The 121,896-nt window shown below is 35.0% G+C and overlaps 18 protein-coding genes and 1 long non-coding RNA gene across 26 annotated transcripts; 11 read left to right on the top strand and 8 right to left on the bottom strand.

Annotated features, from left to right (window-relative positions):
* Positions 1–4,398: 4,398 nt before the first annotated feature.
* On the top strand, positions 4,399–5,256 carry LOC148931659 (uncharacterized). Its single transcript, XM_089064851.1, has one exon. The coding sequence runs from the start codon at positions 4,399–4,401 to the stop codon at positions 5,254–5,256; it is 858 nt and encodes a 285-aa protein (XP_088920977.1).
* Positions 5,257–6,256: 1,000 nt separating this feature from the next.
* LOC125202815 (oligopeptide transporter 5-like) lies at positions 6,257–9,144 on the top strand. Its single transcript, XM_048101287.2, has 5 exons — positions 6,257–6,443; positions 6,507–6,946; positions 7,020–7,690; positions 7,759–8,017; positions 8,241–9,144. The coding sequence occupies exons 1-5, from the start codon at positions 6,374–6,376 to the stop codon at positions 9,042–9,044; spliced, it is 2,244 nt and encodes a 747-aa protein (XP_047957244.1). The 5' UTR covers positions 6,257–6,373; the 3' UTR covers positions 9,045–9,144.
* Positions 9,145–11,159: 2,015 nt separating this feature from the next.
* LOC125202277 (immune-associated nucleotide-binding protein 9-like) lies at positions 11,160–12,375 on the bottom strand. 2 transcript variants are annotated; one of them, XM_048100661.2, is made up of 4 exons: positions 12,248–12,369; positions 11,770–11,882; positions 11,571–11,636; positions 11,160–11,494 (listed from the first exon to the last, which is right to left on the bottom strand). In XM_048100661.2, the coding sequence occupies exons 1-4, from the start codon at positions 12,354–12,356 to the stop codon at positions 11,270–11,272; spliced, it is 513 nt and encodes a 170-aa protein (XP_047956618.1). In that variant the 5' UTR covers positions 12,357–12,369; the 3' UTR covers positions 11,160–11,269. The 2 variants fall into 2 exon arrangements, 1 of the variants encoding a protein (XP_047956618.1); XR_007173072.2 differs by having other exon boundaries at positions 11,160–11,926; positions 12,248–12,375.
* A 3,524-nt stretch (positions 12,376–15,899) lies between these two features.
* LOC125210446 (farnesyl pyrophosphate synthase) lies at positions 15,900–19,470 on the top strand. The gene is made up of 9 exons (XM_048110029.2): positions 15,900–16,109; positions 17,593–17,617; positions 17,712–17,827; positions 17,928–18,131; positions 18,217–18,305; positions 18,530–18,581; positions 18,661–18,801; positions 18,912–19,001; positions 19,085–19,470. Exons 1-9 carry the CDS (start codon positions 15,978–15,980, stop codon positions 19,283–19,285), a joined length of 1,050 nt encoding a protein of 349 aa, XP_047965986.1. The 5' UTR covers positions 15,900–15,977; the 3' UTR covers positions 19,286–19,470.
* A 6,455-nt stretch (positions 19,471–25,925) lies between these two features.
* Positions 25,926–31,033, top strand: LOC125202314 (C2 and GRAM domain-containing protein At1g03370-like). Its single transcript, XM_048100690.2, has 9 exons — positions 25,926–26,748; positions 27,179–28,390; positions 28,568–28,750; positions 28,870–29,153; positions 29,260–29,376; positions 29,445–29,707; positions 29,871–30,138; positions 30,207–30,479; positions 30,543–31,033. The coding sequence occupies exons 1-9, from the start codon at positions 26,400–26,402 to the stop codon at positions 30,735–30,737; spliced, it is 3,144 nt and encodes a 1,047-aa protein (XP_047956647.1). The 5' UTR covers positions 25,926–26,399; the 3' UTR covers positions 30,738–31,033.
* A 2,580-nt stretch (positions 31,034–33,613) lies between these two features.
* Positions 33,614–37,704, top strand: LOC125201427 (SMAD/FHA domain-containing protein). Of its 4 annotated transcripts, none has more exons than XR_016135932.1 (4): positions 33,614–33,723; positions 33,963–34,530; positions 34,919–35,802; positions 37,081–37,704. XR_016135932.1 is itself a non-coding variant. In XM_048099536.2 (3 exons), the coding sequence occupies exons 2-3, from the start codon at positions 34,070–34,072 to the stop codon at positions 35,733–35,735; spliced, it is 1,278 nt and encodes a 425-aa protein (XP_047955493.1). In that variant the 5' UTR covers positions 33,614–33,723; positions 33,963–34,069; the 3' UTR covers positions 35,736–35,869. The 4 variants fall into 4 exon arrangements, 2 of the variants coding, with proteins under 2 accessions (XP_047955493.1, XP_047955485.1); XR_007172911.2 differs by having other exon boundaries at positions 35,887–37,704; XM_048099536.2 differs by lacking the exon at positions 37,081–37,704 and having other exon boundaries at positions 34,919–35,869.
* LOC125201437 (uncharacterized) lies at positions 36,945–37,598 on the bottom strand. Its single transcript, XM_048099553.2, has one exon. The coding sequence runs from the start codon at positions 37,596–37,598 to the stop codon at positions 36,945–36,947; it is 654 nt and encodes a 217-aa protein (XP_047955510.1).
* A 1,218-nt stretch (positions 37,705–38,922) lies between the features above and the next one.
* Positions 38,923–42,748, bottom strand: LOC125201413 (zinc finger protein CONSTANS-LIKE 10-like). Of its 2 annotated transcripts, none has more exons than XM_089065977.1 (5): positions 42,583–42,748; positions 41,607–42,149; positions 39,939–40,157; positions 39,558–39,847; positions 38,923–39,444 (listed from the first exon to the last, which is right to left on the bottom strand). In XM_089065977.1, the coding sequence occupies exons 2-5, from the start codon at positions 42,120–42,122 to the stop codon at positions 39,315–39,317; spliced, it is 1,155 nt and encodes a 384-aa protein (XP_088922103.1). In that variant the 5' UTR covers positions 42,123–42,149; positions 42,583–42,748; the 3' UTR covers positions 38,923–39,314. The 2 variants fall into 2 exon arrangements, with proteins under 2 accessions (XP_088922103.1, XP_088922104.1); XM_089065978.1 differs by having other exon boundaries at positions 41,607–42,144.
* Positions 42,749–45,876: 3,128 nt separating this feature from the next.
* Positions 45,877–54,611, top strand: LOC125201686 (calcineurin B-like protein 3). Its single transcript, XM_048099900.2, has 9 exons — positions 45,877–46,450; positions 48,183–48,332; positions 48,985–49,067; positions 49,175–49,234; positions 51,549–51,657; positions 52,493–52,545; positions 52,783–52,863; positions 53,516–53,628; positions 54,226–54,611. The coding sequence occupies exons 2-9, from the start codon at positions 48,206–48,208 to the stop codon at positions 54,290–54,292; spliced, it is 693 nt and encodes a 230-aa protein (XP_047955857.1). The 5' UTR covers positions 45,877–46,450; positions 48,183–48,205; the 3' UTR covers positions 54,293–54,611.
* Positions 54,612–55,814: 1,203 nt separating this feature from the next.
* Positions 55,815–59,923, top strand: LOC125222963 (DNA-directed RNA polymerases IV and V subunit 4-like). Of its 2 annotated transcripts, XM_048125880.2 has the most exons (11): positions 55,815–55,965; positions 56,157–56,231; positions 57,190–57,252; positions 57,377–57,436; positions 57,560–57,643; positions 57,903–58,014; positions 58,196–58,273; positions 58,387–58,420; positions 58,492–58,560; positions 59,359–59,488; positions 59,622–59,923. In XM_048125880.2, the coding sequence occupies exons 2-10, from the start codon at positions 56,183–56,185 to the stop codon at positions 59,455–59,457; spliced, it is 648 nt and encodes a 215-aa protein (XP_047981837.1). In that variant the 5' UTR covers positions 55,815–55,965; positions 56,157–56,182; the 3' UTR covers positions 59,458–59,488; positions 59,622–59,923. The 2 variants fall into 2 exon arrangements, with proteins under 2 accessions (XP_047981837.1, XP_047981854.1); XM_048125897.2 differs by lacking the exon at positions 57,190–57,252.
* Positions 59,924–60,839: 916 nt separating this feature from the next.
* LOC125222977 (large ribosomal subunit protein uL23-like) lies at positions 60,840–62,460 on the top strand. Its single transcript, XM_048125907.2, has 4 exons — positions 60,840–60,858; positions 60,951–61,002; positions 61,568–61,931; positions 62,239–62,460. Exons 2-4 carry the CDS (start codon positions 60,990–60,992, stop codon positions 62,321–62,323), a joined length of 462 nt encoding a protein of 153 aa, XP_047981864.1. The 5' UTR covers positions 60,840–60,858; positions 60,951–60,989; the 3' UTR covers positions 62,324–62,460.
* Positions 62,461–63,309: 849 nt separating this feature from the next.
* Positions 63,310–64,300, bottom strand: LOC148931658 (uncharacterized). The gene is made up of 2 exons (XR_016135455.1): positions 64,140–64,300; positions 63,310–64,042 (listed from the first exon to the last, which is right to left on the bottom strand). It is a non-coding gene; the product is annotated as an uncharacterized LOC148931658 (long non-coding RNA).
* A 909-nt stretch (positions 64,301–65,209) lies between these two features.
* Positions 65,210–67,658, top strand: LOC125222955 (E3 ubiquitin-protein ligase RGLG5-like). The gene is made up of 11 exons (XM_048125867.2): positions 65,210–65,364; positions 65,460–65,633; positions 65,748–65,973; positions 66,037–66,150; positions 66,237–66,334; positions 66,413–66,492; positions 66,586–66,691; positions 66,768–66,895; positions 67,029–67,188; positions 67,303–67,359; positions 67,439–67,658. The coding sequence occupies exons 2-11, from the start codon at positions 65,484–65,486 to the stop codon at positions 67,520–67,522; spliced, it is 1,203 nt and encodes a 400-aa protein (XP_047981824.1). The 5' UTR covers positions 65,210–65,364; positions 65,460–65,483; the 3' UTR covers positions 67,523–67,658.
* A 954-nt stretch (positions 67,659–68,612) lies between these two features.
* LOC125222945 (O-Glycosyl hydrolases family 17 protein) lies at positions 68,613–71,022 on the bottom strand. The gene is made up of 2 exons (XM_048125854.2): positions 70,580–71,022; positions 68,613–69,923 (listed from the first exon to the last, which is right to left on the bottom strand). Exons 1-2 carry the CDS (start codon positions 70,924–70,926, stop codon positions 68,828–68,830), a joined length of 1,443 nt encoding a protein of 480 aa, XP_047981811.1. The 5' UTR covers positions 70,927–71,022; the 3' UTR covers positions 68,613–68,827.
* Positions 71,023–73,794: 2,772 nt separating this feature from the next.
* PFK2 (phosphofructokinase 2) lies at positions 73,795–75,825 on the bottom strand. Its single transcript, XM_048084424.2, has 2 exons — positions 75,255–75,825; positions 73,795–74,721 (listed from the first exon to the last, which is right to left on the bottom strand). The coding sequence occupies exons 1-2, from the start codon at positions 75,804–75,806 to the stop codon at positions 73,897–73,899; spliced, it is 1,377 nt and encodes a 458-aa protein (XP_047940381.2). The 5' UTR covers positions 75,807–75,825; the 3' UTR covers positions 73,795–73,896.
* A 14,893-nt stretch (positions 75,826–90,718) lies between these two features.
* On the top strand, positions 90,719–93,775 carry LOC148931657 (ras-related protein RABB1c-like). Its single transcript, XM_089063747.1, has 6 exons — positions 90,719–90,878; positions 91,339–91,478; positions 92,356–92,438; positions 92,854–93,058; positions 93,158–93,226; positions 93,491–93,775. Exons 1-6 carry the CDS (start codon positions 90,833–90,835, stop codon positions 93,581–93,583), a joined length of 636 nt encoding a protein of 211 aa, XP_088919873.1. The 5' UTR covers positions 90,719–90,832; the 3' UTR covers positions 93,584–93,775.
* A 6,217-nt stretch (positions 93,776–99,992) lies between these two features.
* On the top strand, positions 99,993–104,060 carry GAUT4 (galacturonosyltransferase 4). 2 transcript variants are annotated; one of them, XM_089063629.1, is made up of 9 exons: positions 99,993–100,437; positions 100,563–100,597; positions 100,677–100,718; positions 100,832–100,958; positions 101,058–101,275; positions 101,665–101,897; positions 101,992–102,349; positions 102,501–103,076; positions 103,387–104,060. In XM_089063629.1, the coding sequence occupies exons 1-9, from the start codon at positions 100,329–100,331 to the stop codon at positions 103,660–103,662; spliced, it is 1,974 nt and encodes a 657-aa protein (XP_088919755.1). In that variant the 5' UTR covers positions 99,993–100,328; the 3' UTR covers positions 103,663–104,060. The 2 variants fall into 2 exon arrangements, with proteins under 2 accessions (XP_088919755.1, XP_088919754.1); XM_089063628.1 differs by having other exon boundaries at positions 101,055–101,275.
* Positions 104,061–104,170: 110 nt separating this feature from the next.
* Positions 104,171–106,733, bottom strand: LOC148931655 (glucose-1-phosphate adenylyltransferase small subunit 1, chloroplastic). The gene is made up of 9 exons (XM_089063630.1): positions 106,447–106,733; positions 105,821–106,117; positions 105,465–105,734; positions 105,201–105,380; positions 105,012–105,115; positions 104,836–104,947; positions 104,650–104,748; positions 104,453–104,572; positions 104,171–104,384 (listed from the first exon to the last, which is right to left on the bottom strand). Exons 1-9 carry the CDS (start codon positions 106,630–106,632, stop codon positions 104,268–104,270), a joined length of 1,485 nt encoding a protein of 494 aa, XP_088919756.1. The 5' UTR covers positions 106,633–106,733; the 3' UTR covers positions 104,171–104,267.
* Positions 106,734–120,261: 13,528 nt separating this feature from the next.
* Positions 120,262–120,853, bottom strand: LOC148931654 (uncharacterized). Its single transcript, XM_089064018.1, has 2 exons — positions 120,761–120,853; positions 120,262–120,645 (listed from the first exon to the last, which is right to left on the bottom strand). The coding sequence occupies exons 1-2, from the start codon at positions 120,851–120,853 to the stop codon at positions 120,262–120,264; spliced, it is 477 nt and encodes a 158-aa protein (XP_088920144.1).
* Between the last annotated feature and the right edge of the window lie 1,043 nt (positions 120,854–121,896).

Here is a 121,896-nt window from a genome sequence, read left to right as displayed (position 1 = left end):
GCGAGAAATTGGTAGTAGTGCTCGAGTCTTCCAAGACCTCATTAATTACTCCATGTATCTTATACACAACTGTAAATAATAAAAATATTTGAAAAAAAATTAAAAAGGATGAGAGTGTAATAGAAAACTCCAAATATCACAAAGCTCCAAGCATGGATGCGCGAGCTCTACCATGCCTCTCTACACATGCAACATTGGTAAAAACATAACCACATCATCACCATACCATAATCATCATCATCAATCATCATGTAGATGACTATGATGATAATACCTAAATTAATCCAATTCAAGAGAAAATTGAAGAATTTGTTACGTAACTCCACAATCCCTATGTTTGTTTAAACAATAAATAGAAATAAAAAATTGTATATAAATTACAAACTATAATTTCAAAATGAAAGGGATGCATATGATTTTTTGAGGATCCACAAAACAGCATGCACATGATCGTCGCACGTGGCATGCATGTGCAACGTGGTCCCAGGTTGAACCCTGTTGGCTGTTGATTAATTTACAAATCCTATTTTGTATTATTATAGCAGTATTTTTTATTACTACTATTTTTTATTTTGGTATATTACAAAGCAGTGGAATATATTCCGTGGCTACCTTTTAGGAATTTTTATAAGTTAATTACATTGCTCGAAGCACATGGTAAACAGTATACTTTAGTGCCTAATTTTGGAATTTTCCAAACCCTATACTTTATTTATTCCTCAAACTTCTGACAAACTAATTTCCCTAACTAAATCTAAACATAATTAATATGTTTAATTTGGTGTCCAAATCAAGATTTTGGGCCGCATAGATCCGTCATCCGTTTCTGAATTTTATTTTGAATGATTGTATACCAATATAAACGTTAACTACATATGTGAACTTACTATATTTAAAGTTTATAATGAGAATTTTTGCAGTTCAAATTAGCGAGTTGAATGCTAATATTTAGGGGTCAATTTAATCAACAAATTCATATTGGTGAATACACTCATTAAACTACTAGCTCCAGTAATGGTCTAAGCAGGCTACCTGCTTACATAAAATGATAAAAGTAAGAGTAAATGATTGATTTTGTTTTATCATTTGAGATGTTTATTTGAAAATATCCCTCACTATATCTCACAGCAGTATTAAAAGTAAGTACCGTTTAGATAATTACTAGTAGTAGCATTTAGCATTCATTGTCTCGTTTATAAGAATAAAACACTATGTAAATAATTTTTGTCGATTGAAATATCAGTATGACAACCAAAAGTCCAAAACTACACCTCAATGACCCAAATTATGCATCAGATATCCAAATGTACACATCGATTATCCAATCGGCATGTAATTTCAGCTTCTAAGTCAATATATCAATCGCTAAATTTTTTGCTAACATTTTATTCCCAAAAATGAAACGATAGATTAAATGGTATGACGTACCTTTTTCAAACAAATACCACAAACAAGGGGACGAAATTGACCATAATAAGTAATAACAACAAAAATTAAATCATAATCATCTATAAACTAATGTAATTTTGAGTTTAGTCATATATACTTAATAAAAAAATATAACAAATTTTCAATGCCCTATACTTTTAGTATTGTGCATACATAATCATCAATTTAGTCGGCTATTTCGCTATCACGGTCAAAACTAAAACAGATTGAATTGAATAGAAATAAATGAGATCTCTCAAACTAATTTTTCCAACTCATAACTTTAATTCAGTCTCTTTCAAGATTAATTGATAAAGTAATAATCAAGAAAGATCATCTTAATGAGCCGTGTAAAAGTCTAAGTCTGATTCATAAATCATAGCCAGTAAGCTCAGTTCATAATTTGACCATTTCCCCACAAAGCTGAAACTTGGGCCCATTAATCACTGATATATGTGACGTTACAAAGAAATTGGAAACCCAAAATAGTAATTTGGAAAACAAATTGGGCTTTATTTCACCGATTTAGATCAACATTTTCTTTATCCTAAAGAAACCGCAAGCAATTTTTAGCTTATTTATTTATTACATCAAAATATATGTCATATCACATGTTTAGTTTTAACAAAATATGGCCCTATAAATTTATCATGAAATGGAAATGAGATATTTAAAATGGAACAATCCAAGATGGAAAATTATAAGAAGAATTTTAGTTACAATTTGATAATTTATTAATAGTTATTATTGAATTAAGTTGATAATGAAAAAATTAAAATTAAAATACATATCATAAGTAGTTGTGTCAAACACATTTGCAGCGAGAGCAGTCTTCTAGTAGCTCACAATCTTGCTAGATTATTTTAGAATTTTTATATGTGCATGAATGGTATGAATCTCCAATAATTGTAGAAGGTTTCTCTTTTTATCATGCATTTATGATAAATAATAGGGAAAATCATACAAACCATACAAATTAAATCATAACTTTACTATAATGTGTTATGCGATGAATTTCTTTGATCATGTGTCGCTGATTTCATGAAATAACACTAATGGGACGTTGATGTTAGACCTGCCTAAGGTTTACCGAAATGGAGGTTAAAACCAAAACCGGACGCCGGTTACGGTTTCAAATCGAAACCGTCGATTTTTGAACCGTGGTTCGGTTTAAGTTCAAAAATTTTAGAATTGAAACCATGCCGGAACCGCGAAAAACCATCAAAAAACAGTAAAACCAAGCCGGAACTGAAAAAAACCGGCGGTTTGGAACCATGAAAAAACCCAAAAAAAAACTGGAAAATCACCGGTTCGGAAACGAAACCGAAACTGGAACCGCTAAACACCCTCGCGGATCGGTTCCGGTTAGGCAATTTCCAAAACCAGACCGGAGGTTCTGAACCGTAACCACCGGTCCGGAACCGTGAGCACCTCTACTTGATGTGGATTAAACCAGATGAAATAGACCTAGACTAAAGCGTTCAGAAGAACCGCGTGGTTGGAAAAATTATAGGCTTCCCCAAAACCACCAATTTTACCAAAAAAATAGTCGCACGAGACATTGTGAATTTTAAAATTATTATATCTTTATCTAATAATATTTTGATGAATTTTAAAGTACTATATCTTTACCTAGGGGTAGGTCGATACGATATATCGTATCGAAAACATTGTATCGTGTATCGCATCGAAAATATCGATATGAGAGAATTTCATATCGTTATCATATCGAAAGTTTCGATATATCGAACTTTCGATATGGATAATATCAATATCATTATCGTACCGAAATTCGATATATCGAACTTTCGATATGGATAATATCAATATTATTATCGCACCAAAATTCGATATATCGTACTTTACGATATATCGAAATATCGTTATCGTATCAAATCGAAAAATATAATTACAAAATAGAAAAATAACACAAAAATTAAATGGATTTATATATATTTATAATTTTAAACTTCAATATTTATTGAATTTCAATATGTTTTAATATATCCTATATATATCGTGTATTCGATATAAAACGATATATCGAAAATATCGATATATATCATATATTCGATATAAAATGATATACCGCGATGTAAGGAAATTCATATCGTTATCGTATCGAAAACTTACGATATGATATCGTATCGTATCGAAAAATACGATATATCAAAAATTCGATAATTTTTCGATATTTTTCAATACGATACGAGCGATATATCATTTTTTCGGTATTTTTTCCCAGTCCTATTTTTACCTCATAATATTTTGATCGTTTAGAAGTGAATTATAATTCCCCCGCCCACCATTTAAGGATGTGTTTTAACTATGTGTGAATTTTAAGAAATTGTTTGAGTTTGAATAGATTAGTGGACAATAAACATTAGTGATATGTGAATCCCCCTTTTATATAGATGTGACTTGTGAGCTCTATTTATCAAAAATGAAAAAATGAGTTTTTAAATCATGGACAGTTCCAAAATGGCAAAATAAAATATTACTACTCCCTCTTTTTCATAGTAAGAGCATCCGCAATGGTCGGCTAGCGACCGGCTAGCCGATTCGTCGCGCTAGCCGATCGGCTAGCCGAACCATTGCAGTCGGCCAGCGGCAAATCGGCGAGCGCATCGGCGTGGGCTGGCCGATCGCTCGTCGCTAGCCGATGCGCTGGCCGACCGGCTAGCCGCCATTGCAGCGGCCCGATCGGCCAGCGGCAATTTCCGATTTTTTTTTTTTTTTTTTTTTTTTTAAACCTATATAAACGCGATTTTCGTTTCATTTTCATTTGCACCACTTGTTTTAACGAGTTTTCTCTCTCTCTAACTTTCTGTACAAGAGCATTATCGAGCGATGAGTAACGCGGGTAGTAGCGGTGGTGGTGGTGGTGGTAGTGGTTGGGATGCTGAGGAGTACGAACGGAGGATGAACGAGGCTATGAATGCCTACATGGACCGCGAGATGGAGCGGTACATGCGTATGGTGGAACAGCAGGGGATACCTCGCCCTCCACCGGTTATCCACCACCGAGCAGTGATTGAGCGGGATCACGTTGCTGCACACCAGCGGCTGTTCGACGATTACTTTTCAGAGCACCCGCGCTTTCCCGCCAACATGTTTCGACGGCGTTTTCGAATGCGCAGGGAGTTGTTTATGCGCATCGTTGGCGCATTAGAGCGTCGCTATATGTGTTTCCGCTTCAGGCACGATGCGGCTGGCAGACCCGGCCACACACCTATTCAAAAGTGCACGGCGGCAATCAGACAGTTGGCCTACGGAGGCGCGGCAGACATGTGGGATGAGTACCTCCACATCGGCGAGTCGTCAACCCTGAAATGTCTGAAGGAGTTCTGTGGGGGCGTGATTGCCGTTTTCGGTGAGCAGTACCTTCGAAGCCCTACTCCCGAAGATTGTCAGAGTTTGATGCAGATGCACGGGGAGAAGCATGGGTTCCCCGGGATGTTAGGCAGCATAGACTGTATGCACTGGGAGTGGAAGAACTGTCCGACTGCCTGGAAGGGGGCCTACACGACCGGCTACAAGTCAAAGAACCCCACGATAATCCTCGAGGCCGTAGCTGATTACCGGCTGTGGATTTGGCACGCGTATTTTGGGGTAGCCGGGTCGAACAACGACCTCAACGTCCTGAACTCGTCTCCCCTCTTCAACGAGAAGTGTCAGGGCGTCGGTCCAGCCGTCTCTTTTGTTGCCAACGGCAACCGGCATGATATGGGCTACTACTTGGCGGATGGGATATACCCTCGGTGGCCGGTCTTTGTGTTAGATAAGTTAAGTAAATGGAGAATAAAGTGGAAAATGAAGATGATATAGAGATGAAGAGAGAAAAAAGTAAGAGAGAGTAAAATAGGTGTGGAAAAATATGTTGACTTTTACTAAAAAGGGAAATGACTCTATTACTATGGAACGTACCAAAATGATAAAATGACTCTATTACTATGGAACGAAGAGAGTACTGTACGAGGAGCGTAAAATGTATCTTGGACGTTGGTATCATGAAACAGTAGAATACAGTAAGTAATTTTTTTACGCAAAATAGATACTCCTACAATATATTTCAGCAGCGTCTCAATATTTATTTATATTTTCTTGTACAGATTAATAATTTCTGAGAAGCTAAATTTTACGTGACCGAGAATATAACTTTTTTTGTCCATATATTAACATCTAATCCTATTAATCTATTATACCACTTTTTAGTTCCGGTGATTTGTTAATATAACAATACTTATGAGTATTAAATGTAATTATCTCAACATCCGTCAGCTAAAATATTACTATTATGATTCATTAATAGATGACGATTAGCGAAATAACAGTTTTGTAGTACTATATCTTTTAAAAAATAGCCAACTTCAAATTCAATCGTATCAAATAGTAGATCCTACATAATTAAGTATGAAAACAAATGTTCAAACGATCATCTTTTCGAAAGTTGGGAGCATCTTTTCCCACATTGAGACTATTTTCTTAAAATGTGAAAACAAGTTGTGCTTTCTGCATCTCAATGCTTACTATTGAAGAAGAAAATAAAGAGGTTGTGATCACACTCCACAAGCTATTATAAATTTCCAGAAATGATAAATGCTCATATGATAAGCATCAAAGTGTGATGGGGCAGTTGAAGAAAATGGCCAAAAAATTATAGAATCTTGAAAAACTTTTTTGAAGCAAAGCAGAGTTGAGACAAACATAATTTCACCACCTACTGTTTCAAGTATCCATTTCTGGTTGGTAGTGTGTAGGTGTGATGACATCATACTCATAAGAAGAATGAGTTTCTACTCATCATCTTATTTATGGATTGATTAACTAATATAACTGTAACCCTTTCTAAGTATAAATCAATCATTATAAGGTTGTAAGCAAACTTATTGGAATGTAGATTTTGCACCTTTTTTTGCTGGTTGGTTTGTGAGATTGTACTTAGATGGAGACCGATGCAACGAGCCCTGTGTCGTGTGATCCCAAGAAGCCTGTCGATGCAATAGAAACAATCGGTATGATGTTTCCAAATTCAAATTTTTTTATATATATGCATTAAACATGGTATATTCTTGCAGAGGAGGTGAATGATTCTCCAATTGAGGAAGTCCGGCTGACAGTAGCAATAACGGATGATCCCACGTTGCCATGCTTGACGTTTCGGACATGGGTGCTGGGGATAATATCATGTGCAGCTCTAGCGTTCTTGAACCAGTTCTTCGTGTATCGCCAGAACGCCCTCTCTGTATCGTCCGTTGCTGCTCAGATTTTAGTCCTTCCCGTTGGGAAGCTCATGGCCGCAACTCTTCCAACAGAGGCGGTCAAGATTCCCGGAACGAAATGGTCCTTCACTATGAATCCAGGGCCTTTCAACTTAAAGGAGCATTGCCTCATCACCATATTCGCCAATGCAGGCGTGACGGGCGCGTATGCAGTCAACATCATCACCATCATCAAGGCGTTTTACCATCGGAAAATTAATCTCGTGGCTGCAATGCTACTCACACATAGCACACAGGTAGTACTAGTTTTGAAGCTATGTCAGGTATTGTTTTTTTTTTTAACGAAGTTAAGATGTTTTGTTGGAGCAGTTGCTTGGGTACGGCTGGGCTGGAATCTTCCGGAAGTTTCTAGTGGATTCTCCCTACATGTGGTGGCCTTCGAACCTCGTTCAAGTGTCTCTCTTCAGAGCATTGCATGAGGTCGAGGTGAGGCGAAAAGGAGGCCTCACCCGGCTGCAATTCTTCACCGTGGTCTCTGTTTCGAGCTTTTGTTATTACATAATCCCAAACTTTCTGTTCCCATCCATCACTGCTCTCTCCTTTATATGCTGGATATGGAAAGATTCTGTAACAGCACATCAGATAGGAGGAGGGATTCGAGGCTTGGGACTGGGCTCGATCGCGTTTGATTGGTCGACCATTGCAGCCTTTGCAGGCAGCCCTCTAGCAGCCCCCGGCTTTGCTATAATCAACTTGTTGGTCGGCTTCATACTGATAGTCTACGTTATGCTGCCAATAGCCTATTGGAACAACATGTACAACGCAAAGCGATTCCCCATCGTTTCTGCACACGTCTTTGATGCTACTGGAGCGACATACAACACATCAACAATCCTAACTGGGAAGACCTTTGAATTCGACCGGGCGGGATATGATAGCTACAGCAAGGTTAACCTCAGCATCTTCTTCGTGTTGATCTACGGTCTCAACTTTGCAGCCTTGGCTTCTACTGTGTCACACGTAACGCTCTTTCATGGAAGGTAAACATAAAGTAAACATATAATCCTCAAACTGTTCAACCTTGGGACTAATTAGGGCCTTGCTGCAGAACAATCTGGCAGCAGACCAAGGCCTCGTTTCAGGAAAAGTTCGGAGACATCCATACTAGGTTGATGAGGAAGAGCTACGAGCCTGTCCCGCAGTGGTGGTTCCACAGCCTCCTGATCATGGTGGTAGCAATATCCATGCTTGCCTGTGAAGGCTTTGGAAGGCAACTGCAGCTTCCTTACTGGGGCGTAGCGTTGGCTATGACGCTGGCCTTCGTGTTCACCCTTCCTGTGGGTGTTATTGCAGCCACAACCAACCAGGTTTATACACAAGTTTTGTTTCAATATTTAACATTGATAAATACTGTTAGTATGCCTTGAATCTCCATAGTTTGCTTTTAGCCGAACAGGGGTCTAGCCGTCGTCTGTGTGCCTATTTATATAGAAGTAGGACGCACAACTATGTACTCTGAAAACAATCTGAATACAATATGTTCTCTGTTTTCTGCCCGTAACAAGTACTCTAACATTGACATAATTGCAGCCAGCAGGACTGAATGTAATATCCGAGATGATAATCGGCTACCTGTACCCGGGGAAGCCTCTAGCCAACGTCGTGTTCAAGACCTACGGCACCATAAGCATGTCGCAGGCCATCACGTTCCTCTCCGACTTCAAGCTCGGCCATTACATGAAAATCCCTCCAAAATCGATGTTCCTGGTTCAGCTCGTGGGGACGGTGATCACTTCCTTGGTGAGCTTCGGCACAGCTTGGTGGCTCCTGACCTCCATTAAACACATTTGTGACCCAACAAATCTGCCCCCGGGCAGCCCATGGACCTGCCCGGGGGACGACGTGTTCTACAACGCCTCCATAATCTGGGGCGTTGTAGGGCCCCTTCGCATGTTCGGGAAGCTGGGGCTGTACCAGGAGATGAACTACTTCTTCCTGTTCGGGCTGGTGGCGCCTGTCCCCGTCTGGTACTTTGCGCGTAAGTACCCGGAGAAGAGGTGGATCGGGTGCATCAACATCCCCATTGTCCTGTCGGGGACACTGGGGATGCCTGTGGCTAAATCCGTCAACTGTGTTTCTTGGTTGACGGTGGGGATCCTGTTCAACTTGGTGGTGTACCGGAGATACAAGGGCTGGTGGGCCCGGCACAACTACATTCTATCTGCGGGGCTCGATGTCGGGGTGGCCTTCATGGGGACGCTGTGTTACTTCGCTCTGCAGTATAATGGCATCATTGGGCCTGGCTGGTGGGGGTTGCACATCGACGATCACTGCCCCTTGGCCAAGTGCCCCACCGCGCCCGGTATCAAAGTTGATCAATGCCCTCTGCACTAACAAAACTCATTTCAACAAAGTGTTTTTTTTAAATGACAATAGCTGAGATGTGTATATATATAACTCATTCAATCAATGCAAAGTCTGAAAACTTCAATGATTTGCATTTCGAAACAATCTCTCCTAATACACACATGAAATGAAACCATTCTAAATTAAAGCAACTGGAAAATAAACATTGTAATCGAAATTGCCCAAATTCTCCCATTCACTACACTCATTCGTTATAGAATTATACAAACATTTTCTCCAGATTTTCAATCGAATTTTGATTTAATTGTATCTGAATATATACAAACTAAAAGTTTGAGACTTTTACGTAATAAAATTTATAAAAGATTGTGCTCCTAAATTTATAATTACAACTTACTAACTTTACATTTTATAACTAAGAATTACTACTAGGGAAACAGTGTTCTTCCACGTCATAACCTAAATTCAGTCTCGTGTTGCCACGTGACACATATAATGCAAAATAACAACATTAAAATACAAAAATATTATCAGACGTTTATAGACGGTCTACTTTTTAGTAAATCGTTTTATTTTGCATTATATATTGTTTATTTTTTCATTATCGAGCATTATAGATAATACAGTACGTGAAAACCCATCAAATACATACATAGATACACTAATGTTTTTTGCATTATAGCATCGTAAGATTAGTTATTTTTAAGTACATCCCATAATTACTAAACTAAAAAGGAAGCATAAACGAAATAGGCAGAGGTGAAGTAGTGCCATAATCCCATATCAATAGACGTGCCACTGCTTCGGCCGGGCTGCACCGGCCGCACTGTGTTACTGCCACCGCCCGATGCACCACCCTTACCGAAGCCTAAACCCCTCGTCCCGCCTCCTCTGGCACCGGCCGCACCTATACTTGCAGATGTGAGGATGAACAAAGTGAGGACCAAACCAAACTTGATTACACGATGCATTTTGTTGATTTGATTCAATAATTTTATCAAATCGATTTCTTGCACCTCTAATTTATAGCTGCAAAGGAATAATTATACTTATGAATATTCAATGGAGAATTACATGGACCTAACCATGTTTTTATGACTAACGCAAAGTTTTACGGACAAGCATCATTCATGTTGTTTTGATACGTTTTCAAATTTTATACTTTCGAAATTCTTGATTTAAATAACTACTAGTATTATATTTGAAAAATCTATGTTAATTTGTTAGTGGTAAACAAATCATTATTTTACATATTAAAAATATTATTTTATGCAAAACAAAAGATACTAAAATTTTATTTGGAAATCAATCTTAACAGATTAACTAAATTGTTCTGGTTAACAAAAAAACTAGGTTTCTGTTTTTTTATATTAAAAATATTGTTCTGGATATTTAAGATAGTTTTTTTTCTTTTGAGAATCATTGGTGTACCATTGGAATTAGGTTGCATAAAGATTAATAACTACACAAACTTGTTTAAGCCCAACACTCCAACCAACAGAATGATCAAACAATTCTAACACGAAAATTTTCGTTTCTCCAATTAAGTTAAAAAAAATGTTTAATTTATGAATCAACAATGTTAGATGAGGTTTAGTAGGGTACATGTTAGGGTCTCTGACAGCTAGTGTCGTCGTAACATTATGAAGAACAGAATTTTTAGCATTGTAAGGAAAAGAACAGAATTTGGTATATCAACACAATTATTTTCCAATGGTTTGAAATTGAGACAAATTGGTACTATATGTTTACACCGTACTCCAACTACACATATATAGTAGTTATAGCTTAGAAGAGATTAGTTTTAACTGCATTGAGAAAATAGAATATCACACCAATTAAGATGAACCTTCCTTTTTTTTTTAGGAAACTTTTTCATGCTGAATTAATGAATTCATTTTATGGGTTCTTATAAGTTTAATTTGGCTAAAATTGGCTCTAAAACAACCACAAGAAAGGGCCCTTTTAATGGCCTAAGATTAGCTTAAAGAAGTAAAAAAACTCACTATTTCAAGTGTTTAATTGGTAGTGCCGTAACAGCCTTCAAAATTTAGAGCATATGTTGTTGAAAACATTCACAAACATTATTTACGCGTTATTTATAAATTTAATCTCTTTTATGATTAACAAATTATTAACTATTGCAATACATTAGTAGTATTCAAATTCTGAAGCATGATAAGGAAAGTTCCATGTATAAAAATAACATAGCAAAAACCAAAGCTCCCGGTGTTGATTGAATGAAGATCACATTACAATATCACACAATCAGGGTTGCCATTGATATGTTCTTGAAGCTCCCGGCTGCGATGAGTAGCTTGGCTCAGTCGCTCTCTCAATTCGTTCAACCCATGCTCTGTTTTTGCCATATCTGCCTCCACGCGAGCAGCCATCTCCTCAGCCCACAACTTATCCAGACTCGAAACACTCTCCTTCTGCCGCGACATGTGCGCCTTCTCCAGACTCGAAATACTCTCCTTCAGCCGCTAGTAGAGATATTAGTACATGTTACAAAACTAGAAGTAGATATTAATTTGAAGTACTTAACATTACCATCTCAACCAAACCACCAACATTGATCTCATTCTCAGTAGATTTCCCTTGGGCAGCTTCATCAATCTGTCACAACAAAAACAATCTATTTGATTATGACATTTAGATTCATCTTATTTGGCACAGTTATTTTGAATAGCAAGCTAAATAATGGAGTATATTTTAAAAGAAAGAATTACTCTAAATCACTTAACTCAACCTTCATATGTTGAAAGAGTTGATGAGTGTATGGAGTGCCTCCATTTTCCTCTAAAACAGTCTCTACAAGAGAGAGAAGCTCCTCCCTCTGCCTGCTGATCTTGTCTTCATCTCCTGAGTGACATTACTGTATCAGATGAAGAGTCGTATTTGTTTTCCTGCAGATGATATAATTACATTAATACAAATGGCCTTTCCGAGGCGATCTACTTTTCTGGTACAACCATATTGTTTATTTCTGCATTATCGAGCAATATAGATAATACGCGAAATCCATCAAATACATACACAGATACAATAATGTTTTTTGCATTATAGCATCGTAAGATTAGTTATTTTTGAAGTACATCTCATAATGTATACTAAACTAAAAAAGAAGCGTAAACTAAATAGGCGGAGGTGAAGTAGTGCCATAATCCCAAATCAAGAGACGTGCCACTGCCGCACCGGCCACACTGTGTTACTGCCACCGCCCTTACCGAAGCCTAAACCCCTTGTCCCGCCTCCTCTGGCACCGGCTGCACCGATACTTGCAGATGTGAGGATGATCAACGTGAGGACCAAACCAAACTTGATTACACGATGCATTTTGTTGATTTGATTCAATGATTTATCAAATCGATTATTCGTACCTCTAATTTATAGATGCAAAGGAATAATTATACTCATGAATATAAGAATGGAGAATTACATGGACCTAACCACGTTTTTATGACTAACGCAAAGTTTTACGGACAACCATCATTCATGTTTTGATATGTTTTCAAATTTTTTACTTTCAAATTTCGTGATATAAATAACTACTAGTATTATATTTGAAAAATCTATGTTAATTTGTCAGTGGTAAACAAATCATTATTTTTACATATTAAAAATATTATTTTATGCAAAAAAAAAAAAAGATATCAAATATAATTTTATTTGAAAATCAATCTTAACATATCATTAATCAAAAGTTATAAACTAAATTGTTCCTGTTAACAAGATAATTAGTTTTTTTTATATATTAAAAAGATTGTTCTGGATATTTAAGATGTTTTTTTTTGTTTTGAGAATCATTGGTGTACGTGTTTAAGCCCAACACTCCAACCAACAGAATGATGAAACAATTCTAACACGAAAATTTTCGTTTCTCCAATTAAGTTCAGTTAAAAAAATATTTAAATTATGAATCAACAATGTTAGATGAGGTTTAATTGGGTACATGTTAGGGTTCCTAACGGCTAGCGTTGTCGTAACATTATGAATCTGGTTTGATGGATTTTGGAGATTTAATTCCTTTGCAGTGTCATCAATGTAATGTTCTACATGTGATGATGAAGCTACATATACGAAGAAGACGACGAAGACGTTTTTCCTCCAACCATTAAGTTGACGATTTGAGACGTCTTATCAATGCTTGGTTAGCTGGTTTTATTTTCATATGGAAAGTTTGGTTGACATTCTTATCAAGTATCAACTGATTCGATCAATGCAGCAAAAGATTTAAATTTCTAGCCCTTGGAAATGGTCATTAATTTGAAGTTTTGTAAGGAATAAATTAGATCAAAATTTTCAAGCAAGCATGGTGATAATCACAAAATATCAGTTATCACATCACATCCATGGAAAGGAACAGAAATTGGTACAATGGTACTCCATATATATCAACACAACTATTTTCCAAGGATTTGAAGAAGAAACCCAAAATTGAGACAATTTGGTTAGTATTATTTTATAAAAAATTTACACCATATAACTTGTAAGAGAATAGTTATAGCTGCATTCAGAAAATAGGATATCACACAAAGATGAACCTTCTTTTCTTCAGGAAACTTGTTCATGCCGAATTAATGAAGGCATTGAATGGGTTCTTATAAGTTTAATTAGGCTGAAAATTGGCTCTAAAACAACCACAAGAATTGGCCCTTTAATGGCCTAAGTGGGCTGTCGAACTCGGCCTCTAATTGAGCTTATTGGCCTGTCTCAACCGGCCCATAAGAGAGAAATATTTTTTTTAATCAATTTGATTTTTGTAACACTTAGGATAAACTAAATCAAATAAGCACATTGGCTTATTTTTCGAAAATAAGCATGAACTGATGAACACATAACCACCTTGAAGAAATTCGAATACTTAACTAGGCTTATAAATTGCACACTATTATCCTGACATGCATAAAATCGAGCTTATATAATACTTTATATATCCTATAAAAAACACTCGTATTTTTTTCTATATAAAGCGAGTCATTTCTTTTTTTAATAAAATATAATGCAATTACTCTCTTTTACTTTATTATTTATCGTATTCTATTCTCTTTTCACTACTCTGCTTTATTTTCTCATTCTATTTACTTCTCTTTTCACTTATTTCTCTACACATCATTTCTCAGTTATACTAAAAAAAGTCGTCATGCTGCATGTGTATATATATTGTACACTTGTATTTCACGTGTGAATATATTTTTTTGTGCTTGACTCCAACCTGATTAATGTCATGCACACTAATTAAGTCGTACCCCTAATCTAAAATAGTCTACTATGGTGGTCTTAATCTGGTGTGCGGATCACTACACTATTCTTTTATATCCCTTAATTACATATATTGTCCTATTCGAATCTATACATTAGTTTAGCCCCTATTTGTCCTAATATTAATATAAATCTCACCTAACAAAACTCTCTACACTATAATTTGTTCGTGTTAGTTTTTACTTTTTACGATTAACTTAGATGGTAAAATAAAAATAATATAAAATTATATTAGAATATGGATTAAATTGTGTCCTGGGATGCTCTTATTTTGCTTAATTTTATTCCATTAAAATGGTAGATATCCTAATAATGAGAATGAAATACTTAATTATATTTTTCATTAATTAGAAAAAAAAGTGATTGGTCAGTCACATATATATTTGTGTAAGTAATTAGAGCTTACATGTTAAAGTAAAAAAGAAAAGAATTAAAATATAAAATTAAAAAACTGATCAGCAAGCTCGAATAAACTTGATTTTATTCAAATAAATCCGTGAACATAATATAATAAAAACGAATTAAACATGAATACAACAGTATCGATTCGGTTCTGTACTTCTGTTATATTACACACATAATATTGATTTGTTATAATATATTTATATGGACTATGTCACTACTCACTTTTAGAATAAGTTGACTTTTGCCTATGCGTTCATTTCTAAGAACGCCAATTTTGAATTTCAAACACTAACCGTTTTTGACTGGTCAGATTTAGTTACCCCACACAAGAATTCGTATTTTCATATTTATTGTAAATTAATTTAGTGTGATGAATTAGAGGAAATCTGAAACACCACCATGACCCCGAAATACAATAAAGTCAACTTTTGAGATTGTGTTATCCCTAATGATAAATACCAAAAGTTCCATGCTTGAATTAATTGTAATATTATCTTCAAAATTCATATTCATTCATCTATAAATAATAGTAAAATTAGATTAAATTTGAAGGCAACTCCATGGTTTCATGAGGTTGTCATGAAATGAATTTGGTTCACTTCAAAAATGCGCATCATGATTCGAAGTCTGCGAAAATTTTACTTTTTTCAAATATAACTTTACATGTCTAAAAAATGTTTTTAAGTTATTCACAAAATTGTTTAGTTTTTACAAAAACACATCTCTAAATTAAATAAATGTGATTATATATTATTAGTAGAGAACGAGAGTGAGAGTTTCATTAGACACATAAACATGCGAATACGAGAAGACTAATTTATTGTAGATGTTCTGAAATTATAAAAAGAAAAAAATATTTTTAGTTTGTGAATTAGTTACAGTTTCAATATATGTGAACTTGATTTAAAAACAATTTATTGGTAATTAAATTGCCCACAAAGGTTGGCAATAGGAATATCAATTTATCAAACAAAGCGGCGAATCTCCCATACATATAGTGGGCAAGCCACCAACCAAGTCCCCACTCGCACGTGTCCTCTCCCTATTGGCGCGATGATAACGAGGAAATCCATCTCCCCAAAATAGCCTCCGTCGCCTTCGTCAAACTCTCCCATTCACAGACCCATTTTCGGGATTGCAGCAACTAAAATTTGACTGTTTGGATTGGCGAGCGCCCTCCAAAAATATAAACAAATCCAAGCTGCAAGCACTACAAAAAGCCACCTTTCTTCCCCACAGATTCATCAATCTCGCTCCCAAATTCCCAGTTAATTCTCTTCCCATTTTGCGATGGCGAATCTCAACGGATCAGCGTCGGATCTGAGGGCCACCTTTCTCGATGTCTACTCCAAGCTCAAATCTGACCTCTTGACCGACCCTGCTTTCGAGTGGACTGATGGCTCTCGTCAATGGGTTGAGCGTGTAAGATTTTTTTCACTTTTTCATACGATTTCGTCCATTTCCTTCTTCTCTGGTTGATATAATGGCGAATTGCACCTCAATGCGGCGTCGTAATTTGTGGTTTTGGATATTGGAATTTTCCTATTTGTCACTTATCGATAAAATTGGATCTTCGCTCATTTCTGGTTTTTTAGGATTGACGAATTAAATGATGTTTTTGAACTCAATCTCACGTTTGATCTGCTTCTGTTGATAGATCGAGATACGATAGGAGTAGAAAGTAGAAACATAATTTGATTTGTTTAGTTGACTGCTGGTTGACTTTTTGACTCCTGATCTACTGAGTATACATGAGTTCGGTATCGTGTGGAGTCATGCAATATGGCTTTGATGAAAATTAGATGTTTAGGACGCATGAACTCTTTGATGCTTTAACTTCAGCGGAGAACGGTTTTATGTTTCGCACGTAAATTGCGGCGACGGATTTGGTCACGAATAGATTTTTTATATGGTTAACGGAAATATTGCAGTGCTATTTATGTGTTGGGGGATGGGGAGTGGGGTTGTTTGGTGATAAAAGATGATAGTACTTTCTAGTTTCCACATAAAGGTGCTTAGTTATATCCATTTTTTGCTTCAATATGGGATGATGATATTTTCTGTAACATGCTTTGTTTATTGAAAGTTGTAGCTGCCAAGTACACTACCTACCATTTCTTTAGACAATAAAATTGTGAAAGTAGTAAATTTCTATTATTCCAAAGTTGAATCCTTGATTCTGCCAGCGGAATGGAATTGTTAGGTAGTGTAGTAGTTGAGTAAAATTACATTGATTCCATCCCACTTACTTCAATATTCCACCAAACAGGATAGTCCAACAGCATTTCTACTTGGAGCTTTATTCATAACATCTTTTCCAACTCTAACTGCATCTAACATTTGTGTGATTCCGATTTTCTGCAATCTTATAGCCCACTTTTGTGTCTTATCCAGATCTTAATTGGCATCTACTGATAATCTTGTAACTATTCTATGAGTCAAGGGGATTCCCACTATGTTTTTCCCCATCTTATTTAGTACACTATTGTCACATATTTAATTGGCTTGCCTTTTTCTGTTTTTCTTTCTTTCTTTCTTTTAAATACTCCAATGTGACAATTTCAAATCAACACTTTTGGATGTTTCTAAAGGTTTGGAATTTTTATGGCTGTGCTCAGTACTGGCAAATATGACACTATTGCCCATTGGATTGTTATCACATACACAATAGTATCATGAATTACACCTTTTATGTAACACAGAGATTTTTTTCTTTTAGTAATAATTAATTATTGGGTAATAGAAACTTAGCTTTCTTATTTTCTTGGGAAACTTATATAAAGACAAACTATGTTGTTTATTGATGTACTGTGATGTTCAATGTCATGTAAATTATACGACATATGATCAATATGTCTTTAATAAGTCCATTGTTCCTGATCCTGCTTTCTTTCATATGTAACAGATGCTGGACTACAATGTACCAGGAGGTATGTCACTGAACAACAGGATATTTCAAGTACTGCAACTAACTGTTATTAATAAAGATGCATTATGTGCTGAAGAATTAATTATGATATGCAGGAAAGTTAAATCGTGGTCTGTCAGTTATTGATAGCTACAAGTTACTTAAAGAAGGAAAAGATCTAACTGATGATGAAGTGTTCCTAGCTAGTGCTCTTGGCTGGTGTATTGAATGGGTAGGTCCACGTTCATAGCTTCTATCTTGTTCTAAGCTGCACAGTGTCTCCTCAAATTCTATTTGAACAAAAACTATAACTCGTGTATGTGGAACTGCAGCTCCAGGCATATTTCCTTGTTCTTGATGATATTATGGACAATTCTCACACACGACGTGGTCAGCCATGCTGGTTTAAAGTCCCCAAGGTTGGTATGATTGCAATCAATGATGGAATCATTCTCCGGAACCATATCCCCAGAATTCTTAAGAAGCACTTCAGAACAAAGCCTTACTATGTCGATCTGTTGGATTTGTTCAATGAGGTAATGTGACTATTGGTGTTGATGGACCATATTCGTTTATTTGTGTTTGGTGGCTTGGTGCTGATTCTTCATTTTACGTGCTCAGGTGGAATTTCAAACTGCCTCTGGACAGATGATAGATTTAATTACCACTATTGAAGGAGAAAAAGATTTGTCAAAATACTCATTGCCCCTGTGAGTACAAATACTCAACAAACTAAGATTATACCACAAAATTCGATTTATTGGCAAAGTTGCCAAGTGCTGATTATTACTATAATACATAGCACAGAATATAGCACCATGCGCAATAATCTCAAAATCTGCATCATCATAGCATTTTACTGCATTTGCATATAGGACTCTTATCTTTTCTTGTCCTTTTTGCTTCCTAATATTTCTGATTTATTTTCTTGCAGTCATCGCCGCATTGTTCAGTACAAGACTGCCTACTACTCATTTTACCTCCCAGTGAGTGGAAAATCCTCATTCCGCTTATTTTCATTTGTATAGAAAATCCAGTTTTTCAATTATCTGAAACTTTTGACAGGTCGCTTGTGCATTGCTCATGGCGGGTGAGGACCTGGAGAAACATCCAACAGTAAAAGATGTGCTTATCGATATGGGAATATACTTTCAAGTTCAGGATGATTATTTAGATTGCTATGGCGAGCCAGAAAAGATCGGGAAGGTAACAATAACATCTGCACTCTCTTTCTTCTGTTTCTCCAATCATTGTTGCAATAACAAGGAACGGCTTAGTTAATATAAGTTATATTGAATCAATGTGTGTTTCACCAGATTGGTACAGATATTGAAGATTTCAAATGTTCTTGGTTGGTTGTAAAGGCCCTGGAGCTTTGTAACGAAGAACAGAAAAAAACTCTTTTGGTAAGGATAAGAAGCCAACATTCTTCTTTCATCTTCCGTTTACACATAATCTTCTGTATATGAACATGTCCTTGTAACACCAGGAGCACTATGGAAAGGAAAATCCAGCTGATGTTGCAAAAATCAAAGCTCTCTACAATGAGCTTAATCTCCAAGGCGCGTTTGCTGATTTCGAGAACAAGAGCTACGTGAAACTAAACAGCTCGATTGAAGCTCATCCCAGCAAATCTGTGCAAGCAGTGCTCAAGTCTTTCTTGGGAAAGATATACAAGAGACAGAAATAAGAAGACAAAGCTCTCAGCAAAGGAATGAAGCATGATAAAAATAATGCCATTTCATTTCCTGATGCATGTTTGTATTCTTCAAGGCGGTTATCTATCCTGTTTGTATAACTATTTATGGTTTTTATTATTTTTCAGCAAGTGCTAATTTTTTCAAACTTATTAATAGGAGAATAACTTTTTCTGCATTGTGGTATGATAAATCTGATCTTCTGTGGTACGATAATCTGATCTTTTACATCAAGTAATGGAGACCTAATAAATAGAAATCCTATTTAGAGTACTTCAAATGCAATTGATATCTCTGCTAACTACTGTTATTTCAACAATTGAATAAATATTAGTTGTAATAGATTGTGTTTTCTACCGTGAGAAAAAGAAAAAACAAGAAACACAGAAAAGGAAATGATAGGTCAAGAAAATTATTGTATAAATAAATAAAATTTGTGATATTAAGCATGTAGAGGAGTGTTATATTGCTAACTCAATACTTAATTGCTAACTACAACTACATTAGATATTCAAATTAATGACATAGATCATCAACCCCGAAATGTCAATACGATCAACAAAAAATGTCAATAAGGGTATTAAGGTCAATTTACAACAAATTAATTGTCACTAACTTTTGAAAAATACTCCCTCCGTCCGCCATTAGGAGTCTCATTCATGGGTGGCACGGGTTTTAAAAAATGTTAAGAAAAGTGAGTGGAAAAAAGTTAGTGGAATAGAGGTCTCATTTGTATATATTAGTTTTAAATGAAATGTGAGTGTAATGAGTTAGTGGAAGGTGGAACCCTATTACCATTTATGGTAAAAGTGAACCGGGACTCTTATTCGCGGACGGATTAAAATGGAAACACGAGACTCTTATTCGCGGACAGAGGGAGTATCACATAACTTTAAAACGCATATAACTTTATCGATTTAAATTATTTTTTCGCACAACATATATCAAATTAAAGATAATTTCATAAGGATTCTAATGAGATTTCACTTGCATATCTTCCAATGTCAAAATTTGAAAAAAAATTCGAAATTTTTTTTAATTTTTTCATACAACACAAATGTCAACATAGTATACAAAATATGTCAACATAATACATGTAGAATGTCAATATAAGCAATGTGTTAACATTTTCAAAGCATTGTATTGACATTCTCAAAGCATCGTGTTGATACTTTCGAAACACTATATTGTCATTTTCATCCAAAACCCTAATTTGGTAGTTTTTTAATTTTTTTCAATTTAATTAATAAAAACGAAAATTACCCATGACAAATTGTAGACCACACATTTTCAAAAATCATATAGTCTTAAATTAATTGTAATTAGCAATTAAATGACGAGTTAACAATTGATCATTCCCCTAAACATATAACCATCAAAATATTTAGAAATATAAGTACACATAATAATGAAGGAGTGGGTCAGCCCAAGCCCATTGGGCTTTTCTTCAGAATCGGGCTAGCTCGCCGGGCCAGGCAAAAGTTTACCGGGCCAAAATGTATAGCCCAACCCAGCCCAACCTACGGAGTTTATCGATTTTTTACTACTAGGAGTACTATAATGAAACATTTTCATTTTACAGTTTTCGTATTATGTGGGGAAAATGAGTATGATGGGTACTAATTAGCAGTTGATATATGAAAATATTTATAAAATAGTATATAAACGTGACATGAGTTTCCCAGTAGTAAATCCACACACTATATCTTCAACATTGAGGGCAATAACACAAAACTAGAACGAAACAATAAGAAAAATGAAATATCATATAATCTCCTAACGTTTAAGTATACTGTTAAAAATGCCACAATATTTTTGATATATAACACTTAGATAGTTCAAATAAATGTTTCGGATTATAGTTTAGGTTTAGAAAAATTGACGTATCACATGGCAGACTACTGTTCCTTTGTAATAGTGATATCTATAAATACGTGAACGTAACAATATGTGATATTTCTTCAAATAAATTTCATTGTTGTATCTTACTTCATAAATGTTCTATGTGGTCCTCTCACGTTTGAGTACACGGCGAGCTAACAATTACTACTACTATATTTAGTACTTTCGGCCTAATAAAAAATGCTTCATTTTTCTCTTTTTATTTGCCCCAACTAAAATTATCCATATTTAAAAATAAAAATATTTTATTTTATTTGCCCCAGTCAAGATTATCCATAAAATAACACTGCATAAAGTGCCGTCCAAAAAATTGGTCATTTTCCATGACACGAGGAAGTACTTATAATAAGAGCATCCACAATTGATGTCCTAGTGGAAGCCCTAGTGAGAGCCCTAGAGATTGCCATGTCAGCATGTTTTATCTTTCTGCAATGGTGGAGCCCTAGTGCATGCCCTATCTCTTATCCACTTTTCATTTCAATTTTAAATCATTGTTTTTTAATTTTGTTTTTAATTACTATAAAATACCAAAATATATTATTTTAAACACCACAAATGCCAAAAAAAAAAACTACATTACTTAATTTAAAAGTGGGACTACATCATACTTAGCTAAAAAAACTACATTAAAACTAAAATACTAAAAAAAAGAAAAAACCAAACTAGTAATCTAAATTCAACCTCTGGGCCAAATTCTTGATCATATTCTTAGTCCGTTGTCGGGCTTCCGGATCGGTTTCTTGACGAATGCTGTTTTGGGCGTCAAGTATAAACCTATACTCAACCACCTCGCGATAACCTCCGAACTCCTCGATCGCCTTGTCCATGAGCTGAGCAGATGGAGGAGGCGCAGCCTGCGCGGCGGGGGGGGGGGGGGGAGGGGGGGGCGATCCAGACGCGCCCGCCTTCCCTTTGGCATGGGCTTTGGCAGCCTTGGTACCAATGGGACGTCTAAAAGTAGACGTAGGCGTGCCGGAACTCCCTTCCGGCTCAGTGTTCTGATCCATAGGAGATGGGCCGCTGCTCGTGTAACCGCCAGTGGCGGTGGTCTTCGTCCGCTTCGCAGCCGAGGATCCAACCGGTATCCCTCCGTTGAACTTCGACTTGTCCTTCAAGATCAGCCAAACATTGTACAGCTTGAACTACCTGAACTGCCGTTGGTACTCGGACAACGACTTGTTGAGGACATCCTCCATGCTCTCACCGCTAGCCTTCCGTCCCTGTTCCTGTTGTAGATATAGCAGAAGTTGTTGACGTGGAGTTTGATCCAATCCCAACACTTGCGCAGCTGAACCTTGGTCCGCTTGAACGCCCACTTCGGTTTCACCTCGTTGTAGCGTTCCTCAATGCGATCCCACATCCTGGCCGAAGTCTGGTTGTTGGAGGATATCGAATCCTCCGATACATCGACCCTAGACTGAGCCACCTTCAGGTACTCATCCAACTCGTAGTCAGTACGCCATGTTGCGTACTCCTCGTTCAGCTCGTCGGGTGGGAGTGGGACTGGGACCGATGGCGCCTTTTCTTTCTGCGCCATCTTCTTCTTCCCTTTCTTCGGCGGCGGCCGCGCAGGGGCAAGAGGTTGCCCACAACTAGACATGCCCACGGTTTGTAAACCGGCGGTTCCGATTTCGGGAAATATGGAACCGGAACCGAACCGTGAGGCTATTTCACGGTTCTGGTTCCGGTTTGGAACCGCCAGTTTTTCGGCGATTTTTTTACGGTTTTTACGGTTTCGAACCGCCGGTTTCCGGCGGTTTTTTGCGGTTCCGGCTCGGTTTCACGGTTTTTCACGGTTCCGGTTCGGAACCGTCCGGAACCGGCCCACGGTTCAAAATATGGCGGTTCCGGTTCAAGAAAAAAGTCACGGTTACGGTTCCGCGGTTAACCGCCAGAACCGAAAACCTTGGGCATCTCTACCCACAACTAGGCTCCATCTCCTCAACCCGATACTCCTCGGTGCCGAAGAACGGATCGAACTCAGAGTCGGAGACGAAAGTGGATCCTACCGATCCGGGCGTCTCAACCCGGTAGTCTTCGTGGCCGGGCCACCGGGCGCTGCCGCCGCCGCCGCCTCCTCCAGACATGGGCATATCGTCGTCGACATTATGGGGGTTTGGGTATTGACTTGGATCCATTGTTGAAAGTGTGGATATTAGGAGAATATATAAGAGAAAGTGAAAGGTTTGGTGTGTGAAAAGTGAAGAAAATAGAGTATTTATAGTGGTTTAAATTAGGTTTAAATAATTTAAAATTTAAAAAAAAAAAAAAAAAAAAAAAACATCGGGCTCGGGCTCGGGCGCACCCCTGCAATGGGCGACCGAACTCTCGGTCGTCCTCGGGCGTGACCGACGCCTACAATGGATGCCCGATCATGCCCGAGCCCGATCTCGGGCGAAGAGCGCGAGATCGGGGTGGATGCTCTAAGGGAGTAATTGGCGTTCATTATCTGTAAATCTTAAAATGGAATTTCTACAATGTAGTCGAGCATTTGATAAATGAGTCTAGCAAATTATTTGCTAATTATATTTTTTATTCCTCACTAATTTTTCATTGTTTGAGAGTTTGATTTAATCGAATAAAAGTTATGAAATTCTACAATTAATTAATACTAAAATTGGTTTGAAATAAACCAACTTAATATTCAACGTCATTGTTTGAATCATTTATGATATTCAAAACAAGATCATTTTTCATGATTTCAATTACAATTGAAAGTTCAATATAAATGACTTTTTAGTAGGATGGTGTCATGAGACTCATGACTTTTCCTTCCTACCAAGACAAGTGATTGCCAACTTCAACAAGGTTGGGAATTGGATGCTCTAAATACTATGAGAATTAGGATGTGCCGATTGCATGTGCCCTAGTATATGTATTTGTCTTGAGTTGTGAGTTGTGTTCCCTAGCTGTGGAAGTAGTTGTTGGCTGGCGACTTCATTTTTTGTGTTTTGATGATTTGGTTGATTTTGTGTTTTTGCTTCATGTCTAGATTGCTGTCTTGAGTGTTTTGGCTGTACTTCATCCGTCTTCGAATAAGAGTACTCTCGTTTTTCTTTTCATTTCCGTTCGAGAATCGGAGTTCCAGTTTATTTTTACTATAAATGGTAATATGACTCTATAGTACATTAATTCATTGCATTCGCACTTCATTTAAAACTAATAAGTTACTATATTATACTAACTTTTTTCTACCTACTTTTTTTACTAATTTTTAAAACTCATGCTGGAAAGAAATATGACTCCTATTGGTGTATGGTGCCGTGGGAGTACTTTGGATGTGCTTGTTAGGGGTGAGCCGTGAGCACAATATTCAAAATCCGAGAATTCAATCCATCAAATTAAAATTTAAATTTCGGTTTGGATTTTCAAATTTTCAATTCGGATTGATCAGATTCTTTTTAAAAAAACAGTTGTTCAGATCATATTAGATATTTTAAATTATGAAGTGATACAAAATATTTTTATAATATAGTATATTACACTTATAAACTTAACCAATATAAAACCTTTTATGTCGAGCAATTCTAATTGTATTTGGGGAGTATTAGATTTTTGAATTTTCAGTTTTTTTTAATTGGATTTTTAAATTTTTATACTCCATTTTTAAGCAATTTTAGATTTTATTTTTGGTTACAACCGGATTTTTAGATTTAGATTTTCCAACAATTTGGATTGGACTGAATTCATTTTTCATAAAATTTCAAATTTTCAGATCAGGTCAACGTGGGTGAAAATTCAATCTGAAAATCTGAATGCTCCTTGTCTCTCAATTGCTTTATTGAGGTTTTGATTATTTTTTCTTCTTGTGAAAGTCTTAGTATTGATTTGTCTATATCATTTTTATACTTTATACTTTGATTATATCAATTTTATACTTTATACTTTGATTATGTGTTCACTACTATGTATGTTGGTTTGAGCTTATAAATTTTTTTAAATTATAGAAACAAAAGATTCTTGTGACCATGCGCATGATGTGCCCCATGACAACTTGTTGCCATTACATACTTATAGTTTGGTAGTGAAAATACATAAACAAAATACAATAAGAACAACACATATTTTAAATTATTTTTAATCATATAATTTCAAGATAATTAGGCTGATTAAGTTTTAATTAGTACATTAATTAAGATGATTAATTGTAAGTTAATGGTAGCGCTCTTGAAAAGGATTGGGCGCATGCCGCTCTTAATTTTTAAACTAAAATCTAGCTATTTAAATGTCTTCGAATACTTGCTAGTAAACCACATGTTAATCCTTTATGTCGTCTAAGTAGGATTGAAATTTGCCAAAAAAAGATTTTTAGATCTTAGCTAAACTTAGCATGCGACAAAATGTAATTAATTGTGTCGATTCGACTATTACCAACCACAAACGAATATAATTAACATGCTTCTTTCATAAATCCCAGTCTAAACATTATATTCATTTATACTTATTATTTACAATAGTATAAAACGACTAGGCTATAGTCACTATACCCACTTGTTTAAATTAATACTACTATAGAGTTAATAAATAAATAAATAAAATGATATACTTATAGAGTGTTAGACAACTTCCTTAATCACGATGGCCTATTAAGAGAAAAAAAAAAAGAATTGAAATCTGAAAACGAAAGTAGATATAAATTTGATTAAAAAAGTATGAGTCAAACAACACAAATGAATTGAATTCAGAAAAAGAAAAAAGTCGAGAAATTGAATATAAATTTATTAGTTGGTTTAAAATGTCAATGAGCAATCAACTCTCTCTTTCTCTAACGTTTCAAGTGAGAAGCGAATGATTCCAAAAATACCAACAAAATTGATCTCTGAACTCTGAATTCTCTGGGTTTAAAGCTTTAACATCTTTCCAAATCGGCAAATCCTATTATTTCTCCCGTCTTGAGATTTATCTGCTTTTCAATCTGCTTTTCTTGATTCTCTCACGCCCTTTTTGCTGCCACTTCCATTTCATTACTCATTTCTTTTCCAAGAAATCACAGTTTTTTGCTCCAAGATTCGTTTTTTCTTAATCCCATTTCGTATCCTTGCTTCATTCCCGCTGAGATTTCAGTTTCTCTTCACTTCATTAACTACTTTTCGTGATTTTCCGCTATTTGGAGTAACTGGTTTTCCGTTTTCGAGAAATGAATGCGCATACTCTTCGTTGATCAAAGCAATTCTTGATCGAGAATAAAAAAATTTGGGGGTAGAGATGAAGCTAATAGTGCGAGTGATCGAAGCGAAAAACATACCGGCGCTGGATCCAAATGGATTCAGCGATCCCTATGTGAAACTGCAATTGGGGAGGCAGAGGTTTAGGAGTAAAGTTGTGAAGAAGTGCTTGAATCCATCGTGGTGTGAGGAGTTCATATTTAAAGTTGATGACTTGAAAGAAGAGCTTCTTATAAATGTTTTGGATGAAGACAAGTACTTCAATGATGATTTCGTTGGGTATATCAAAGTGCCTATTATTCGGGTTTTGGATGCCAAAGACAAGTCCCTTGGCACTGCTTGGTACACTCTGCAGCCCAAAACCAAGAAGGCCAAGAACAAGGATTGTGGTATTTAGTCTCTCTTTACTTCTTTCTTTGGTTTTGTATCTTATGATTTTAGTTGGACTTATAATTTTGTGCTTGGCTAGTTGTTTCTGTATGAATAAGTAGCTCTGGTTAGTCGGTTTTGGTATTCGTCTAGCTTATGGAATGAATAGTTTAGCTTATGATCATTGCATTTATCAGAAGTGTTGATTTTTGTTTGGTGGTGTAGAGGTTTTGATGTGGTGTCTTATGATTTTAGTTGGTCTTCCAATTTTGTACAATTAACTAGTTGTTTCTATGTGAATGAGTAGTTCTAGTTATTTAGTTTTGGTATTAGTCTAGCTTATGGAATGAATAGTTTAGCTTATGATCATCATTGATTGTTGTTCGATGGTGTGGAAGTCTTGATGGGGTGTGTGTTCTCCTCGTTGATGAATGCTTTGTCCAATTGCAGGCGAGATTCTTCTAACGATTTGTTTCTCACAAAATAACACATTACTTGATGTGCTACCTATGAATGATACTACGAGTGATACATATGCAAGGTCTTCCCCTCTTTGGGCACCTTCACCTTTGAGATCAGGAGATGTAGCCCCCCAAAAGGAGGAGAAGTGGAATGCTTCATTCTTAGCTGGTCGGATTGCACAAATCTTCAATAAGAATGTGGATTCAGCTCCCGTGAGTTCGGTTGAACCTATCCATGCATCTGATGTATGTGAAGCCGTGGATTCAGTTGTTCCTCCACAGAACAATCTTGAAGAGCAAAATTCATCGGTTGATTTTGATGAAATGATGAAAAGTATAGAGATGCGAGATCCACTTGGTGAAGTTCCGAGTAGTTTACCTGGTGGGGTTGTTCTAGACCAGTTGTATGCAATACCGCATGGAGAGTTGAACTCATTACTCTTTTCACCAGAGTCTGACTTTTTGAAATCATTTTCGGACTTAGAGGGATCTACAGATCTTGAAATAGGACCCTGGAAATATGAAAATAATGGCGAAAGCCTAAAAAGAGTGGTCTGTTATACTAAAGCACCGAGTAAATTGATTAAAGCTTTGAAAGCCATAGAGGAGCACACGTATTTGAAAGCTGATGGTAAGGCTTTCGCTGTTTTATCAAGTGTGAGCACTCCAGACGCTCCGTATGGGAAAACTTTCAAGGTAGAAGTGCTTTACTGCATTACTCCAGGGCCTGAGCAGCCATCAGGAGAGCAGTCTTCTCGACTAGAAGTGTCTTGGCGAGTGAACTTTTTGCAGAGTACAATTATGAAAGGTATGATAGAAGGTGGAGCAAGACAAGGTATAAAGGATAGCTTTCAACAGTATGACAAGTTGCTATCTCAAACGGTGAAGCCGCTTGATTTGCAAGATGTAGGTTCGGAGAGAGACCAGCTTTTGGCATCTCTTCAGGTGGAGCGTCAATCGGACTGGAAATTGGCTGTTCAGTACTTTGCTAATTTTACAGTTGTTTCAACCTTTTTAATGGGTGTATATGTGCTCGCACATATATGGCTTGCTATGCCTAGCACCGTTGAGGGTCTTGAATTTGTTGGTTTAGACTTGCCCGACTCTTTTGGTGAGTTGATAGTGTGTGCCGTATTGGTTCTACAAGGGCAACGTGTTCTGGAGTCCATCACTCGCTTTATGCAGGCCAGAGTGCAAAAAGGTATACTAATATCGCAATGTGTATCCAACGCATCATGTGCTCATCTAGAAAATTCATCAAATCTAGTTTGATTTATCATCTTATTTCTATGCCATGGTTTTGATTCGCAAAGTTGATTAGTTTATCTTGTACTACCTTTGATGAACTAGCTTGATTTGGTTTTATTATTGGTCGTAGGCAGTGATCATGGAATCAAAGCACAGGGGGATGGCTGGCTGCTCACTGTCGCCTTAGTCGAAGGGAGCAATTTGGCAGCTGTTGATTCCAGTGGGTACTCTGATCCCTATGTGGTGTTCAATTGCAATGGAAAGACGAAAACCAGCTCGATCAAGTTTCAGAAATCTAATCCTCATTGGAATGGTATTGCCTTAGTTTTGACTTTACCATGTTACTTGCCAAGATTGAAGACGCGACTGGCGTTTTGTTTATGAATATGCATTGGAATGGGGTCCCTCATTGATATTGCTAGTTGCTTGCAGAAATTTTTGAATTTGATGCAATGAATGAGCCTCCATCTGTTCTGGAAGTGGAGGTTTTCGATTTTGATGGCCCTTTTGATGACGCCACATCTCTTGGACGTACTGAAATAAATTTCCTAAAGTCTAATATTTCGGATCTGTCCGATATCTGGATTCCTTTACAAGGAAAGCTGGCTCAAACGTGCCAGTCGAAAATACGTTTGAGAATCTTCTTGAACAATACCAAGGGTAGCAATGTCGTAAAAGATTATTTAACAAAGATGGAGAAAGAAGTGGGCAAGAAGGTAATGGCTTCTTTTGCAGCTATAGATTCACTTTTTGAAATGGGGTAGCACTTTTGTGCATCCGCCTCCTTCTGAGCCGATTAAAACAGCATGCTCTGTTTTGTAGATACGATTGCGTTCTCCTCAAACAAATTCGGCTTTCCAGAAGCTTTTCGCATTACCTCCTGAGGAGTTCCTCATCAACGACTTTTCTTGTCATTTGAAACGGAAAATGCCTCTCCAGGTATATATGGACTTCTCGTATTATCCTTTAGTTTTAGTTACTGATTTGTTCTGTTCCTCTGATGGCAGGGCCGTCTATTTCTGTCAGCAAGAATAATCGGGTTTCATGCAAATCTATTCGGTCGCAAGACAAAGTTTTTCTTTCTCTGGGAAGATATAGAAGATATTCAAGTCATACCTCCTACACTGTCGTCAATGGGGAGCCCGATCATAATCATCACACTGTGGCCTGGCAAAGGATTTTATGCGCGGCATGGAGCAAGGACACAGGATGATGAAGGCCGGCTGAAGTTTCATTTTCATTCTTTTGTGTCCTACAATGTCGCCCACAGGTAACGTCATGAATATACGAGCTCCTTTGGTACATTCGAGACGATCTATGAATGTCCAACAATGATTATGATGTATTTCTTGTTCTTTGGAAGTCTTTAATTCTTCTTATCTATTTTTAATCTTACGATTCATAATATTGCGAAAATTTATCGTCTGTATCAGAACGATCATGGCTCTATGGAAGGCAAGATCCTTGACACCGGAACAGAAGGTGCAGATCGCAGATGAAGAATCCGAAGCCAACACTTCTATCGAAGAGGAGGCCGTAGGCAAAAGCCTCCTAGTTGTGGACGAGGAGGTTGAGGCGAAAAGTCAAGCAGTAGACGAAGAATCTGAATCCAGAACCCTCCGTACTGAGGAGAGTGGATCTTTCCTGGGAGTCGAGGATGTTAACGTGTCTCTGGTTTATTCTTCCATACTCTCTCTTCCGGTGAGTACCTACCTAGCTACCTTATCCGTTCGTTTCTTCCTTTCTCTTGCAACTGACTCGTGCTTCAGACGAGTTTCTGTATGGAGCTGTTCAGAGGTAGTGAAATCGACAGAAGGGTGATGCAGAGAACCGGATGCCTGAACTACTCTCCCAGCCCGTGGGAATCTGAGAAGGAGGACGTGCATCAGAGACAGCTTTACTACAAATTTGACAAACGAATATCCCGCTACGGAGGAGAAGTGACGAGCACTCAGCAAATGTCCCGCCTCTCTAACAAACCGGGCTGGCTCATAGAGGAGATCATGACTCTCCACGGAATCCCACTCGGGGACTACTTCACTGTAAGCACGTTAAACTGTTTTCCTGCTCTCGTCCGACTTTGTGCCCTCTTAACTCGTTTGCAGCTTCACTTGAGGTACCAGGTTGAAGACCTGCCTTCAAGATCCGTGGGGTGCAGCATTCAAGTTTACTTTGGGATAGCGTGGCTGAAATACACGAGGCATCAGAAACGGATCACCAAAAACATCGTCTCAAATCTGCAGGAACGCCTCAAGGTGATGTTCAGCGTGCTGGAGAAGGAATACGTTTCAGGGTCGTAGATGGATTTCGTATTGGTATTGCCACTGCCATTTGCCAATGACGAACCGACTGTGGCTTCTGAGGAGACGGGGACGAATGAGCCGGCTTCTCAGTTCCGGGTGTATATACGTTGACCGCGCTTGACCGATGGCTGACGGTCTGCAGTGAGCACATGGCCAGTTTTGGGTCTCTGATCTGCTGCAATTGTATCTGATTTGTTGTAGTTTCAAAATTTTACTGGCTATATTTACTATACTAAGTCCAAATTTTAATCTTGTATATTAGCTCAAATAAATTTTTTAGTCTTATATAATAAGTATATGGGTAGTGATAAAATGCAAACTTATATATTGTACAAACTCAAAACTCTTCAACACAGCTTCAACATAGTTTCAATCAATGTTTTAAAAACCGGATCGGCCGGTGAACCGGTGAGGCTACTGGTTCACGGTTCAACCGGTCCGACCGGTTCAATAACTGGTCGAACCGTTTTACCTTGCAAATATATATATAATTAAATATATCCTTACAAAGTATATTAAATTTAATGAGTAATAAATTATAATTATTAATATATAACAAAAACATATACTATTAAACTTTGTATATAAATTAAATATGAAGAGTATTTAAAATAAGTGAATGATAAAATTTAAATAATAACTAAATACATAAATTATTAATTAGAATAACTAAAAAAAGTACAATATTTTTCATATATAAATAAATAAAATTTATATTAATTCAAAAATGTTTATGTGGTGAAATAATATTATAGACAATATATAAAAATAAACATGAATTGTTAGTTAATTTGGATAAATATGTACTATATTAGTATTATTAGTTAATACATAAATTAAACATGATTTATTAATAAGTTTGGAGTATTATTTAATAAATATGGAGTAATAAACTATGTTAATAATATATATGCTACAATATTAAATCTTAGGTAAAATCTATTATTTATATACATTATACAAATAAAAGTAAATTTTAGTGAGGGATAGTTAATATTAAGCATATCACTACTAATAGTAATTATTTAAAAGTATAAAATTAAACACAAATTATTAATTTGTGTAGACAAAAAATTACAGGTTTAATTAATTTATAACAATAATTAATGCTAATAATATTTCATTCAAGTACATAAAACCGGTTTCCGGTTCCTGGCCAGACCAGTCCGACCGGCCGGTTCTGGCGGTTCATGGCGATTTGATGTGCTACTGCCTACTGGATTTATAGTGCAAACCGGACCGAACTAAGAATCGATTCGCGGTCCGACCGGTCGAACCGGCCTGTCCGGTCCGGTTTTTAAAACACTTGTTTCAATTCAATATCAACACAGTGTAAAATTTCAAGATTTTAATGTCAACACAATATCAATCATTGACTTCCGTTGAAATTCTATTGACATTTTTCTGTTGATGTTTTTTTGTGATCTGTTGACATTTTTCAATGGTGCAGATCATAGTTTTGAGTTTGTACAATATTTAGAGTTTTCATTTGATCACATTCCTATATAGTAATATTAAATTTGCGGTTTAGAGTCTTATACAATATGTATCGATCCAGTTTTAACTGTTTTGGGAAAAAATTACAGTAGACTCGAGAATATTTTGGCCGAATTAGTGAGTTTTTCATGAATATTTTTTTATTTTTTTATCAATATGTATAATACTTGCAAAGAATATAGGTTATTTTCTTGGAAAATATTTAGGATAAAAATTTGACTTTAATCATTAAATTAATTAGACAGATTAAGTGCTCAATTCGTCCCTAAAAAATAGACAACATATGAAACGGTACGGATTTTAATACACAATTAATAAAGTAAGAAAGATCATAAAGAAAAAGTAATTGGAGGATTATTAGTAGAAAATGAGACTCACCTCATTAGAAAGAAAAAAAAATTCCTTAAATAAAATTAGCTTATTTTTAAGGGACATCCCAAAATAGCAAATATGGTTTATTTTTAAGGGATGGAGGGAGGGGTTGTGATTTAACAACTTACTAATGGATAAATTGATTTTTATAATTAATTTGACTGCCAATCATAGACGGAGTTCAATATTGTGGAACGCACTTTATTAGAAATTGTGTTACGATGGACTTGAATCCGTAAGGCCATCCACAATGGGACTATGCACACATTTTTGCATAGTCCGGCTTATCGTCCGCCCCATTGAAAAAAAAATTGAAAAATGTGTGTATAGTCCAGGGGTAAGGACGATAGTCCGGACTATACACGCATTTTTCAATTTTTTTTTTGTATTTTCTTTTTATATATATCACCAATTTTTTTACTTCATTTCACACCTTTCACTCCACTCTCTTCCCCATCTTTCTCTCTAAATTCAATAATGAATTCCGACGATTTCCATATTTGCAAGCATAAAAAATAAAAAATAAATACTGACAATAGAATATGCCTTTAATTTGTGGTGTTCTATATTTTTATTCTTGCTAATTGATATATTTGCAAATATAAAAAATAAGATTAATGAATTTTTGTAGTGTTAAATATTCAAATAATAAATAAAATGCTTAGAGCAGGGCTTAGGGCGGACTATATTCCGCCCCATTACAGATGGAAGGGACGGAGGATAAAATACTAATGTGCCAGGAATTAGGGCATCGTATAGTTCACCGCATCGTGGATGCCTAGGTTTACTCTCGAATATTAACCACTGTGACACGAAGTTAACACGTACACTTCAAAATACTCATCTGTTTTTGTTTGTATTTCTATTATAAATAAAAAAAAGTGTACCTCCCGCTATAAATGATTGTTAATTTTTTGGGCATGAAATTATTGTAATTGGCGGCCCAAATAAGAATACGTGTGAAGCCCGGCCCAATAACAATTTTAGTTGAATTCAGTCATTCATTCTCCTGTGTCAATCTACAGCTCAACACTCGATCTTCGATATATGGTCTGCACCCCCAAATTCCCCAATTTCTAGGGCTCTTTACATCTATACATACAACGACTCTCAGGTACGGATGCATAATTCCCTCTATGCGGTCGAGTATGGCTTTACTGATGTATATCTCGCGTATTTCATATTTTTACCTTCTCAATAATTCGCTATTTCAAACGTAGTTGGAATTGATCTCATGCTGCTTCTACTTGTCAATGCTATTCAAGTGTATAACGCACATTGGGACTTTTATGTGTTGTAATTTCATTTTCCATTGTCAGAACTTGTTGTCATTTGGGAGTTGCGTCTTTGCAGTGGGGTTAGTGATTGAATTGTGGTGCTGTGACTGCTGACATGTTCCATCCTCAGTGCCTGAATTGATTTGTGAAAAAAATTGGTAAGACACGATATAGCACTGAGCTATGTATGGAAGAGCGGGTCTTGATCGTTTCAAGAAAGCCCAGTCTTCGGAGCCTTTCGCAGTTACTACGAATGCTGCCACTAAAACACCCATACTTCCTGCTTCTGGAGAAGCTAATCAAGCTCAAGGATCGTATTTGCAGAACCAACACCAAAATTCTCAGAATGTTGTGAAAAGGCCTTTTGCAGTGGATGCACCCCCAACTTCGGCTCCAGCTCCAGCTCAGCACGCGACACCGGTTGGAGGGGGACAGTCAAATTGGCAGCCTCCTGATTGGGCAATTGAGCCTCGCCCTGGGGTTTATTACCTTGAAGTTTTGAAGGACGGGGAGGTTCTTGATCGGGTTAATTTGGATAAGAGGAGGCATATCTTTGGCCGGCAGTTCCATGCTTGTGATTTCGTGCTTGATCATCAGTCTGTTTCACGTCAGCATGCAGCTGTTATTCCACACAAAAATGGCAGGTATGGAATGATCAAATTTCTGCTCTAATTGGTTACCTTTCATCTATCTTTTGGAATGTGATGGTGTGGTTTTGGTTCTGATGTAAAGGGTAGCTAGTAAAATGTTCCTCAGAAGTTGGAAACATGCACTTCTTGATTTCTAGTACTTGTTTTGAACATGATTCCTTGTTGCTAAGATTCCTTATTTCATTAGGCCTATCAAGTTGTTTTAAGAATATGTATGTATTCATGAATTTGGGTAACCTGCTGCACACATGCATGATATGGTTAGAATATGATCAATAGCTGCTCTATTAGTGCAATATTGGTTGGGTTGATTAGGTTGGTAGCTTAACAATATTCCTAACGTACTCTGAAGTCTGATGATCCTCATATGTATTTTTTGCAGCATATACGTGATTGACTTAGGCTCTGCGCATGGCACATTTGTTGCAAATGAGCGATTGGCCAAAGACTCCCCTGTGGAGTTAGAAGCAGGGCAGTCTCTACGGTTTGCGGCTTCAACCAGAACGTATGTTTTGAGGAAGAACAATGATGCTCTTTTCCCTCCACCTCCTCAACCCTCAGAGATTGATTTGCCACCACCTCCAGATCCTTCTGATGAAGAAGCAGTTTTAGCATATAATACATTTATTAATCGTTCTTTGAATGGGTTGGCGACACCCAGCACATTATCTAATTCGAAAAACTCAATTAGCTCGTCAGTTACAAAGGATGGCAGACAGCTAACTGAGAGAGCATCGAAGAGAATCAGGAGAACAAGAGTGGCATTTAAGGACCAGGTTGGGGGGGAGCTGGTTGAAGTTGTTGGATTTTCTGATGGAGCTGATGTGGAGACAGAACCTGGTCCCATGGGTGTGAAAGAAGGAAGTCTTGTTGGGAAGTATGAAGCACTTGTCCAGGTTACAGTTATACCTAAAGGGTCGGGACATACCCCTGCGAAGCAAGCTCCCAGTTCTGAAACAGGTGTGACAGAGAAACTTCAGCAAGTCTTGAACAAGGTCAAGGCTCCTGCCAAGAGTGGTGGTATATATGACGATCTTTATGGAGAGTCATCGTCTGTTAAAGTTGGCTCTTCTTGGGCACATAAACCAGTTGCATCTGGTAGTAGGGAAGCTTCTCCTAGTATCGTGGGAGGAAATACCTCTGGATCCGAAAGTAAATTAGTCAACAATGATGATGATGATGAGGATCTATTTGGCTAAGCAAAATGCTTATTTTTTTGAGTTACAATTGTTCTCCTGTAAGAACACTATTTTTGTTCTGGAGCAGGTATCTCTCTTTTGTTGTATGATTGCATGATTTGCATCTCTTTTATCAATTGTCATGTATTATGATTTGTGATGGTTTTCGCAGTTTGCTTGAGTTACCATACAATGAATTTTGAAGCTGTGTATGTTGGAGGTTTTTGAAGGAAAGGATTGGATACTAGGCTTTTTTCGTGGTTATATCTTTCTATTAGGAAAAGGTTGCTCTCATCATGGGCTGTTTAATAGGTGTTAGTTAAGTAAAGCCAAATAGCCAATTGGCCTACATGTTTGTAATGGCATTTCTTTTGGTCTGACTGCTAAGCTAAATGCTGTTTAAAGGGTAGTTTTAAGTTGAGGCGATAATTTGGCTATTAGTGGAGCATATAATGCATGTAAAAACCCTTCCGGGCTGTCAGTTTTTGATTATTTATTGCTGAAGTCCTTAAATTGCAAGTGCAGGTTTTCTCAAGATAAAGGAAGAGGGACACCTCTTCTGTATCATTAAACTTGAACTCTTTTAAATACTCGTAAGATCTAAGCACTTATTTATCATGTGTAACTCAAAGTTGGCTACTGTTTGTTATGTTCTTTTCATTCCAATGTATTGCATCCTAGATAATTTGTACAATAATGACTCTCAAGTCATAATATACAAGTGCAGTTCTCCTCACTGACACTTTTTATTATTGTCCATGAATGAGACTTGTTCAGGATCTGAGATGGTCCTTCCCAGTGGTTGTGGAGGTAGATTGATCTTCTCGTAACCTTACAGAACCTGTTCAGATTAGGAATATGAATATACTTTAACATACCTAGCCATGGCTATGAATTTTAGAAGTGCCAAAGGCATATTAAGTAAGTTCAATTTCTGGCGAAGTTCAAACAGCTTGGATTTTTCATAGGCTGTGTGGGCCTGGTAAAGAAGACTAAAATAGAAAGTTAGTAGTATTTGCTAATGTTCTGTTACTTAATAAATTTAATGTGCTATTCTGCACTTGTTCAATCTTTGGTATCAAGACTTACAAATAACATGAATGACTAGGTTTTAAGTTAAGATTACAAAATTAATGATCAGATTGACTAATAAGCATTTCTTGAGTACTTCACAGTAGTCTATTGGAGCTTACCTGTCTCTATGCATGTGCTTTAGCCTTTAGCACCACCTCATTGTTCTTTAATGTTGTTGTTGTCGTTGTTGTTTCCATCTGGTGAGCATGTTATCTCTTTATATTTCTTCTTGATGTATTTCCTGCTAGTAGTCCCATTGCCATTTTTCTTAACGTGTTCCTGCTTCCACAAGTTCTTCCTTCCTGCACGTGGAGTTCTGAAAGACTTCATGACCGAGTGAAACACAGTTTCAGCGCTAGAACTGCCAATAATCTGATCAGCCACCCCGTGACACTTGAGGTCACCGTATCTTATGCGCGTCACTCTGCTATCACTGCCTCCTGCTCCCTCACCGGGGTTTGTGTTCACAGTTGGATAGTCGAGACTTCCAGTGTCATTTTGGTTCAGGTCCACAGTTATTTCATCAGGCAAAATGTCAGTTAAGTAAACTTCCGTGTTGAAGTTGAGGCCATGAGCAGCAGATTGATCCTGATGTGGAGGCACCATGCTTCCAGACTCGTTAAAATCTCCAGGTGAGTTCACTCCACCGGTTATAAATATGTCGATAAGCTCTTCAAGCGTCATAGCACCAGTCCTATTTGCCCCTAACCTTCTCCGGAACTCATTGAAATCTCGCACTACTTTTTCTAAGTAATCGTTTAGGACTTCATGGTTTGCCAAGTTGCTTCCGTTGTTATTGGCATGCTCCATCTGAATAATATGCCTTTGATCCAGATTTTAGGAATCAAAAAGCCACTGCAAAATCAATTAAACTGTGATGTACTATAAATTTTGAAGGTCCGCGCGGTTGTTTTTAGATGAAGTTTTAGCTGTTCTATCAATTTATGGTTGTGTAGACATGTGTTTCTCGTTTATGAGAAGAGTTCTAATAGCTCTCCTTTTGTACGAAGGGAAATTTTTTATTCGTACAACATGTGGTTTGTGTGTGAATACCAGCTCTAATAATACACTGCCTGTATCAAAAAGTTGTTACAATATGTATGGAACGTGCTTTAATAACATGGTTGGTAGTAATAATACTATTATGAATGTGATGTGAGTAATTTGAATTATATGGATTCTACTACTATTATAAATGGAAGACTAAAGTCTATTTTTTAGTCCTAAATCTATGTTCTATTTATAATTTTGGTCAAGAATATTAAGTTTGATACATTCAGGCCCTTAGCTTTTTTATTTGGTCCATTGTTTAGCCCGAAAATGATGGATGCATTAAAGAATAACGGTTTGCACATTTTGACTTGCTTATCTCTACTATCACTATTTGAGTGTGAGCTATTCTAGCTATAAATATTTCGGGGCAGAAATTTTAAACCCTAAACCCTGCTTTTTGGCCTAATCGGGTAAAAAAGGCTTTATGAAAATTTAACTAATGTAAAATAAATTAAATTCAATATATTCAAAAAAAATAGTGATCGGTCTATCACACTATCAAAACAGCAAAAAATAAAATCAAGCTACATATAATCAAATAAGTGGAAAATAAATACCTCCGTCTCTTAAAAATAGGAATTTTTGTATCGATACGCATTTTAATGAAAAATTGGTAAAATAAGATAAAGATAGAAAGAAAAGTGTGATAGTGGAAAATGAATCTCAACTCATTAGAAATAAGGGAGAACTTCCTTTAAATATAAAGTTTTTATTTTTAGGGACGGACCAAAAAGGAAAGAGTTCGATATTGCTGCGAGATCCTTTTCCAAATGAAGAAAAAGAGGAAATGCAGAGTTTGCGAACCGCAAAGAGAGGGTGATCAGTGAGCTGTGAAATTGGATGAGGCGGGAGGGAGTTGATTGATTTCTATGTATAAAATGCAAATCACCATTTAACGTATAAAATCTATTAGTTCTTGTTCAATGAATTGATTTATTTCCTGTTGACGTTACACCACATGGTAAAACTAATCGGAAACAACATCTTTTTCCGACTGCATTTTTCACCCCTCGCGACATGGATGGTGCACGTGGAGGAGAGGAAAGACAAAGGAATACAGGCAAAACACGAGAGAGCAAGCTAGAGGCGAAGAACCCGCAGAAGTACATACCATGATACTCTAATTTACATACAATGTAGGGGTTTTGGTTTCAGATTACAGTGTGTGAGCAACAAAACAAACTACATACTTCAAAATCCATTGAAGTGGGGAGCCTGTGTACCACCAAAGAGCTGCCTTTTTTCTGAGAAAATGAATATCCATTTGCCTCTTTTATGAGAAAGAAAGTACCGTGCCACTCGGTCTATCTCTAAGAATACAGGCGGCAGGAACCTGTTGGTTGTGAGGTGGTTTGAGGCATCTCCCTCAGGAAATAGCATCTCCATCACTTCAGTCTCCTGCATATCAGGCCTTCAAATACATCTTTTTTAGTTATATTTCAGGCTTCAAATACATATCCTGAAATTAAGCATTCATTGGCTTTTGATGAGGTCCAAAGGATCATAATCGTACGGATCTCCAGCTTTTACAAAACGGCCCTTCACACGCTTCCTGACATCAGCTCTTTCCTTGCGCGAAGCGTACCTTATTTTTTTATCAAACCTGTCAAAAGGCACAGCAGTTCCATAGTGAATTTAGACTCAGCAATCAAATTGGTTCTTACTTATCACATCATAATAGAATAACTGAAGCAATTGTCAAGCAACTCTACTTACTTGCGAGACTTCCTTTTCTCTTTGTATCGTAACACTGCATCGTCCCTGACAGCTGATGAAAACTGAACATCATATTGATGTTCCTCCATCATTACTGATGAAAAACCTCCATTCTCAGGGAGATCTCCGATGTTGCACTTGGTTGTCTGGCCTGAGAAAGAGATTGAGTGGGTAGATTGTGCTGGTCTTGGGACACAATCATTTGAATCAGATTTACAGCTTGTCATGGACTCGACTGATAATTGATTGCTGCAATCCTGCTTCAATGTTCCAACCTTCGAACTTGAGGCCTGAAATTATTTTTCAACAACAATGTATAAGATAGAAAGTCAGGCCAGTAAAAAACATCTCATCATGAAATATAAGAAATAGAAGGCAGACCTTTGCCGTCACACCCTTAACATTGCATTCATTGTCATACATATCACGCATTCCATAAAAGCTATCAGCTCCACCATTGTCAAAAAATTGTTGCGTTTCATCACGAGATTCGTCAAAGAGTGCTTCATAGTCGTCTAAACTCAACTCAGTGTCTGAGATATAAAAGTTCTGGGAGGGAACCTCTTGAGTGGGTCCAGGATCTTTCTTTGGCGGACTAGCCTACATGATCAAGAAACAGGTGCTTAATTGTTAGAAACTGCAAGGGTGTAAAATCGAACGGACTTAAAATATTAAAGGCAGCAAACTCAAATGATGAAACGGCCAAGCATAAGAATAATCAAGTAAATATGCTGCCAACCAACCATAACAAGTATAACTGTATCCTTTGACCCCAGCTATACGATTTTGACCAAGGGGGTTACGCAGGAGCAAAAGATATTCTTGAATTCCAAAAAATATTTGGAAGAATTTAGGGTTGTGCCACAGAAGGATCCATCCTTGAGATAAAGAACAGAGCACAGAGCGCACAGGAGCGATGAGGTAAAAATCCAGGGAGATGGGGAGCACTATTATTAGTGCTTACAGATTTCGGATACTTTGGTAGCGAGGGCGAAGTAGAATTAAGAAGAGAGAATGCAGTGAGATCAATTAAGAAGATATTACCAACTCTAATTGAATCGTAATGCCTGCTACTTATGTTAAAGAAGTAGGGTGGCTATGTTTATGCACTTGTTATTACTTGGACCTGCACTTTGGAAAAGTATTATACTACTCCATGTCTTTTATAAGGGTATGAAATGGTATTGCAAAATCGATAGAAATTTGTAGTAAGGATTACAAATCATCGATTTATTGTTTTTTGTGATGCCTATAAGTTATGTTCCTCCATTATTTAAAAGCTTCTAAATAGGTGTGCAAACTTGGAGAAGTTGTAGCTTGTGGGAGTCAGTTCTTTCCGAGTCAGTAATTAGTAGTATAAATTATTTTCTTTGATCAATCCAACAGCACCCTAGTTCATTTTGAAATCCTTTTGAACTTTATTTATATTTCAAGTCAAGAGAAGAATTGGAGGAAATGGTTCTTGTGAGGTTAAAACAAGTGCAGAAGTTAGAATTAATAGTACTCCATAAAGCAAGGTTAGTAACATACCTTCATGAAGCTTGGCTCAACCAACCTCAGCAACAGCCAAAAGAGCATGAATGCAGGGGAATCGGACCTATTATACATTAAGTTGAGACTAGATGATTTCTCTTTTGTAAATAAGAAGAAAAAGAAAGTAAATAAGCTAGTACCAAAAATAGAATGATGATTTAGGGAAAATAATAAACTGATTGTGGAAAACTTGCATGGTCCTCTTCAAGGACTTAACGAGAAGAAGAAGTTAGTTCTAAAACTTCTGAAGAGTTGAGATCCTTCGAGAATGAAGAATTACAAATGATTTTTGTACGTTAGGAGAATTAAAAGAGAAAGAAGTCTAATCTTAAGCTGAAATCTGTAACCCAACCAAAGCTAATAGCTTAAGCATAAGCAGCCATTTTCGAAAACAGTATAATGAGGAACCGTTTCCCCTACAATGCCGTTGGTGTGCTGAGCAAAAGCTCCAACTTTGTTCCTGATGTATTTCAAACTGAAAATTAAGTAATGACGAATATCTAAATCATAAATTACCTTCAGGTTCAGAGAATCAAGTGGTCCTCTTCCATCAAACTGCACAGCATCGGGAGCTATTATTTCCATACCAGTATCTTCTGTACAGCAATCCGCATGCGACAACTCACATCGGGAGGGACTTTCTTCTCTTTCTTCAAGTCTCATCGGATCTGGTTCAGGATTACTAATTGACTTATCAACAGAAAAGAAGGACCAGATCCTTGAAAAATCAGCTGCCGAAGGGCAGCCAGAATACAAATTTATCATCTCTCTCTTATGCTCAACATCTGAAGCCGGTACAGCAGCATGGCCAGACCAGTTGCAGTCTTGACAAAGTGAGGTGCTCTCTTGGATGCACCTCGTTATCGCAGGCTGAGAGTGGCATCTTTCACATAAAAGCGTCCTCAAGTGGCGCTTCGAAAGAGCATTTGCAGAATGAACATTCCGATCACAGGATAAGCACAAGCAAGCAGCATCAGACCTACAATGGATTATGGATCTTTGCTCCCCGCAAAAATCGCACAATCGACCCATTAGACTTCACCGCTGCAACTCTCTACTCTGCAAGTAAATTTCACCACATCAATTACTTAACCGAATCCAAACAATCTACCTAACTCAGATAGAAACGAAATTTAAAGCAAAAAATCACATAATCAAAGCTTCAATTTCCTGTTTGTGCTTACCTAATTACAAAATATAGCAAACAGATCGTATTAATACGCAACTAGCACTGAACAAGTTTTCTTCGATAAAGAGCTGGAAACTTTCAATTAAGACGTAAGCAATCAGTTTTTTCAGCTGAACACGTTAAACTAGAGACGAAAAAACACTTGTTCTCTCGAATCGAAGCCAGATCATCACCAAATTAGAGAATAAAGGAAGAAAAAGTAGAATAAATCAAACAATCGCCACAAATCAACAAGATCCTTGACGATTAAAGAGATTTCCTAGCTCAAAACAATTAAAAAAACGAAAGAGAAAAGCAAATTACCAGCAGAAGCAATTGAGGAAGCCGGAACTAGGAAAAAAAGCGGTTCCTAGGAGGCGGAGGTGGTGAAGTAGGAGCGATGATGGAACTGATAAGGCGAAGGAAAAGGTGAAGAAGAGATAAGAGTAGCGTTGGGCAAATGAGAACCAAAAGATGGGACAGTTGAAATGGAAATATCCCTTTTTCTGCACTTTTTGAATAATTTATTACCACTTTTAATTATCGCGAAAAGGGAGCGCGATATTTGTATAAGTCGCTGTTTCGTTTCAAGCTTGCTTTGGTATCCGACTCTATCCTACTCTCTTCAATTATTTTACTTATATTCTATCAAACAATATGACTCCTTGCTTTAATAGATATTTTTTCTTGAGTTGCACTTTTGTAGTAGATATTTTTCTTCTTCTTTTTCTAGTTGTAGCTATGAAGATTTTATTTGTTAGATATTTTTGGTGTTTCTCTTTACTCTCTTTCTTTTTTTGGTTAGAGGCTAAAATCTACATTGGAAGGTTCACTCATTAGGCAAGGGTGGTGGCGGCGGTTACGTGGAGGATGCTGTGAAGTCTCCATCATATACCTAATCATAGAATTGTCTGAGGCAAGGAGTGGATACCGCTAATTTCGAGTGGTTTCGTGTAAGGATGTGAGGATGGTATGACAGAACCGGAAGTGGCGATTTTATAGCGGAGTTTGAACTAGAAATCTAAAATCGTTGATTATTATTCGAACCGAAATATAGGCATATATTGTATCTATAAGTCTGATTTTGGTTCAGGATTTTTGAAATCGTAATCGGCTAGCAATTGAATGTTTTAGATTAAACCTAAAGTCAAACAACACAATTGGAAAAACTGGAAAGTTTGTGGAAAATAAAAATAATGCTGAAAATGAGAAAAAACGATGATTTTGAACCATCTCATTTGTTAGGCTATCGATGATTTTGAACCATCTCTTTTGTTAGGCCAGTACGCTCTGGTGGAGGTAAGATGTTTTGTGTGTTCGACTGTGTTGTTAGTGTGAATTCTTAAACTGGTACTTTGGTACGGAGTATTTCTTTTTCTCATGATACTCTAGAAGGTTTGAGCCTTTTGACATAAAAAAAAAAAAAAAAAACAAAACAAATCGCTAATTGTGTGCAAATTTAAAAATGAGCATTTTTAGGTAAGAAACTAAGAATAGTGCTATTAAGTCATATAGTAACCACACTAATACTATTTTGTTTCGAAATTCATGAGATTGTGTAGAAAGTTATATACTTATATAGTACTCCGTACTAGTATAAATTAGATTAATGCACTAGCGTAAGCTTTATTATTTATTAATGATATTATTCTTAAATTACGAATATATGTTCATTATAGTTATTCACATTATGTTCAGATAACTTTTCCTTTTCTACGTACTGATATACACACTAAAATTGTCTTATTTTATTTGTTTTTTAATTTATTTTTCAGATGTTTTAACAAGCTTATCATTTAATAATGACTAGATAAAGTAAACTGTATTAATGATAAATTAGGAAATGTGTACTAGAAGTGTTGAATACTGAAGAAGCATGATAAATGTATTAAATTCAACATAAGTAGCGGTTGAAACTAAAAGGGTAAAATAAAATGAATTAATAATTCTCGCGATCATTATCGATCTTGTAATCGGTCTATGACTCTAGTCTCTGTATTATAGTTTCAGTTTAATCGGAATTGTAACTAATGCGCATGCAGAAAAAATAGAGGCTATATTTTCTATATTTTAAAAAAAAAATTGTAGATAATTTAAATTATTGATGAAGACTTAAATTGGATAAATTTAAAAATTTATAACAAAAAGAAGTTTATAGTAAGAGCTCAAACCCATGTTATGATAAAAAATATTTGTAATAAATTTTTATTTTGGACAATTGGTGTATATCAAAGTTTCAGTTTAATCGGAATTGTAACTCGTGCAAATGTAGACAAAATATTAGCAAAGGCTATATTTTATTTGAAAATATATTTTTAGATTATTGAAATTATTGATGGATACTTAAATTTGGATAAATTTAAAATTTTTATAGTAATAAAAAGATACGGAATAAAATTTTAGTTAGCCCATGTTATATCAGTTGGGTCGGCCCCACACAAACGTTTGTTCTTATGATGATAGAGACCAGTAATTTTTATCTGAAATAAATTTTGTTTTTTTGGTATTTATAAATTTATCTTTATTATTACATTTATAACAATTTGACTTTGTTGTACCTAATAAATTAACATACAGGAACATAGTTTGTTCATAATATTGAAGATAATGCAATAGTAATTAAAAAGTAAGAATGACAATAAATTTATAAGAAAAATTTTCTACATCCCACATATAAAAGTCAAGCTTTAAGTTAATGCTAAAAATACTCTAAAAATTTCCATATGAGAAAATAATTTTCAGAATTGAAAATAAAATATAGTATCATTTGATATTAACATATGTAAAGAATATAAACTAGTAGTACAAGTGTAACACAATCTATCAAAGTCTTTAAGATATCATTAATACAATCTATGGAAGTCTTTAAGATATCATGAATAACATATTCATGTTCTATAAAGAGAATTAATATAGTTTATGGCTTGAAGAAAATAAAATGAAAAACAGTTGACCATGAAATTATATACTCCCTCTGTCCCACGTTACTTGAGTCATTTCTCTTTTGCACTCGTTTTGAAAAAATAATAATAAATAGTTAAAGTGGAGAGAAAGAAAAGCAAGAGAAAGAATAATGTAGAGAATAGTCTTAACTATAGTATTCTCTTTTTTCTTTATTTTTTCTTCACTTTAACTATTTATTATTATATTTTCAAAACGAATGCGAAAAAGAAGTGACTCAAGTAACGTGCGACGGAAGGAGTATGGCACAATGAAGCAATTCAAGTTGGAGAGCTATCAATCGTACTAAAAGGTAGATCAACATATTAGTTGGACCAATAATTATCGAGGTGCCGATAATATGGTGGTAAAGCTTGTTTTATTAAAAAGGAAAATTTGTTTTAGTCCTCGAGCTTTGGATTGGTACCAATATTAGTCAGTAACGTTTAAAAATATCATTTGATGCTTTAAGTTCGATTTAATATTGTTTGAACTAAGATGACTATTTAGATTTTTTAGAAAAAAATACGCTCAGAAGTCAGACCAATTAAAAGCATCTCAATCAATTTACTCTCTCTTTATTTAAAAAATTGAGGGAACATTTTTTAGTCCTTAACTATGGATTGATTTTAACTTTGATCCGTAAGGTTTAAAAATATCTTATGAAGTCCTTTAACTTCGATTTGATATCTTTTGAACTTCTTTTTCACCGTTTAGATATTTTTTGGAGCGAAACTACCCTCATGTTCCTAGAAGGCATTTCAGTTAATTTGTAATGAAAAAGAGATACGACTTTCAGCCACAATTCAACTTTTCAAATAATTTGATATCGTTTTGCAATTTTAATCGAACTTTCTTCATGTATCTCTCCTTTTCTCTTCCTCTTCATGACATGAACTATTATTATAGTAGGTGAAGATAATGTTTTATCCCAAATCTTATTTACAAATTGTTCTTTTATATTGTTTATGTGAATTATAAGAGAAGCGCTACTTATGTCACTTACCACACCTCTCTTGGTTTTCCCTTCGAATATAACTATTTTTTCGTCATTTTTTTTTCTCCATGCTCCAATCATTTATTATAGCAAATTGTTTTATAATCAGATCCAATCACTGCTTTTCTCTTTGTTTGGGGAAACATAGAACAAATATCCTATTCACAATCTCGATTTTCGTTTCAATTTGAGGTGAACCAATGCACAAAATGTTGTTTTTTTCCAATTAATAGTCATCCAAATTCATCATGAAAGGTATGCCTCAGTCCTCTTTATCGCACGCTTACGCGTGAATTGTGTTTATTGATATCTCTGTTTCAGTCGCATGGATTGTTTATTGTTGGGTTACTATGTATTCGCACACTCGCGATTTCATTGTACATATCAGTGAGTATAACTTTTGGATCAATGCTCGTTAAGATCATCAATGTCTATCATCTTTCAATCCAATTTTCCCATCTTTATTTTCCACATCAATAGTAAGGGAAAATAATTGGTTCTTCAAACATAAATTAGTGGGATATTACTCTCTCAAAGCTTAATTTTAATGTTTGAGAGTTGGTTGAATGATCATAAGTCAATAAATATCAATGTTCTAGATGTGTTCAACCTTACAGGTTTATTGGGATTTATTTTATTGTTTCTGCAACTAATCCCAATTATCAACTGTAAGTTTTTGTATGTTTTGGATTTTTGAGGACACTAGTCAATATCTAGTTTTGTCTAGTTTTGGTTCTTTCTGTATTCTCCATCGTAAATATTTATTTTCCTGATAGAGTCAAGGTTGAAACTTGGAATTGTTGAACTTCTCACGTTGCATGATGTGATCGAAGCAAATGATTCTCCTGAGCCGAAGTCTGTCGATCAGTGGCTCAGCTTCTCTTTCTTGCTTGTGTACATAAACTTAGACGTTAGACTGTACCCCTTGCTTCACAATATTTCGTAAAGGGTATTTTTGTCAAAATACAAGTCTCGCTGTTGAATGTGGTTAATTAAGATGGTTTACGTTCTCTAGGATTGTCCAAATTTGTGAACAATGCAACACAATGGCAACAGTCATTGGCTTTATTCCATACTCTAGTGCCATGTAATTTAATTTCTGGTTTCTTTCGCAAAGTCTCTTCTGGTTCATCCATTTGTCATTTAGGGTTTGTCCCGAATAATCATAAAATTATGATGCTAGTTTTGTTGTCCATTTTCCCACTAATATACTAGTAGACTAGATGTTGAGTATCAATATGTTGTTTTGTGTAATTTGGAGTATATCTTTATTGTATATTGTGATGTGACATAAAGAAAGTTATATTTACATTGCAACCACATGATCCTAACTTTATAGAGAGATGTACAGAAAAGCTTCAGAGTATGTTCATATGTCTGAATAGAAGACACCTATAGTAACACAAAAGAAGATTTGAGAATAGTGCAAACTTATTAAGGACGACTAAAAATCCAGTAAATGTTTAGTGATTGCAAGATTATCCTATTTTGAAATGGTAAAAGAAACTGAAAATTGGGACAACAACTAATAAGTTCATCCTTTGACTTGATCAATGCCGGAATTGTTCAACTTTTTGTAGCTTTGCGCTAGGATGCCTCAATTACTATTGATTTATTTGATTATTTTTGTTTTTATTCAATCAATGAATATTTACCATCCAAATGTATCTTTCCTACATGGTAGAACTTTTAACAAACTCTGTATGAAGGTTGTCATGTTCAACTACCTTCAACATATCTATACCATTCAACATTCAAATGTCGGATGGCTTGTTTGGAATAGGGATAAATCAATTCCTGGATAAAAATGATGAATGCAATGTATTGCTTTGAATGATCTTTTCTTCTTATGAGAAATTCTCAACGGACTCTCTGTTTCGGGTGCCCTCCTTTCTTGGGCATCTCCGATTTTTATGTTGTATATTGCTAGTATTTAGTTGACTTTCATGTATACTCAGTGTAATATATTCACTTAGCCGGTATATAGGTATGGTGTTATGATTCCTGGAGATGATGGTGCAGTGCTTAGACGGGCTGAAACATTTGTGTTCTGCTATTGTAAATTGTTGTGACTCTGAGATATACAAGCAACCAAGGGGCTTGGAATGTCCTGAAGCTCTAGCGAGGGAGACAATGTGTATGTCATCTCATTTTTTTAAAATTTATCAATTACTTCGAGTGCAAATAAGCATCATCTTTCTATATTTGTTTCATATTCTTTTCGTATAAAGATAGAATACATGCACATTACAGTGAATCTAGTGTGACATGCTATAATTTTTTTAGAGTTTGTGTAATTAATCATGGTTACCATCCTCTGGATGTCCATATGCTCATGTCCATATGTCCAGCCTGGAAAATCGCTATTACTAACATTATTGTCATTTCATTGCTAATATTGAGCACCTTCAACTTTCAAATATTTACCCCATTTATATACTCGCTAATCCAATTCATGTACTATAGTGAACTGAACATAGTTTGTTAGTGGAATTTTCTCTATGAATGGAGAAAATTTAGAATGTGCTATTGGAATTATACGCGAGCAAGTAAACAAAACTTGGGAAACAAAATAGTTGGCCATCTAATCAATGGACTTTTTTTTACATTTTGCCACTTAATATTTCTTTGTTTACACTTGCAACTGTGTTGCGGATTCAAGAGGGCATATAGATATTGACCTATTAATTTTAGCGAGTGTCAAATTTTAAGTTGTATTCTCTTATTCCATCCATGATGATCTAAGAATATAACCATTTTTCTTTGGTCTCATCACTACTCAAATGTAGTCAGTGTTAGTGAAATTGAAGCTTTGTATGAATTATTTAAAAAGATTAGTAGTGCTGTTATTGATGACGGCCTGATACACAAGGTAATCACTGCTAGTTGTTCTTATGTTCTATACAATTTTTCTTTCATTTACTTATAATATTGGATTCTGACTTGGCTTCCTTTTCTACATTATATGGCCACCTCCAGGAAGATTTCCAACTTGCATTATTTAAAACAAATAAAAAGGAGAGCCTATTTGCTGACAGGGTTAGTTTCCATGCGCCAAATACTGCAAATTCCTTTAACATGTCAGACATGGTTAGTGTCATCAGCCTAATACTTTAAAGAGTAAAGGTCAATTTTGGTTCTAAATATATGACCAAAATACGAATTTGGTCCAAAACATTCACTTTTTGAAAAACAGGTCCATAACAAATGAAATCATTGTCGGAGTGGTCCTTTTGTTGATGGATCCGTAAAAAAACTAACGGTCATGCCACTGTGCAATTAGCATTGACCGTTAGTTTTTTGACAGAACCATCTGAAAAAAGACTACTTCGTCGATGAAGAGACTAGAGTGGACGTGCAGTGTGTGATATCACTCGATCTAACAGGTCCAGAGGATTCGACTATATTTTAGAGGCTACAAGATCATGAAACTATCAGACAGGGGTCGTTGGATGCACTTTATTTCTTCAAAACCTCAACCCACTACACTACAACTAGCACATGGAAGTAAAGGATCGATCTCACGAGGACGAATGTGTTACGAAACTGCATTTGAGGATGTTTTGGGAAAGGGTGGGTGGCTGCTGCCACGCAATTTTGTGGGTCGAGAACTTAAAATTACTAGGTCTGAGAGACTTAAACTACTTTACTCTACCTACTGGGTCTAAGAAATGAGGACCTATGGAAGATGCATGACTTAGAGAAATGAGATATTTTAAAGTTCTAAGACAACTGGAGTTAACTTAACTAGATGGACTTTCCTAATTTGGACAAACATGGATAAAGCGAAAAGTGGGGACAAGTTTCCTTAAACAACCAGGGTCTGGAAAAGCATGCAGAAAAGTAAAAAGACAATGCAGACAGTACTGACAGGGTCTGGAGAACCTACAGAAAAAGCAAGGTACATGCAGAAAGTACTGACAAAAGCAAATCTGGTTCTAACTACCAACAACGTCATCTTCTTCGGGAATCAAACAAGAATAGCAGATAAAACAGAGTATTAAATACCATGAAAACAGAGCAAACTTCAGATCTAAACTTAAAACGAGGAATTAAAGCCTAAACTAACAGATCTACGCTACTGGACCTAAAGTATGCAGAAACAGAAAGTAAATAGCCATAATCATGCAAAACGTAAACAACAAACATCAGATCTACGAGACTCTAACTCAAATCCACCACGATTCAACAAATTCAAACATCTCCATACGTAAATCCACAACCTCCATCAACAAACCAACAGATTTCAGCTCCAAACATCCAACAATCAACAAGAACGAAAGCGAAAAGCAAGAAATAAACGTCAACTCAGTGATATCCGACAAAAACCAACATAAACTTCCATAATAACGAGAACTAAGTTCGAATCCAGTAGATCAAAGCAAGAACTAGAGTTATAAAACTAAAAACCAACAAGTACTTGAAACCGAAAGTAAACAAAACAAAGCAAGATAAATATTGTTTCTTCGCCTTCACAAGGCGGTGTTACACAGCAGCAAAACAACGATGAACCACCACGGTAGCCAGGATCACTCCATCTCCAAGTGCGCAGCAAGTGAAAATGAGGAATTTGAAGTGTGGAACTAAGGAATGGAACAAGAGCTTGAGCTAAGAGTGTGCGTAGAAGTGGTTGTCTTGTTCTTCAAGGTTGAGCTCTTATATATGTGAGGCTCTGATCTCTAGGGTATCCTTCTGGTAATTAGATGCTTTTACCCTTGAATAAGACTCTTTAAAATAATCTGCTCATGCTCAATTCTGCTCTTGTTGCCAACTTTTAATTCTTCCAGGTCCGAACGACGACATTTGATTTTCACTTCAATTTTATCTCTTTTGCATCTGCCAGGTCTGGTAACAACAACTCCTAGGTCCAACAGATTTATTACGCACCTGAACTCATAAACACAGATTAGCGCCCCAAATGCACAGAATTTTAACCCAAAACCAATGCAAGAAACGAGCCTTATCAGTCGACCTTTTTATTTGTTATGGACCTGTTTTTTAAAAAAGTGAGTGTTTTGGACCAAATTCGTATTTTGGTCATATATTTAGGACAAAAGTTGACCTTTACTCTACTTTAAATAACTTAAGTTTATCCTACAAGTTGTTGCATATTTAATTGAAATTCACTTGCAAGTTAAGTTGTTCTCTTGAGTCTTGAAGAGTCGCACTCAACTGATGTACATTTTACTTATATTTTTAACATTGTTGATTTGAAGTCGAACTTATTTTAAATTGAGCATCTTGTGTTTTCAAACTGCAATTTTCTTCTGTCTTTGGCATTGTTGCTGGTATTATTGTACGATCACTACTGTCGTTTTTGTTAGTTTAATGCATATAATTTTTTTTCTTTCAGGTATTCGACTTGTTTGATACAAAGCACAATGATATATTAGACTTTGAAGAGTTTGCTCGTGCTCTTTCTGTTTTCCACCCAAATGCTCCTGTTCGTGACAAGATTGAATGTAAGTTTCACATTTCCATGGTTGGTTGTGTTTCTCTGCCAGATTTGTTTTCGTAATGTACATATATAATTTATACTCCCCCCGTCCCCAAAGAATATGCACTTTAGGTCCGACACAGGTTTTAATGTAAAATTGGTAAAGTAAGAGAAAAGTAGAGAAAAAGTAATCAAAGTTTTGTTAGTAGAGAATGGATCCAACCTCATTAGAGAGAAAAAACTTTCCAAAATTACAAAGTGCATATTCTTGTGGGAGGGACTGAAAAGAAAAGAGTGCATATTTTTGTGGGACGGAGGGAATATCAATTATGAATCCTCCAAAAGCCTCTACCACTTGTGATTAGGGGTGAGCATTCGGGTTTCGGTTAGGATTTTTGCTTAAATCGAACCAAAACCGAAAAACTAATTAGTTCAAAACCCAAACCGAACCGAACCCGAAAAACTAAAAGTCGAACTAAACCGAAAATATATGAAATAACTGAAAAACCGCAAAAACCCAAAATTAATATATACATATATATACTAAATATTATATAGAAGATATTAAAAGACGATATGTATATGTATAATATTAAATTAATAGAATACATATATATATAATATTAAATTTAAAATATAATTTAGTTTTTTGGTTTTCGATTTTTTATTTCGTTCGAATCAAACCGAAAAATCAAAAATTTTATATTTTTAAAATCGAACCAAACCGAAAAACCAAAAAAATCGAACTGAATTTCAAAATTTCAGTTTGGTTCGGTTCGAATATTCGGTTTTCAGTTTTTTTCTCACCTCTACTTATAATTTTTCTTCCAACTAATGATGTCAAACTTTCTATCTTACAGTTTCCTTCCAACTATATGATCTTAAGCAACAAGGATTCATTGAAAGGCAAGAGGTAATCTCTTCTTTCTTGGATGAAAACTACCACAATTCTATGTATTTTCGTAAGAAGATATGTCTCCATTTATATATTTCTTCATGATAGTATCCCTGCTAATATATTGTGTAAAGGAAGTTCTTATGAACACATAAAATTCATTTCCTGAATTCTTGGTGCCAATATATTTCGGTGATATATGCTCGATCATTTATTCTCCAAGATATATTGCGGGGATTGTTCGGCTAAATGCAGGTAAAACAAATGGTGGTTGCCACGCTAGCTGAATCTGGAATGAACCTCTTGGATGATGTTATAGAAAGCATCATAGATAAGGTGAACCCCTAGCTAAGTTCTAATTCGGTATTCTTGGTGGTTTCCATATCTCTATAACTTTTCGCTTCTATATCTGCATCTGCAAGTTACTATTTATTGTGGATTGTGAGTGTGGGACTGTTAGCCTTATTGATTTATGTGTATTATATAATCAATTGTATTAAAAGACTGATGGTGAAGATGTCTTTACATACGTATGTATATCGAATACAGATGTCGACTCTAGTTGTGCCACATATATTATGGCGTTCCCATGTAGATGGAGGTTGGATGTATATTTTATTAGATAAGCAATGTCAACGAGGAAGTCTAGCACTTGTATTCTTAGTCATCTTTGAATAATGCTTGCTTGCACACTTCGTGGATGAAAACAATGGCATCCTAGTGGAATCCAGGTATACTTAGCTAGTAAACTTTATATGCAGTGTATATCAAAGATATAAGGCATTGCAGATGTGATTGATATTCACAATAAGTCCAGTGTGACTATGACAACTTTGTAGATGTGATTGAAGATTCATATTACTCATACGTTTTCAGTATCCTGTTATACACAGTTACCTATTTTTTTATGTTGGTCTTGAACAAGTCCACCGAGTTACTCAGTGTTCTTTTGTAATTATTTTAGTTTTATATCATGACTTGGTTTCAGACATTTGAGGAAGCAGATACCAAACATGATGGGAAGATTGACAAAGAAGAATGGGGTAACCTTGTGTTGCGACATCCGTCTCTCTTAAAGAATATGACCCTTCAATACCTCAAGTAAGTTTATATTGCATCTTTGATAAAAATAATCTCAATCTTGTTCAACTAATATCTGGAACCAGCTTAGACCTTGGAGGACCGAGGGGAAGTTGAATGATGGATTTGATTCTTGTGGTGTGTGTACTTAATTTATTAATTGAATGCTTCAGTTAAATCTCCTCAATTTCATTTCTGTATGTAATCTAGAAAGTAGTGCTAATCCATCTTCCTTCAGGAATTTTTGTTGATAACAAGTTAACAACCAACTCTACTCTACAGTGACTAGACAGTAGACATAAACAATCAAAGATGAATATGACAACGTTGTTTGTTGTGGTCTCTGCGAAAAGTAGACAAGGGTGTAAAATGTATCTAGTAACATGTTTCTTACAGTTTTAGGGATATTTTTGAATCATGTGACATCATTTTGTGGAAACAAATCCATAAGTCATTTTCATATCCGTCTATAAAGCCTACTGACGGATATAGCTTGTTTCAGTAGCTTTAGTTTACTGAGTGAAACCTAAAATGTATCTATGTGAAATATTGTATGGTTTAATATCACTTGTTGTATAACTCTTGACTTTATTTTATGAGAGTAACTTTGGTTGACAGAGACATCACGACCACGTTCCCCAGCTTTGTATTTCACTCCCAAGTTGACGATACCTTGGATAAATGACCTCTGGTCACAAGTATGGAATATTGTTGTTTGGAATTCAAACACAATGGTGACGCTCTATATAAGATCTGCTAAACGAAAGTTTGAACCAACTGGATGCAGAGGTGAAAATGCTGAATTCTTTTGTTCCTTCACTGTGCGGATCGATCAGCATTCAATGAAACAAGGCTTGATTTGGTTGTATTTGGTTTTCTGAGCTTACTTTATATTGTCATAGAAGATAGTATATCAGTGATATGTGGATAGAATATGTTATTTTCATCAAGTGTACCTCTATGTGACGTGATCTCTCGTTCAATTTAGCAATTTTTGAAAGTCATTTTATTCAATTTCAAACAAAGATTAGTTATTGTTGTTGTTTTCCAACATATACTATTAAAAAATGTTTCACAATATCAAATAAAACATGAGCTGTGAAAGAAATCAATTGGTTATATTTTCTATAACAAGTAACGCTATGGAGTTAAAAAAAATTGTACCATTATAACACGGAAAAGTTACACAAGATTTTGTATAACACGCGTGCCTAATATGACTTTTTCTTTATTTCTTTTGTCCACTTAAAACTGTGTTTTATGAAATTTATTTTTAGTATGAAACTAATTTTAGAGAATTAATCATAAATGAAAAACATGAAATTATTTTTATAGACTGAGAGAAGCGTTATTTCATCCAAGAAAAATATAGTCTTGTGTTTTTTATTTTGATCTATCTACCAAAATTAGTTTTATCCATTTATCATAAGTCTCACTTTCTAATGAGGGTGAATCTTAAGTTTTTATTGAGAATACTTTAACGATTCAACAACCTTTTAAATCTTATCTATGTCCAATTTTATAATTAAAATTCGTTGAATTTACTTTTAAAATTATTTTATTTTTATGAACAGATGTAATTGATCAATGATTCTAGTTATTGTAATAGTTCTTCTCCATTCCCTAATAAGAATCACATTTTATCGTTTCGGTCCATTCCATTAAAAGTTACATTTCATAAATGGTAAGTGGTCCTACATTCTATTACCTCACTTCACTCGCATTCTATTATAAAACCAATTTTTAAAAATGGGATCTATATTTCCGTCTTTGAAAATTTGTCACATTTCATTTTCTGCATTCGTTTTGAAAATAATAATAATAAATAGTTAAAGTGGAGAGAGAGTAAAATAAGAGAGATAATAATATAGAGAAGACTCATATTTACATTGTTCTTTTTCTTATTTTACTTTTTCTATACTTTAACTATTTATCATTGTTTTTCTAAAATAAGTGCAGAAAATGAAATGTAATAAAATTTCGGGGATGGAGAGAGTATTATTTATATTTTTCAAAATTTATGTCCTACACTTTTATTATGGGACGAATATACTAAAGTAAACTGAGAATCATGATAATATAATGGGAAAGCCAAGAGATATGGTGGATTGATATGTTCCATGTCTATAAATCAAACAAAGAATAGTTACTGGGTCACGGTAAAGTAAAAGAGTACTCAAATAGAAAAATTGGAGTTTGGTCCCTGCAATCTCAACAAATTGCATGTTCAGATTAATTAAAACATTAACATTCCCAGAAAGTTAGAAATTGCACCCCAACTCGAGTCTTCGCCGGTGGACAGTGGACTATCACCGGCTTCAGCTTCAGCTCCCGTCGCCGCCGCCGCCCTGCCTTACGGTGAGAAAATATGCATGCAAAATATGCATTATGTTTCTCTCGCTTTATTTCTCTCTGATTTCCACTAAGAATCGCAAATTCTTTGCTTTCCCTCTGGTGCTCTTTGAGCGGCATTTGGTAGAGTTATCCTCTTAATTTTGAATGTCTCGAAACAAACACTGACGAGAATTGGAACGCCTACGTATTTCTAGGGCTTGTGCAATCGGAGGATAACAGAATGTCGGAGAAAGGTGGAAAAGGGGGCAAGTCTTCTCTAAAATCACCTGGTATCGCTTGCGTCTGTGTGCGTGTGTCGGGGTGTGTGTGTCACCGCTCTCTTTTACATTGTTGCTGGTGTCTCTGTTTCTTTCATGTATGAGTGTGAATTTCAATTTCCTGCTATAGGCTTTTCGTATTGTTTTTGTTTTTTAAAAAAAACTGTTCCGTTAATTTGCTGGAAAAATGGTGTGAATTAGTGGCATTACTACTGATGTTAGTATTTTACTCAGTGAACAATGTTTTGATGCAAGTATGTGTGATGAAGTGGTTTACTATCTTTCTCTTTGCTCCTGATTTTGCCGTCTAATGCTAAATGCTTGTTATATGTTGTCAATCTTTTTTCTGGAATAGTTCGATACATGTCAAAGAAGGCATTAACTTTGTTGTTTGTAGGAAGACTTAATTTATAGCAGATAGGATGTGACTTTTTTCTCACTTCTCTAGCCTCATTGGTAAACATTTTTTGGTAGGTTTGTTTATATTTACTTCATAGCGAAGTTTTGTTTAATGACACTATGCATTTCAGTTATAGCTGCATCTGTTGGCCTGGGTTGATCTTCTAATCTTTTGAATATGCTAACATTATGATTTTAAAGAATAAGAAATTTATAAGGATATATCGAAGAATATGTATATAACATGAAAGACCTGCCAATTCCTGTTTACTTCGTCATTCGTCTCTATTTGGTTGGACTTGGGATTTTATGGCGGCAATATGTTCGATATTTTTCCTCTTATAGAAGACAAACTTGTTTGTACTTTTGCACTTATACATAAGTAACATAATTAATTGTGTGATGAAACTAGTTTATTAGATCCACTGTTTATCTTCTCATTTGTCAAATTGACAAATTTTCAATTATTTGTTGCTTACTTTTTTTGTATACATTATTATATACACTTGTATCTTCGTGTTTTTGTTCTTTCTTATTGTCCTTACAAGTTCTTTTGTGCAACACAAATCAGTTGGGAATGGTGATAGCTCAGGAAAACAGAAAAAGGGGAAAAAGGTTCAGTTTGATTCCGAAGGTTAAATTTAGAATTACTCTTTTTGCTAGTAATCTTACTCACCCTCAGTTGGAATGATAAATGCCATATCTTATATTGCTGTGCACTTGTTATATTAATCTTTTTTTGTTATTCCAAATGCTAGATATTATGGAAACTGATACACCAATATCTAATGGGAAAGCTGATACTCCGGCTGCAAAAGGTCTGGCATTGAATCCTTTTAATTACATTTCCCCTGCAACTGAGAATGATGTTGCTTTTGGAATTAGAGTTTTGATTGTTTTTATTTTGTTAATACCTACATTTTATCATGACATGGATGAAGGTGGAAAAGGTGACAAAACTGCAAATGGCTCTAAAAAACCCACAGGGAAAGGGTCAACCACGGCGGTGCGAAGACTTGATCAAGGTTAGTTATACGTATACTACAAATCTTTTTGAAATTTCTTGAATATTTATAAATTATACTTTGTGCATTTGTTCACGAGGCTGCCTTGCAATATATAAATTCGAGGCAAGACTTGACTATGCTAGTATTCACTAAATTGTAGCACTGATTTAAGCATGAACCCCATCGTTAGATCCCTTGACAATGATCATCTCAGCATGATTCCAGATTGTTGTTCCTTTTTTTTCATTCTTTGAACTGAATGATTATCTACGTATAGAGCTCCCTCCCAATTCTACATGTTTGATGGACTGTGAAGCTGCGGAAATATTGCAAAGCATCCAAGATCAGATGGTTATATTGTCTCAAGATCCTGATGTAAAACTACCAGTGTAAGTTGCAGAGGTTGAAACTTATATCATCTAGACTTTTCTTCTTACTTTTATTTGATTAAGTTGCAGAGGTTGGAACTTATATCATACAGACTTTCTTCTTACTTTTATTTGATTATGTTGAGTTGTGGATGTTTTATGCTTCCTGAAATTTGACGATGAGTGTTATCTCTTATAATAGTTCATTTGATACGGGACTGACATATGCCAAGAGAGGTGGGAACTATGCAAAGCCTGAGACCGTGAAGAAAATATTTGAGTATCCTCATCTGTAGTAACTTTCAAAAAATTTCTCAGTCATATATGTCAGAAACCATAGATACTTTCTTTTTTCCATCATTTCAAGAATTGTTTTTCGTTAACTCTAATAAGGCCACTGAAGAAGCATGGTGTTTCTGACTGTGAGGTACGTAAACCAAGACTTAGTCTTCCAATCTTATTGTCATGGAAATAATTTAATATACTTCTATAATACAGATTTGCTTGATTACCAATATTTGCCCTGAATCAGTAGATGAAGTTTTTGCCGTTGTCCCAGCTCTGAAGGTACTATAACTATTTTTTTTTGGTTAGAAAGAAAATGGGATGATTGATTTCATGACTTATCATTATTTATGTCAAAAAACGCTAGATCTCTTTTATATTTCTATAAGTGAGCATATAATTTTTATGTTCCAGAAACTCTACGATCAGTTTCTTGTATATTTCTTAAAGTCAGCATATGAACATGGAAATAAGTGTTTGTTGTATTAGTATTGTGGTTCAATATTCTAAGTCTGACTAATATGAACTAGGTTTTGAGGTCAAGTGAATTGATTCACTTTTGACAAGATAGAAGGGCGTCGTTTATAATCTTAGCTGTTTTTAACTGAGAACAGATCTGGTTGAAATTATCAAAAGTTTTATGGTTGCAGTAAGAAATCATAGTGTAAATGCTAAATGCATGGCCTATATAGATTGTGAGGTTTGTTTTGCATCTCCGGTTTATAGTGGTAGTGGTATCTATATCTAGGCATAGCTCCCAGTATGTTTGAGTGATCCTAAAAGTCTGTATGATATTGGTATATGATAAAAACCGCAACAATATCTCATTACATGTTAGTCTTTATTGGTATTACCTGCGTATCTTCATCAAATACCTTATGTTATCAAATAATTTGCAAGTGAAATTGCACTAGTTTAAATGTTGTTTGTTATTTTCAAAAATAAAGATCACAATCCAAATGACACAAGGATTAATATTTTAGAGATGAGTCATGATATTGATAGAGAATCAGAGATGATATTTCATTATATTTAGTAATCCAAGCTGAACAGACTTTGACTGATCATGTTCTTTTCCAGCCTAAGATGAGCAAGTTGAGGGATCCCCTAAGAATTGCTTTGGCCGAACTGGCAAACCTCAAGGAAGCATTGGCTAACCTTAAAAACTCGACAACATAGACTGCCAACAGAGGAGGAGAGGAGGGCTGTGGTAAGTTGTTTCTGGCTTTTCAATCGTTCTATCTTGTTTCCATGTGAATATACGGTGGTCTGTAAATGTAGGCCAGAAAATTGTGATTTTACTTACTATTGCTGTCTCTCCTCTCCGACTTTGAACTTGGCAGTAACCGTGCTACATGATATGGGGCTTGGTAGATGTACATCCCTCCGGTTTTCTGAAGTAATGAAGACAATGCGCTCCCGTGATTCTATTTCTATGTAATCAAACTAATGCTAACAAATACATTTATTTTCGTTGATCCCATGCTGCATTTAGTGAAGGCCGAATTGGCGGGATGAAGGGGTGTCGGTTTATACACTCACTAATTTTCATGTTAATGTTAAGCAGCAAAAAGTGTCGAAAAAACTATTGAAATTATGTGTAGTGTGTGGTTAATGAATGTCTGTTGATATCTTTCGAGGTTAATAGATCACTAATATGTGTGGTTGAAGATAAAAAAAGGTGCGTTAGATATCTTTCGAGGTTAATAGATTACTAATATGTTATCTAAAGTCTTACATGAAAACTTTGGTGCTGGCCTCGCATTCGCAAATATAATACTACCACCTCACGGTCTTTGAAATATAAAAACTTTTCAAACGGCAGGAGTTTTAATATAATATTAGTAAAATAAGATAGAAAAATTATTAAAGGTAAGATAAAAATAATGGAAGTGGTGATAGTAAATTATTGAGTTTGGTTTGAAAATAGAAATTTTTATTTTTTAAAGAATAGACTAAAATAAAAATATATTTTTTTTATTTTTAAAAGACAGATGATAGTTAATTAAAATTTAATAATAATTTATAAATAGTACTTATAGTATGTATTTAATTAATTTACAATTAAAACTTTTAGTCTTCCATCATAATTAATACTCCCTTCGTCCGTGAATAGAAGTCTCGTTTTTCCATTTTAGTCTGTCCGCGAATAAGAGTCCCGGTTCACTTTTACCATAAATGGTAATAGTGTGAGGCCTTGGAAGATGGACTTCTGGCAGCAATGGGTTAAGGTCTTCCCTTAATGGGTTACTGCATATCCTAATTGAACTCCTTCACATGATGTCAGACCGGAGTATAAGGGCTGCCAAGGCAACGAAATCGCCTCCTTTTCTTTTGCTGCAATGAAATAATCAAGTCGTAACTCAAGCACTAGAAAAGTTAAGTGAAATAAATAAGTAATGGGCTTGTGTCTAAGGTGAGCATTTTAATTTATGAGTAAAGTGAAAATAAACTTTAAAACATAACATGGCCCAAAAACAATACCATTATGAATTTGGGCTGAGTAAGTGATATTGGAGCGGCCAAACCCTAGTTCCATAAGTAGTACTCCCAAACCCTAATTCGGCCTATCTCTCCCAGGTTATCTCTCTCCCTCTCTCGCTCCATCTTTTCTAGCGCTTGATTTTTGATAATCACAGAATCTTACATTGTTAGGTTGATTGAATTTTCAGGTTAGTGTTCGCGAGGTAGCAGATTGCTTCATACCGGAAATGGCTCCTAAAGGTTTGCACATCTTCGCGATTTTTATTTTTTTTCTAGCTTTTGTTTCTCTAGTTTGGCATACAGCTATGATTTTCTACTGATTTGAGTACATATTTGCAAGCATGTACAATATGATGTTGATTTGAATATAAACCATAATTAGGATTTTTCTTCCTTCTGACTGTAGATTTCTGATTTGTTTTTGTTCCGATGCTCACTGAAATTGTTTTCAAAATAGTATATGGAGTATTTTACAATGGGAAATCAAAATTGTTGCTATTGTTTTCTAAGATGTGAAGAAGTTGATAGGTTTACATTAAGTTTTTAAACAAGAGCTGTTTCTGCACTAACTGCAAGATATTGTTGAGATGTTGCGAATACTTTTTATGTGAATTTTTTTTGAAAACTGTTAATTATTCTCACTCACTCAGTTCAAATTTGAACCGTAGTTTTAATTGCTTTAATCATCCGGTCCTTGTATTCTTCTCAATTTTATAACTTGAGCAATTTCTGATTTACTATATTTTGTGATTGATATGAATTATGTGAAAAGTTTTCATACGTTTGAATTCCACATTTTTTGCAGCTGATACTTCTAAGAAGGGTGATGCCAAGGCCCAGGCAGTGAAGGCCGCTAAGGCAGTAAAGTCGCCGGGCACCTTCAAGAAGAAGGCCAAGAAGATCCGCACCAAAGTTACATTCTACCGACCCAAGACATTGACGAAGGAAAGAAATCCCAAGTACCCTAGGATTTCTGCGGCCCCTCGCAACAAGCTGGACCAATACCAGATTTTGAAGTACCCGCTTACTACTGAGTCGGCGATGAAGAAGATCGAAGACAACAACACCTTGGTGTTTATTGTTGATCTTCGTGCTGACAAGAAGAAGATCAAGGCTGCTGTCAAGCAGATGTATGATATCCAGACCAAGAAGGTTAACACCCTCATCAGGTATACCATTTCAACTTTATTTTGGCTACTAGCTGTAAATGATTACATCTTATTAGCAACATTCTCTGTTCTCTATGATGCATGCAGCCTGATCTGATTTGCAACTTTGGATGGACTTATATCTCGAATATTTGTTATTTGTTGGTTTGAAGTATTGTGGCTGCAAGTAGTTAGTGAATCATGTTTCTGCCAGTCTTAATGATTTGAATGATGGTGATAAAATATGACATGATTGAATTACATTTGAATGATGGTGATAAAATACCGTTTTCGCTGCAGTTGAATCTTACAAGCTTACTCTTTTCAGGCCGGACGGTACCAAGAAGGCGTACGTGAGGTTGACCCCAGACTATGATGCGTTGGATGTTGCGAACAAAATCGGGATAATCTAAGTTGGCAGTTTGTGTAATTTTTATGTTAGTGAGACTTATTTTTCCAGCTTCTATACTTATTTTTTGTTGATTGACTTTCTATATGTGGAAATTAGTCACTACCTCATCCAATCAAGTTCAATCCTTTTTTGGTACAAGTTCATGTTAAAAAGTTTAAAGTTTTTGCCGATGCTTCTTTTTTTGTGAAATAGCATTTGTGACAATTTACTGAACTAGCTCATTCATTTTTTTACTGAACCACCAAATCGCCTATGATTATGATATTTTTTGTATTTCCTCATAATGTCATTACTCAATTTTGTTTTGCATTTACAAAAACAAAAATAATTTCCTTTTCAAATATAAGACATTGATGTGTAATTTTAGGTCTATCAACACAAAATAATTTTGCACTCAAGTTCAATTAATTAACCCAAATATTACCACTTTACTGCAAATTTACAGCTTCGTGTGTAGTAATTTAAGGTGTCGATCCACAGGGAAGGCAAGTTTGTCTAACTCACAAACAATAAAAAACATTTAAGAAGAAGGTTTTTGAATGGAGAAAGATTTTAAAACAAAAGAGACAGAGTTTAAATTTCAAAATACACAAGAGAGACGAAAGTTACTCCAAACAATTGTAGACAACAAGACTTAAAAATTCGATTCTATTTCATAACATTCGGGATAAATAAGAACAAACTAAAGTGTAGGCACTAAACATGCTAAACACAATTGGTCAAAGAATAGCTAAACACATATTTCTAAAACCAAATTCCACAATTCTAAAAATCCTACGGAAGCGCGAGATTCAAAGAAACAGTTTCATAAAGTGCTCAACATCCATTATCAATCTGTCATCTAAACAAATCCAATTGATAATCTAAAACTACTTTGATCCATCTTATTTCAAGCTAAAGAGACATTAAAATAAGATTGCAAAACTATCACTAAAGATGCACCTAAAGAGATAGATTAATTCAAAGAGCAAGTAGAAAAAGCGAGTATGAAATAGAAACGAACATAGGATAAATCACAAAATTACATTGTCTAACACATGTTTGGAGCAACACAATATTCTTAGCCTAACATGATCAAACTAAGAACAAAGATAATGGAGATGGAAATCCTTGAAACCATGGAACTTGAAGATGATGATTTTGACTTTGGAGAATTCTTCCTTTTGCAACTTCACCAACCAAACACGTATCAATTCCACTCTAAATTCTCACCCCCTTCCTTTTCTCCAGATTCCTTCTCCCCCTTTCTCTCTCTTCGTCTACTTTTTTTATTCCCAGCCAACCGCCCAAGAAACTGCAGAGATGCAGTTAGAATTGCTCTACCCGGCCGGGTATATTTCGAAACTACAAATTCACCCGGCCGGGTGACATAAAATCACCCCTCTCTGGACTCTTCACGCCTTGAAGAAGCTACCCGGGCGGGTGTATTTGTTGGTATGAAACTCACCCGGGCGGGTGGAGCTTTGCTGCGCGAAGCACTTCCGCAGGTCGCCGGGTTCGTCGGGGCACCCAATCGGCGGAGAGCCGGCTCAGTTTGTGGTTGAGTCGTGAGGTTCGTTTCTGGAGAGGTGACTCAGCAGCTGCTGTTTGTTGTGTTAAAACACAGTGCACACCAATTGTTCGATGAAATGCCTCAACGAAAATTCTTCATTTGTCTTTTGCACAGCACACCAAATGTTCGATGGAATGTTTGAGTGAGCTCTAATAAGCTTTTTACAACCTAAAAATCGATGAAAACAATAATTTGATAAGTCATAATTACATAAAAATGTAAAGCACTAAGGGGAATAATATAGAAAATATGCTTCGCATCAGACATGCTATGTTCTTCAGCATTGAAAAGTCATCTTAAGAAATATAAGACATGCTATGTTTCTTGATTTTACGAGAACTGAAGTATAGATCGCCGTAAATTTGGAATGGTATTAACTTATTGGATACTAATATGTGATTGTTAAAAGTGTAAGATATTTTAAAAAATATTACTCCTACTTTCTCCATCCATGATTAGGAGTCTTGCATTGCTATTTCAGTTTGTTTGCAATTAAGTCTATATTCACTTTTATTATAGTCTCATCCGTTCACCATTAAATGTTTCATATTTGATCGGCATGAGTTTTAAGAAATTATTTGACTTTATGAAATAAATTGGGTAGAAAAGTTGGTGTAATGTGGAGCCTACTTTTATATATTGATTTTATAATAAAATATTAGTCGAATGAGTTAGTGGAATGTAGAATTTATTTACCAAATAAGTACTAATGTTAAAGGTGAAATGAAACATTTATTGGCGGACGGACGAAAAAGGAAACTTGGACATTTAACGGCAGACAGAACAAGTAATTGTAATTGTAAATAGGAATCATATTACAAAATTTTTTTGAGCCACTTTCGTTCATATTCCTTTAAACTCGTGTTAAATTCACCCGGTACTTTTAATTGAGTGTAATAAGTGATTGATCCATTAATGACAAACATTAGAAGCATTAGAAAATTAATAGTGATGTTCGCGAGGCTTTCGGAAGTCCCATTAGTTATGAATAGAGATAGAAACAAAACGTTTTTCCGAAGACAAATTCCAATGTCACCATCGACAAAAATAAATTAATGGAATGTTAATTCATAAGCCCACTCATCAATTATAATAAAAAGATTCTATACTTAGTTTTATCGATTTTGATCGTAGACAATCTTATAAAGAAATTGCGTATAACAATCTGTATCAATTCCACATTTGTCTAAATATAATTGTATTAAGTATTGGGTCAAATGTCATGTAAGCTCGATAAAATATTAGTATTATAAATTTATAGTAATATAAGATTACGCAAACTAAATTAATATAGTATAAGCTTAATTATGTGTGTAGATTACTTCGTCGGCGCGTTGAAGCTTCCATTTGAAAATGCAAATGTGAATGCCGTGTTGATTGTGATGTTAAGCAGCAAAAAAGTCAGCTCAAACAAAATACTAATCAATTGGCATCTCTTCAGATTTGGCGTCAACGACGACGATTTCAGTTTCATCATTCTCTTCCTCAAGGTAAAATCATGCGCAAACGTTTCTGTTCATATAAATCGGAAATAAAATTTGAACTGAAAAGATGAATTTGATCATGCAATTGTTGATTTTTGCAGTGTTTGTGATATAAGAAGACAGAGATGGGGGCGAAGATGTCGAATGCAAGTTTAGTCCGACGGAATTCACCCAACCGTGCCTCTTCTCCTCATGATACTGATACAGATGCTGAAACCACTCCTTTTTCTAGGAGATATGGTAGAATCGCTGACAATTACCGATCTATCGATCAGGTGCGTTTCATTTCGTCAAATTTGGATGCTATTTTTTTTCTGAAATTTGAGTTGGATTTGGATGATTGGACCTCGCCTGCAGTTTATTGTGTTTGATGATTTGATTGTTTGAAGGTTACGCAAGCGCTTGCTGAATCCGGTCTAGAATCCTCGAATCTGATCGTAGGCATTGACTTCACCAAAAGCAATGAATGGACGGGGAGAGATTCCTTCGACGGAAGGTGCCTTCATCACTTGAGCGACGGGATGAATCCGTACCAGCACGCCATCTCCATCATTGGAAGGACGCTCTCGCAGTTCGATGAGGATAATCTCATTCCGTGTTTTGGCTTTGGCGATGGTATGTTACCGTGCTAGCGTATTTCAATGTTAGCGATGGTGTGACAGTTGTTTATATTCGCAGTGAGTACTCATGATCGGGACGTGTTCAGCTTCTATGAGGACAGCAGGCCCTGTGATGGCTTCGAGGAGGCACTCTCTCGTTATAGAGAGATTGTTCCACATGTTCGGCTATCAGGTTCATCCACCTCTTCTTTGTCAAGTTTGTTAAAGTTTTACTTCATGTTTTCTCATGAAGAAGATGCTCTGTGACTGACTGTACAGGACCTACGTCGTTTGCCCCAATAATCGAGACTGCTATGGGGATAGTTGATCGAAATGGTGGCCAATATCATGTTCTTTTGATCATAGCTGATGGCCAAGTAATAATTATGCTTGCATCTTAATAAATTCAAATTTTCTTCTGGTTCGATGGAACTGATTTCGACTTTCTGTGGAAGGTCACAAGAAACGTAGACACGGAAGCTGGGCAGCTTAGTCCTCAGGAGCAAAAAACAGTAGATGCAATAGTGAGAGCAAGGTTGTACATTGTGCAAGTCTGGACTTAGTTTTTCAAAAGATGTTGAGGCTTTAGTTGACTCTTTACCTTTGATTTTTTGTTCATGTTGTGAAGCGAGTACCCGTTGTCCATTATCGTGGTTGGAGTTGGAGACGGGCCGTGGGATACCATGCACAAGTTTGATGACAATATCCCAGCCAGAGCCTTTGACAACATACAGGTTAGACCTTGCAAATCCAGCTCACTGAATCCATGCTCATGCTTGATCAGAAATTTACATTGGTTTCCAAATGCAGTTTGTCAATTTCACAGAAATCATGTCAAGAAATATCCCTCTACCGGAGAAGGAAACTGAGTTTGCCTTGGCTGCATTGATGGAAATCCCTTTACAATACAGAGCAACAATGGAACTCCAACTCTTGGGGTAATGCACTGTGAAGAATAGATACTATCATGTAAATGTTATTCATGTCGATTGCAATCAATTGATAGAAATGCTTCATCATATGAACAGTAGAAAAAACCAACATCTTAAAGGCCTACATTTTCTGTTGCAGCAACCAGAGAGGGCACAGCACAACTCTCCCGTTGCCACCTCCTTCGCGCAGCTTGAGGTCGAATAGTCATCTAACCTTAACTCGTTCAAGCAGCTATAGCGAAACCTTCTCAACTACCCATCCATCTCCTGTTTCCACTTCAAGCACTTTAAATGAAAGGGTGCATCCTCTCACTTTGTGCTGTTTGTTACACTTTTATACTATTTTTAGCATTAGGGTGAGTTTGCGTTTTGGTGATATTTTTTGACAATGATTCTCTAACCTTTTTCCACAGAGGTGCCCCGTCTGTTTCTACAGAAGACGAAATCTTGCACTTGGATGCGGACATCAGGTAAAGCACCAAACATAAAGATGTGAAAATTTGTAAGGTTGTCTCCTGCTAAACTCTGCGCATTCTGTGTTGTTTGTAGGTGTGCCATGACTGTGGCGAAGAGCTGAGCTGGTGTCCGATTTGTCGGACAGAGATAACAACCAGATTGAGGCTTTATGGTTAAACTCATAAAGCCAATGTTAGAACCAATGATAGCATGTGTGATTCAATAGTGATTTGAATGTGTATATTCAGCAATAGATACTGAATTATTCCTAATTTTACCTCAATTTAAAGAACATTTGCAGATGAGTAAACTATTAACTGTAAACACCATGTCTGTTAGTTTTTTCTTGTTTTTCGAGGAGAGCTGATTTCGTTTGCCATCGAGATGTTCGGTTTTGGAAGCTTTCTGAGCTATGTATTTAAGAATTAAGAGTCTGGTTAAGCTCCAGCTTCCAATTTGTGTGAAAAACTCAGTTGTATAGCAACATGAATCAAACTTCCTCTTCCATAATTTAGTTCAAAATACAAGGAAAATGAACTGTTGAAACTGAATGGTTCATGGTGAGGAAATGTTGATGAATGATTGAAGTTGTGATTTTTCAGTTTAAGGAATCTTGATATTCAAATGACATACTCAAGTTCAATGAATGTACATCTTCTTTCTTTGGAAGGTTCTGAAACTGAACATCCCAAAACAATTTATTACAATAGGTTAGGCAAGAAGACAACTTGGTTGACTCCACCTCAGTAGTGGTGGACTCATCAGTCAGAAAAAGCAGACAGTGGGTTCGATCAGTTCACACAAGCTTCAAATTTTCAATCCCATAGTTAAATTTCCTCAATAAAAAGGCCATCTCATATCTGCATTTGATGCTTCCATTCTAAACTAGAAATGTTGAGGAACAAGAGCTTGGCAATCGCCCTGACATGGATGCTGCTAGCTGCATTCCTTGTCGCTTGTTCGTGTGCAGCAGCTAGCACGAAACCTGCTGAACGCATCGTGCATCCACAAGGTATGTAACATCTCCATAAAACAGTTCTTCCTTCTGCAATATGTAGTTTGATTCCTAATTAATCTGCGTTTGAAGGGTGCCGATGCTGCTTGTTTGACTTCTCGAAGCCCCTCATCACCTGCGCCAGAGTCTGCTGCGGCGAAAGCTGCTGCTAACATCAAAACCAGAAATGCTACAAATGAAGAATGTGTTGCCATCATATGTATCTTGAAAGAATGTGATGCATTGTACTATAATTAAGAATACAGTATCAAATTGAATAAAAATCTTCAATAAATATAGTGCTATAATAGTACAGAAGCTCAATAGTCAATACTCTCACAACTCAACAATAACCATACTAACCCCAACCAATCTTCTAATCAATACATCTATAGTGATATTTATGTGCAGTATCTTATCTTTTTCTTTCGCTAACCGGGACATTACAGAAGAGGGAACCCTGAAAACCCCACTTCAAAACCTCCGAGTCACATGAAAATCACGAGAAGCGCCCAACAAGCAACTAGCAAGAATACACCCCATCTGCTGTCGGACCTAAAGCCTAGAGATTTCTCATCTGTGACACCAACAAGAAATCTGCAGTCGCCAATCGAAGGATCCAACATAGTGATCATCCCAAGCCCATCAAACTCACAGCTTCGAGGATTCTGCTTCTGCACCTGATAATAGCTGTTGAAAGCATACGATATATTCCCCTTCTCACCAATATCGTTGCAGGATCCCCCATAGCTGAGTGTCGTGCAATCTGCATAGTTACAAGCAAGCTTGAAGTGGCTTGCCACGGTGGAAAGATCCCGGTTAGGATTTGCAACACACCATCGGGAGGGAAGATACTTAACCTCTTTCGCGTTTTTCAAATATCCATTGCCAAGATTCAGTCGGTACTTGGCCTGTCCATCAAAGGAGAATATGCCCCAATGCCTCTCAAAGTTCCCGGGAAGGGTACTCTTGGCCCCCTCGTCGAGAAGACTGAAAAGATAGACGTCCATAGGCGGGACACCTGGCCTTAGAGGAGTTCCCTTATTCGACAATACATTCTTAACAAGTCCCTGGTTGAAAACCCTCGCTGCAGTGAGATTTGCCCCGGATGCACCATCTGTCGGCCAACCCACCTCTCCTATAACAATCGGCATCTGAGGATACCCTAGTTTGCTTAGGGCTGACACTAGTGTGTCGAAATTACCATCAAACGCATTGTAGTAGGTATTTGGTCCATCCACCACAGGATGCGTAGTGCCCTCGAAGAATGCATAATCTTGAGGAAAGTCAGAGTTCCCATACATGCTTAGGAAGGGATATATATTCACTATGAAAGGCGAACCATTAGAGTTGAGGAAAGAAACAATCTGCGTCATGATCTGTGTGAGCTCGGCTCGAAAGGCTCCTTGTGATGGCAGATTAGATACATAGGCATCAGCATTGCACGGGACGACCAACTTCACTGTGCCTGCAAGATTTGCTTTAGCCAGAGACTGCTGTAAATTCACCATAGTAGGCACCACATAAGATTGGAATTGACCAGAGTAACTAGTCAGGAACGGCTCGTTTCCAACTGCAACATACCTGCAACCACCCTCGAGATTCAGTAGTGTCCACAAAGATTATAGAGGTAAAGCATCAATCTTGTTAAGTTCTAAACCCCAAATCAAGTAACAGAGTACATAAAATTTATACAGTGCCACCAAATAATTCTACTTTCATCATTTGTAGCCAAATTTAGCTGCAAATGTGATATGACAAACAGCTCACAATTTGATAAACCAATCCATGCTTGAAACAAAACTACAAACACACTTGTAAAGAAGCATATTACAGCAACAAGAAACCATTATTTAAGAGTAAACTAGTCTTAGACAACATAAAATCTTTTGTGCGTTAGATAATTAAACAGAATCTTCTACCAAAAGCAGCAGCAGAGAAAGAAAGAAAGAAAGAAAGAAAGATGCAGTTTCCAATTAGGCTCCCACAAGAATCAGATAACACAATCCAATAATTTATAGTAATAGTAAGCAAATCAACATTACACAACCTAACCAAACATATTCACACTGAAAATGAAAAGAAAGCATTTTTTTTAAAAAAGGCCAAACAAAATAGTATCTTTACAAGTTAAGATACAAAACCTCAATTGGAGAAACCATCAAATGCAACACAATCACATAAACTAACAACTATCAAAGTGTGTGTGTGTGTGAGAGAGAGAGAGAAGGAGAGAGTACTTGATATCAACACCGCCTTTGACAACATATTTGGAGACATTTTGAGCAACCCACAAATCACAAGCAGAGGGAGAGGAGCTGAGGAGAGCCAGCATTTCGTTAGGGATCCCAACCATGACTTGGATCCCAGAGCCCATCAACGCCTTGAGGGAGTCTGGGTCGGCATCAAAGAGCTTCACTTTTTCAATCTTGTTGTCCTTCAAAAGATCCACCACATTCTTAGGCGAGAGGCGGTGGAGAGAAATCGTGCCCCAGTTCACCCCTATCGCCGATTCAGCCACCTCCGCCGCCGCTGACAAGCTCACCACAAGCACTAGGATTTTGCTATAAAAATGGAGTCTTTCCATTTTCACAAAATCTGGGTTACTTCACTTCACATTAAGGCAGTGGTTGGCCTCCTGAGAAGAACAGAACTGAGCAGAAGTGTATAAAGTTTGAAACTTTAAATCATACAAGCGTCAATTTCAAGATTAATTAGGGAGTTGGATTTTTTTTACCTTTTAGTAATATAGTAGTACTATTTTTTTTTTTTTTTTTAAGAACTCCTAATTTTTAATCTAACTAACACTATGTGAGAACCAAATGCAATTATGCACCTCACCAAAAATATAGAGTAATTATATTCATCACTAATTATCTGGCTTATGTTTCACTCTATAATGAGATACTACTATTATATTTTTTATATTTCATAAATTAATATTTTTGGATTAGTGGCAGAAGTGTAATGAGAAGTACTATGTTAGCAAAAATTATCTTTATAGAGTTTATGGAAAGTTCTTTATAAGCAATTTAAATTTTGTTAGAGTTGTCATAAAATAATTAAGTCAAGAAGATCATGCCAAGATTAAAATATTGATTTTTATAATAACTGTGTGATTGTATATTTGTATGCCAAAAAGGGGTGAATTGTGTTCAAATTACACAATTAATTTTTTTTAATTAAAATTTAATATTTTATATTGTTATTTAAACAGGTAAATTTCAAAATCTTATGGCCCATATTAGTTTCTTTTAGTATTATTTAAAACCTTACTTACATATTCAAGATTAGTTTTTTTTACCCTATTGTTACAAACTTACAATTCAAGAAGAGTTATCAAGAAAATGATTTTTGAGTTTATAATGACGAAAGTACCCCCATATCGGCCAACTGTTTCTCTACTTTTAGCCGATAAAGATGTCGGCTTAATTTTAATAATATTATCGCTTTGTTTATCATTTTATAAGATTATCGCTTTGTTTATTATTCTATTAGAAGAATTATTGATGTAGATTGCAGTGATTTAGGGAGTGACATGTTACAACAATCTTTTCCACCTCCACGTCTCTTCTTTTTGTCCTATTCTATTTATGCAAATTAAGGCATGTTACATTTTTAGTATTTTATGTTAAGGAGTGTAATTAAAAGCTGAAAAGCAACAAATAAAAATTGGATAAACAAAGTGATTAGTGCGTAGTTCGCTGCTATTGCTATACATGAATTATTATTGAAGTGGAGCCTACATTGAGTCGTTTCTTTAATGTGATTAAAAATGTACTTAGTATTTAATAACAATCGAGACTTTTTTCCATAAAGGTAATAATAAGATGTAATAGAAAATTTTCTTAAATAATAACAATTGACGATTTCGTTCGAATGGAAATCTTTCAGATACTGTAATAGCAAAAAGTTTGACGCAACAAAATTAATCTTAGAATTGCGTTTAACAAATTTCAAGGATCATGGATCTAATAAATTTAAACAACTTTTAAAAGTTTAGAAACGAATATACCCCTTTTTCTCGATCGACAAATGTAAAGGTAAGGGAATAGTCGAATTAATGTCCGGTTATAATTACATATTGGGGAAATTAGTACTTACACATCATTTTACCAAAAAAGGAAATATTAATATAGTATACTACTCCATTCGTTCACGATTAAGTGACATAAATTAATTTGACTAGATTTTCAAAAATATACTACTCCTAATAAAAAGTGATTTAAAAAAACTAATGAAATATGAAACCTACTTGTCTATATTAATTTACAATAAAAAAATATGAGTGAAATAAGTTAATAGAATGTTAGCTTTATTAGCAAAGTAACATAAATTAACTTGACTCGATTTTCAAAAATATACTACTAATAAAAAGTGACTTAGAAAAACTAATGAAATATGAAACCTACTTGTCTATATTAATTTAGAATAAAAAAATATGAGTGAAATAAGTTAATAGAATGATAGCTTTATTAGCACAAATACTGTAAAAAGTAAATAAGACACTTAATTATAGAGGAACGAAAAAGGAAACTTGAAACATTTAATCATGGACAGAGGGGGTACTATTTTTATGAAGAGAGGGTTCGATCTGGTATCTAGGATTAGTAATCAGAGAATTACATGGCTCAATATTGCACAAAAATAGACCACACAAGAAGCTTTTTTACTCAAAATCTCAAGGGAAGACTGAAGGACACTAAATCACAACACCAAGAAGGAAACCTCACAAGAAATATTCTAGAACTCACAACCTCTCACATATCGGACTGGATCTCCTCTGACTTTGCAAACCTGAACTTAAAGGTATAGGTGTCGACACTCTCAAGAAAACCTAGAAGGTAATCTTCGCTAGGAGATCCCAATATCAACTTAGACAAAAAATTGAATGAGCCACTTGAAAACAAAGAAAGAAAAAAGAGACTCACCTAAAGAAACACACAATTAGAGAGAAAGAGCGTGAATCGAATAATCAAGGATATCCAGGATAGGGGTGATTAATCACACCATCTCAATCAGACAGTCGAGAGGTGCGATCCGCGTGCTGGTCAATTGGACCAACTATTTGATTGGGCTCGTTAACTACAAACAAAAAATAGCGTGCTAGAATTTCAATTACTTCACATACATGCACAATACCTTAACTTGGCTTCATCAAAATAGAAGGATATGATCACAAAAACACATTTAACATAAGCCTACATTTTAAGTTTAACGAAATTTCACAAATAAACGCGTACAGCATATTGATATTCTATTCCCTAATCATATTCCACCATCTCATCTATAATCTCTTTCTCTTTTTAATCGCTTTTCACTTTCACCTTCAAATCTCCATTTTTGATTTCAAAGCACAAAGCCACATTTCTACGTTTCTTTCTTTTCTACCTTTTTCATGTCACCACCTCACCAACACTCTATTTTGTCTTATTGTCTTATTAACAATAGCAAGTCACAACAATCAAATACTAACCCTTCTTATTAATCTAAAAATGTAACAACAACAACATAGTAACATCTCATAACACTACTACTATATTGTACTAATACAATTTCACCTCTTCTCAAAATCAGGCTGATTCGTGAGTGATCGAACCCACGCCCACTTGTGGTCCCTCGTGTCCACCCGATTCTTCGCCCTCGCGACGTCCTCCACCGGAATGTACGCATAGTTCCCGTTAATCGGCCCCGACACGAACCCCGTGTACCCGGCCATCGCCCCGTGGATGGCCGAGTGCGCCACCAACGTGCAATACAAATTATCCGTCGCATTGGCCGGCACGGCCCGGACCATATAAGTCGGATCGATATACTTCACCGTAAATAGCTCCGTCCCGTGATCCCGGGCCCACCACTTCTTCAGCTCCGACTTCAGCCACCCTCCCACATCCAAGAACACCGGATTTCCCGACTCATCCTTCTCCTCCACGTGCGCCTCGTCGCTCCTCGGTATCACGTCCTGCCCGGCCCCCTCGGCCACGACGACAACCGCGTGCCCGTTCTCCTTGAGGCGGGCGCCGAGGAACTCGAGCAGCCCGCCTCTGCCTTCAAGGTAGAAGTCAGTCTCCGGGATGAGGCAGCAGTCGACGTCGCGGCTGCTGAGGGTCGCGTGGAGGGCGATGTGGCCGGTGCTCCGCCCCATCAGCTTCACCAGCCCTACGCCGTTCACCGCGCTCTCGGCCTCCGTGTGGGCCGCGCTGATCGCTTGCTGAGCCATCTCCACCGCGGTTTGGAACCCGAAGGATCGGTCTATTATACCAACGTCGTTGTCCACCGTCTTGGGGATTCCGGCCACTGCGATGTTCAGTTTCCGGCGCTGTATCTCGTTGAATATCTCAACCATGCCGCGCATCGTGCCGTCGCCACCGATGATGTACACCTGACAAAATGCATATAGTACAACATATTTATATAACTTCGATCACAAAAATTAAAAATTGTTCGCCATTTCATATACACATAAGAAAAAATTATTCTATACCTAAAAAATCATAATTTTGACAAATTTATTGTTAATCCCGCAAATCAACAAAAATGTTCGATTATATTAGTACTATAACTTTGACATTTTTTCTGAAATTTCCCAAAAATCTCAAATCCTGGGAAATTACGCATAATTAATTTGGCCGACAGAAATCATTATTTGTACAAAAATGTTCGATTTGTCACATTGTTATATATTTTAAATTACGCCATGTCAATAAATTTAAATGCACAACATGGAATTAGAGTTTTCGACATGAAACCATATAGTACTAATTGATAATTTTGCAAATAATGGAATTGACGAGAAATCGACCAATCTCGTTAATCAAAAACGTTGGTTGAAGCCAAAAAAATGTGATATATTAATTGATCATTTTTTGAAATTATAGGATTGACCAGAAATGGACCAAATTTGATAATCGAAACCTGATTGAAGGCACGATCCTGAATAGCATCGACGATACGAGCAAGGTCGAAGCCGCCTCTAGAAGTTTCTAGAACGGTGCCGCCCTTGCGGTGCCAGTCGTGGACCATCTTCGGGTTCAAGGCGACCGGGTGGCGGGAATAAAACCCGCGGTATCCGGCCTCGACCCCGAAGATGTGGCGCGCGCCGTAGAGGTCCCAGAGCCCCACGACGAGCTCCCTGATCACGGTGTTCATGCCGGGGCAGAGGCCGCCGCACGTGACGATGGCCGCGCGCACGTGCCCGGGCTCGAAGTAGACCGCCTTTCTCGGCCCGGCCCGGTGGTAGGCCAGGCGGGGCCCGGGGGGATCGGAGGGGCCGTGGAGGATGTGGCGGAGGACGACGTCGTTTGGGGCGATGTAGAATTCGGAGGAGGGGTGGAAGAAGGGGTTGGAGTCGAGGGGGTTTGGGTGGCTGCGGAGGGAGGGGAGGGCGTGGAGGAGGTGCGGGAGCTGCTGGACCTTGATGTTTGGGATTGTGAGGTGGTGATCTTCGCCGCCGGCGGAGGAGGCCATGGTTTTTTTTTTTTTTTTCGATTTTGGGTTGAGAGGGGAGTATGTATGTGGATTTGTGGTGACGTGGAAGGCTCTGGGGTTGACGCGTGGGTGTTACGTGGTGAACTTTTGCAGTGGTTGGTGAGAGGGGTCACGTTGTGGTCATTTCCTAGTTTGACCACAAATATATTCATAATTTTCATCAGAAATGTACTCCATCATTAATAATTACTCCTCTCGTCACTCTCATTTCTCACTGTTAGCCACAGGTTTTGAAAAATGCGAAAAAAATTTAATTGAAAAACTGAGTGTAACCTCATATCATTTTTTTTATATTCTCTCCGTCCACAAAAATAGGGCACGTTTATAATTTTTAGCTGTCTATAATAAATAGAGCATTTAAATTTATTGAAAGTATTCAACAAATAATAACACTACACATTATTCAACTAACATTATTTCTTACTTATTTTTTCTCATTTTCTCTTAATTTTTCCCTTCTCTATTAGTACTTACTAATTCTACAATAAAACCCGTGCAAAACACCAATTGCCTTATTTTTAGTGGATGGGGAGAATATTGGTTTTATAATAAAATGTGAGTGAAACGAGTTAGTGGAATGTAAAACCTACTTACCATTTATGATAAAAAGAAATTATGACAATTATTATGGAACGAACCAAAATGGAAAGGACCGAAATGGAAAAGAGCGACAATTATTGTAAGACAAATGGAGTATTTAATAAATAAGTAAATTTTAATGTATAATATAATACCAAAATTTGATTAAACTTCATAATTCAAATGACTATTATCCTAAAAAAAATATTGAAGGATATCAATAAAATAATTAGATAGTAGTCCCTCCGTCCCGACTAAAATGACACATTTCTTGATCGGCACGAGATTTTATGAGTTATTGGTTAAAGTGTTTAACTGGAGAGAAAAAAGGAGGGTATAAATATTTCTCCATAGAGAGAGAGAAAGAAAGATAAATATTTTAAAGAGTGAGAAAAAATGTTTGAGTCTATTAATTGAAGAGAAAAGTTTCTAAAAAAGAAATTATGTCATCTTAGCTAGAATAAACTAAAAAGGAAAACGTGTCATCTTAAGCGGGACGGAGGGAGTACTGTACAAGTTAACAGCAAAACTAATCCACCAATCGTTCTATTTTAAACTAGGTTAAATAAACTAGGAATTACTAACAATTTACAAATGTAGGGTTTAAAAGGATGGCAATCGACAACAAAGTAATAGAATAAATTAGGGCTGTCAAAATGGATAGCGGATATTGGATACCCGAACCCGAAAAAGCCGGATAATTGGATACCCAAAATTCGATTTTTCGGGTTTCGGATTGGGATCGGGTAATGAAAATTTTGGATTATCGGATATCGGGTTATCCGATATCCAATCTGGTATACCCGAATTATCTGATTTTTTTAAAAATTAATAAATTATATTTTTTTTAAATGTAATTTTCTTTCTTAATTATATTTTAGTTAATACTTACTGTAATAGTTAGCATATTGGATTAGATTATACCCCAAAATTCACACCGCCCCCCTCCCCCCTCCTGCTCTCTCGCTGCGCTTCCATCCGCCGATGGTCGTCTCCTCTCGGTAGTCTCTCCCTCTCCTCTCATCTGCCACCAGCCGCCCTCCCTTTCTTCCATCCTCTACTGCTCAGTCTCTCCCTCTCCTCTCGGAATAGTAATCCCATCACTACTTCAATATTTAAAATTGTTGACACTACTGTTTAATAATATTCGGCAATGCAGAAGAATTGGCACTTTGGCAGTATATAGTACTATAACTTTTAATATTTGGTCGTTCATGGATAGTTGGCATTTTAAAACTTGGCAGTATATATTTTTAATAATTGTGGAATGCTTATTTTGTATTTAGTTTTTCTCTTGAATATTACTTTAATTTTGTATTAAATTCTAATTAAATAATATTGTATAAATTCTCAAAGTTTGTAGTTAATTTTCTAAAATTAAAATCACAATCGGGACTAGATACCCGATTTTTCGGGACTGGATACCCGAGTCGGGTATCCGGGTACCCGAAATTAAATTCGGATCGGGTATCGGGTATTGAATTTAGGGAATTTCGGGATCGGATACCCGAAAATTTCGGATCGGGTATCCGCGGGTACCCAATTTGACAGGCTTAGAACAAATATCATAGCAAAGTAACAATTGCAAAGCAAAGTTTTAAGGAAAAAGAGAAACAATTACTTGATCAGACATAGTAAATCAAAAATCAAAAGTGTATCTCCCCTCCTTGTACTCTCTCCTTCAATTAGAAGATGGCCTTAAAACAGCAAATTTAAGACAACTAAAATAATGAACTGCACAAAAAATACAAAGATTTACCACCAGAAATTGCCACAAATTAAAACTCCACCAAATAACTTTTAAACCCATGTAAAAGATTAGAAGCATGACACATAAGTCATAACTCTTCATTTTCAAACTTACAATTTACAGCGTATATGCATTTATATTATCCTAGCTTTCCAACTTCTATATTTATCCTGGGATTCGGGAATATCTTTGACTTGGTGAAAAAGCTTTTACTATTTTATGAATTATTTATACAAATATGAATTACCAACCCCCTTTTCGCTTTTTCATGTGCATGATTAGCTTTATTTGAATCACGATTAAACGAAGTTCAATTTAATTTCCTAAAGTGACCACTCAATTTTATTACCACTACATATGTGAAAATGTTCAATATAAGTAGAAGTTACATTTATTGTTGTACACCCCTCTTCATTTTCCAACACATTCTCATATTTTCTTCATTTTCCAACTTCATTTTCCAACACATTCTCCTCACATTTTCTTCATCTTGGTCTCCTCACATATTTTCTTATTTTCGTTTTAAATCATCAGATATGAGGGTACTTCTTGGATATTGAATCCCTTGATTCATTACATTGCATTTAATTTAGTGTTTATTTTTTTTATTTTCTGACTCCTTTTGTCATTCTTTTTCATTACACTGTATTTAATTTAGTGTTTATTTTTTATTTTCTGCAGCAAAAAATAGTGTTTCAGACACAAGTCCCTTGCACAAATGTTCCCACTAGAGCATTGCAGGTCGTCTCTAAGGAAAGAGGTTTGTCTGCGTAAATTAAATTAACGAAAAGCCATTTTTTTATATTATATTTTGAATAAATTTTATTTTTCCAGTTTATATGATTGAATTAATTAATTTTGAAGGTGTGGAGTCGGTAGCAATTGAGGGTGTGCATAGAAATGAAGTGGTTGTGATCGGAGAAAACATTGACATAATCAAATTGGGCAAAAAACTCAGAGAGAAGGTTGGGTGCACTAATGTCCTTACTGTTTCCGTAATATAATTAGCTAGAGAGAGACATATAATATATATTCCTATGTAATAAAATTATTAAAGGTGAATTTCATATACATACCATCACGGATATTGGAGAGTTATGTTTGATGTGGCCGAAAGAAATCATTATGTGTGAATTTCAAATTTTGGAACATGTAAGTGTCATGTTAATAGATTTAGATACACACCATGAAATTGAAGTTTTCGACATGGACAACCAAAAAATATAGCAAAATTGTGATATGATTTGATCATTTTTGCAAATTATAGAATCTCAGAAATCGACACATGCTAGAGCCATGTCAATAAATTTAGACACATGACATGGAATTAATGTTTTTGAAATGAGATAATTGAAAATGTGTCAAATTGTGATGATATATATTTGTTATTTTGGAATGTCTCATAAAAATAGACTATACATTTTGGGATGTCTCTTTAAAATAGAATAATTCTATAAGTACACTTTTTTCTCTCTCATGAAGTGGGTCGATCATATTCTCTCCACTAAAATTATTCCAACCACTTTTTCTTACTATATCTCTCTTACTTACCAATTGTGCATTAAACCCGTGATGTTTCAAATGTTGTCTATTTTTTAAGAACGGAGGGAGTAATATATAGGAAAAAATATTAATCTAATGTTTATACAAGTTAATAGCAAACCTAATTTTCTCCAATCCTTAAAAATAATCTAGGAATTAATCTTGCTATTACTACTATATTTTGACCTATGTAGGGTTAAAAAGGATAGGCACCAACAAATATAGCAAAAATTAAGGAAACAATTGCATAGCAAGTTTTAGGATAGAAACAATTACTCATATTTTACATGGTAAATCAAAATTGAAAAGTGTAGTCAACAGCCTTCAAGCAACAAATTTAAGACAACTAAAATAATCAACCGCATAAAAAAATTTACTAAGATTAACTAGCAGAAATTGCAATACATTAATACTTTAATAGCACTATAGTCTATTGTAACCCATGTAAAAAGTAAAATATTAAAAGCGTGATACATAACTCTCTTATTAAAGTTACCTTATTTATCATGAGATTAGGGAATATGTTGACTTGGTGAAAAAGGTTTTACAATTTTATGAACTATTCATACAATATGTAGTATAGGGAACTGATCAATTGCTAACTTATCACTTAATTGCTAACTATAATTAATTTAAGGCTATAGGATTTTAGAAAACGTGTGGTCTACAATTTGCCACGTGTAATTTTTGTTTTTATTAATAAAATAAAAAAAGATAAAAAAAATGCCAAATTAGGGTTTTAGATGAAAATGTCAATATAGTGTTTCAGAAATATCAACACAATGCTTTGAGAATGTCAACACAATGCTTTAAGAATGTTAACCCATTGCTTATATTGACATTCTACATGTATTATATTGACATATTTTATATAGTATGTTGACATTTCTGCTTTACGAAAAAATTGAAAAAATTTCAAATTTTTTTTCAAATTTTGACGTCGGAACATATGCATGTATGATATCGTTGGAATCCTTATAAAATTATCTTTAATTTGATATATGTTATATGAATTTAACGTTTTGGGATTTCTTTTAAAAGTTAGTTATAACTAAACATGTAGTTAATTGACATTAATACCCTTATTGATATTTTATGGAATTAATCCTATGACTTTATTGACGTTTTTTGTTGATCGTATTGACATTTCATGATTGATGATCTAGGTCCTTAATTTGAATATCTAATGGCTATTATTTAGTTATAGTTAGCAATTAGGTATTGAGTTAGCAATATAACACTCTCCATGTAGTATAACTATATTAAATTATTAATCCCCCTTTTCGCTTTTTCATGTGCATGATTAGTTCATCTATATCATGATTAAACGAAGTTCAATTTTATTTCCTAAATTGACCACAATATTATGAGTAAACGAAATTCAGTTTTACATATGTGAAAATGAAATCAACATGAGTATCAATTCAAGTATTCATATAAAATTTGGAGGCTAAACAAATTCATATTGGTATTTATGTATTTCCTAGTTAACTAAAATAAGTAGATGGAAAGTTAACAATCAATATTAATTGATCTTAATATTCTTTCTTTCCTTCTACCAAATAGGACTTCCCTTTCTAGTTTATTTCCATTCTATTTTATTTCCTTTAAGTTTTATTTTTTTCATAAATTTATGGTTTTCTTTAGGGATGTTAATCGGGCCAACTCGTTCGGGTTCAGGCCAATCCACTCGGATTGTCGGGCTATTTGGGTTCGGGCTATTCGGGTTATGAAATTTTCGGGCCATAAATTTTCAACCCTGACCCTAACCCGCCGGGTTTCGGGCTAACCCATCGGGCTATTCGGGCCTAAGAACTGTAAAAAATAATCTCTTGTAATCAAATTTTCCTCAACAAAAGAATTTTAGTTTTTAATTATTTTTTTCTTCTTAGTGATAGAATCATATAAAATCTTTAAATTTTTCATAGTTTTCTTCAATAGTTGGGAGAGAAGTCTTTCATCTCAATCAACTATAATCTAAACAAAGATAAATTAATGTTAAATCGATTAGTTTCAATTAAAGCTTGTGTTCGTGTCATTATTTTAGCATTGGTCATAATTAATTATTTTAAAATTAAAAATCATATCTTACATGAATAATTATTAAAATGATAAATATATTGAGATTTTGATGGGTTAATTCTTAATTTTGGCGTTGGTGGTAGTAAAACAATAATGGCAGGTGATGGGACGATGGAATAATGAGTTGAGGTGGAACTTGAAAATTGATAATGTGGGATTGAGTATAAACGTGTAGAATGTAGATTGAAAAAGACTAATGAGTATGTCACATGAAATTAAAAAATACAAAAATCCCTAAAACTCAATATTTTTTAATTAAAAGTTGCAACCCGCCGGGCCAACCCACAACCCGTTCGGGTCAACCCGTTTAACCCGCCAACCCAATCGGGCCAACCCGTTTAGCCCGTTTTGTATTCGGGTTATAAAATTACAGCCCTAACCCGCTCATTTTACCGGGCTATTCGGGCCGACCCACGGGTTTCGGGTTGAATTGACGTCCCAAGTTTTCTTTATCTATATAAAGGCCTAATTGTTGAAATACAACACACTTTTAAGTTTTTATTTGATTTATCAAACGATCTTTCACGATACCTTCAAACATGTCGCGGCCAATTCCTTCAAACATGTTGCGGATTAGTTCGCTCCAATCCATCATATCCAATCTTCCGCCACCGCGTTCGTCATTAAATATGAAGGTAGATAACTTGGATACTGAATAACTTGATTCATCAAGTTGCATTTTAATTGTGTTTATTTATTTTATTTTCTGACTTTTTTTTTTCATTCTTTGCAGCGAAAAATAGTGTTTCAGACACTAGTCGATAGCACAAATGGTCCCAATAAAGCATTGCTGGTCGTCTCTAATAAAAAAGGTTTGGTGCATAAATTAAATGAACAAAAAAGTCAATTTTCTTTTATATTTTGAATACATTAATACCAGTTTATATGAATGAATGAATTATTTAATTTTGAAGGTGTGGAGTTGGTAGCAATTGAGGGTGAAAAAATCAAGTGGTTGTGATTGGAGACAACATCGGCAAAATCAAATTGGGCAAAAAAACTCATAAAGAAGTTAGCCAGCTACAGAGTGAGACAAAGATAGAGAAGCATATATGTAATCCTATGTAATAATATAATTCAAGCTAAATTGCATATACCTACCATTGTCTAGATGTAATAAACCTTATAAACAATTATATATCATTGAAAGCAAAAATTATATGCAATGGCTTACATTAATTACGTCTGCATGACTCCCTTCACGCCAAGTAAGAAGTCGTCAATGACAAACATTGACAACTCGTCTCAGTTGGCATTCAGGGAGCCAGGCAGATCCATCTTCATTGTTCCGACCGGCCAGCGGGATAAACACATGTCACGTTACCTTTTTCCCAAGAACGCAGCAACCTTTAGTACAGAAATGAAATGTATGGTTTAACTCACCTCAAAGTCTCCATGTGGCTTATATTTATAGCCATAATAATACCCATTATCTTGTGAAAATATTTAGTACTATTGACAAAGAAAGGGTAAGACAACATAAAATACAGAAAAGTGAAAATGGCTAACATGTAATACTACTTCCAAAAGATGGAGCCACACAGCTGCCCAATTTTTACAATTAATTGGGATTTAATTTGGACATTTCTTCAAATTCATAAATGTTTAACCCTTTCTATATAATTTGTTTATATTCACAATTATCTAATTTGGATGGGTGCCTCGATAGGACCAAAATAATGCCCATAGTTTTGGGCACGACAAAGTTACATCTCATACCAATAGTTTTTTGTAATTTCATGTATAGAGTAATGTAGCCGGCAAAAATAAACAGTTACTCATAAATTTATGTGTGTATTAAATTAATTAGGTAGTTGATATAATAATTATTCTAAACGGGCATTGTAGTGATTATTGGATTTATAGTTGCGTTGGAGCTCATTAGGGACGTGTCTAAACTTTATAATTCTAATCGAATTATTCTTAACAGATCGAAGAAAAACAATTGTTATATATATATATATGGAGTCCTGTTAACCACAAATTCACCCTTAAAGATCAAACTAGAGACCAAATTAGGACCCTTAGATTTAGTTTTTAATGGATGAGATTAGACAATACTTTAATAATTTCACTCCTTCATTAAGTAATTAATTTACTTCAATCCAGGGGTATTTTGGTCAAAATACATATAGGGTAAAAAAATTTGAATAGATGAATTTTACTTCACGCGGTTTGCATTCACAGATTGTTCATCTTCACTTCTCTCTCTATTTCTTCTCCAAATCGACGAAGCTCTTCTCCAAATCGACGAATCTCTTCTCCAAATCGACGCTGATTTCTCTCTGTAAATCGACGCTGATTTCTCTCTCCAAATCGACGTTGATTTATTTCTCTAAATTGACGGTCATCTTCTACTCCAAATAGACGATTCAAAGCTATTTCTCTGGAAAAATCGAAATGGTTGACACAAGGAAGTCCTCGGGCGATAGTGGACGCCAATTGCGCCACACCAGAACTTCCGATGAAGGTAATACACTTTTAAGCTTTCCGGATATTTAATCTTAATTTACTTCATTATATTCTGAAATTTGTTTCCGATTTTAATCGAAACAGATGTAGGACTAAAATATCATCGCAAGAAGACAGCTACTGGAAGAAAAATTTCTGAGGAAGAAGGTATAAAAAATATTTGTTATGAAGTAGTAATTTGATAAAATGAAGTTAAAGCACTAATATATTATCCTATGAAGTAGCAAATTCGTAAAATGAGGTAATAAAGCATTGTAATGAAGTAATAGACATTAAATATGAACTATCTATATACTGTGTTGTATGGGTTTAGGGTTTTAGGATTAAACTTAACTGATGTGTGGTTTCCAGATTAAAATGAAGTACATATTCTTTTTAATGAAGTAGTAAATTGATAAGATAAAGTAATAAGTTATGATAATGAAGTAATATAAATAATCTGTTTATACAATAGGTTTTTATTACTAAAATGAAGTAATAAAACATTATAATGAAGTAAATGACTCTAAAAATGAAGTAATAAACTATTATAATGAAGTAACATGTTTAACTGATGTGTTGTTTGCACATTAAATGAAGTAACATAGTATTCTTAGTGAACTATATGTTGTAAATTTATTCTATATTCTTATGTATAGGAGAAAATTCGTCTCAAAAGAAGAAGAATGCAAGAATTTCTTTAGAACTGAATGAACTATTTTTTAACTTGGCTTTTATTAACTCTGTTTGAACTAATATTTCAGTATGATGAAGTAACTATCGTACTGAATGCACTATTTATTAACTCTGTTTGAAGTAATATTTCAGTATAATGAAGTAACTATCGTACTGAATGAACTATCTTTTACCTTGCCTTTTATTAACTCTGTTTGAAGTAATATTTCAGTATGATGAAGTAACTATCGTACTGAATGAACTATTTTTTACCTTGTCTTTTATTAACTCTATTTGAAGTAATATTTCAGTATGATGAAGTAACTATCGTACCGAGTGAACTATTTTTTACCTTGTCTTTTATTAACTCTGTTTGAAGTAATATTTCAGCATGATGAAGTAACTATCGTACTGAATGAACTATTTTTTATATAATACTACTGGTAGGGTCTTAATGTACAAATGACAGATGTTACATCGCCATCAAACTTTAGTGTTTACGCAAGCCTTATGGAAAACTTAAAAGCTAATATAATGGAGAAGGTAAAATCAGAATTTTCAGAAGTATACATCTCAAACAATGAAATAGCTTGTCCTTGTAATGAATCATTTTCTAAATCAATATTAGTTCAACATGGATCAAATGTGAGATCGCATATAGATAATGAGCCAAAGGATGATGGAACCAAGGTATAAATCTAAATTACATGATTAAAAATCTTTATCACCCTACTACACACAACATACAACCATGTGACATGATCCCTTTACTTGTTTGATCCATGTTTACAATGTCAAACCTAACAAGCACTGAATACTTTTTACTTCATTATATTTATAATTTGGTTCATTAGGTAGAAGATCTAGTTCATTATGAGTTAACTATCTTATTTAATGAAGTATTTTGTTATATAATTCTACTTCCATTTTGCTAAGAAATAGCATTGAATGAACTAACTAACCTATTTGATGAAGTAGTAAATTCATGGGATGAAGTAACTGTGTTGTATGCATATTTTGTGAAGAAATAACAGTTGGATGAACCAATTCAGCTATTTGATGAAGTAATAACCTCATGGAATGAAGTAATATAAACTGACTGTTTTGTATGTATATTTAGCTGTGAATTATACTTTTATTGAACTAAAGAACCTAAATCTTGAAGTTCCGAACTATTTTAATGATGTAACATAAACTATGTTTCAGACTTTGAATTGTTGTTATGTGTTTCTTGTATATAGGTGAAGAAAACGTTGGGGTCCTCCAACTCTAAGCTGGGTGAGAAATCAAATTTGAGGAGTGAGATGAAGAGTTTCGGGGGATGTAGTTGAGGCATGGTGACATGCTGATGAGGGCATTTGTGCAGTCCGTCCCCACGCCTAACAAATGGGTGGTGCCCAGAATCACGGCTCAGCCCATTGAGATTTGCTTGTGTGTCAATTTTGGATGATTTCTTGTATTGGACAAGTTTGTATTTTTTCCTTTTTTGTGATGGAGAGTTTGTATTGGTTATGGGGTTTATACAGTGAGGATGGTTTGTTGCTGTTTAAATTTTTGGACGTAAAACAAAATCTCATTTCAAAAGCACATAATGAAGTAATACCTACTAGAAATAAATTTATACGCTTGTAGTAATAAACAAATCATATGAAGTAATTTATTTCTCCGGAGTCTGGAGCCATGAGACTCCATTGCCGAATTTGAGATCGCTGCCGTACGAATTCTCCGGCGATTATCCTATTTCTTAGCTGCGGTGGAACGTACGAGAATATTCCGTGTTTGCCTATTGATATGTCGACCGAAATTTGTACAGAGGCGAAGTGGAGATTAACTGAATTGACATGAGAAGCTCTCCATCAATTTCATAGTAATTGATTTGCTTATACAGTTAGGTTTATTACCGAAATGAAGTAATAAAACATGAGAATGAAATAATAAATTGATAAGATGAAGTAATATAAATGATCTGTTTTCCTATTAACTATAATCTAGTTAGTATAAAGTATTGAATTCATATAATGAAGTAATAAGTTATGATAATGAAATAATATAAATGAAGATCATATAAATGAAGTAATAAGTAATATAAATGAAGTAATAAGTAATATAAATAAAGTAATATAAATGAAGATCAGTTGGGATGGACAGTCAGGCAAGTATGCCACTGATATAAAACATGCAAACTATTGTTAGTGGAAAATTAAAACAAACAATTTATGCCTACAAATTTAGTTCATTATAACAACAATTTAGTTCATTCAGCTGTGTTATTACTTCATTATAACAACAATTTAGTTCAATAAGAGTCGAATTGATGGCATACTTTAATGTGCAAACAACACATCAATTAAAGATGTTACTTCATTATAATGTTTTATTACTTCATTTGTGTTGTGATTTACTTCATTATTATGTATTATTACTTCATTTTAGTAATAAAACCTACTGTATAAATAGATCATTTATATTACTTCATTATCATAACTTATTACTTCATTATATGAATCCAATACTTCATACTAACTAGATTATAGTTAATAGGAAAACAGATCATTTATATTACTTTATTATCATAATTTATTACTTCATCTTATCAATTTACTATTTTATCAAAAAGAATATGTAGTTCATTTTAATGTGTTATAACAACAATTTAGTTCAATAAGAGTCGAATTGATGGCATACTTTAATGTGCAAACAACACATCAATTAAAGATGTTACTTCATTATAATATTTTATTACTTCATTTTTACTGTGATTTACTTCATTTTTATGTATTATTACTTTAAAGCGAATTGACAGCCACCGGCGGGAAGGACAGCCACAACAAGGTCCTGACATCGCGAGGGCTAAGAGACCGCTGCGTTCGATTAGCGGTTAACACCGCGATCGAATTCTATGATTTGCAGGACCGATTAGGCTACGATCAGCCGAGCAAGACGGTGGAGTGGCTGCTCGCGGCAGCAGCTAGCTCGATTGCAGAGCTGCCGCCGATCAATTCCCCCTTTCCGGCGGCGGTCGGTGGTAGCAGCAGCTTCGAGACCTCGATTTCCAGATCTGAGAAGACGGTTAAGAAAAATGAGAAAGAGAAATCTTCTTATGTTGCTTCCTTCACCGAGCTATTGAGCGGAGGCAAGGATGCATCCGATGAGAATTCCAATAGCGAAGCGGCCAGGCTGGCGGTGGCAAGCGGGCAGCGAAGTAGCGAGGTGGAGGGAGCGGTGGTCGTAGAAGCACTAATGAGGGAGAGAAAGAGAGCTAGAGAAGAGGATACGGTGGCGCCTTCTCTACGATGAGAGAGAATTGTAGAGAGAGAAGTTGGTTGGAATTGGGAAGTGAGGATGAGCTGCACATTACTAAACTACCCTTTACCAATTTAATTGAGTAAAAAAATCAGAAATTATTAATAACCATTAGATGTGATTAATGCATGGATGAGATTTAGTCTCTAGTTCGGTCTTTAAGAAGGGTTCGACATTGATCGCAACTCTATATATATGTATTCAAATCCTTTTCATATCTTTTGTCATTTTTCCTTCTTAATCCCAGCCCCACGATTTTGTCATCTGACGGTTAGATTAATGCCACGTGTCATTTAATAATGCACATTTTCATTCTAATAATGCACAACGGCTAATAATGCACCATTATAGACTAATAATGCACATTTTCATTCTAATAATGCACAACGGCTAATAATGCAACATTATAGACTAATAATGCATTGATCACAACCATCCAATTCAAGGATCCAAGGGCTGAGATTAAGAAGGAAATATGACACTTAGGGTGCAAAGGAGCCTAACGCACCCCTATATATATATATATATATATATATATATATATATATATATAGGGAGATGATCAAAACAAGTATGTGTTTAAATCCAGAAATGCAGCCCAAATCTTGGCCCTATGATTAGATGATCTAATGGTCAATAATTAACCCAAAACACGGAAGGTCATAATTAAGTAGTTTTAGGTCATATTATAAGATTTGGGTTTATGTCATGTTAAGATCATTTTAGGTCATGCTTTGTTAGCATGACCTAAAAATAAACTAACTATGACCTAAAAATGTCTTACGTATGACCGTGTTCTGCATTTCTGTATTTAAATCTGGTCTTTATAGATCAAAACCCTATATATATATATATATATAACCGTTGGAATTCTGTCAAAAATCAAAGCAAACTCAACCATTGGATCCTGTAATGTAACCGTTAGATTAATGCCACGTGTCACCTAATAATGTAGATCGTGTAGTCTAATAATGTAGCTCGGCTAATAATGTAACACGCTGTAGTCTAATAATGTAGATTGTGCAGTCTAATAATGTAGCCTAGTTAATAATGTAACGCTTTTAGTGTAATAATGTATCTCGGGTATTATGATCACAACCATCTAATCTGAGGATCCAAGGGCTGAGATTTGCTTTGATTTTTGACAGAATTTGCCTTATGGACCATAGTGCGCCCGTTAGGCTCCTTTGCACCCTAAGTGTTCTATTTCCTTCTTAATCTCAGCCCTTGGATCCTTGAATTGGATGGTTGTGATCAATGCATTATTAGTCTATAATGTTGCATTATTAGCCGTTGTGCATTATTAGAATGAAAATGTGCATTATTAGTCTATAATATTGCATTATTAGCCGTTGTGCATTATTAGAATGAAAATGTGCATTATTAAATGACACGTGGCATTAATCTAACCGTCAGATGACAAAATCGTGGGGCTAGGATTAAGAAGGAAAAAGGACAAAAGATATGAAAAGGATTTGAATACATCCATATATATATATATATATATATATATATATATATATATATATATATATATATATATATATATATCAGCCCTTTGCACCCTAAGTGTCCTATTTCCTTTTTAATCTCAGCCCTTGGATCCTTGAATTGGATGGTTGTGATCAATGCATTATTAGTCTATAATGTTGCATTATCAGTCGCTGTGCATTATTAGAATGGAAATGTGCATTATTAGTCTATAATGTTGCATTATTAGCCGCTGTGCATTATTAGAATGAAAATGTGCATTATTAAATGACATGTGGCATTAATCTAACCGTCAGATGACAAAATCGTGGGGCTAAAATTAAGAAGGAAAAAGGACAAAAGATAGGAAAAAAATTTGAATACATCCCTATATAGGGGGTCCCTATATATATATATATATATATATATATGCTTAAAGTCGTGCAATTAAAACATTCCGTGATCCTGTTGGAAAATAATCGTTCAATTTAACTAAAGTATTCCTATCTATATATTTTTAAATCAATTAAATGTCAGTATTTTAAATCACAAAAATGTTAGTAATCTTGTTCATATATTTTTTCTACAAACAATCCCATTTATCACAGCAACAAAATCAAATGACGCTGTAAAAGATGGTCAAACTCAAACTTTTTCCATATTTTTCAAAAAAAATTAATTACGTATGAAATTTGCAATTTTTTAATTTCTGGCAAAATATACAATGATTCAGCAATCAATTTTAATACATTATCCTCCGTATAAACACGTATCATCCTAAGAAAATTAATCATTCCTAACATAGTTATTCACATTTTCACATTTTCACTGAAAATGAGATAAAAGAGATATGGAGTAATTGCTAAGACTATAAACTTCAATATATATAATTGAATTTTAATAAAATATATGCATATCCAAATTTAACGATATATCATGATTTATCTGAGAATATTTTTATAAAAATTAATAATACTAGTAAATAAATGTCGGTAAATTTTGAAAGCATATTTGCTTCGCTGGAAACGTATTGATTAAGAAAAATATCGTAATTAATTAATCAGATCAAATTGCCGACCGCAGCAGTCTTCGGAGCTTCATTTCGCCATCTTTCTCCAATTCCAAATCCCCCATTCATTGATCTGCCCTAGATATGTCTTACGCATATCTCTTCAAGTATATCATCATCGGCGATACCGGTAATTTCTCGCTAATTCCACCTCTTTTCCTCATCATTTGATGTTAATTATGCTCTCTTTCACGTATGATTCGTTTAATATTTCGATAGGGCTTTTTTGGGGGCGCGATTTAACGTTTCAATTAAGATTTTGACGTAGTTGAACTGTCAGTTCGTGGCTGCTTGCGTTTACTGATTGAGATTTCTGTGTTGATTTTTGTGAAAGACTGAATTAGTAGATCACCGATGGATTTGATCAGATGAATGTCAATATTCCGAATTATTACCGTCTGCAATGCGATTCTGCTCTGAATAGAAGAGAAAATTTGGGGAATTAGATGGATAAATATTGAGATTGCAATTGCTCTAGATAATTATGTTGAGGCCAAAAAATTTGATCTTGATCGTGTTTGTATATTATCAAATCTGACTAGATTTATTCTTGTGTTGCTTTCTTGTTGATGTAAAACTATCTTTTGCAGGGGTGGGGAAGTCATGCCTTCTTCTACAGTTCACCGACAAGCGTTTCCAGCCAGTGCATGACTTGACTATTGGAGTCGAATTTGGGGCTCGGATGATTACAATAGACACCAAACCCATTAAGCTTCAAATATGGGACACGGTTAGTTTCTGTTAATATGTGAAGGATTCATTAGTTTGTTATACTCCCTCCGTCCCATAGAAATAGGCCGAATTTCCTTTTTTGTCCGTCCCATACAAATAGCCCATATTCATTTATGGCAACTTTTTTTCCTTTGCTTTTACTTCCCACTATCAACTGCATTATTTCAACAACTTTTGTTTCTTTTTTACTTTACCAATTACGCATTAAAATTTGTGTCATCCCCAATTAGCCTATTTCTGTGGGACAGAGGGAGTATTGTTTATGCTGTTGATACTACTAAATGTATTGGGCTATTAGTTCAATTTCTAAGGATGCTCACGGAAAAGGGTTTCAGGGGATTTTTATTGAGTTCAGTTTCCTGCTACTAAACATGCTATTAAGGCCCGTGGCAAAAAATATCTTTGTGTTAACTATCTATAGGCTAATAAGATACTGGTGATTAAGTTAGGTTTTCCTCTTTTTTTTGTCTGAATTGGTAGCTAATTTCATTCCATTGTATGTTTCTTATATGTTGATAACTATAGCAGCAATGATTTTTCTGAGATATATTTTGTGGCTGCGCATAGTATCACTGTCACTGATATACGTATATTCTTAAAGAAGTTAAAACCTTAGCTGAGATAGCAGATTACCTTTACACTTATAGTAACTTAATGTTAAAGTTCTGTGTTCTTCAGCTTAAAAGCTATTGTGTCGTGTGAAATATAAAATTTGAGGAGATGATGTTATGCTTATCGTCATTGGTATATTCATGTGATAGTTCCTGAGTGGGGGGTTTATCATTCATGTATATCATGTGTATTTTCCATTTTTAAGGCTCTCATGCTATTATACTGAAGTTATTAGTATAACTGTGTTTTGGTTGATGTTACAGGCTGGTCAAGAATCATTCAGATCCATCACAAGGTCATATTACAGAGGAGCTGCTGGTGCACTTTTGGTCTATGATATCACTAGGTATGCTTTTGTTCTTCCACGCAATTTATATTTCTGTTGCTCTTTGGAAATGCCACCCTGCTATTGAATCACTCTCTACACTGCTATTGAATCACTCTTCCACACAATATTCTGTCATGCGTCTGATGTCTCATATTAACACTTTCTTGGGAATGATCAACATTATGTACTACCTCCGTCCCACTCAAGATGGCCACATTCTTGAGTGGCACGAGATTTAGGTTGTGTGGTTAGGTAGAATAAAGTAGAGAGGAAAAAAGGTAGTTGAATATTTTAATGAGGAGAGAGGAGAGAGGAGGTTATTTCCAAAATTGGAAAGTGGTCATCTTGATTGGGACAAACAAAAAAGGAAATGTGGCTATCTTGAATGGGACGGAGGGAGTAATATTTGTTCATCATCTTTCGTGAATATCAGGAGAGAAACCTTTAATCACTTGGTAAGCTGGCTAGAAGATGCAAGGCAGCATGCAAATCCAAACATGACAATTATGCTGGTGGGCAACAAATGCGATCTTGCCCATAGAAGGGCCGTTAGCACAGAAGAAGGAGAACAATTTGCAAAAGAACATGGGTTGATTTTCATGGAAGCATCTGCAAAAACTGCTCAGAATGTAGAGGAGGTGACCAAGAATTTCCTTCTCTCTTTGAGATACGACAAAAACTAGTATTGCCTTAACAGTCATATCCCTTGCATATTTTGACTAGAGCATTATCTGCAGGCTTTTATCAAAACAGCCTCAACAATATATAAGAAGATCCAAGATGGAGTATTTGATGTTTCAAATGAGGTTAGAATCTTCAATTCTCCTTTTGCTAGTTGCCTTATTTTTTGCAAAACAGAAGAATACTCTTGCTTCAAGTTAGCAAGACCTCATACTGTGTGGTTGTTTCTGAGTTATTATCTCGAGTGACATTCCCATTCACCTCGTCAAAATTTAAAACTACCCTGCAAGAGCATAATGGAAAAACTTGTCCCATTACAGTTTGATTGTTATCATATTTAAAGCTCAAATTTGATTGCCTAACTAATGCCATGATCCTCCTTTCCTCAGTCGTATGGAATAAAAGTAGGTTATGGTGGAATTCCCGGGCCATCTGGTGGAAGGGACGGTTCTTCTTCTCAAGTTGGAGGCTGCTGCAGCTGAGATTCGTCCCAACATTGCAGAAATTCTTTTATGTTCTTCCCGAGCGTTGTGTGTGTATATTCCACAACTTGGCATTGCGATTAATACGTAATTATGTTTGCAGTTATGTTGTTCTGGGCACTGTTATATTTGTGACTGTATATCTGACAATACAGATGGGAGTGTGAGTAAAAAGCATACATGTTTTTTCTAGTTGTGTTTATTCGACCTGTGTTTGTGCAAATGAAGACCAGTGTAACTATAGTGTCATCTTGTTTTTGCTTGTTAAACTCTTTTTACACTCATATTTTAATTATAAAATTAATATATATAAATAACTGAACTTATATTTCACTAATTATTATTTTTTTGTAAGGTTGAATAATTTCTTAAAAATCGTGTTGACTCAAAACGTGTTGTCATGGATGGGAATATTAATTACTGTTTGTGACTTTTTGTCGCAACCAGTAGTGTGCCTTTGCTTGTTTTTATTTTGGAGTGTATTTACTTGTCTTTGATCGTTTCATTTCGTTTCATATCCAATTTTAGCAACTAAAACTATACACAGGTTTCTATTTATGTTTTGTTTACTTTTTCATGTACTATAACTTATTCCTTATGGAGTAGTACTATTTTTTTTTTTATCTCATATAGCATATTCATACCTTCATAGAACAATTTGGAAAGTATTAAATTTCTTTGATATCAGTGACTTAAGTTTCATATACATATAGGACATATTGAATACGAAAAGGTATTGTTACGATTTCATTTATTACGATATTGATAAAACCAAATAGAGAATTGTTGTAGAGGAGTGCATGCATTTAAAAGGATTCGTATTTAGCTTAACTTATAATTAACGCGGAAAATTTGCCCAAAATAAGGAAGAAAAGGCCATTATGATCTTCCATTTATTAATCTCTCTCCCCACACATTTATCCAATTATATTCCATATTATCAATAGGGGTATGCAGAGGAAGAGAGCGAGGGACGAAGTAGCAGAAATCCTCCTAGTCCACAAAAAGGTCCAGCGCTACCGTTTCCATGACGGAATCGGAGTTTTCGATTTCCCGTGGCTCGAGGATGGCGTCGTCTTTGAAGAAAAGTTTGCACTTACTTCATATCTAGACGAGACTTTTGCAGCCGACTGCAATATGCAAAATCTTACTGTTTCTCATGGTGTCGACAATGATGATCTGTCGCTGGATGATCTACTTGAGTATGTCTAGTGAAACTCATCAGAAATAAATACATTTGTATTTTGAAATTTAAAAAATATTGATTGTATGCCCATAATTAAACATAATACTTATTATATTGACCTAACAAATAAAAAAAACATTTTATAATAATTAGACAAGTTGGAATGATTATTAATAACTAGATAAAGTTGCCGATGAATGTTACATGTATATAGTAAAGATTTGGCTTTGACCATTTCTCACTATTATATAGTGATAGCATACATGTTTGACACGTTTATAATAATATCATAACTTTATTAATTGCGTAGATGTTATTTGTGTTTATGTGATACTTTTGATGGCATTCTTCCAGAAGATGAAATCATAGTTTGCTATTTCTTCTTTATGATTGTGCTATGCAATTATTTCAACCGCGACTAAGATGTAGGAATTTTCATATGACGGAGGGAAAGGCCCATAGAATCCATCCTCCATACATCAAATATCTCACAGACTCACACACCACAAGCATTTCATCCCTTGCTGAAATTCCACTTGTAAGCTGACACCGGCTACATCTTCTACAAAACTTATACGCAATCTTCTACAAAACTTATACGCAATTATTTATGTCAATCCCACTACAAATGAATGGATAGCTTAAAATAGTTTGTTATTTTGGGTTTGTGTAATGAGCATCAAATAAATTTCACATACTACCATTTTATAAGTAGGATTTCAACATCAAATTGATTTCATATACTGACATTTTTCTTAAGTAATATAATAAATAGTCTGGAGACTAATTTAGTTTGGAAAATATTGGTGGAAACTCGATAACTTCATTCACTTCATCGTAGATTTACAAAGTGTATATATATAGACTAAGATGTTATAGAAGTTTCTACTACTCTATTTTATATTTTATTCATCTAAATATTTTTTTTACAAATATCTATATATTTTTACTATGAATTTCTAGATATTTTTATTATATAATTCAATAATTTTATTATAAAATATCTGAAATTTTTTATCCTAATATAATACTCTCTCAGTCCCCGCCAAAGCGAGACATTTCATTTTCACACCTGTTTTTGAAAAATAGTTAAAGTGGAGATAAAATTAAGTAAAAGAGAGAATAATGTAGATGCGACTTTTAGAAAAAGATTAAGTTTATTTTTTATTCCAATAATAGTTTAAAAAAATAAAATAAAAAATATCTTATGAAAATTATATTCTCTCCGTCCTCAAAGAATATTCACTTTGGGTTCGACACGAGTTTTAATGTAAAATTAGTAAAATAAGAGACGGATAGAGAGAAAAAGTAACTGAAGTATTATTAGTAGAAAAAGTAACTAAAGTATTCTTTTGTCAAATTATTCTCCTTTAATATGTGTGGTTAGTTTGTATAACAAAATGTATGACAATTAATCTTATGAAACATTTGCTTTTCAGTACAAAATTTTTTCAGTACAAAATTTTATGTAGTGTTGTTTTGTGAGTTAATGAACAGAGAATTAAGTAAGAGAGATGAAAAAGTAGGGATGATGTTGTTTCCATTTTAAAAAATGTTTCATTTTTTAATGGGACACCCCAAAAAGAAAACGTTTCATTTTTAATGTGACAAAGAGAGTACGATTACTATATAACACACGAGTCTTTAAAAATCAAGAGCCAGACAAGCACAACGGGTTGTGCAATGCGGATGACTTCTCTTTTTCATCTTTTTCTTGATCAAAACATACTCTTAGCTCCATTTTTATCCCGATAACAACCTACAATGGGAAATTAAATCCGTGTACCGTGTGAGTAAAAAAGAACCCCATTAATATCAATGATAATACTCACAAAGAAATAACGTTTATTTGATTCACATCATGATTGTGAACTGAAGGGATGAATACGGTAGGCCATGTGCATCCACCTCCCGCAACCACATGCCAAATGTATAAATCCTAAAGCTTTTAAAAGCGACCAAAGTCAGGTTTTGCATAACAATGATAATAGAATTAACAATGTGCAGAAAAAGGCATGCATTAGGTATAAAAAGCGAAATGGAGAGTTCGGAGATTAAACCAAAGAAGCTGAGGAAGTCCGCAAGTCGCCAAGTTCGCATCATGTGCGAACTAGTGACTCACTTGGACCATTTTGCATTACAGCAAGAAATCGGCGTATCACCAAGTTTGTGACCTATGTGAACTCAACAACAAACTGGAAAGTCACTCGAGTCTAGTAATTAAGGTATCAGTAACTCACCAAGTTCGCACCTTATGTGAACCCGACAACTTACCAAAATTTGCGCATGCGGACGTTTTTGCTCTAAGTCGAACCCTAGGTATAAATAGCCTAGGGCACGACTCCCAAAAGAGATGTTGACACACACACGTCCCCAACATCTTTTTTCCATCCTAGAAAAAGATAATAGTAGGAGCAAAGAATTCATCAGAAAATTGTAGACGAAGTCACCAACCCAATCAACTGACCTTCAAGAGTTCATATTATAGTTTGTTTGATTCCTTAACAATGTCTTTGAATATTTCAATTGTCTTTCAATTGTTGTGATGATATATTGATATAATTGTTAGTTTTAATTGATTATAGTCTATACTTTGCTCTTGTTACATTCATTTGAGTCGTTATCCCATGTGTGTTGTTAACTTTTCTATGATATATGGGAGATGAGCAACTTAGTTTGAATAAAGGATAATCAACATCTAAATTAATCATATTAGAGAAGTGAGGCGTTGTGTCAGGGTTTTGAACATGGAACTATTCGATGTTAATCTTGAAGCAATTGAAAGCGGGCTCAGTGTTGGAGTTTAATCAACGGGTTAATTCAACAATATCTATATTATCATATCCTACCTTCCACCACTTTTTACAACCATCACATATTTTAAGTTTTTTGTTGAATCATTTTATCATATTAACAAGGGATATTGATCTCTAAAATCATAAATTTTATCTAAAATTTGGTATTCTCCATGAACTTTAAAATTAGTTTAGAATATCATAAATTTTGCACTTTGTTTGGTATTTCCCACGACATGTCTATCACCATATTTGACTAACTTACAAAACTTTTTTTTTTTTTTTTATCATAACTGACACAATTAAATCAATGTCGTTTTCTACTTGACTTTTTATCCTACTAGTGTCACGCCCGTACGATGTACGGATGGAATTAATTCCATCACATTAAATTTATATTTTGAATTAATTACTTAAAATCAGTAAGCAAGGGTTAAAAATCACAAACATGTAAAACAATTTAAATGTACAATGTCAAAACATAAAATTAAACAACTTTAAAAATCAATTACGTGAATACACATATTTTCGGTAACTGTACAAAAGTTACATTATTTATGAAATTATTCAAAACTTCCAATAACTACTTTCTTATCTCTAATACCACAAAATAGCAACCATAATTTTATATTTTATTAGTGGACAACACAAGCACTTTAAAATACCACTCACATAAAAAATTTAATACACAACAATAGTCATCAATACTAAAGAATATTAAAATATATAGAAGAGTAACTAAATATGTAGTACATAAATAAATTTATATGATGACAATACCGTATTAGTTCATGTTTTGAAAAATTATATTAATAGTAAAATCATAAGTGCCATCCACGGAAATACAAATTAAAATATGCAAAATATCCATACAATATCTATCACATTTTGGAAAAAAGATAGTACTATGTTGTTTGCAATAATTATACATAGAATTATTTCCAAGATAGTACTATGTTGTTTGCAATAATTATACTTAAAACTCTAAGCACAAACATAAAAGTAGTTATAAATTAAATAAACAAAAGAAATCTTAACCAAACAAATATACAACGTCACATCTTCTTCTTCACTCTTCCGTTCATTTCTTCTGCAATCCACTTCCGCTGCAGCCTACGCATCAACCAATTTATTCCTTATTCTCGATCAACTGACGGTCCAACATCAAATTGCATTATCTCGAAATGAAGAAAATGTTGACAACTAAATATCCATTCTCGAAAAAAACTACAAATCTAATACAAATGGCTATAATTTTATGAGTAAATAATTGAATATAAATAATGCTTTGAACAACATGAAATTAATCATGAAACATAATATGATCAAACACTTCCATAACTGGAGCGATTATGGAAAAAGAAAGCTTCCTTGAACTCCTCTTGATTCAGGGGCACAACTCCAACACTAAGAATTTGCTTCCCCTTCTTTCCTTTGTTTATGGATTCAGTAATGTGTATGATTTAATGGCATCAATATTTATAGGTGACAAATTCTAAAGCTTTTCCTTGAAAATGGCTATTTAAAACTATATATTAGGAGCGTTTCTTTTATTGAGAGTAGTGGACCGATTTCATAGAATCATAGGAATTAATTCTCTTAAATTCTAACGGTTGAATTTAAAATTATAATCATATATAGGCGGACTAAGTTGATTACATTTATGGAAATGATATAATTGCTTAATCTGTTATAATTATTAATTGAATCAAAATTATATTCTTTGATTCTGGTAATAAATTGGTTAATTGATTATAATCACGAGTATATATTCGGACGGCTGATTAAAATATGCATTATGCTCTGAATTGTGTTTCATTTTTTTGTTTTTGTTTTTGAATCATCCACCAAACTTCATAAGTTCTCTTATTAGTATTGAACTGCCGTTTATTGCACATTTGTAACGTCCCATTTCAAATATCCCGGTACCCGAAAACTCACAAATATTTGTAATTGCTATATGTAATCTAAATTCATTAGGCAACGGCGTTTATAGCCTAAATCATTTCATGACATTTATTTCATATAAATATTTATTACAGTTACAGTTACAACAAATGATCACATAACTTATAATTATTATAGAATAAGGACAAAACTTATATATATTTTCAAAAAAGATCAAAACTCGCTTTTTATATATGTATAGATTTGTTATGAACTTAAAAAATGGTTTAAAATACCATAAAACGTATCACGGTTGGTCGTGTAAAATAAAATTTTAATGATTAATTTAGAAAATACCAAACAATTTGTAAATAAACTCTAACTTTTTGGGCGATTCTTAAATCATCTAATTAATAAACTGTAACTTAGAGTGACATACCAACTTTTGGGCAATTCTTAATCATCATCTAATAAACTCTAACTTTTTGGCAATTCTTAAATCATCTAATTAATAAACTGTAACTTAGAGTGACATACCATTCATCGAGTCACCTGATTCATTCTTTATCGTTAGTGGGTTTTTGGTCTGTTTCTTCGGCTACTGTGAATTGTGACGAAGATTCTTCCGACAGATATACTGCATTTTAAAGCCCAATTTCACGCACAAATTCATGGGCTCTCTCTTTAATCCGCATTAAAAAAGTAATCTTTCAGTCGGTTTTCCTCATTTTTCATCTTCAGCCTAAAATTGCACTAGAAATCTAGTCCGATTTGTGTGTGTGTGTTTTTTTTTTAATCTTGATTTCTTTCACTGGGTTTTTATATTAATGTGTTTCACCGCGAGATTCGTTATTGGAAGTCGAAGCCTTGATTAATCATGAAGATAAAGCTGAGAAAATCTGTTATTTTGTTGCTGTCGGTGACCGTTCTCGCTCCAATCGTTTTATACACCAACACTCTTGGAACTTATCTCGCTTCCTCTTCTTGTAATTCTCTTTTAATTATTGTTTAATCCTTTTTGTTGTTCAGTTGGATGATAATTTATACTGGCTCTATTTTTCTTTATTGTATTTATCGATTGATTTGTGTTTCCCCTTTTGCTCTTTTGCAGCCAGGAATGAATTTGTGGAAGATCCTTCAACCTTTGTAAGTCTTTTCTCAATTACTTGTTGTGGCTTTAGTTGTACTGTTAGGGTTTTGATTATTGGATTTGTTGTTTTTGTAGACATTTGCTGGTGAAGTCAGACCATTAAATGTGCTACCTCAGGTAATTGGATTCTTGAATCTCTTTCCATTACTATTTGTTTATGTGCATTATTTTTATGGTAGTTTAAGGTTTAGATCTTTAGTCCTGATTGTTGTACATAATGTTACTGTTAGGAATCGTCTGCTGCGTTGAAAGAGCCTCTGGGTGTAGTTTATTCGGAAAATTTAGGCGTATCTAGTTCAGAAGGCTCGAGTGCTTCATCTGGAGAACATGCTCGTCTCACTAGACAACTCGCCGGAGGTTGTTATTTTGCTCGTATTTGCATTTGCATTTGCCTGCTGAATTGATTATGGGTTGTGGTTTTATTATACTTAATGGAATTAATCATATAATCAGCAGAGGATGGACTTTCAAGTTTATCTGATTCGAGCAGTGGTGGGAATGGCATAAGGCAGGTGACTGATCAGGTGCACGAGCTTGCACTGGATAAGAAGGAAGAAAACTCGAGTGGGGCTGAACTGATTGGGAAAGTAAATGAGGTTGAACAAAGTAAAGCAAAGAAACGAACTGTTTCCCGGCGTTCCAAGCCCAAATCGAATAGACCATCGGAAAGAATAGTAAGATTGTTATCTACTGTTGGTGTTTCTTTGATTGAAGAAGGAACAATGGCTTACACTTTTAGTACAGTCTTTACTCTTTATTAAACATTTTGCTCTTTTCTCAAGAGATTAAGTATGATTTTTTTAGGGTGAGTTGGTAGTTTGTTTGTCAAGTGATCAGTCACGCAGTTTAAGAGTTCTTCGAATCATCTTGCGGTGGTTTTCTGCCGATTGAACCTCATACGTTTTCTAGTTCTCCCTGACCATTAGAAACAACTCGTAGTTTATACTGTTAGAGATGTAGAAGAGCACGTATTTTCACAATTTATGATTTTGTCCTCCGATAGCGACCAATTGACTTGTGAAGTTTATTTATGCTATTGTCTCTTAAACTAAATTCTTCACAGGCGGTTGTCAAAGATAATTCAGGAGAAGCTGGAACAGAGACACAGAATGAACAGAAAATATTGCCAGATACTCGTATACGTCAGCTCAAGGACCAACTTATTAGAGCAAGGCTTTATCTTACCCTCTCTGTGACTCGAACCAATCCCCGCTTTGTAAGGGACCTGCGCTTGCGTATGAAAGAGGTTCTGAAAGTACTTGGAGATGCCTCCAAGGATTCTGAGTTGCCAAAGAAGTAAGTTATATTTTTGTATATGTATGTTAAATTTCTTCCTTGAAGTTTTTGCGGCCTCTAATTTCTCCCCTGTTTTTGTTTTGGTTGGATTTAGTGCTTTAGAGAGGTCGAAAACAATGGAGCTAACACTTTTAAGAGGAAAACAATTAGAAGATGACTGTTCTTCCTCAATAAAGAAACTTCGCGCCATGCTACATTTGGCTGAGGAGCAGCTTCGAGTCCATAAGAAACAAAACTTGTTTTTGACGCATTTAACTGCCAAGACGGTGCCTAAAGGACTTCATTGTCTTCCTCTCCGTCTTTCAACAGAGTATTTTATGTTGAACTCATCCCAACAGCAATTTCCAAACGAAGAAAAACTTGAAGATCCCCAGCTATACCACTATGCCTTGTTTTCAGATAATGTATTGGCAGCTGCAGTGGTTGTAAACTCAACGATAACCCACACAAAGGTAAAAGAATTATTAAAACACAAGCTTTATTTCTTGTTATGTGAGTCATAAGAAGGAAATAGCAATCTTGTTCGTCTTTAATGTAGTTGAAAACGGTTCAACTGTTCGTGCAAAGTTCAAAATCTGATGGTAACTTTTCTGTCTTGAACAGGATCCTTCGAAACATGTCTTCCATATTGTGACGGACAGGCTCAATTTTGCTGCAATGAAAATGTGGTTTCTGGCAAATCCTCCCGTAAGGGCAACCATTCAGGTTCAGAATATCGAGGAGTTCACATGGTTGAATTCGAGTTACAGTCCAGTCCTTAAGCAGCTAGGCTCTCCCACCATGATTGATTATTACTTCAAGAATCGACATGCTGAATATGATTCCAACATCAAATTTAGAAATCCGAAGTACCTCTCGATGATGAATCATCTTCGGTTTTATCTTCCAGAAATCTTCCCAAAGCTGGACAAGGTTTTATTCTTAGATGATGATATTGTGGTGCAGAAGGATCTCACTGGCCTATGGTCCCTTAATCTAAGGGGCAAAGTCATTGGTGTGGTTGAGACATGTGGAGAGAGCTTCCACCGGTTTGATCGTTACCTCAATTTCTCAAACCCACACATTTCAAAAACGTTTAATCCCCGCGCTTGTGGTTGGGCATTTGGAATGAATATCTTCGATCTGAATGAATGGAGGAAACAAAACATTACAGAAGTATATCACAGATGGCAGAACCTGGTAAGACATATGGTAGTTCGGCTAGTGACACCTCTGCTTGATAGCATCTTCACTCTTAAAGTGGAGTTGCGTAATTGCTGTATATAACCATATAGTATAAGGAATTTTATGAGTGTGTGATAATGCATGGAACTATATGTGAATACTGTGGTCTCGGTTGGTTGAAGTTTGAACGCGTATTCTCATGACAGTGAACACCATTTTAGCGCTACAATCTTTGCTATGTCTTAGCATTATTCCTGTATTTCTTCATGGGGCTTTGTATCGTTTAATTAAAATTTATTCTAAGCGACACTCTTTTTTTGCTCAGAATCATGACAGGCTGCTTTGGAAGCTAGGGACGTTGCCACCCGGTTTGATAACCTTCTGGAATCGCACTTTTGCTCTGGAGAAATCCTGGCATGTTCTGGGACTTGGTTATAATCCGAATGTAGTGCAGAAGGATATCGAGCAAGCAGCAGTTATACATTATAACGGCAACCTGAAGCCATGGCTCGAGATAGGCATATCAAAGTTCCGAAACTATTGGGCGAAATTCGTGGACTACAATCAAGCGTATTTGCGGGAGTGCAATCTCTCTCCTTGAGGCACGTGCTTCTTCCATCCAGGTTGCAGGTCCGTCACTTTGAACTTTTCGAGCAGGAGCTGTTAGTAATATATCTTGTGAGTAGCGTTGGATATATATATGATTCTCCACCATTCATTGCTAAAGTCTTGATTGTAAATGATTGAGCACACAGCCTTCCCCTCCCTCTCCCTCGTCCTCTTCCAAATCCCAATTATATTCATTCTTTTGCTTGAATTTGTTGATGTTGCCATTTTGGTTGGTTGACATTCTCCCAACTCTAGGGTTAGTTATTAGTTTGTGTTGTTCTTCATTCTTTTTGAGTTTTAGTTGAGACAAATCCTAGATTATGGGACAATGTTGAACGGCAACGGTGTTATATTTATGAACGATGTCGTTTTGGACATCATTCTTGTTGTGTTTGGTTGTTGGTTGCGTTTGTCGGTTTTATTGGGAGTGTGAACCCAAGCAGAAATGGCAAGAAGGGAAAACTTCTTGTTGAATGAATGAGCTTCTTTACAAGGAAAAATCATAAAAAGAAAAATGTATATATTGATTGTGTTGTCACAATTAATCCAAACCATATTTTACTGGATCATATATTCATATCTTCATGGTTTGAGTGTTCAAATAACAGTTCCGCTGGGAATCAAGGCATCCTTGATGACTGTAACGATGCCGCTCTTGATGAAATACCCATCCGTCTCTCTCGCGGCCTCTTGCACATTCTCGCTGTTTATGATCTGCAACCAACACCAACGACCATTATCACCCGATCAAGAATCTATAACTAACAAACCATTAATCCCACCTTTACATCTTCTCCGATACGAGCATTTTTGTCGATTATCGCACGCTTGATGTGTGAGTTCTTTCCAATGCCGATTGGAATGCCGCCTTTTGCTGATAGGTTTCTCCTGTCTGTATCAGTCTGGTGCAAACAAGAAAGAGTGAGACCACTCCGTGCATCTAGATTTACGCTGCATACGCTCTAAAGAGTAATATTACCTCGTAATAGTCAGCTCCCATGAGCAGGGTTTCTTCGATGACTGCACCCTCTGATATGCACGACCGCAGTCCAATTACAGAATGATGGATCTTACAGTTCTGGCACCACAAACATCAAACCCCTTCTATCACTACCTATTATCTTTCAGAATCAAGAGTCATGTGTAGGAGAAAAAGAAACCTTACCTTTATAACACAACCCTCGCCAATGACACTGTCGGTAACATCAGCATTGAGTATTTTCGAAGGAGGTAAGTAACGCGGCTGTGTGTAGATAGGAGCGGAGCGATCATAGAAGCTGCAATAGATGAACTGAGGTTAGTTACACAGTTGCAGACAAATGGCTTGTTAAGGCAGATTACCTGAATTCCGGGACCGGTTTCTTGGTGATCCCTAAATTGGCATTGTAGAACGCCTCGATGGTACCAATGTCTTCCCAGTAACCGTCATATAGATAGGCCTGAACCTGAAACAAGAACACTAGTCTTTTTCAGAAATGGAGAAACCCTTAACAACTTCATGTCTTCCAACAGTTGTGAAAAATCCCTTACCCTCAAACCAACTGAAGTAGCACCTGGAATAACTTCACTTCCGAAATCATTGGCTCCAGGGAACGTGTCCCGCAGTAGATTCAACATTGCATTCTTACTGAAAACATAGATACCCATACTTGCAATATAAGGCATTTCCTTTGCTCTCTCGTCGTCTAGACCTAAAATCGTGGTGTCCACCTTGAATGGTCATAATATAAATGAAGGGTATCAGTACACTAATAATCGAATAAGTAAGCAACAGATGGTTGTTTGCAGATTTACCCTCATTGCTTTTAGGGCTTCTCCCTTCGGCTTCTCTGAGAATTCGACTATCCTTCCCTCCTCGTCAATCTTCATTAGACCAAAGGCAGTAGCACGCTTTTCATCCATTGGCAGAGCCGCCACTGTTATATCAGCATCGGTTTCTCTGTGTGCTTGGACGAATTTCTCATAATCCATCCTGTACAAATGATCTCCAGCAAGAATCAGATATTCAAGAACATCATGCTCTTCAAATAGCCATAGATACTGCCTCACCGCATCAGCTGTTCCCTACCAAATTGAAGCCACAACAGTTCAGTTCAATAGCCACCTCTTTGATCAATACAGAGACAGGATTATGATCTTTATCTGCATACCTGAAACCAGTTAGGATTTTCGGGGCTTTGCTGGGCAGCAAGAACTTCGACAAATCCTTCGTTCTTATAGCCTCCCATAGTACTTGCATAGGCCCGCGATAAATGGCGATTAAGAGATGCAGAGTTAAACTGAGTAAGGACATATATCTTTGATACATTGCTGTTCAAACAATTACTAACAGGGATGTCAATCAACCGATAATTCGCACCCAAAGGGACAGCCGGTTTCGCTCTCTTTTTCGTAAGAGGATAAAGCCGCGTCCCAGCTCCACCTCCAAGAATGATCCCTAGCACACTCTGTTTATCAGAAACTCGAGTTTTAGCACATTCTTCATATCCAATTCTCTCTATTTTTGAATGATGATAACTAAACACACAAACTACAATGACATTTGTAATCATCAGCGAGCTGCATTAATCTCTCAAATATTCATATGTTCATTCAATTTAAACCAAAATCCATTAGAATTTGAATTAGTTCTCATGACCTAAACCTAAAACACTAAATTAAAGCAGGGATGAATATCATGTCTCTCTAAAAATGAGTAGAATGTAATCTGAAATAGCAGAGAAAGAAGTTGATTGAGATTGTAAATGGAGGAAGGGTTAAGAGAGAGAGAGAGTACAGAGCTGGCATCAGGTTCAAGGCAAATTTGAGAGGAGCTGGTGTCGGAAACAGCTTTGGGGGAAACAACAGGAGCAGCGCGCAATCTGCCTCTGCCGCCACCGCCACCGCCGCCACTGACACGCAATGCGCCGCCGAAGAGCTCGGATTTAGTGAACCTCATCGGTGACGAAGCCACCGTGGCCATTTTGAGTCCTTTGCTGCAACTGTTTAATTCTTCGTTAGTGGTGAAGCTGAAGAGTGTGCGTTGAGGAATGCATAACGAACGACTTTGAGATGTGATGTGAATGTGTGATGCATTCATTGCACACCACAAACTATATTTTCCTATCTTTTTTTTATTTCGAAATTTCTTGTTTAATTTACTCACCCTCTTTTTTTTATATTTCCTCTTATATTGGCATCAAAATATTTCTATGAAATTGTACTTTTTGTCATTTTGATATTTCAAAACAATGAAAATAATTAACTTTATCTGCTGCAAGACTATGAAGATATGCGAATTTAGTAGATATTCGGATTCTTGATTCGTACCTTTTCTTTCAATCCAAGCAATACAGATGGTGAAGATCAAATCAAAAATCTTTATTTTTTTATTGTTTGGATATATCTAAAAAGTACTTTAATTTACATAAACATCAATTTAAAAAATATTGATATTTTTTGCATTTCGATTAACAGTACTCCATATATACAAGGCTATCTACTAAATTAGCATTACATGGAGTAAGAATTAATTAAACAGCATCATACTATACTTTACTTATCAAGACTAGGGATGAGTAATCAGTTTTCAGTTCGGTTATTTGGAAAATCGATCTGAAAAACCAAAATTAAAACAAAATTCCCACACTTAATTTTCTATAACTATCACAAAAATTATATCGTACTCCGTATCAACTAATTAACATATCCAAACAATTACGGAATTACCATCTTTATAAAATATATTATTACACTTATTTATATAAAGTGACACAAAAAGATTTTGTTATTAGGTACTCCCTCCGTTCCATAATAGGAGTCATATTTTGTGTGAGCACTTGTTTTAAGAAATACTACTATAAAGAATAGCGGATTGGAAAAATTCGTGAAATATGGGTCCACTTTTTATGTTGGTTTTATAATAGAGTATGAGTGTAACAAGTTAGTGGAATGTGTGACCTACTTACCATTTATGGTAAAAGTGAAATGTGACTCTGATTGTGGGACGAAACGAAATGACAAAATATGACTTGGAGGGAGTATAATATACTCTACATATAATATTACAAAGAAATTGTTTTTCTCGGTCTTTATACATCCCATTCGAATCGAAAAATTGAAATTTGATAAAGAATTTACACTGAATTGAACTGAAAAATTAAAATGACAAAATTTTAAATTTTGGTTTAGTTCGGATTAGATATTTAATATTCAGTTATTATGTTAACTTTTAATCAAAACCATGCTGTTTTGGCTGAAATCAGCAAGGCATGTTAGCACTAATATTTACTGAAATTCCATCTAGGATTATGTGTTATGCTGTTTCTAAGCTTTTTTAGTATCAGAGTTGAACTTCATATATTCAAGTTGTTGTTTCCAGTTTTTTTTTTTTTCAGCTGCAAGCGTAGTATTAGCATTTGAATTTGGTGAAATGGATCGCAATCGAGCAAAATTGCTACAAAATTCAAATCCTTATTATCCACGGATTATTTGTTTGTTTTTTTTCTATTTTATCAAGTTTGTGTCACTTTTAGCTTCCATGAAAGTTTAAGCCAGTTTTTGCATTTTTAAATTTCAGATTATTATTATAGTTTTGATGAACGTTTTTGTAATTTTTAAAACTTTTCAAAACTCAATAAATAACTCCGGACTTCGATCTAAAAACAATTTATCCATATTAAAATTTGAACATGACGTTAAAGGAAAGGAGAGAAGATGTATCCAATTTAGGTCACAGATGAGTATAGTGGCCCATTGAATTTAGGGGTGGGTCGATACGATATATCGTATCGAAAAAGTTGTATCGTGTTTCGTATCTATGAAAGAATTTCATATCGTTATCGTATCAAAAGTTTCGATATATCGAACTTTCGATATGGATAATATCAATATCGTTATCGTATCGAATAACTGTATATCGAAAAATATAATTTCAAAACTGAAAAATAACACAAATATTAATAAAACTTCAACACAGTAAAATAAATAGTCTTCTTATTAGGGTTTCATATATATATATATAGGATCATGATCAATTGAGATTATTTAGGCTAATTGAGAAATGAGATGCAATATCAGCCACTCATTTTTATTAAATGAGTGGTCCAGATTTTGCCACACAATAAATATTATTAGATTAATTTAATATGAAAGGGTAAAACTGTCTTTTCGCGTTTTAATTTAGGGTTCTTCTTCATCTTTCAGTTTTGATCGACGATTCTGCTGAGATTTGAACAATTGAATCATATCTCTCATTGAATCTATTTTAACGATTTATGATTCAATTGATTTGCAAAATTAGACTCAGACGGTTTCAACGATTGCAGATTTGCGATTCAATTTTCGAAAAATAGACGACCAGTTCGACTGATTTCTGTGTTGATTTTGAAATTTTTCGGTCGATTTTTCCGACTTTGATTCTGTTTTTATGTTCTATTTGTTAATCTCCAGTCGAATTTGTTCCTAATCAATTTTTTCTTTTTTTGATTTTCTCATCTCTAGGTTCGATTTCAGTTCGTAATCAACCGCTAAGTGTTCTTTGATGGATTCTTCATCTTATTCCGAGTCTACGTCGATGAATGGTGGAGGTAGTCTGGTTTGATTTTCGTTAACATGAATTTTTTGTGTTATGTTGGTGATTTATGCTCTGTTGACATGATTTGAAAATCTGTTGACATGATTTATGTTACTTGGTAAATATTCTATGTTGTTGTTATGCTCTCTGTGGACATTCTGTTTGATTAACATTATTTTGTTGTGTTATGTTGGTGATTTATGCTCTGTTGACATGATTTATGTGTACTTGTTAAATATTCTGTTGACATCGTGTTTTTGACATTTTGATCTTGGTAATTTGAAGCATGTTCTGATATTTTGCCTTACATAACTTATAACAATTGTCTAAGAATTTTACAAGAGTGGAGCCACCTCTTTAGATATAACTATAGGGGTAATTTTCTGTTTTAATTGAAGCTACTTGAGAAATCAGCTCATTAATTCTTGACCGAGGAAGTAAACGTTAGTCTAAGTGGATCAAGGTTTTGTTGGATTTTCTTGAATGTAAAAGTCCATATGATATAACCATGATGAGAGTCCTTAATTTGACATAAAAAAAATTGGTTAGTTATTTGTTAAGCAAATGATCACAAGGCCTGATAAGGTTAAGAATCATGGCTGAGTTTGGAATCCATGGATACTTTAGGTGCAGACTGTTTAAACCTTTTTTTCTTAATCAGTTTTGAGCTTTCAAGGGAGAAGTATGGGTTATGAGCTCTTTGTTGACATTCTGTTTCATTAACATTATTTTGTTGTGTTATGTTATTGATTTATGTTCTGTTGACATGACTTGAAAATCTGTTGACATGATTTATGTTTCTTGGTAAATATTCTATGTTGTTGCTATGCTCTTTATTGTTATTCTGTTTCATTAACATTATTTTGTTGTGTTATGTTTTTGATTTATGCTCTATTAACATGACTTGAAAATCTGTTGACATGATTTATGTTCCTTGGCAAATATTCTGTTTTGTTGCCATGCTCTTTGTTCACTTTCTGTTTCATTAACATTATTTTGTTGTGTTATGTTGGTTATTTATGCTCTGTTGACATGATTTATGTGTACTTTTTAATTATTATGTTGACATCGTGTGTTTCAATCGGTGTATTCTAATTAAACTGGACATTTTGATCCTGGTAATTTGAAGATTGTTCTGATATTTTGGCTTACATAACTTATAACAATTGTCTAAGAATTTTACAAGAGTGCAGCCACCTCTTTAGAGATAACTATAGGGGTAATTTACGTAAGTCTTTTGATTTGCGTTGACGTGACTTGAAAATCTGATGACATTATTTATGAATGGTGGAGGTAGTTTGGTTTGATTTTCATTAATTTGTTTTTTTTGTGTTATGTTGGTGATTTATGCTCTGTTAACATGACTTGAAAATTTGTTGACATGATTTATGTTAGTTGGTAAATATTCTATGTTGTTCTGATATTTTGGCTTACATAACTTATAACAATTGTCTAAGAATTTTACTAGAGTGCAACCACCTCTTTATAGATAACTAAAGCTGTTATGTTGTTGATTTATTCTCTGTTGACATGACTTGAAAATCTGTTGACATGATTTATATTCCTTGGTAAATATTCTATGTTGTAGGGTCTGTTATTCCAATTTGCAAGCCTGAGTTGAGGCCTTATGAAGGTAAAAAATTTTCTTCTCTTGAGGAAGGAATTTCATTTTATGAAAATTATGCTCAGGAGTGTTGTTTTGATTGTCGAAGATTTGGAAATAGGTCTAGTGGTGGTGTTATTATTTTTCAGTATATTGTTTGCAATAGACAAGGATTTCATACGGTAGATTCGTTGGATGTTGATGTTAGTGTATCTGAGGATGGTAATGTATCTGATGAGGACGAAGTATCTTCAAAGAAGAGACGTAGACGTGGCACGAAAAGGTGTGGATGTGGAGCGAGAATTAGTTTTAAGTTTTTTTCTGATTTTGGTGATAAGTATTACCTTGTGCGTCAGTTTGTTGAGGAACACAATCATACTATGGTTGACAAAGATCATAAGAGATTTATGAAAGGTAATCGGAGTTTGAATGATGTTCATCACAAGTTTGTTGAAAATTGCACCAAAGCTAACATCGGTCCTACCTCTACTTTTAACTTATTAAAGGAGTTTTTCGGTGGTTATGATGTTGTTGGGTGTACGTTGACTGATGTTAGGAATTGTTCACGTGATATTAAAGAGAACTTAAAAGAAGTGGATGTGCAAATGATCCTAAATCAGATGCAAGAGAAGAAGAGAATTTGTGAAGGGTTTTTTTACAAATATCAATGATCACCTGAAGATAATAAGTTAATTAGTTTGTTCTGGTCTGACGCTGAGTCTCGGAAGCATTACCACATGTTTGGAGATGTTGTAGCATTTGATACAACATATTCAACAAACAGGTACTCCCTCCGTCCCGCTTAAGATGACACGTTTTCCTTTTTAGTTTGTCCCAACTAAGATGACACATTTCCTTTTTTGGTAACTTTCTCTCTCCAATTAATATACTCAACCACTTTTTCTCACTCCTATTAAAATATTCATCTATCTTCATCTCTCTACTTTAATACCTACACCCACCTTTTCTCTCTCCAATTAAACACTTTAACCAATAACTCCTAAAATCCCGTGCCGGCTAAGCAATGTGTCATCTTAGCCGGGACGGAGGGAGTAGTTTATTTATTATATTTAGTAATTGACAGAGATAGTAGTTGACATGGTAGTTGACATAGCATACATTTGTACTTTGCATCATTTCTGATTTAATAGTTGACATAGCATATACCTATAATTGACATTATTGATGTTTTGTGTTGATGTATTTGTTCAATAGGTACCGTATGGTGTTTGGTCCATTTACCGGGAAAGACAATCATGGCTGTCCTATTGCATTTGGAGCTGGTTTCGTATCCGGTGAGAATTGTGATGCATTTTCATGGCTTTTCACTGTATTTGTTGAATGCATGGGTGTTGCTCCAAGAATCATAATCACTGACCAAGATTGGGGAATGAGGCTTGCCATTGAGAAGGTATTACCTGGTACAAGGCATCGTTTGTGTATGTGGCATATTATGAGCAAGTTATTTGAGAAGATACCTAAATCAATTTCTGATAGAGAAAAGTTTAGTAAGGAGTTTAAGTCTTGTGTTTGGTCAGAGTTGTTAGATCCGGATGAGTTTGATATATTATGGACTAGTATTGTTGAAAAATATAGTGTAGAAGATCATAAGTGGTTTAAGGATATGTTTATGATCAGACAGATGTGGATCCCAGCCTTCTTTAGAGATGTTCCTATGGGTTCTTTAATGAGAACAACATCTTTTTCAGAATCTGAAAACAGTTTTTTTAAGAGGTACTCGAAACCGTTGTTCAATTTTGCTGACTTCACTCTTCAGTATAACAATGCCATTGATGCTCAAAGGAATCAAACTGAAAGGCTTGACTATTATGATTCTGTAATCACTCCAAAATATGTCACTGATTTAGCATTTGAGAAGCAATTGGGATCTGTTTACACAGATAGGATGTTTAGAGTGGTACAAGATTTGATTGTTGAGGCTGATAAGAGTTGTCGGATGATTAGCATGTCCACATTGGAGAACATCGAGGTCTTCAAAGTTTCTGATGCTAGAAAGAAGATCTTTACAGTTAGACATCAGATAGAGACTGAGTCATATGAATGTGAGTGTAAACTATTTTTAAGGTGTGGTTATCTATGCAGCCACCTTTTTTTCATCCTCAGAAACAAAGATGTCAACAATATTCCAGAGAAATATGTTGGTAACCGTTGGCTTAAAAGTGAATTACTAAAGGCAGTTCATGGTCTCACAATTGATGAAAGTGCGTCTGACAGAGGTATGCAAACTGTTTTCTATACATATTTCAGTTTAAGTTTTAGCATGTGTTGTTTAAGCCGTTGACATATCTTATATAGACTGTTGACATCTTATATATGCTGTTGACATTTTATATGTGCGCAGGTTCTAACAAAGATGACAAACTACAGATTGCTAACAGGTGTCATGGTCGTTACTTTGGTCTATATCAGCGTGCTTTTAGAAATAAAGATCATTTGATTGCTTTGGATAATTTGCTTGCGGGTATTGGTCCTCAAATCTTTAAAGATGACTGTGCTGGATTGTCTTCTCTTGATAAAAATGATTCAATCATGAACATATATGGTATTGCTGTTCCTGAAGAAATAACTGCCCATGCTCCAGATGTGGTTAGTACAAAAGGAGGTGCAAGTGACAAGAAAAGCAGGATTAAGTCAAGCATAGAGAAAGCAATTGAAAAAGCAAATAAACCTCATAGGCGTTGTGGAAAGTGTCACAAAGTTACTGATCATAATGCTAGAAGTTGTGGCAGAAAGGAGACATGATTGTTTTTTTTTTTAATAGTCAGGGTTTTTTTTTTATTTGTTGACATAGACTACAAATTATTGACATTTTCTCATTTGTTGTTTATATCTGATTTTCATCTCTATTGAAATCTATTTATGATTCTGTTTTTTTCATTTTAAGATTTGTTTTCTGAGTTGTACACCTTTATACAAAGTGTTGACATTTGGTTATAAGTTGTTGACATTTCAATACAAGTTGGACATGCCGTGCTTTCATGCTCCTTCATGTTTTTAATGTGCACATGTCAACCACTTAAAAATTAAGTCAACTATATATATACTGGCCATGTCAACAAGTAATATAATTATGTCAACTATCATGCACATCGTGTCAACGGCACATACCAGTCATGTCAACTACGCTACATATCGTGTCAACTACACGTACAAGTTATGTCAATTATGTTACAAACCATGTTAACTATACGTAGTAGCCATGTCAACAACTAATATAATTATGTCAACTATGGTGAACTTCGTGTCAACGGCATATACTAGTCATGTCAACTATGTTTTAAGCCATATCAACTACACGTACAATCCATGTCAACTATATTAGTTTTACAATTATATCAAATTTTGTGCATATCGTTTCAATGGTACATAAAATTCATGTCAACTACACGTTAGAGCCGTGTCAACTACACATACAAGCATGTCTACTATATTACATAGTATTTTAACTACAAATTGAATCATGTCAACAAAAATTATAAGTCATGTCAACTACGTATAGACCCATTTCAATTACGTTACATACTATGTCAATTACGCACAGAATCATTTTAACAACAATTATAAGTCATGTCAACTATGCACAGAACTGTGTCAACAATAAGTATAAGTCATGTATACACCAATTATAAGTCATGTTAATAACAATTATATCAACTATGGTGCATATATTGTCAACGATATATAAATGTCATGTCAATTACACGTTAAAGCCGTGTCAACTATATTATTTACTATTTTAAGTATCTACAGAATCATGTCAACAACAATTATGAGTCATGTCAATAACAATTATAAGCCATATCAACAATAATAATAAGTCATGTGAATCATAACCAAATTAACAGAAAATATACATTTTAATAAGTTCAAAAGTTAGAAACCACAATAGTAGCTGTTTTGAAATTCATCCCAAAACAAGAAAGTTAACAACATTAAACGTTAAATACATCCCAAATTTTGTTCACTTCTTTCTATTAACAAACCACTTTCTGTATTTGTTGTTCAAACTATTCAATCTGTTCTTGTTTTCTTCCATCCATGCATTTGCTACTTCTAAAATGGGCACTCTCTGGTTGTTGTAACTTGATGCAATCAAGTTGTAGCAATATCATCCACGCAGTACCTGGAGTAACTTTATGCTGCGTGCAGACAAACCAACATTCCATTCACTATCTTTTTTTCCAACATAAGTTTCCATGTGTCTCATTAAATAGACAGCACAGTCCTTTATGTTGGTGTTTGTGGCCCACTTCAAGGAACAAACATCGATGGAAGACTTGTTAATATTTTCCAATATCTCTAACAAGTTCTTCTTTTTGTAGTATGCCTCCAACATATCTTTCTGCAAATATATTAATAAATAAATAAAAGTATACATAAAAAACATTTTAACATTGTGCATAAATTATATCAAAAAAATGTACAGACTGTTTCAATAAGATAAAAAAAAAACATACCAATAAACCAATTTCATGTCCATACTCCTCTAATTCATCCATTCCCTTAACTGCTTTTCTATTGTCTATAATCTCAATCTTACTTTGTTTCAGCCAGAATACTACCAAGTAGTAATGTTGGTTTTCACAGATTGGAAAGAAGACCTATATCACATGGAAGATAAAATTACATTCAAAGAACACATCCTAATATTTTCTCAAAAATTTAATTGTTAGATCTAATTACCAAATCAATGTTTCTCCAATCAAATTCTAGTCTTTTTTGAATCTCATTCTCTATTTCATCGATGAATTTGTTCGTTGCCATCGTAGTATTCCAACTTTCTGGCCGATTTGTAACATTGAAATTCTGCAATTAACATATTCGGTTAAGGAGGACTGTAATTCAAATATTTTATATAAATTTTTACATTACTTACTGTTGGAGTTGTTGTCATGAAAAACCGTGCAGGTGATGTTTTTGGCTTTTGTTTTTCAATGTTGTTCAAATGTGAAGCCCATGAGTCATAACACCTGATTTGATTTCTTCATGGGGCTTCAGTGAGTTGAACAATTCCTTAGTTGCCCAAGTAAAATCATCATCATACACACATGCATTTCTGAAATGAAGTTATTAAAATAACATATGAACAACAATCATAAATCGTGTCAACTGTTTAGAAAACTAATTTTTTTTTTATATTGTGAATATTATTAAAATATACATACTCATCTGTTGTTCCTGTTTCCACTATGTAATAGTAGAGATCTCTTTCATGAACTTCCAGGTATGACAGTATATCAACATCATTTACTTCTGCTGTGTTGAGTTCAGTTTTGTTTCTATCTTCTGGAAGTGCAATCTCAGAAATTGAAGCAATATTCTGTTTTCAGTTGACATAAAATTCATGTCAGCTACAAATTCTTTCTATGTCAACTACGGTTCATATCTTGTCATAAAAGTAATGTCAACTACGGTACATAATATGTCAACTACTCACAGAGGCCATGTCAACTACTCATAGAGGCCATGTCAACTACACGTAGAAGCCATATCAACTACACTTAGAAGCCATGTCACTAATTATTATAACTCATATCAACTACACTATCAAGTCATGTCAACGACACTTCACTCCTTTTATAAAACTAATATACTGTTTAATCTCAGTTTTAGTTACCTCATCAATATTATCTTCTTTATCCAGAGGTTTTTCTCTCTCCGTTTCAATATTTGTGTCATCTTGATTCTCCTTATCTTCCTGTTATTTCAATTGAAACACATTATGTTATGTTAATTATATTTTTTTCTATAATATGCAGAATATCTTTATAGTTTAAGATAGTTATTGTAAATTGTACCTGTTCAAGATCTTTCTGATTTTCTGTCTCACTCCGCTTGTTATCAGATTCATTATTGATGCCACATGTGTTGTCCTCTTTTGATCCTTCTTGTTCTTCTTCTCCTTCACTTTGTTGTTCTTCTTGTCCTTCAGTTTGCTGTTCTTCTTTTCCTTCTTCTTCAGCAGTCTATTGAAAGGGTTATTTATAATTAATATCAAATTAATTACAACTTAGACAAAAGGTATGTAAACAAAATGATGTACTTACTTTGTTATAGCAATCTCTCCATTTGAAACTTGGAAATTTAGTCAAATCTTCAAGCGCTTCCCTTTTCTTTTCGACAATAACTAGTGCTTCACAGATTGTTTTACAGTTGTCAAATGCCTCATCTTTGTCTTGAAGAAATGACTCTGCCAATTTTACACACTTGTCTTCCACAGATTGAACAGAAGTTGTTGGGCTTCCAATTGCAGATCTAGCAATATCACAAACTAATCCAAATAGATGATTAGTTTTGACGTGTGTAGGAACTTCTTCAAGTGTTTTTACTAGATTGGTCTTCCCATAGTTCATGATTTGAATGTATTTCAATACATTCTGCATGATATCTTTTGGAACAACGCTTTTGGAAGACCCAACCTCACTGTCAACTACGTTGGGAATCTGTTGTTGAGGCTCCTGCTCCTGCTCCTGCTCCGGTTCACAGATATATCTTTTGAAGATAAGTCCATTACCAAATATTCCCACATCTATCTCCCGATCTTCCCTAGCCTGGAGATGTGTGCTTGTCCAGCCTTTCATTAATGGGAATGTGCGAGGAATTGAACGTTTGGCTTGTAAAACTCTATCCATGTAGCAGAGCTGCATATAAAATACATATCAATAACAATTATAAGCTATATCAACTACACATATAACCTAATGTAATTATGTTCACTATTAATAATCTTTAATGTGAAACGTAAAACATACCATGAGCAAAGGAAGTGGTCCTGCAAAAGCATTCTTCTTTTTCTTTGACCAATTTTCCTTTGCAAACCTCAGAACAGACAATGTGTACGAACACCAGTTGACATTTCTAATATTATCCAGATCATCAACTATTTCCCCAATCTTAGACTTTATTGTTCCACATGTTGATGGCTCAATCAATGCTGATTCTAATAGTAACAAGAACAATCTTTTGAATCATGGCCCTCCTTCACTATCTTCTAACATAAGCTCTTCCACAGCTTTATGGCTAACATTTCCTCCTTGTTTTATTTCACAATGTGTGGCTATATCTCTCATGAAAGACGCATTACTTTTACAGTTAGCTCTGGAGTAATTTATCCTACCTCTCGGAAATCCATATACCAGCTCCACATCTTCCTCTGTTATACTAACACTCCTCTTATTATTTAGCTTTATCTTGCAGTCTTTGTCATCAAAACATTTTACCAATTCAAATGCCAAATAGCTAGGAATGTAATCGACCTTGAAATGAAAAACATTCCCAAAACCCAAGTCTTTGACATCATTAATCTGTGCCTCATTCAATTTACTTAGTGTTTCAATAAAATATAACGTCTTCCTTTTGACTAGAAGCCTTTTAGAAAAGAAATCACTTTTCTTTTTCTGTTCCTTAGCCTCCCTATACTTATCATTCTGTTTTTTGCTTCTAATCTCAGAAGCAATTAATGGTCTCTTGTCATTTCTTCTTTTACTTCTAATCTCAGATGTAATCAACTCATCCGCATCAATTGATGTACTTCTTTTTCTTTTTGTTGTGTTCTTTTTTTCTGGTTTTAAATCAAGTACAATAAAAATGTCAACAATACAGCAATATAATGTCAACCATATAACTATCTTGACAACCATTCAGATAAGCTCACATTATGTCAATAATTATTGTATAAAATGTCAATATCACTATTTCAACAAAATGTCAACAATACAGTATTATCATTTCAAAATTTATAGCAACTACTATCATACATATGACAATTGCCATCATACCCTGTTGACGTACTTTGTAATCCTTTGACACTTCACATATGAATTCATTTTTGTGTGTACAGAACATATCTATTTTATAGGAACCATATGACTATGTCAACAACAATTCAAACAAGCATACATTATGCTAACATTTATTTTATAAAATGTCAATACTACTATGTCAACAGACATCTTTTAATGTCAATAATCATAAAAATTTAAATACATAATACTTGACCTCAGAAAAAATTCGAACTGTGTTTTTCAAAAGTGAAATTGAAGTCATACTCATCAGATAATTAAATAATGAAACCTAAAAATAAAATCTTTTGAATAATCAAACTGTGTTTTTCAAAAGTGAAATTGAAGTCATACAATTCATAAACGAAAGAAATCTTTAACCTGAATTAGTCGTTTCAGTACTTTTTGTTGATTTGCTTTTGACCTCCATTTCCGGCGTCGTTTTTCCGAGAATGGTCGACGATCCAACTGAATCAGTGTTTCTTTCTCCAGTTGACATTCCTAATCAATTTAGAAACCTAGAAAAGAGATGAAGTCGGGTAGACGAAGGGTTTGAATATGAGAGAGTAGCAGAAATTGTTTTGAGCGGTAATCTAGTATTTGTGATAGAGTAGGTGGTTGAGAAATATTTAATATTATGCTTTTTTGTGACTTGGCGGAATACTTTGTAGAGTAGATTATTTTAAATTAAATATTTTTTCATCCATTTTATTAGAAAAAAAGGCAGTTGACATTGTTAATATTTGAAAAAAAGGCAGTTGACATGACAATTATTTAGTTATTGGCATTACATACAGTTTATTTATATTTTCTTTTTTGTTTTTCACATTTAATTTTCTTTATACTGAAATATATTGTATGACCATAATTCATGAATATGTTCAAAATATTGAGTTATCTGAAAATTTATATGAAGCCTATTGACAAGCTGTTCACATTTGTTGAGTTTTTATATGGAAACTATTAACATGTTTTTTATGATAATAATGCCAGTACATATTTAAAATTAAAAAATGAAGAAAAATAGTTGTACATTTTTTTAGTTAAAACAATTGTTTTTGAGCTGTTGACATAAAATTCAAGTTGTTGACATTAGAAAAAAAGGCAGTTGACATCGTTAATATTTTTGAAAAAGGCAGTTGACATGACAATTATTTAGTTATTGGCATTACATACAGTTTATTTATATTTTCTTTTTTGTTTTTCACATTTAATTTGCTTTATACTGAAATATATTTTATGACCATAATTCATGAATATGTTCAAAATATTGAGTTATCTGAAAATTTATATGAAGCCTATTGACAAGTTGTTCACATTTGTTGAGTTTTTATATGGAAACTATTAACATGTTTTTTATGATAATAATGCCAGTACATATTTAAAATTAAAAAATGAAGAAAATAGTTGTACATTTTTTTAGTTAAAACAATTGTTTTTGAGCTGTTGACATAAAATTCAAGTTGTTGACATTACTACTGAAGTTGCTTTACTGATTTCATAGTTGATATATTATTACATGTTGCGTAGTTCAAATCGATATATAATAATTGTTTTACACATCCATCTGAAAAACATGATACCATCAAATATTCAAACGAGTCTTTATTCAAATCAAAATAAAACAGTTGTTTACTTATTGGTTCTACAGCTGAACCATTCCTTGTACTTGTTCTGTAACGCAAATAATCTTTGCCTGTTTGCATTCATCCAGATGTTAGCATGACATATCATATCCATAGACTTCTTGTTGCTCTCTGATGTAAGCATTGCTTCGCAATATCTTCCTCTGAGTACCTGTACAATCTTCAAGCCTCGTGGAGTAAAGCCAATATCCCAATCCCTTCCCTTCTTGCCAAAGTATGTCTCCATATGTCTCATCGCATAAACACCACTGTCTTCTTTATTGGTGCTTGTGGCCCAATCTAAAGGAATAACCTTGTAAGGAGACTTCTTTATATTTTGTGAAAGATCTGTCATGTTATTCTCTATAAAGTATGCCTCAAACATATCTTTCTGCAAATATATAAACAACTAAATTAAAATTTGCATACAAAGCATTTTAGCAAGATACATAAATTATGTCAACAAAAATCTAAACATAATGTTAGCTATATTTAAAAAAGCATACCAGTATTGCAACATCAAAGCTATACTTTTCCAAGGGATTCTTGTCTCTAGGTGGTTTGGCACTATCAATTATCTCAATTTTGTTCATCCTCATCCAGAATACCACAACATAGTAATATCCACTTTTAAAAACAAGGAAGAATACCTATATTGTATGTCAGATAAAATTAGAGAAAAGAATTTGACAAATCCTGTCAAAAACTATGTAGATGAAACTGTGAGATCTTTGCACAAAAATAAATTTGTTACCAAATCAATCTTTCTCCAATCGAAATCTTCTATTGTTCCAATCTCCTGTTGAATTCATGACACAAAGTTGTTCTGGGATTGTAATGGATCCCAATGAGGCTGCCGATTTGTTATATTCAAATACTGCATTTAACATTTTTTTGTTAGTGAAATTTGTCATCCAAATAGTTTACACAGAAATTTAGATTACTCACGCATAGGGATGTTGTCAGAAACAGGCGCAGAGGTGACGATTTTGCCCTTTCTCTTTCCTTGTAGTTCAGGTGCGCTGCCCATACATCAATTACACCTGTACTGATTTCTGAATGGGGTTTCAGAGATGAAAACACTCCTTTGCTTGCCCAAACAAAGCCATTAGTGTAGACACATAAATCACTGAAATGAAAGCGTGCAGACAATATTTAAATATCATTCATAAATTATGTCAACTGCATCTAAATATAAAAGGATTGTAGAGATTATTCAAACAATTAAATTATGCATACTCATTTTTTCCTTCAGTTTCTACTATGTAATAGTACATATCTCTTTCGTCTGGGTTCAGGGTTGTTTCCATATGCACGGCTCGTATTTCAAATGGTGAGCGTAGCACTGGACTAGGACGCATTTCAGCACGAGTCCGTTTCTCTATAGCTTCAGCCAGTGGAATCTCAGAGATCGGAACAGGGTTCAGATGCTGTTGTCAGTGAATTTAATGTTAGTTGCAATTACAAATCATGTCAACTATATTACACTAACTGTTTCAATAACTAATATTATTATGTCAACTACACTACATATAATGTCAACTGCACTACATATCATGTCAATAACCGTGTCAATTACATTTTAACAACTATTACAAGCAATGTAAACAATAATTCATTCATTTTTTTACCTTGTAAACAA

Source organism: Salvia hispanica, chromosome 2 (assembly GCF_029641045.1).
Source record: "Salvia hispanica isolate PSC_SH4W2 chromosome 2, Shi_PSC_v1, whole genome shotgun sequence".
Lineage (NCBI taxonomy): Eukaryota > Viridiplantae > Streptophyta > Magnoliopsida > Lamiales > Lamiaceae > Salvia > Salvia hispanica.
This window is presented reverse-complemented; position numbering and strand designations above follow the sequence as displayed.

Coding starts and splice junctions, on each gene's coding strand:
- LOC125201686 (XM_048099900.2), top strand. CDS start 48,206: ATGATGGTGCAGTGCTTAGACGGGCTGAAACATTTGTGTTCTGCTATT. Junction 51,658..52,492: donor TGTTCGTGACAAGATTGAAT/GTAAGTTTCACA, acceptor TCTATCTTACAG/TTTCCTTCCAACTATATGAT. Junction 52,546..52,782: donor GATTCATTGAAAGGCAAGAG/GTAATCTCTTCT, acceptor GGCTAAATGCAG/GTAAAACAAATGGTGGTTGC.
- LOC148931657 (XM_089063747.1), top strand. CDS start 90,833: ATGTCTTACGCATATCTCTTCAAGTATATCATCATCGGCGATACCG. Junction 91,479..92,355: donor AGCTTCAAATATGGGACACG/GTTAGTTTCTGT, acceptor TTGATGTTACAG/GCTGGTCAAGAATCATTCAG. Junction 93,059..93,157: donor CTGCTCAGAATGTAGAGGAG/GTGACCAAGAAT, acceptor CATTATCTGCAG/GCTTTTATCAAAACAGCCTC.
- LOC125202815 (XM_048101287.2), top strand. CDS start 6,374: ATGGAGACCGATGCAACGAGCCCTGTGTCGTGTGATCCCAAGAAGCCT. Junction 6,444..6,506: donor CGATGCAATAGAAACAATCG/GTATGATGTTTC, acceptor ATATTCTTGCAG/AGGAGGTGAATGATTCTCCA. Junction 8,018..8,240: donor TTGCAGCCACAACCAACCAG/GTTTATACACAA, acceptor ACATAATTGCAG/CCAGCAGGACTGAATGTAAT.
- LOC125202277 (XM_048100661.2), bottom strand. CDS start 12,356: ATGCATCGTGTAATCAAGTTTGGTTTGGTCCTCACGTTGATCATCCTC. Junction 11,637..11,769: donor AACTCTTTCAACATATGAAG/GTTGAGTTAAGT, acceptor TTGTTGTGACAG/ATTGATGAAGCTGCCCAAGG. Junction 11,495..11,570: donor TTGGTGGTTTGGTTGAGATG/GTAATGTTAAGT, acceptor TAGCGGCTGAAG/GAGAGTATTTCGAGTCTGGA.
- LOC125210446 (XM_048110029.2), top strand. CDS start 15,978: ATGGCGAATCTCAACGGATCAGCGTCGGATCTGAGGGCCACCTTTCTC. Junction 17,828..17,927: donor TTGGCTGGTGTATTGAATGG/GTAGGTCCACGT, acceptor GTGGAACTGCAG/CTCCAGGCATATTTCCTTGT. Junction 19,002..19,084: donor AACAGAAAAAAACTCTTTTG/GTAAGGATAAGA, acceptor TTGTAACACCAG/GAGCACTATGGAAAGGAAAA.
- LOC125201427 (XM_048099536.2), top strand. CDS start 34,070: ATGTATGGAAGAGCGGGTCTTGATCGTTTCAAGAAAGCCCAGTCTTCG. Junction 34,531..34,918: donor ATTCCACACAAAAATGGCAG/GTATGGAATGAT, acceptor TATTTTTTGCAG/CATATACGTGATTGACTTAG.
- LOC125201413 (XM_089065977.1), bottom strand. CDS start 42,122: ATGGGTCGATTGTGCGATTTTTGCGGGGAGCAAAGATCCATAATCCAT. Junction 40,158..41,606: donor TTGATTCTCTGAACCTGAAG/GTAATTTATGAT, acceptor TTGATCATGTAG/GCTAGTCCGCCAAAGAAAGA. Junction 39,848..39,938: donor TTAAGGGTGTGACGGCAAAG/GTCTGCCTTCTA, acceptor AAATAATTTCAG/GCCTCAAGTTCGAAGGTTGG.
- LOC148931659 (XM_089064851.1), top strand. CDS start 4,399: ATGCGTATGGTGGAACAGCAGGGGATACCTCGCCCTCCACCGGTTATC.
- LOC125202314 (XM_048100690.2), top strand. CDS start 26,400: ATGAAGCTAATAGTGCGAGTGATCGAAGCGAAAAACATACCGGCGCTG. Junction 26,749..27,178: donor GGCCAAGAACAAGGATTGTG/GTATTTAGTCTC, acceptor GTCCAATTGCAG/GCGAGATTCTTCTAACGATT. Junction 28,391..28,567: donor GCAGGCCAGAGTGCAAAAAG/GTATACTAATAT, acceptor TATTGGTCGTAG/GCAGTGATCATGGAATCAAA.
- LOC125201437 (XM_048099553.2), bottom strand. CDS start 37,598: ATGGAGCATGCCAATAACAACGGAAGCAACTTGGCAAACCATGAAGTC.
- LOC125222955 (XM_048125867.2), top strand. CDS start 65,484: ATGGGGGCGAAGATGTCGAATGCAAGTTTAGTCCGACGGAATTCACCC. Junction 66,335..66,412: donor TGATCATAGCTGATGGCCAA/GTAATAATTATG, acceptor TTTCTGTGGAAG/GTCACAAGAAACGTAGACAC. Junction 67,360..67,438: donor CACTTGGATGCGGACATCAG/GTAAAGCACCAA, acceptor TGTTGTTTGTAG/GTGTGCCATGACTGTGGCGA.
- PFK2 (XM_048084424.2), bottom strand. CDS start 75,806: ATGGCCTCCTCCGCCGGCGGCGAAGATCACCACCTCACAATCCCAAAC. Junction 74,722..75,254: donor AGGATCGTGCCTTCAATCAG/GTTTCGATTATC, acceptor GCATTTTGTCAG/GTGTACATCATCGGTGGCGA.
- GAUT4 (XM_089063628.1), top strand. CDS start 100,329: ATGAAGATAAAGCTGAGAAAATCTGTTATTTTGTTGCTGTCGGTGACC. Junction 100,719..100,831: donor CATTAAATGTGCTACCTCAG/GTAATTGGATTC, acceptor TGTTACTGTTAG/GAATCGTCTGCTGCGTTGAA. Junction 103,077..103,386: donor ATCACAGATGGCAGAACCTG/GTAAGACATATG, acceptor TTTTTTGCTCAG/AATCATGACAGGCTGCTTTG.
- LOC148931655 (XM_089063630.1), bottom strand. CDS start 106,632: ATGGCCACGGTGGCTTCGTCACCGATGAGGTTCACTAAATCCGAGCTC. Junction 105,116..105,200: donor CTACTTCAGTTGGTTTGAGG/GTAAGGGATTTT, acceptor TTCTTGTTTCAG/GTTCAGGCCTATCTATATGA. Junction 104,749..104,835: donor GCGAGGGTTGTGTTATAAAG/GTAAGGTTTCTT, acceptor TTGTGGTGCCAG/AACTGTAAGATCCATCATTC.
- LOC125222977 (XM_048125907.2), top strand. Junction 61,932..62,238: donor AAGGTTAACACCCTCATCAG/GTATACCATTTC, acceptor TACTCTTTTCAG/GCCGGACGGTACCAAGAAGG.
- LOC125222945 (XM_048125854.2), bottom strand. CDS start 70,926: ATGGAAAGACTCCATTTTTATAGCAAAATCCTAGTGCTTGTGGTGAGC. Junction 69,924..70,579: donor AAAGGCGGTGTTGATATCAA/GTACTCTCTCCT, acceptor GGGTGGTTGCAG/GTATGTTGCAGTTGGAAACG.
- LOC125222963 (XM_048125880.2), top strand. CDS start 56,183: ATGTCGGAGAAAGGTGGAAAAGGGGGCAAGTCTTCTCTAAAATCACCT. Junction 57,253..57,376: donor GGTTCAGTTTGATTCCGAAG/GTTAAATTTAGA, acceptor TCCAAATGCTAG/ATATTATGGAAACTGATACA. Junction 57,437..57,559: donor TGATACTCCGGCTGCAAAAG/GTCTGGCATTGA, acceptor ACATGGATGAAG/GTGGAAAAGGTGACAAAACT.
- LOC148931654 (XM_089064018.1), bottom strand. CDS start 120,853: ATGAGGATGAACAAAATTGAGATAATTGATAGTGCCAAACCACCTAGA. Junction 120,646..120,760: donor GCTTTGATGTTGCAATACTG/GTATGCTTTTTT, acceptor ATATATTTGCAG/AAAGATATGTTTGAGGCATA.